At 51.1% G+C, this 143,327-nt stretch overlaps 2 protein-coding genes across 2 annotated transcripts; both read right to left on the reverse strand.

Moving 5' to 3' along the window:
• Positions 1-1,279: 1,279 nt before the first annotated feature.
• Positions 1,280-2,990, reverse strand: Foxl3 (forkhead box L3). The gene is made up of 3 exons (XM_028856020.2): positions 2,884-2,990; positions 2,024-2,192; positions 1,280-1,821 (listed from the first exon to the last, which is right to left on the reverse strand). The coding sequence occupies exons 1-3, from the start codon at positions 2,988-2,990 to the stop codon at positions 1,447-1,449; spliced, it is 651 nt and encodes a 216-aa protein (XP_028711853.1). The 3' UTR covers positions 1,280-1,446.
• Positions 2,991-14,887: 11,897 nt separating this feature from the next.
• Positions 14,888-69,417, reverse strand: Fam20c (FAM20C golgi associated secretory pathway kinase). Its single transcript, XM_028856015.2, has 10 exons — positions 68,825-69,417; positions 66,984-67,162; positions 57,651-57,729; positions 31,179-31,271; positions 28,635-28,750; positions 18,811-18,991; positions 17,814-17,923; positions 17,605-17,686; positions 17,031-17,090; positions 14,888-15,820 (listed from the first exon to the last, which is right to left on the reverse strand). Exons 1-10 carry the CDS (start codon positions 69,415-69,417, stop codon positions 15,571-15,573), a joined length of 1,743 nt encoding a protein of 580 aa, XP_028711848.1. The 3' UTR covers positions 14,888-15,570.
• Between the last annotated feature and the right edge of the window lie 73,910 nt (positions 69,418-143,327).

The raw sequence follows: 143,327 nt of genomic DNA on the forward strand, positions 1-143,327 counted from the left end.
CTGCCTCTACCCACCTTTCTTCCTTTCTTTCTTCCTTCCTTCCTTTCTTTCTTTCCTTCCTTCCTTTCTTCCTTCCTTCCTTCCTTCCTTTCTTCCTTCCTTCCTTCCTTCCTCCCTCCCTCCCTCCTTCCTTTCTTTTCTTTCTTTCTTTTTTTTTTTTTTTTGATACAGGGTTTCTCTGTGTAGTTTTGGTGCCTGTCCTGGATCTTGCTCTGTAGCCCAGGCTGGTCTCAAAACTCACAGAGATCCACCTGGCTCTGCCTCCTGACTGCTGGGATTAAAGGCATGCTCCACCACCGCCTGGCTCTGCCCACCTTTCTTTTCCTGAAGCCCATTTCTAAACCCAAGTGGGACTGTAATTCTCAAGTGAGACAACTAGCCTGGTTGATAAGCAATTTTGTAATTCAAGGAAATAGTCACAGAGCGCATGAGATTGTGAACGTCCAAATTAAGTCACAGCAAACAGTTGATGTGGATTGGTGAAAAAATGGGACCATTGGACGGATTGTGTCACTGTGCCTAAATTGTGTTCTTTAAACTGCCCGTCTCAATGGTAAGAAAATCATTTACATTTCAAAGGGAGTATACCTCCACTCCTGGCTTGAGCACTGCTAGAGTACCCGTGTGCAAGGAAGCTGGTGGGGACTGAGTAGAATCAGGGTAAAGTCCCCTACCCCTCCACACCCTTCCTTCCTTCCTTCCTCTCTTCTTCCCTGTATAGAAATTACATGCCACTTAAATTTTTAAAATGTCTTTTTATTTTGAAGCAAGATCTCATTAATTTTGCCCAGGTGAGCCTTGAACTTGTAATTCTCCTAAGTGTTGGGACGACAGGCCTGTGTCCTCATGCCTGGTCTGGGAGGAACATTTCTCCTGAGAACACAGGCTACTTCTGATTATGTCCACTCATAGCTTGACATCATTGTAAGCCTTGGCGTAAGAGCCCCAGGATAGGTTAACACCTGTCCTCGCTGTTTTAAATCTCATTGTTTTTAGCTACAGGGAAGGCCTTAACAGCGTCATGAATAAGTTACTGAACACACTTTAACTTTGGAATGGCGGTGTCTACAAAGCCACCTGTCACATGACTGAGGACAAAATGCTACCTGATTCCAGGGAGCCTCAGGTGATTTTACAGCTCCATGTAGTAGGGCTTCAGTGAGTCCACAGCAAATCCTGAAGTGGAGCTGAATCCGAGCCAGGTTTTCCTGCGAAAGAACTATTTTTATTTGTTATAAAGTCACAACACCACCATAAATACCTTTTATAAGAAGGTCTCCAGAGCTTTCCTCCAAGTGGAGAGCTGAGTTCCCCGGGCCGTCTGGGAAGATGTATGTAGATGTGGCAACGTCCAGGGTTCTTGATTCAAGATCCCTGGTTCAAGTCGTTCCTTCAGGGGAGATCAGGCCCAAGTCCTCAACGGACTGCAGAGCTTCGGAGGCCACCTCATGCTGCCCAAAAATGGAAGCTCATTTGATGGGGCTCCAGTGCCGGATACCTGGCTTCCTGGAAGTGACAGGGCGACCTGAGCGCAGGGAAAGGGTCCGGGGAAGACAGGATGTAGTCAATGCTGAATTTGATGTCTCTGTGTGTGGCAGGGCTAGCCTGGGCCTCGCGGTCCGGGGCTCGCGCGCTGTCGGGGTCCGGGGACCCGCGCGCTGCTGGCTCGAGGGAACCTGGGGGTCCCTCGCGCTTGGGGCCGCGTCGCCTGCGTCGCCGACGGAAGTTGCCATTCTCGAAAAGATCCAGGAGGGACTCGCAGCCGCCCGCGAACGTCCAGTAGTTGCCTTTGCCCTTATCGTGGCCCTCAGTTCGTGGCACCTGCGGGAGTGTGGGGCTCAGCGAGCGTCCCCAAGCCTGGGGCAGGTCGCACCTCTGGCAAGTGAATAGCGGGCCCCAGCGGGGATCTGCTAGCAAGGCACTCGTCTTAGTGCGGGTGGTGACACCCCTCCCCCCTTGTCACCCAGGATGAGTGGGGACACATGGGGGTCCAGTGCGAGCGGCGGGCGGGGGAGGGGCTCACCTTGACGAAGCAGCTGTTGAGCGACAAGTTGTGCCGGATGGAGTTCTGCCAGGCGCGCTGGTTGGCGCGGTAATAGGGGAACTTGCGCATAATAAAGTCGTAGATGCCGGACAGGGTCACGCGTCCCGCGGGGCTCTGCTGGATGGCCATGGCGATCAGCGCGATGTAGCTGCGACAGGGGTGCCAGACAGAGGGGCTGCATCAGGCGGGGTGGCGCTGAAACCGCAGAAGCGCTGATGAACTCAGATCTGCCCTGGGACTGCCTGGAACCCTGGAGACCAGATGGACACCCTCCACGCTCCCATCCACTGGAGCTCCAAGAACCGGCCAGAGCTCAGCAGGCTGCCTCTACCGAACCTCTGAAGCCCTCCAAGATCCTTTGGAGTCTCCCGGGCCCTCGGAAGCACCCCGGTCCCTCTGAGACACTCTTTACCCCCTGAAGCCTCCCCAAACCCGCTCGAGACCCCCAGAACCCTCTGAACCCCGAGACCCTCTGAGCACTGAGACTCTGGAACCCCCGAAGCCTTCTGGAGTCTCCAATAGGTCTTCTAGACCCGCAGGACTCTTTAAAGCTGCCAGGGGCCTGCTAAATGAATCCCTTTCAGCACACCCATACCGCCCCCCAAGACTCCAGTGGAGCGCTGGGGTACAGAAGAAGCTGTCGTTTGATAATCTTGCTGTTCCCCACTTCTACCCAGACCCCACTATCCACTAGCTCTTGGTGCCCCTGCCCCGCTCTCCCCCCGCCCCCTCCCGGCTGTCTCCACAGTGCACTAGAATATGTCCTTCCTCAAAGGCCCGCATAAGAAAGGAATCCCACCTCTCCCTAGTCCGGGGCCCTGTCACCTCCCCGGGGTCACCTGTATGCCGGTCTTGTGAGCCTTTTTTCCTCGTCGGAGCTGCCGGCAGGGTAGTCGTCGGCGTCGTCATTGAAGCAGTTATAGGGGTACTGGGAACTGTCAAACATCGTGGTCACCCTGTGCTGGCCAGCCCTGGCGCCGCCGCCGCCGCCTCCTCCGCGCTGGCCGCCAGCCGTGGGCCGGGCACTGGTTTCCCCTGGCTGGGCCAACTGCATCTGCGTGCAGGACGCGGGGAGCCTGGGCTTCTGGGGTCCCCGCCCGCTCCGCCTGGTTCTCTGGCGTCCAATCCCAGTGCGGGGGTTGTCCCCAGCCACCACAGAGTGGGGAGCGCAGCGGGGGGCGTCGCCACCTTCTGACCCGCTGCCGGCAAGGGAGGTCTGGAGGGTGATCTGGCCCCACAGACAGGGCGACCCTGTCCGCTCTCCCCTGAGGCCAACTCTGAGCCTGTTGCAGGGCCTACAGAATCCTCATTCGGAGACTCTGGGCTCATTGCTAGACCCACAGCTGGAAGTGATGGGGGCCAGTCCTAGAGAGCCGAGCTGCTGTCCCTCTCCTGTAAGACAGAGGCTGGCTGCTTTCAGCCCTAGGGCGCAGATCCTGGTCCAGGTAGATGGGGGCTCCTGCCCCGTCCTGGCGTCCTGTTTTCCCATTGCACCAGGTGAATGATGACTCCAAGGCCCAGAGTTTCTTACAGCATCCCGAGTCCTCCTTCCACTGTCCAGCTCTGCCTAAAAGTGTCCTCCCATGGGCGCTCTGGGTCCCCCGGGACCACGGAGAGTCTTTTGAGCTTCCTACAGGCTCTCAGGCCCTGGGAGGAGTAAAGTGCCCACTAGGGGCACCTGAGTCAGAGTCTAGGAAACTGTGGTGATGTGGGATGTCTTGGGGGACCCCTGGCAGTCGTCCGGGGACTTCTTTCCAATAATTCATAGAAGTCAGACTAGGAGCCATGTCTGTGAACCCAGAGAGATGAGAGGCCAGGGCTAGCCTTGGGAAAGTTTCCCCTTTAGGGCAGCACCTTCAGGGGTACTTCATTGTTGGGGACTAGTGCTACCCCTCTTATGGTAACAAATGTCCACCTAGCTGGATGACACTGAGGTCCTCTTTGAAGAAGCTTGGGCGCAGTAGGTGGTGCTGTTTGTGCCACGGTGGCCTGGTTACTGTTCTAGTCGAGGCCACACTCAGCAGCAGGAGTCAAGAATGTGGGGGAAATCAAGAGCACAGCCCCTCTCTGAAACAATTGGTCAGTTAAAAAAATAAACAAAGCACGTAGTCAGTAGTGGCAGCATAGGCCTATGATCCTGGCACTCATTAGGCCGAGGCAGGAGGACCATGTGTTTCTTGTCAGCCTACACTGCAGAGTGAGGCAAAAAAAAGAAAGAAAAAAGAAAAGAAAAAGAAAAAAGAAAAGAAACAAACAAACAAAAAACAAAACAACAAAACAGACAAACAAAAAAACCAAAACAAAAAACCAAAAAAAACCTATATAAACACGTGATTACCATATGACCCATATATCCCATAATACACCTCTACATGAGTCATACAGAAACCTGCAATCAGCCCCATAGGCTCCGAGAGGCTTAAGTGGAAACATCTTCTGATTGGAAACCTGCTTTTCAACAGGTGCATGGTTAAGTAAACCGTGCAGTATCCATGTTGTGAATGAGCCCTACGCAGGCAGTAGAGAGGGAGGGACTCCTGGTGTATGCAAGGATCAGGCTGAACCCCCCAATGGAGCAGAAACGCCAATCTCAGATGTTTACTCACTTTATAGCCTGACTCACAGGACACTGCGAGACCGGGAGACACGGCACGGCCTTATGACGCCACTTTAGCGATGGCACCATCTCCTTCCGATAGTCACAGGCTCACTCAGAACTGAGGGAAGAGATCCACGCTGCTTTCCAAAGGGAGGAGTCTAAGGCCTCATGGAGAGGAGGGCAGATGGGATGGAGGGTGCTGTGCAGCCATCTTGGCTTTGTGAGGAGAGCAGGTGGGTAAAAATACAACACTGCCCCAGAGGCCTGACGGGGGTGGGACAGGAAGGGCGACAGGGAAATGGAGGAAGAGAGGAGACTCTTCTGTATAACACGGACCTACAGACCCAGACGGCAAGACACACGTGGAGCAGTTTGTCAAAAGATGAATGACATCGGATAAGAATGCTGGTTTTCCTTCAGACATGAAACTTGCCCATGTCCTCTCCCACCCTGTGGTCATCACTTGCTTCATAGTGTCCCTTGAAGCACTCTATCATGTGTCCCCTCCCTTCCCCCAAGACAGGGTTTCTCTGTGTAACAGCTCTAGCTGTCCTGGAACTCGCTCTGTAGACCAGGCTGGCCTGGAACTCATATCTATCCACCTGCCTCTGCCTCCCGAGTGGTGGGATTAAAGGTGTGAGTCATCATGCCGGGCAACATGTTGGATTTTTTGACAAAGCCTAACTGGCTTATTTTCCTTGCTTTGCTGGAGCGTTGTCCCTGAATCCAAAGCCATGATTTCCTGCGGTATCTTCTGCTGCGAGCTGTACTCACTCAGTTGTAGACTGTGGGGGTTGGGGGTGGTGGTGGTGGTGGTGGGGTGGCATCTGGCCTGTGTCACAGTGTGACGGACCCTGAGGATGTTCAGCGTGACACAAAAGTCTCAGCTTAACTCTCCACGCCCGAACCAGGCAAATGCAGTTAGAAAGGAGGTTGTGAGCTTGGGGTTGGAGATGGTGGCATGGTGGCAGTTTTTGACAGCACGGTGGGACATGGCAATGTGACTGTTAATGCAAGATACCATCTATATCTCATGCCAACCAATACATTTAAAATGAGGGGCTGGGGGCATGGCACAAGGCCCTCAGTTCCATCCCAGCATCAGGTGTGGTAGTGTACAAAGGAGGCTGTTTAAAGTAACCTCACTTACATAGTGAGTTGGAGGCCAGCCTGGGATACGTGAGACCTGAGGGAAGGTTGTGTTCACCTGTCGCTGAACCTGGAGGCACACTGGCAATCAACAAGTCCCAGTGACCCTCCTGTCCCCATCCTTCACAGTAGTGGGGTCACACACACACACACACACACACACACACACACACACTCAGTCATACCTGGCTTTTTACATGGGTTCTGGGGATTCAAACATAGGTTCTCATGGTTGTACAGCCTGGGTTCTTACCTACTGAGCCATTTTCCATGTATGTATGTATGTATGTATGTATGTATGTATGTATGTATGATGCATGTATGTATTGGCATAGGGTCTTACAATGTAGTTCAGGCTGGCCTAAAACTTGAGATTCTCTCTGCCTAAGCCTTTGGACCACAGGGCAGCGGTTCCTCCATCCAGGAGTGCCTATGTGGCACTGAAGTGTGGGAACAGCCTGGGTGCCCCCTCGCACTATCCCCTCAGACTTGTGTTCTGCTGGAGGGTCTGGGGTGTAGGGAGTTGTGTGAACAGGGGCAATGGGAGGTGGTACAGATTCTATGAGCACTGGAAGGCAGAGCTGAGAGGCCGTCATGTAAAGGGAATTGAGGGTCAAAGGAGACCCCTGAGCTGGGGCTGAACAGTTGGAGGGCATAGAAAATAGTTATCATGGGAAGGAGGGAGCAGGGTGATACATGTGGGAAGTCTAACACCTGGCCTCACAGACAAGGTCACATCCACATCTGGATCCTCCTCCCATCACTAGAAGGCTTGGACTGGCCACTCCACCCGGAGACACCTATCCTGTCTCCTGCCTTGCCTGGGTATACATGTGTCCCTAGTGAGAGTCCTAACCAAGCTCACATTTCCCTTCTCTAGACAGTTCTGAAGGGCTGCTGTGAGTTTTACACTTGAAAAAACCCAAAGGGAAGCTGAGTACTATACACCTTGATATTCCAGAACTATCCACTCATTCAGCCTCTTTTATCTCCGTAAGTGTTGCGTGGCCTTTCCTGGGGAGATGAGAACAGGCCCATACAGATCAAAGAAAACATTCCACCCAGGTCTAGCTCAGTGAAGCAATGAGTTTATTGGGGTTCCCTACAAGCACATGGCCCAAATGGGTGACATTCAGAAAAGTTGCATCCTTGGAGTTCCCTGTAAGACTAGCCCAGGTTTACCCTGTGGGAGCAAATGTTACTGTTTGTGTTACTCTGGGCAGGGGCCTTGTGAAGCCTGTAAGTTTGAGGAGCTTCCTGAAACTTGTGAGTTTGTTTACTTCCCAAGTTTCCTGGCAGTCTCCAGGAGGGAATGATTCCATGCCTGGGAATGGGCTTACCCATCAGGAAGCAGACTCATTGGACAAAACAGAGTTTGTCTCCATGATGCTCTGGCAGATGTAGCCAAAGACCACTGTGTGGTGTCTCAAACTTTCCAGGTGATTACGAGGCCATGCACTTCATCTCGAATTCCTGTGCTTACATCTGCCACAGGTGTCCTGCCCCCATTCTAACACCCAGGCAGCATGGCATCCATATGATACCCTTTCCTGGCCCCATGCAAACCTGCATAGTCATGATGAATATAGGCTTTGTGACTCATGGCCAGTGGTGGTTCAAATAGGAATGGCCCCTATAGGCTCATATAATGCTTGGTCATTAGGGAGTGGGGATACTTGACAGGGATTAGGGGGTGTGGCCTTGTTGGAGGAAGTGTGTTACTAGGGGTTGGCTTTGAGGTTTCAAATGCTCAAGCCAGGCCCACTATGCCTGTTGATCCTGACGTGGAACTCTTGGCTCCTTCTCCAGTACCATGTCTGCCTGCACGTCACCATGTTTCCTGCCATGACAATAATGGGCTAAACCTCTGAACTGCAAACCAATCCCAACTAAATGTTTTCCTATCTAAGAGTTGTCATGGTCCTGGTGTCTCTTCACAGCAATAAAAACCCTAACTAAGATATGATCAGAGTTCCTGGTCCATGTGTTTCTGGATCATATGTGAAACCATACTGCCATTTCACCTATCCTTATTTAATCTAAAACAGACACTCACGTGTATGCTCATGAGAACCAGGGACAGAAGAGAATCTTTGTCCGTTCTGCTAAATGCAGATAACATTGACTGTAAATCTATTTTTTTTTGTAGATAGTCTCATGAACTCACAACACAGTCTAAGATGGCCTTGAACTTCTTTTTAATAATTTTTCTTTTTAAAAGAATTTAGTTTTATTTATGTGTATGTGAGTGCATATATGTGCATGAGTATGGTGCCAGAGGTGTCCAAAATCCCTGGATCTGGAGTCACAGGTGGTTGTGAGCCACCTGATGTGGGTGCTGGGAACTGAACTCAGGTCCTCTGCAAGGGAGATAACCACTGAGAAATTTCTCCAGCCCTGTTTTTGTTTTGTTTTGAAGACAAGGTCTCATATATCCCAGGCTGGCTTTAAATCCATTATGTAGCATGAGGCCTTGATTTGCATTCCAAGCATTGCATGAAACAGGGATGGGGGTACACGCTTGTGTTCTCAGCATTGTGAAGGTGGAGGCAGGAGGGTCAGGAGTTCAATGTCAGTATCAGCTATTAATATATAGCAAGTCTGAGGCCAGGCTGGGCTATAAGAAACATGGTCTTAGACACAAAACAGAACATCTGGTGGTGGCTGCCTGTCCTTGTCCCTTGAGTACCAAAGACCTAGAGATTGGACAGGCAGAGCCAGGAGCTCACAGTTCCAAGTCCCCAGAACCAGGGCCCTATTGCTCCTGGCTTTAGCAGCCACAGGACTATGCCTCCAGGTGCTCAGGTTGGAGGCTTGTTGCTCTGAGATTTAACCACCAGTGACCCTGGCACTTGGCACTTCCAGCAGGAGTGAACGGCAGTAGAGGCAGCGGCGTCGCAGCTTAGTCACAGCAGCATGAGTGTCACAGCTTCCAAACTTGCCTTGGGTGCTGGGACTCTCAGCTCTACAGCAGCCAGGGTTTCAGCTCTCAAGGCCTAGGTTGGGACCCTGGGCCCTTGAGTCTTGGCAGATTCTTGACACTCTCTCAATCACTGTGGTTCTCAGTTTTTAGTCTGTGGTTGTTCTCAGTCTTCCATCCTTGGGCTCTCTGCCCTCTCTACTTCTATTCCCTCTCATTGTCTCCATTGTCTCTGCTTCCTGGCATTGCTTCCCCTCTGGGACTCTTCAGCTGCCCTTCTGTCTCTGTCATTGAATCATCATCATCATCATCACCATCATTACAACCACCACCATCATCATCACCACCATCACCATCATCATCATCACCACCATCATCATCACCATCATCATCACCATCATTACCACCATCATCATCATCATCATCACCACCATCACAACCATCAGCAGCAGCAGAGCAGTGGTTCTCAACCTTCCTAATGCTACGACCCTTTAATACAGTTCCTCATGTTGCGGTGACCCCCAAAACCAGAAAATTATATCATTGCTACTTCACAACTGTAACTTTGCTACGGCTCTGAATGATAATATAGATATCCGCCGACATGCAGGGTATCTGACATGCAACCTTTTGGAAGGGTTGTTCAACCCAAAGGAGTTAGACCACAGGTTGAGAACTGCTGATCTAGAGTAAGCTGTTTAACAGCTAGGAGAGCGTCTTCTAAAGCCAGAGTTGTGCTTCAGCAAGCCTCTGTGGTTGCTGTGCGGCTTCCTCAGAGCATCTGTGGTGTGCTCAAACCAACTGGATAACCTCAAGGGCCATCCGGCTAACTCTTAGCTGATAGTCCTCTATGCAGTCTATCCAGGCACCAGGATGGGTTTGGTAGCAGTCGACTGGGCTGTCAGATCACCCCAGACCCAAACATTTTAGGTGACTTCAAGGAAAACGAAACATTAAAAAGGTGTGCCATCGGCTTTGTTCACACCCATGGTGATTTAACGGCGTGCAGCTACTGTCTGTGGGTTCTTGCGGTCTGCCTCGCCCACTCACTCACATGAAAACTGGAGAAGGTGTGAAGACACTGGTTTAGAAGGCGGCAGCGGGCTGACGGTGGCGCCTAATTTCTTGCCCACAGTTGTTGCAAGCTTTCCAAACAGAGGCGTGGGCCACCCATGCTTTTCATTTCCAGGAAGTGGCTTATTGTGCCAGCTTTCAGTGGATTAATAATCAAAGGCTGGAAAAGCCCCAGTATAGTGTGGACATACCTTTAATACTATTTCAGCTTCCTTGTCTCCCATATCGGATGGTTTACGTCCTGCTTTGGTACTTTAAGCTGCTTGGCAGCGAGGCTAAAACTGATAGAATGTGGAGGGAGGGGAAGGAAGAGGATTTCAGGAAAAAACAACCCAGTGAAACTGGAAGTGCCCACACATACACTCAAGGACACCTACCAACAGTGATCAGGTCCTTTCTCTTGGCTTTTGGGGCCCCTGCCACATCCCCAGTCTCTTGACGTCATTTTATTTTTTATTTTTAATGAATATGAGTGCTTTGCCTACCTGTATATATGTGCACCATATGCATGCATGCCTGGTGCCCCTGGGGGCTATCAGAGGGAACTGGATCCCTTGGAACTACAGTTATAGATGGTTGTGAGCCACCACGTGCATGCTGGGAACTGAACCCAGGTCCTTTGCAAGAGAAGCTCTGAACCACTGAGCCATCTCTAAAGCCCCATCACATACTTTCAAAATTTGTTTTATTACGTGTGTGTGCGCGCGCGCGCGCGCGCGCGCGCATGAGGAGGCCTGGTGTCAACCTCAGGAATGCCGTCCACCTCTCTCATTGGCCTGGAGCTCACCAATGAGGCAGATTGGATGGTTTTCCCTCTGCCTTCTCAGTGCTGAGATTACACAGGGTCTGTTTGCTGTGACAACTGAGGATTTTGAGGACACTGTCCTGCTTTAAGACCTGGGTCCTCACAGTAAAAAGGACAATGAAGTTTGAACCCAGAGCCACAGAGAGCCACGCAGGATACACAGTCACTTCAGAGGCCACATGACAGTGGGCACCAGAGAGGCCACAGCCTGAAATGTCCCAAAGCAGACAGAGTGGTCAATCCTGTCCACACGTTGGTTTCAGACTCACAATTTCCAAACTGGGAGAGAACACATTTCTGTTGTTTTAAACTACCAGGGTTGTGATCCCTTGTCATAGGTGGAACTGAGCTTGGGTCACCGAGCAGCCGCTGCTAGAGTCTACTGTGAAACAGCTGTATTTGGGTCATTGCATGGACCTGTACAGTAACTCATAAAAGTGGAAATAGTGAAGATATAGAAATGCAGCCGGAAGATCATCAGGTCCCTCTGGGTGAGTGTGAGCAATTACAAACTGATGGAGAAGTCTTTAGTTTATGTAAAACAGGGGTTCTCAGTCTTCCTAATGCTGCAACCCTTTAATACAGTTCCTCATGTCCTGGTGACCCCAACCATAAAATCATTTTGTTGCCACTTCATAACTGTAATTTTGCTACTGTTAGGAATCATAATGTAAACAGCTGATATGTGACTCCAAGGGGGTCGTGACCCATTGGTTGAGAACCACTGATGTAAAGCCACGGCATGGCCTACTAGTTATCTATCCCTGTAACAAACAACTGACACTTTGCCGGCTTTAGCTAACAAGACAAGTGCTTATTTCTTTATTGAGCATGTATATGACATATGTGTATATGTGTGTGTGGTGTATATGTGTGTACATGTGCATGGGTGCAAGTCTGTGTGTGTGTGTGCACGTGCGTGTGCGCATGTGTGCGTGTGCGTGTGTGTGTGCGTGTGTGTGTGTGTGTGTGTGTGTGTGTGTGTGTGTGTGTGTGTATGCCTATGGAGGCAAAGATCAACGTTGTTCTTTGCTTCTTATTGTAAGATGCACACTTACCTGAGCTCACTGATTGGGTAGCCTGTCTGGCCAGTGAACTTCCAGGATTTGCCTGTTTAACCCTCCCCCCATGCTTGGGGTATAGACATATGCCACAGCACTTAGCTTTTTATGTGGGTGCTAGGGATCTGAAGCCAGGTCCTCATGCTTGTGTGACATGAGCCATCTTCCCAGACCCACATGGAGCCTGCAGGCCAGGGCTCCTCAGCCCTCATGTCTTTCTGCCACATGGAGACAGCCTCCCACAGAAGAGATCAAATGTACGGTGGCTCAGGCATCTTGTAACCTGTGTGGCCTCCATGCTCCTCCCTGGCATATCCTCCTGTGGTCTCACAGCTCCCTGGACTGGGGTAAAAGGCAGGTGTGAGTTTCAGGAGTTAAGGTTCTTTGGCCCCCTCTACAGACTTGTGGTCCCCACAACAGGGACTGTGGGGGTGAGGATGATGGGCCAGGAGGATGAAAAGAAACAGGTGTGGCCAACCTACCTCCTGTGCGCGCAGGCTGAGGTGAGGTGCCATGAAACCCAGTGAGCGCACAGACCAGAGAAGAGCAGGAAGACGGGCTTCCATGCTGCGGAGCATCTGCGTTTGACCCTAGGCCACCGCCTGGGTTTTGCACTAGCCCGAGTATCCATGCTGTCCTGGAGTGGCCACGGCAGATGCCTCCATGCCTCCTCTCACGGACCTCTTGATCCTCTTACAGGGAGGGAGGCCATACCACTCCCAGAGGGCACCAAGGTTCTGAACCCACTCCAGTCTTTGCTCAGCACCTGGTCCCACCATTTGCATGGATTCACTCTCTGTTCTCTCCTTCCATCATGTGGGTCCTGGGGATCGGATTTAGGGCATCAGCCTTGGTGACAAACACCTTTACTCACTGAGCCATCTCACTGGATTTGTTTTATTTTTGAGATGGGGGTCTCACTCTAGCCCAGGCTGGCCTGGAACTGCCAGCCATCTTCCTGCCTCAGCTTTCCAAGTGCTGGGATTACCTTATAAAAATGTTTTAAGGGCCTGTGGCATTGGAGCAGGGCCATCTGTGTGAAGTCAATCACCCTTTTCATCTCCATCAAGGTCCTGTCCCCAGTCACACTAGTAGCTGGACATCAACCTGTGGAGGTGGGGTGTGCCTGACATCTTCATTCCTAATGACAGATGTCTGTCCCAGGTGATGTCCGTCCATTTGCAATTCTTACAGGTCTAGTGACTTGGTCACATCTCTATCTCTGTCACTTCTGTAACCCAGTGACAAAGACTCTCTTTTCAGCCTGGCCTGCCACAGAGTCCCATAGGCCTGTTGGTAGTGGAGGACCTTAGATTGGAGTAATGGTGATGAGATGTCCTGGGGCTCCTGTGGTCATGGACAGGGACACCTGCACAAGCCAACACTTGTGGCCTGCCTACTGGGAGCCTGCATTGGAGTTGGCACACTGGGCAAGGGAAGTTGGTCTGTCCTCGGCCAGACTGCCCAAAGGTAGTTCTGTTTCCTCCTTGAGGCATGGGGCAAATACCGGGCCTTCTGCTGAGACAGGAAGATGGGAGGCAAGTTTGGGGGCCACTTGATCACTGTTTAGTTCCCTGGTGGTTCAGTGGCCTTAGGCCATCTGCTGGTATACTGTGCAGAATGTTCCCTGAGCCCAGGTGGGGACTTGGGGTCCAGCAGGCCTCAGCATCTCCAAGTGTCGAAGTGCCTGGCACTGAGTTTCCCAGCTCAGGAACCTACCAGCTTAGGGTCTGACTTCTCACATCTGAGCCTCAGTTTCCCCCATTAAAGGAGGAAAACAGGGCTGGGGAAGACGGCTCAGGCCACGAAGTGCTTCCTGTGCTAGGTGGAGGCTCCGAGTTCTGTCCTCAGAACACACACACACACACACACACACACACACACACACAACACACACACACACACACAAACACGGCATGGAGGTGGACACCTAGAATTCCAGTGCTGGGAGGCAGAGACAAGAGTATCCCGGGACTTCAGGCCGAGCAGTTAAACCAAATTGGTGAACTCCAGGTTCAGTGAGAGAACCTGTCCTCAAAAAACAAGGCAGAGGGTGGTACAGGAAAATAGGTGACATCAGCCCTGCCCCCACCACACACACATCTAAACTACATATACACACATACACATAAAAAATAAGCTGGCCTTGTACTATTGCATCTGAGAACATCAGGGCTTTAACTGTTGGGTTCTAGTGCTACTACTGAGCCTCCCTCTCCCCCCACACACTAAGGGAGTGGCATGTGAACAGGTCACAAGGTGACAGCTGGGAATGCCTGGAACAGGAGCAGGCCATGGTTTTTTTTTTTTTTTTTTTTTTTTTTGCATTCTTGTGACTCAGGAGTGCATGGGTCTGTTGTGGGTCCTCGCCACTGTCCTCTCCTGGACTCTGCTTCTGGGAGGAGGCCCAGCCCCTGACCAGTACAGCAGCAGCTTACTGGAAGGAGGTAGAGCCTTCCAGCAGATGGTGGGGGGGGGAGAGTCTGTGGTAATTTGAAAGAAAATGGCCCCCAAAGGAAGTGGCACTATTAGAGGTGTGGCTTTGTTGGAGTGGGTGTGGCCTTGTTGGACGAAGTGTGTCACTGTGGAGGCGGGCTTTGAGGTCTCATATATGTTCAAGTCACACCCAGTGTCTCAGCTCACTTCCTGTTGCCTGCATATCGAGATATAAAACTTCCAGCTCCTTTTCCAGCACCATGTCTGTCTGCATGCTGCCATGTCCCACCATGATGATAATGGACTGAACTTCTGAAACTGTAAACCACCCCAATGAAATGTTTCTCCTTTATAACTTTGTAAGAGCTACCACAGTCATGGTGTCTCTTCACAGCAGTAGAAACCCTACCTAAGACAGGCTCTGAGCCCTGAGGCTAGCAGCTCTCACTGGGCCCCTGGGCAAGCCCTTCTACGACTCCTGCTCGGGTATGTGGTGGCCCTACAGAGGGCTGTGTGGATGCCACCCTTGGGGGAGCCTCCTGTGGCTCAGAGCCCCGAGTTTTTCAGGAGGAGGGCAGGATGTAGCTGAGCTCACATCACCTCCCTTGCGCTGCCCTTCGAAGCACAAGCCTTGCATAGCCTTCTTATCTACTGGAGGCTGTGCAGGCGGATGACCTTCACAGCCCTAACGTGCTGAAGACCCAGGTCACACAGACAGCGTAAGAGCAGACCTTGGCCACGTTGTCCGGCTGCCTAGGAGGACAGCTCGACCAAAGACCAAGTCCCCACCCCAGAGAGCCTCGGCACACGCTTGCTGTATCTTTATTGCACTGTTACCTCACTGCAAACTACTCCACAAAAATGTCCCAAGGTGAGCCTGCTGCTCTGGGGCCACGGGCCCTGCATGGTGCCTTAACACCCATTGTCCAGAGCTCAGCCAAGGCCGGCAGTGTCCACCTCCAACCAGAAAGGCCTGGCTACTGTGCGGCAGTGGACAAGTGGATGGCTGGTCGTCTGTATCCAAAAATCCGTTCTTGGGTGCCCATCTACCCCCACACAGGCCACGATGTCCAGCCGAGCTTCCCCTCCCTGGGGCTCTGCAGCCTCGGAGGGAAGAGGACCCAGGAAGGGGAAGCAGACAGTGCATTGTAATTGAGAGCTAGAGTGTGGTCACATCACAGAAGGTCCTCCAAGTGGCCCAGCGGTGATCTCTGGTCCGCTGGGTGGCTCTCCATGGACAGGAGTGTGAGCCTTTTGTGAAGTACAAAATAGTAAGTAAAGGTCCCTCTGCTGCATGTCCAGAGTGCTTTGTCCGGTCTCTGCTGGACCCAGAGGCCCACACATCCCTATCAGAGCCGTGATGGAGACCTCAGGCTCCCTGCCGCAGGTCACGCTATGGGGATGACCCAGCCCATCCGAATTCACTGAATTCACAGGTGGCTCGGCTCTGCGCTCCTCCTTCCTCGCGGGCGGCGCGGGTCACTACCTCTCGGTGGAGGCTCTGTGCTCAGTGGCGAGGTCGTCTTCCACCACACTGCTCAGCCCGTCCTTCTCCACGCAGTCTCGTACGGCCTGCAGAACTATGCGCAACCGACGGTCCAGGGCCTCCAGGTGCAGCTGGTAGAGCACCGGAGCCACCTTGTCATGCTGTAGGGACTCGGCCATCAGCAGGCTCAGTTTGTGCTCCTCCTTGGCCAGCAGCTGCAGCCTCAGGTAGGTGGACCTCCGGATCCTGAAGAGAGAGTGGGGTGTCACCACCGGGAAGGAAATAGGGTGGGGGCTCTGGCGGGGTAGCATCTGGAGAGAGAGAGACAGAGAGACATAGAAAGGCAGGGCAGAGAGACACACAGACAGAGACATGGAGACAAGAGACAGAGATATGGAGACACACAGACAGAGATGTGAAGACAAGAGACAGAGACATGGAGACACACAGAGACATGAAGACAAGAGACAGAGACATGGAGACACACAGACAGAGACATGAAGACAAGAGACAGAGACATGGAGAGACAGACAGACACATAGAGAGAAGCACACAGAGCTCAAGTCAGAGATGGAGACACAGACAGTGGTGTGGAGGAGGGTAACGGAGACGGAGAGGCATGGACAGAGCCAGAGAGATGAATAGAGGGAGGTAGACAAGGAGTGGACAGGGAGGCCTGAGACCCCAGACTCCACGGGTCTAAGTCATATGGAAATGGGTCATTCTAGATCGGCGGTTCTCAACCTTCCGAATGCTGTGACCCTTTAACACAGCTCCTCATGTGGTGGTGACCTCCCCACCCCCACCACAAAATTATTTTCGTTGCTACTTCCTAATTGTAATCTTGCTACTGTTACAAATCGCAATGTAAATATCTGACATGCGGCCCCTGTGAAAAGGTAGTTTGACCCCCAAAGGGGTCGTGACCCACTGGTTGAGAATTGCTGTTCTAGACATCGACACAGTCCTGTCCAGAAGGCAGGTGACAGGACAGGTACCCCAAATCTTGAGGACAGATCCAAGACTGGGGTAACTGCTCACCTGGGAGACTGTCCCTCCTCAACTGTCCAGTGGCCCTGGCCAGATGTACTCTGTGTCTCCAAGGGACATAAGTAATTTGCTCTGGGAGCCTATATCCAGCCACCAGTGTGTGTGTGTGTGTGTGTGTGTGTGTGTGTGTGTATGGGGGGTTAGGTTTGTGAGGCCGTGGAAAGTGGGCAGGATGAGTCTGGTAGCCATGGGCAGGACAGAAAGGACCCTTTGTCTGGACTTGCAACCCGCTGAGAATCCTTATAGGTGGGAGGTGCCCAGGTGACACGGCTTAGGGAAGAGCGGTCAGCAGGAGCCTGTGAAGTGAGATGGGCGTGGTCTGTGGGTGCCCGCCCACCGGTGCTACAATGGGAGGGGGCAGGCTCCGCCCCCTGCCTCTCAGGTAGTGATTGGCAGGGGCTCATACCTGCAGCACTGATGAAGAGGTGCTAGAATGGAAAGCTCATCGTGTGAATATTTCCCAAACCTGCAGGAAGAAGGTAGAGTGGTCAGCTGGAAAGCCAGAGAGGGTACAGGGTCCCAGCCTTGCAGGGCCCCACCTCTCAGTACCATGGCAACCTCGTAAGGACCACTGGGGTCAAGGCTGATCCTGGCCATGTCCAGCATTGGCAGTATTGATTTTTTTTTTTTTAAAATTTAATTTGGGGGTGGTATTAGGTCTTATTAAGCAGAGGTTAACGGCCTCTCCCAGGCAGAATCGACTGCTTGCTGGCCCTTCTAGTCAAGCCACAGGATCTCTGGCCTCAGTTTCCCCAGGGTAACAGGAAGGTATGATAGGAAGTACTCATATGGCCACTGCCATAAATCCAGCACCCCGTGGGAGTCTTCCCTGCCGATGCACACCCTGACGTGTCTTAGACCCAGCCTCTCAGGTGATCCCCCTGCCCCAGGGACTGCTTCTCAGGCTAGGCTGGTCCCCCACGGGTGGGGGGTAGGGGATGGCTGACTTCCCAGGGTCTTCAAGGGCACAGAAGACCCACCCGCGCCCATTGTCCAAGTGTATGATGAAGGTCTCATTCCCGAACTTCTCAAAGGTCTCGTAGTGATGTCGGTCCATGTTCCCTGCGGGGACAAGCATGCATAACTGCTCAGAGGCCTCGGCCCTTCCTGAGCTGTGGGTCACCAGGTGGTCCCCCCAGGCAAAGGCGTCTAGGCGTTCCTGGCGGCCAGCACGCCCTGTAGGACGTACCCATGAGGAAATCGAAGACAGTCATGTCCATGATGTCCAGGATTCGGTGGCCGCTGTCGTAGGGTGGCGTCTGCTTCACCTCCTCACAGTAATCGGGGTCCACTTCCCACCTGGGTGGGGGGAGAGGGAGCATAATGAGACCAAAACTGAGGGCCTCTCCTCTGAGTGAAGAGTGAGGTCCAGGCCAGATGCTTGGTGCTTCCTGGCTCAGGAGATCTTCTCATTTTGTAATAAGGATTCACAGTGGGGGTGGAGTCCCTGCAGGGACCCATCTTGGGACAGGCTATGAGGCTGAATTCACAGGAAGGAGGAGGGCCTGGGAGGTGATGAAGCCATTCTTCCTGCCCTAGCTGGGACCAGGGCTGAAAGCACTTTTGGCTGGTGTCATTGGTTTTTGTGGGGATGGGCTGTCTTTTCTAGCACCTGGCAGACAGGGGTGTGGGGGAGGTGGTTGTGTTTTGAGAAATCCCAGTGGCGGGCCAGCACCTCCCCTGCCTCTGGGATAGGAACCCTGTGGTGGTGAATAGTATCAATTTGACTGGATTTAGAATCACCATGGAAACACACCTCTGGGCGTGTCAGTGAGGGTGTTTCCAGAGAGTTTTAACTGAAGCAAAGACCCACTCTGGATTTTGTGTGTGGGGGGCACCATTCCCTAGGCTGGGGTCCTAGGCTGAATAAAACAGGGAAAGCGAGCTCAGTATCTCATCTCTCTCTGCTTCCTGACTCTGACCAGCTAGCTACCTTGGGCTTCTGCCGCCCAGCCTCCCTCATGATGATGGACTGCACCCTCAAACTGTAAGTCAAAAGCCATCTCTGTCTGCAACACGTAACCGGGACCCACGGCTGCCACCGTCTCACAGCGGTACAAGCACTGTCTTTGCTGTGCCTTTTGACCCTGAGCCACGGGCTACTGACTCTCCCCTCCAGGCCGGGTGTCCTCGGCTGCGCAGGGGGCAGAAGCTGGCCCATTAAGTCCCTGGGGTGCCTGACTCACTCTGCCTTCTTTCGCTTGTGGTAGGAGCGACGCCAGGGGTTCCGCCACGTCTTCCTCTTGGCCAGCGATAGGTCAGGCAGGAAGGCCGCCAGGGAGCCTTCAATCTGGTCGGGCTTCCCGCACAGGGCATGCTCCGTGGAACAGTAGTATGAACACTCCCCATAGAAGCAGATGTTATTGGCTGAAGAAGGGCAGATGCAGTCAGTCAGTGGCCGCCACCCCTAGAAATGCCCACAGTACAGCTCCCCAGGTACTTCCGTCCTCACAGCCACACAGTGGCTGCCACGACTCCCGATCCCACACCCCGGAACACCCTCGGAGCAGTCACAGGGAGTCAAAGTCAGGACTGCTTGCTGCTCACACTCCAGTCCCCTAAGAACGACTCAGGCTCTTGAGAGCAGAGAAAATGTAATCATACCCCTGAGGAAGCTCTAGTATTTACCTGCAAAGAACACTTTCAGGCCAGCCATGAAAGGAACCCCTTACTCGGGCAAAGACATGAACAGACCAGGTTCCAAAGAAATACAGATGGGGTCTGGACAGGCAGAGATCAGTGGCAAAGGCTGCCACAAGCATGAAGACCAAAAACCCGGGTATGACAGCGCATGCTCAGAATCCCAGAGCTGGGAAGGTGAGACAGGAGGACCCTGTAGCTCACTGCTGGCCAACCTGGCTAGGTAAATGTGAGGGACCCTGTCTCAAAAAAAAAAAAAAAAAAAAAAAAAAAAAAAAGGCCAGGCAGTGGTGGTGCACGCCTTTAATCCCAGCACTCAGGAGGCAGAGGCAGGTGGATCTCTATGAGTTCAAGGCCAGCCTGGGTTACAGAGTTCCAGGAAAGGCGCAAAGCTACACAGAGAACCCCTGTCTTGAAAAAAAAAAAAAAGGTTGATAGTGACTGAAGAAGGGCCCCCAAAGTCTCCACACATATGCACACAGATACACGTGTGCATGCGCGCATGCGTGTGCGTGCACACACACAAACACACGCACATTTGCAAATGGTCATAAAATCCATGGGAAGACATTCAGTCATCTCCTTCATCTGGGAAACCTGCACCGAACCCACAGTGAGAAAGTAGCTCACACCCTCTTGGACGGTGACGACCAAAGGGCCATATGGTGACATGTGTCAAGGAGGTAAAAAGCCCTGGGCTCCCATCAGGGTCATCCAATGATGAAGACACTTGGAAGACAGCCTAGTAGCTGTCAGAGGGGTACATGTAGGGATTGGCTCCAACCCAGCAGCTCCAGCTTGGGTTCCTAGCACGTGAGACATGGGGAAACATTTCCATGCTCAAGCCTGTGTGGCTCAGAAAGGAAAGAAGCCACCTAGACACCGTCAGCGAACACTGGAGAGAGGAAACAGTTTTTTTTCTTTTTCTGTTTTTTTTTTTTCTTTTTCTTTTCTTTTCTTTTTTGAGACAGGGCTTCATGTAGCCCAGGCTGGCCTGGAATTTTCTATGGAGCAGATGAATTTTGACTTGTATGTGTGCGTGCAGGCATGGACGTATACACACGTGTGTGGGGAGTGCAGAGGACAATCTCAGCTGCCATTCCTCAGACACTGTCCACCTTGGTTTGGCGACAGGGTCTCTTCCTTACCTGATGCTCGCCAAGCAGGCTAGACTGACTGGCCAGCAAGCACCAGGGAAGGCCTCTGTCTCCACTTCTTACATCTGGTATTGCAAGTGTGTGACCCCACAGTGAGCATTTACGTCTATCTATTATTCATTTGCTTGTTTATTTATTTATTTTAAGCATGGAGTCTGGGGGTTGAGCCAGGGTCCTCGCTCGGGCTTAGAAGACAAGCACTTTGCTGACCGAGCTCTCTCCCCAGCCTCGAACCTTGATCTTCTATTTCTCCTCCTCCCACCCCCTAAGTAAGTGCTGGCATGCCAGTATGCATCACTACGGCTGGTTTATGTGGTGCTGGGGATGGAACTTGGGGCTTCATCAGTGCTAGGTAAGCAGTCTGCCAACTCAGCCACCTCCCCAGTGACTGGGTCTGCTTGTAACCCCAATGCGGGGGATGTTCAGACAGGGCGATCCCTGGAGCTTGCTGGATAGACGGTCCAGCCCCATCAGGGAGCTAGCTCCAAATTCAATAAGAGAAACTGGCATTGAAGAAGACATCTGACGTCAACCTCTGGAACACACGCTGTGGTAGTTTGAATGTATTTGGCCCCCATAAGCTCCTTAAGGAGTGGCACTATTAGGAGGCGTGGCCTTGTCGCAGGAAGTGTGCTCTTGTTGGAGGAGGCTGGATGGCACACACCTTTAATCCAGACCTTGAGGCTGGAGGGCGCACCTTTAATCTGGGCCACACCTTCTGTTGGAAGTGTGTCACTGGAGGGGCGGTCTTTGAGGTCTTTTTCTCAAGCTTCCCTCAGTGTGAGAGTCAGTCCACTCCCTGTTGCCTGTAAGATGTAGCACTCGGCTCCAGCACCACGTCTACCTGCACGCCGCCATGCTTCCCTTCATGAACACAATGGACTGAACCTCTGAAACTGTAAGCGAGCCACCTCAATCAAATGTTTTCTCTGTAAGAGTTGCCGTGGTCACGGTCTCTTCACAGCAATAAGAACCCTAACTAAGACAGACAGACAGACAGACAGACAGACAGACACACACACACACACACACACACACACACACACACACACGAAGAAAAGAACAATGCGAAACAAACTCTGCAAAGCACACCTAAGCCATATAGCCATCAGAGGTGAAGGAGGCTGGAGAATTGCCAGGGCCAGGCCTGGAAGGGGCAGGGTGGGAGGGGGTATGTGTTATCTATGATTTCAGACACACCCGTGGCACACAAGTCCTGGCTGGCCAGGCTCACTGCCTCTCCTCTCCCCTTCCCTTCTTGGCTTCATCACCCCTCCCTAGTCAGTGCTGCGTAATTAAGGTGGAAAGGATCAAAAGGAGACCAGCCCACGGCAGCTCCAGGTGCTGATGCAGTTTAGCCAGCTGCCCCTCACTCAGCCACCGTCACCCTCACCCCTGCCTAGGGCAGAAAAGCAGTGAGGCCAGGCAGAAGCATGATCTCCAGGAGTAACATTTCTATCCCACCTCTGGTTGGCCAGAACCATGAAATTGGATGCCTCTGTTAGCCCACTGGCACTACCTGAGCTGGGCTCAGAGCCTATCACGCTGGAAGAGGAAAGGAACCCTGTTTCTGCTCCACACAACTTGGTTTCACATAGGCATGAAGGACTTGCAGAAACGAACAAGGTAGAGAGGACCAGGGTATACATACGAGACGTGTCAGTGGAAACAGAGACAGAAAGAAGTGTGTTCCTTAGAGCTGGGGGCTTCAGAGGCCCACCAAACCTCTCAGCTCTGGGGTGCGGGGGCACCAAACTGCCCTCTCTGAACTCTACTGCCCAGGAGCTACCGAGGATGGAGCTTTTGCGGGCTCCGTGCCCCACCTGGAAGGGAGGGGCGTGCACCTCCTGACTGACCCAGAGCAGAGCTGCTCAGAAGCATAAGGGTGTCTGCTGTGATCAAAGGCTTTCCAGCTGCACTTAGCTCTCAGAAGCAGCAATGGCAATTTTGGCAGCGGAAGGATCTAGAAGCGCAAGCAAAGCAGAAACAGCGAATCCAAACAGACCCGGCTTTCTAAAGTAAGATCAAAGCTGCCTCCAAGACCCTGTGCTTCAGAGGAAACCAGACATCTGGAAGGTGCTCGGAAGAAATCTGGCTGACGGGGCAGAGCGGTCTGGCAGGGACAGCTAGGTGGAGGCAGCTGTGTTCTAGAGTGGCCGGTGACACCCAGTTCTGCAGAGTGTCAAGAGTGAACCATCCAGGCCAGATGAACCCCCTTAGGGGGTCTCTGACAGCCAGGGAAGATTCTGGGGTTCATGGGGGGGCAACCATGAGCTGCAAACGGGGAGCTGTGGGCCAGCGGAGGGAGCAGCAGCTGCAGGGGGCTGCGGGGAGGGGACACCTGACAAATGGTGGGACGCCCAAGGGATGCACAGGGCAATCAGCTGAGGTTCCCAACAAAGACATGTCTCATCTGCTCAGATGAGTATTTAGTTCAGTCTTTTGTTTATGACAAACCAACATGGCCTTGGGTACAGCTCAGCTGTAAAGTGCTTGCTGAATGAGGACCTGAGTGAGTTCCCCAGAACCCACATTAAAAAGCTGGGCACTGTGAGCCGGGAGCAGTGGTGCACACCTTTAATCCCGGCACTCGGGAGGCAGAGGCAGGTGGATCTCTGTGAGTTCCAGGCTAGCCTGGTCTACAGAGCGAGTTCCAGGACATCCAGGGCTGTTACACAGAGAGACCCTGTCTAGAAAAACGAAACAAAACAACAGACAAACAATCAAACAAACAAACAAAGAAAGAGCTGGATACTATGGCTCACATCTGTGAAACCAACTTTAGGAAAGGCTTAAATGGTTGGATCCCTTCGACTCAGTGACCAGCCAGTCTGGCTGAATATGTAAGCTCCAGATTCAGTGAGGGATCCTGTCTCAAAACAAGGTGGAAAGAGTTCAAAGAAGACACCTGCTCCACGTGCACCTGCTTGGGCGTGTTCATGTGCCAAACAAAAATGAAAAACGAAGGACATCTAGGATTCTTCACTATTTCAGAGTGACCAAGCCCACAGTGTATTGACGCTGCAGCAGATGACCTTGGTGACTCCTAGTGTCAAAGCCCTCATCTATGACCGCTGCTTGGACCCCACATACCCTCACGAGCTGTCAATTGCCTTTCAGCGGGGCTGCTAGGGGCCTTGGGCCACAGAAAACACAGTCTAGCAAGTTCTTAACTTGCTGCTTCTGCCCTTCTCCTGAAGCCAAGCTGGATGTGGATTGCCACTGGTGGCAAACCATCTCCAGGGAGACTGTTAGGCATTTTGACAGTTGAGGTAACGTGACCTCACATCTTCAGATCCCAGTGCCAAGAAGTCACGGAACCAAAGAGGCCATGTGTCGGCCCCCAAGTGGACCGAAGGGGAGAGAGAGAGAGAGAGAGAGAGAGAGAGAGAGAGAGAGAGAGAGAGAGAGAGAGAGAGAGAGAGAGAGAGCATAGTGACCCATCTGGGACAGAGGGCAGCATGGCCTGGCAAGGGACAGGAGGCTGAAGGTTCTGGTGGTGGAGGGGATTCACAGATGTCTGTATTTAGAGCACTGAGAGTGATAAATGGCATCTTAAATCCTACACAGAGGGCCAGGGAGGTCGCAGTTACTGGAGAAGCGAAGATCTGAGCTCCATTCCCCAAACCCACAGTAAAAAGAAAGCATGGTGCACATGTGTCCCAGGCCTGGGAAATACAGACGGGAGGCTCCCTAGGCCCACTCAGCGAGCTCCAGGCCAGGGAGAGACAGACCCTGCATTCAAAAACAAGGTTAAAGGTTCCTGAGGAACGGTAGCCAAGGTTGGCTTCTGCATGCAGATGTGTGAGCACACACGTGCATACGCGCTCACATACCTACAGACGACACACATATGCACAAAATTCCATGAGCCACTACAAAGCAGGGGCAAGGTGACACCTTCGTCACAGACCCATCCAGAGAAGCAGGAGAAGCTAACAGAAGTGCTGGGAACTCCTGATCCCCTGCTCTGGCACCTGGACCTTCTCCACCCGGGCAGAGACGGGAACAGGTTGTCAGGAGGCAGAGTGCAGTCCCCCGTGCCCCCAGCTGTGGACTTCCCAATGGCTGTCCTACTACCCACATGCTGTCTGAGAGCTCTGGGGGCTGGGTTATCTGGGCCCACAGCTGTGGGGAGTAAGACCCCATCACTAGCCTGGATGCTGAGCCAGCAGCTCTGATCTGAGGGGGTGGCCTAGGTGAGTGACATTACTCAGCCTGCGTGGCCTCAGAAGGGAGTGTTCTCAGCAGTGACTGGCATTTAGACCCCTGCCTGACCTGCCGGGGATCATCTTTATTTCCTGTCCTCACTTGAGAGCTCAGGATTGAGGCCTGAGGGAAAATGCGGAGTGCTGGGTCTGGGCAGCTATGGCTCAGCCATTGCTAAACAGTGCCACCTCCGAGAACAGGGGGAAAGTCACCATGAAAGTTGCAATCAGGCCTGGAGAGATGATTCAGTCTGTAAAGGCCTTGCCACACAAGCATGGGATCCTGAGTCCATCCCCAGAGTCCACATTAAAAAAAAAGCTGAATGCTGTGGCACGTGCTTGTAATCATAGTGCTGGGGTAGTGGGGACAGGAGGATCCCTGGGGCTCACTGGCCAGTCAGCTTAATGTAATTGATGAACCCCAAGTCCCAGTGAGAGACCCTGATTTAAAAAAAACAAGGTGGACATCACCTGGGTAGGACACCTATATGAACAAGTGCATACAAACATGAATGAGCACACACACAAACATGAATGAGCACACACACACATTAATGAGTACATACAAATATGAATGAGTGCGCACACACACAAACATGAATGAGCACACACACACATTAATGACTACATACAAATATGAATGAGTGCACACACACACACATTAATGAGTACATACCGACATGAGTGCACACACCCATATGAATGAGTGCATACAAACATGAATGAGCACACACACACATTAATGAGTACATACCAACATGAGTGCACACACCTATATGAATGAGTGCACACACCCATATGAATGAGTGCACACAAACATGAATGAGCACACACACATTAATGAGTACATACAAACATGAATGAGTGCATACACCCATATGAATGAGTGCACACACAAACATGAATGAGTACACACACACATTAATGAGTACATACTGACATGAGTGCACACACCTATATGAATGAGTGCACACACCCATATGAATGAGTGCACACAAACATGTATGAGCACACACACATTAATGAGTACATACCGACATGAGTGCACACACAAACACGAATGAGTACTCACATACACATAAAATGAGTACATACAAAAGGGAATGAGTGTATACACAAGTTGGATTAGACTATGCAGCAAAGGACAAGAAGCAGTAAGGTCTCCAGGCACAGCCAGGCTTCAGCTCAGCCCCAGTGCCTGAGAGGTGTGCACAGCTGGGGGGCGCGGTGGTCAGTCGCTGTGGGCAGTGGAAGGAGCTGGAAGGCAAGAAGCTAAGATCTGTAGCTGCAGAAATGAGAGGCCACCAGGGCCAGTCCCTGTGGCTGAAGCAGGCAGGGGTCAAGACGGGAATCTCAGCAGAACCCATCTACAGCACAGGCTGTCTCGTGGGCCCAAGCAACTACGTGTGATATACAGCTAACTCCAGAGACTCTCCACCCAGGATTGTCCAGCTCTTGATAGTCACAAGGAGCCAGGCACTAAGGAGCAAGGCAAGATGAATGTGTGTTTCCGCTTATTCAAGTAATTGTGTGTGTGTAGACCATAGAAGGACGTGGTGTTTCTCACTGTATCTGGAATCCCAGTGATCCAGTGATCTTCCTGTCTCCGTTTCCCACAGCACTGAGGTTGCAGGCATGTGAGGGTTCATGCCTGGCCTGTGATGTGGGTGCTGGGGGGGCGGAGCATTTGAACTCATAACCTCATGCTCATGCAGTAAGCATTCTTACCCGCTGAGCCACCTCCCTAGCTCCCCTATTTCCTCTTATCAGTGGAATCTGAGATGGTGGATGGCGGAAGCAGAGCTTCAGCGAGGCGTGGGTTCATGGCCTCGATTCCGACACATTTATGAACGCAGCCAGGAAAAGAACCCCGAGTGCTGATCCGCAGAGACGACAAGCGAGAGCTTTGAGGCCGGCTTTTGTAAGCCTCCAAGACTGAAGATAAAGCTAATGAAGGCCTTGATTGGATGTCTCTGCGGGAACTTCAGGGTTTTGAGGCATGGTGGAATTCCTACCCGCGCTGTCAGGGGAGTGTGGCTCCCAGGGGGCAGCTGCTCTGCATTCCCCGACCTCTACCCCGCTCTGCTTTGCAGGATGTCTATGGGACCCCTGGCACAGACAAAAAAGAGGTGTTGCCTCACACACCTGTCATGCCAACACTTGGGAGGTGAAGGCAGGAAGATCCACAGTTCAAGTCACCCTCTGCTACCTAGAGAGTTCCAGGCTAGCCTGGGCTATGTGACACCCCATCTCAAAAATACATCAGGGCCCGAGGACGTGGCTCAGTGGACAAAATATTTACTTCCCAACATGAGGACTGGAGTTCTGAGCCCTAGAAAGAGCTGGACTGGTGTGGAGGCCACTTTCAGTGTTATCACTCAGGACGCAGAGACAGGTAAGCTGGCTAGCTGGAATAGCAGGGATTGGTGAGATTCTGGTTCAGAAAGAAACCCTGACTCGGTAAGAGTGGAGATCGGCCTAGGAATGAAGTGTTTCCTTTGAGGTCAACTTTGACCACACACATACACACACACACACACACACACACCCCTATACCACACACACTATAACACACATTCCCATATACATATATACATAAACACATACACACACAAACACCACACACTACACACAGACTATACATCACACACTACACACACTACACACTACACACACACACACACACACACACACACACACCACATATACCCCCAAATAAAAAATAAACAACAACAAACAATCACACAGTAGGTGGAAGGGGTATTCCAGAGCCCAAAGGGGCATCAGAGAGACCTGAAATTAGCAGCTTGTCACAGGCCTGGACCACAGGGAAACTCAGAGCGGAGGGTTCGAATATCCATGCAGAGATAAGCACAACATGACTTGCTCTGTGTGTGTGTGTGTGTGTGTGTGTGTGTGTGTGTGTGTGAGGTTCATAGCGTGAAAACTGAAGTCTCATCAGTGTGAACACCCCAGCCACACACATCTCCCTGGAAAGTAGGGTGTCTAGCGGTGACCTTCAGTGCACCAGATATCTCTGGCCAGCTGCTGCATCTTCAGGGGAAGGCTGCTCGCCACATCTCTAGGGGGCAGCCCCACTGGCTGCTTTCTGTTCTAGAAAGGTTTGGGAGAACAGGGCTCTCGATGACTGCCTGGGATACACAGCAAAACCCCGTCTCAAACAAATGAACCCACAGCCAGGTGTGGTGGTGCATGCCTGTAATCCCAGCACTTACAATGCCGAGGCAGGAAAAGGGAGAGTTTGGGGCCAGCCTGGTATACATAATGAGTTCCAGGCCAGCCTATCCCCCTAAAACCCAAATCAAACCCTAACAACAACAACAAAGAACCCAATCAATCAATCAATCAATCAATCAATCAATCAATTAACTTAAATGCACAATGGACCACAATGGAAACCCCTTTGCATGGGCACAGGAACGTGTTACTGAGAGACCATATGTCTGCATTGGCACACATACATGTCACACATAATGGCCACTCTAAGTGGAAACAGCTGCTAGATAGATGGATTCTATGGTCTCTGTGATGGTTAATATTGACCGTCAATTTGATAGGCTCTAGAATCGCCTAGGAGACACACCTTTGGGCATGCCTATAAGAAGTTTCCAGGTTAGGTTAAATGAGGTAAAAAGACCCACCCCTCAGTGTGAGCAGCACGACCCCACAGGCTGCGGTCCTGGACTGAGTGAAAAGGAGAAAGTGAGCTGAGCCCCAGCATCCATCTCTCCCTGCTTCCTGACTGTGGATGCCACGTGACCAGCAGCCTCCTGCTCCTGCCGCCACGCCTTCCCTGCCATGACGGACCCTGGAACTGTGAGCCACATAAACCCTTCCTTCCTTAGGGCGCTTTGGTCAGGACACCTTATCTGAGCAACAGGAAGAGTAATCTAATCCCTCATCTTTTTAGAGGTGACCAAAGCCAACATGTGGCCTAAGCCACATTAGTCCCCCCACCCTACCCTGTCCTCACAGCAAGGTTACCTGGAGACACAAAGAAGGTTCTCCAAAGCTTCTTATCCCGTGTGACATCCCGGATCTCCTTGGTCATGTTGATCATCCTGCCAGCCACCGGAGGGACTCGGCGGAAGTCTAGGATCCTGGTGAGAAAAGGTGGGAAGAGGGGTCTTTACTTTCTGGGGCTGATTCTCAGTGTCTGCAGAGGCCAGGATGCTCTATTGTCACTCTTGGGTCGTCTGCCACACGAGGCTCTCGGGCTCAGCACAGCCCAGAACCATTAGTGCCGAGAAGGTGTGCACCCCAAAGGGATTGAAGCCTCTCTGCCTCATTCATTGACTCTGGCCCAGCCTGATAACTAAAATGTGCCCCCATTCCAGGGCTAAATTTAAAAAGGAAATTAAATTAAATTACCCACTCTTAATGGGGTTCTTTCTGCACACATTGCCGCTTGCTTAATTAAATGGAGATGCCCGATGCTAGCTTTTTCCTGCTGACACAGGATGTCGAGATGAGTTGTCCTCGGTGGAAGGGTGGACAGGGGGGAAGGACAGACTACATTCTTGTGATGAGGGGCCCCAGGACTTCACAGGACAACTGCAGCCAGCATCCTGCCACCCCGAGCTTCATGGCTCTGTTTTCATGTGTGTGGACACACGTGGGTGCGGCACGTAAGGTCAGCCTTGTGTTCAGTTCTCAGGAGCTGTCAGCCTTGTTTTTGAGACAAGGTCACTCAGCAGCCTGGAACTCGCTGATTGAGCTAAACTGACTGGTTATCGAGCCGCAGAGGTCCTCTGTCTTTACCTCTCCAGCCCTGAATTGCAACTGTGTACCACCATGCACTGAGGTACATGTCTGAGGACAAAGCTCATGTGCAAGCATTTAGCAGCAGTCATCTCTCCAGCCCCACGGCTGGTTTATAAGGTGGTAACTTGAGTAACCTCATGGTGTACTCATGGGTTGAGGATGCTTAAATGTCTGCCTTCTGGGGATTTCTAGTTCCCAGGTAAGGTGTGTGATCTGCATCCGTCTCCCAGGATCCTGTGAGAGAGCAGATCCTGGCTCATAGGTCTAAGATGGAGCCTGAACTCTGAAGTGGAGCCAGCCCCGTGACAGCTGAGTTAAGATCTGTGTCAAGCCATGGCTGCTCTGCAGTCAGGGGGGTCTTGAAGGCAGGATGCAGAGCCTTATCCCTCTTCTATTGCCTAGGCAGAGGTCCCTCTGTTCCCTGCAGAGATGATCCCAGGGTCAGGCCTGTGAACAGCTCCTCAGGGCATGTGGAACTGGTAGTGAACCAGGTTCTCCTGGGTCAGGGCTGTCCCTTAAGAGACAGGTGACAGAGTCTCCTACCTATTTATTATTACTTCCTATTGCCACTAAAACACCACTTCCTCCTGTTAAAATCCACAATGCCCAGGACTTCCCTCTGCTCTCATTTCTTCCCCCTTCATCCCCAGTGATACCATCTGCCATCTGCTCCTGCTGCTCCTTGCTGGGTGCAGGGGTGTTGGTGCCCATCAGGATCATAAATGCCATGAGGGCAGGTTGCCTCTGGTTAAGGGTACGTATGGGTGGCTGGCTCTCCTGGGGCCTCACTTTTCCTGGTCTGTAAGATTGATACATGAGGCTGGGGAGACAGCAGAGCCTCAGTTCATTATCTAGCAATCAAGTGTAGTGGCACACGCTAGTAACCCCAGCGCCGAGGGGGCAGAAACAGACTGATTCCTGGGGCTCATTAGCCAACCAGCCACCAGCCTAGCCTGCTTGGGGCATTCCAGGTCAGCAAGTGCTCCTGACTAGCGGAGAGCTCCTGAGGAATGATACCTGAGGTTTTCTGTGCATGCCCCTCACAGAAACACACACACACACACACACACACCACCACCACACCACACCACACCACACTCTGATGGGCCTATGATGGTTTAGTATGGAGTAGTTGTGGAGGTAACGATGGTGGCTGCATGGATCCCTAAGGCCAGGCCCGAGCCTCTCTGTAGGTGGTACGCATGGGTACACAGAGGAATCTGGATCTGGATGGCTCTAGCAGTGTGCAGAGAGGGGACTCACCTGTTGAGGAATATTAGTTTAAGATGTGCTACATTCGTTTATGCTGTGGAATATTTGTTTATTGATGCAAAGATGAGTTGCATTTATGTTGCATTTGTTTAACTGTGAAGCTGTGTTACTGTGTCTATCTAAAACACCCGATAAAAAGTTGAATGGCCAATGGCTAGGCAGGAAAGAGAAATGGGAGGGGCTACCAGGATATATAGGAGAAGAGGAAGGAGCGAGAAAAGGAGAAGGAGAGGAGGACACCAAGAGCCAGCCACCCAGCCACACAAACAGCCTCTGAGTAAGAGGAAAACAGAGGTACACAGAATAGAGAAGGGGGAAAGCCCAGAGGCAAAAGGTAGACAGGATAATTTAAGTTAAGAGAAGCTGGCTAGAAATAAGCCAAGGTAAGGCCGCGCATTCATATATAAGAATAAGTCTCTGTGTATTTATTTGGGAACTGGGTGGTAGGTCCTCAAAGAGTAAACAACAACAACAACAACCAACAACACTCACCTGTCGAGGTGGAAGGCAGCGATCTCTGCATTGTGCCTCTCGTAGTCAGAGAAGTAAAAGAAGTCAGGTGGCGTCTCCTGCTCCCTCGTCTGCCTGTAGAACACAGAGACACAGTCTGTCACAGAGAGGAGTTGCACGGATGGAGGGGATAAGCTGAGGTGCGGGTGCAGCTGGAACCCAAGCTGACACACATTTCCAGATGCTACCCACTAACCAGCTGCCAGAGGCTCATCATTGAGGGTCAAATGAAAGGCCCGTGAGATGGCTCAGTGGATAAAGGTACCTGTTGCCACAGCCGAAGAGCTGGATTTCAACCCCCAGGACCCTCATGACAGGAGAAAAGCCATGCTTAAAAATTGTCCTCTGACCTCCACATGTGCTGTGACATACATACTGCCCCGCCCTCACAAATAAGCACATGTTTCTTGAAAAAAAAAAAAAAAACCAAATTATAGGCAGTGGGGGAGATGGTTCAATGACTAAAGCCCATGCTTTGGATGCATGGGGACCTGAGTTTGATCATCAGGACCCACATTTAAAAGGCCAGTTCTGGGGAGGCAGACAGGAGGATCCGTGGGGCTCACCAGCCCAGCCTACTTGGTGAGTTACCAGTCAGTGAGGGATAAAAGAACAAGTTTGGTCAGATGTGGTGGCACACGCTTTTAATCCCAGCACCCAGGAGGCAGAGGCAGGCGGATCTTCTGTGAGTTTTAGGCCAGACACATGGGAGAGGTCAGAATCTGCTCATGAGGAAAGTTGAGGCCACTCATGCCTTTATATGTGGTCGGAGTATTTGAAATGTTTAAAGAGTATGTTGGCTATGTGTAGCCCTCAGGTATGGTCAGGTGTCGCTCATATCCGCAGCCCCATAAAAGCCCCCTGCAGTACCAATGGCATCCTCAGAACCCTTGGAGCAAGCCTCTCAACCTAAGGAACTTCCTGTATAAAAGGGCACGAGGTCTCGATTCTCCTTGGGATCATCCTGAGCTCTCAGAACTGCGGAAGGCCAGCTGAGGAGAGCAGGGAGCATGCTGGATGGACAGGGGAACCCTTAGATCTCCACAGAGCCCTTCCTCAGTCAGGAAGTCTAAAGGTCAGTTGGCGCTGGCCAGGGACTCCCATGCATCCATCCTGGACCTACAGGCATGAGACTGGTCAGTCAGCTTGGGTCTTAGTCCTATGCTCTGTGTGTGTGTGTGTGTGTGTGTGTGTGTGTGTGTGTGTGTGTGTATACGCATGCTAGCCAGCCTCTCTGGGCCCCAACACCATTCTTTGGAGGGTTGGCACTTGACCCTCCCTGTCTCCTTGCCAGCCAAAGAACACGTAGCTGTGAAAGGTCAGTGTCATTCCACAGGAATCAAAGGTCTTCCCACTGATGCAATTTGACCATAACAATGTGAAAATGTTAGCCTGGCATTGCCCGTGTCCTTCTAACACAAAACCTGGGTCCCTCCTGGCTCCCTACTTCCACCCCCGGCCAGACAGGTGGGAATGCAGCCCGAAGGCTCACCTCCAGGATGGATCTTTCAACAGCCATGCTGTTTTCTTTTCCAGGTGTGCAAATCAGGGCCCGGGGACCACCCCGCTCTGTGGACACTTTCGAGCAGTCTGGAATGCTCCCACATGGGGACTGGATGCTCCCACAGTGGAGCCACACACACCTTCCAGGTCTAATCCTCCTTTATAGATGACATAGCTGAAGCTGCTGGGCCCTTCGGGTCCTCGGCCCCCACTGTCAGGTGAAGCTAGTGTCCTACACACCGGTGAGTGATGAGATTTATAGACAAGGCTTCCTGTGGCCTAGGGTGGGCTTCAGGTAGCAGGCAGTAGCCACAACAGCTCAGATCAATAATCACACCCCCTCCTGAGCCTTCCAGAAGCCAGTGTGGGAAGCTGAGTGTGTGTGTGTGTGTGTGTGTGTGTGTGTGTGTGTGTGTGTGTGTGTGTGTATGTGTGCTGGGGGGTGGGCAGTGTGGACCCCATGACTCTATGGACACACACCTTGACAGGTGGATCACGGAAAATAGTAGTGGCCTCACACACATGTGCCCATAAAAACTAGAGGACAACCCTGGGTGTTGTGTCTCAGGAGCTGTCCATCTGTTTGGCTTTTGTTATTGTTTGTTTGAGACAGGTTCTCACTATGCAGCCCTGGCTGTCCTGGAACTCACTATGTAGACCAGGCTGGCTTCAAGGCATCCATCCGCCTCCTGAATGCTGCTGGGATTAAAGGTATATGCCACTACACTACACTACTGCCTCTTTTTAAGACTAGGCCAAGACTCTTTGGCCTGGAATTCAACAACATAGGCCAGGCTGGCTGTCCAGAAAGCTCCAGGGATCTGCCTGTCTCAGCCTCCCTATGCTGGAGTTACAAATGTGCACCCGTACGTCCTGTATTCTACACTGGTGTGGGGATCAAAGCCAGGGGGGGCCTCCCGCCTTCATAACAAACACTTTAATGACTGAGCCGTGTCCCCAGGTCCCCTAGAAGGGAGGGTGCTGACAGACTGATAAACTTGCAGGATGGATATCTACCGGACACTTGGCATGGGTCTCAGTGACCACCGAGGACAGGTCTCATGGAGTTGCAGTGGGCACCTGGGACCAGGAAGGGCTGAGTCAGGCAGTGGCTGCTGAGGGTCCATGCAGGGCTGAGATGGTTAACTTCTGGCCACCCACTCCAGGCATGCATACGCCGGCACACGCGTGCCGTCACATACCCACACAGGAACTGCACATGTATTAACACTGCACATGTGTGACACACAGACACCCTACAGTGCAGGCTGTTGGGGGACTTTGGAAAGAAGGGGTTAAAACAAGCACCTCTGATGCTTCCCAGGTCCAGGTGTGAAGGGGGGCCTTGAAAAGACGGCCTGACTACCCCCACCCCACCCACCTGACGAGCCTCCAAGCGGGACACACACACACACCAGCAACTCTCCTGCTGGAGTGCATGGATCCTGTGGTTAAAATACAGCCTGTGTGGGACTGAGGATGTGGCTCAGTCGGCAGAGTGTTAGTACTGGGTTCGATCCCAGTGCCACATCAACCAGGCATGGTGGTGCACACCTGTGATCCTAGTGCTTGGGAAGTGGATGCTGGAGGAGCAGAAGTTCAAGGTCATCCTGGGCTACTTGAGAGTCTGTCTTAAGTTAAAAAAAAGAAAGAAAAAGGAAAGAAAACCACAAAACCTGCACGGCCACTTTTGCTGACATCAGCCCTCTTCCCTCCCACCTCCTGAATGTCCCAGGAGGACAGTCGAGACCCCCACAGCTGGCCTTGGCCTGTGCTGTGGCCTCTTTTCTTGCTGGGAAGCTTGACTTGGCTGTCTTCTCTGCGTGCCCTATCCCGACGGGGGCAGAAGCAGAGCGGGGCTCCCTCCCCAGCGCACTTGGCAGCGTGACACTGGAGGGCATTGTTAGCCAGGCTCCGGGAGAAGCACTGGGGAGGAGGGTGTCCCCTCCTCAGGATCCCGGGTGCAGCCAAAGGCTTGCCCCAGAACTGCTGTCCGAGGACAAAGAACAAGTGGGCAGCTGACCATCAGCCTACAGTCACCTCCACTCACTGACCTGGGGACGACCAGGCAGTGGACCAGCCTTCCTGTCCACAATCTAACCCTCTCCCCCCCCTCCTGCCTGCGCCTTTGAAGAGGTGACATTTCTCACATCCAAGTGGCCTACAGCCCCGTGGCTCCCTGAAAGGGCCTCTGGCATGACCTGATTCCTGGTTCTGCATCCCTGGGTTCAGACACTTAACCTTCCACCCTCCACAGAAGCTGGCTGATGTCCCAGACCATCATCAACCCCTCCTCCTATCACAGCCAGCAGGTGTCCCTGGCTCCCAGGTACCTCCTTTCCTGGAATAAGCCAAGGCTTCATAGAAATGGCAAGTGCGTTCTATTCAGAGGTGCACCTCTCTCATGTTCTGAATGCCTCTCGGGCACTCTACGTCCACTCTGACTTGGGACTCCTGGCATTCTGTCCTTCCTTCCTTTCCAGAAGAATCCAAAACGCTGCCCTGTGGAACCTTGCCCCTGAGGAGGAGCAGGAACAGTGCTTGCCCCTCAGGCCTCGATTTCCCTTGTCTGCTCAGGAGCAGAGAATGCAAAAAGGGCCCAGCGTTGTCTCCAGGTGGAGCTGAGGTAAAGGAAGGAAGCATCCTCAGATGTTCCCCAAATGACCCCAAGCCACGTTCCTTTCCCCAGGCCTCCAGCCATCCCCTGGCTCTCACTGCACTCCACCTGGAGGCAGTTTATTCCAGACTCCCCCAAGTCCGGGATCCATGCGAGCCCCGGTCCCACTGGATCTCTAAGAGCACTCTGGAGACGTGACTATGGCTACAGACAGCTTCCACAACTTACGAATCCGTTTCTCTTAAAGCCAGGTTCTGGGGCTACTGGCAGCCAAATTGACCCTAAGTATGTGTGTGGAGGGGTCTGTTACAAATGAGGGGCCCCACGCACCTCTTGTGACCTGCTGGGCCAGAGTCCTGGTGCTGGGCCCAGGAAGCTGCATTTTTAGCAAGCTTCTATGATTCCACACAACCAAAGCTGTGGCTACTGCCATGGGCATCCCACTGAGGCTCTGGCCCCTAAAGGCTAGCCCGCTTATCATCCATATTAATACCGACTTGCCTGTACCCAGCTCCCCCAAGGATGCTTGTAATCTCACAAGAGTACCATAAGCTCCCAGGAGACAGGGTTTTATGGGATCGGGGCCATACTCAGGGTTGGAGATGCTGCCATCCCCAACTCTCTACCAGAGTCTAGGACACTGGTCCACTGACATGTTGGAGCCACCACGCCAGCCAGAAGAAGACCCAAGACATTAGATACTTGATGCAAGGTACATGAAGGGCCTGACAAGCGTGCATACGTGGGGACCGAAGTAGGCCAGGACACAGAACCTGTCCTCTTGCCCTCCGAATTCTCCAAGAGACAACTCTGGAGCTGCCACCCACCCTACAGATTGACTCCGGTTGCCCCACACATCAGGTCCCTCAGACGTAGGGACCCCCCTCCACACACACACACTCAGTTCAGCAGTCTTGTCCTTGAGGCTGGATGGTGGCCCTGCTATTATTACTCTTTGTGGTGGTCTGGGCCTATTATTCCAGCACTGGAAGCTGAGGCAGGGGGATCACAGCTTCAAAGCCTATTTTCTATAGAGTGAGTTCAAAAGCAGCCTGGGCAACTTACGATGACCCTCTCTCAAACAAAACAAAACAACAACAACAAAACCCCAAAACACAATACAACACGGCCACCGTGGTAACTTATGCCGGCCACCATGTGCACTGCTGACCTGCACCATAGCAAACAGGCCCTGGCCTCTGGAAAGCAACACTGGGATCTGCTACATGGACGCCCAAGAGGCCTGTGGACTCTACTCCTCCCTGTTACCCAAGGCCAGCTCAAGTCTGGACCCCTCCAGAGGCTTCTGGAACCTGCCACAGACCCTACTCAGGCTCTGGCCTCTTCCACACCATAGTGTTCTTGGGAACTGTTTCCCACCCTTCTGAGGCTGTGACCCTAAAGCAGTGACCGGTCTGTGCTGAGGAGGCCTCAGAAGAGAAGTAACTCAGGTTCTGGAGGTCGGTAGGACAGCTTCCCAGTGGATGGAGGCTCCGTGGAGAGGGAAGAAGGGGAGAAGCTGGGCATTCTGGAAGATACTGACAAGGTGGATCCCTATGGAGCTATTGTGTCAGATCTGCACCGAGATCAGGTGGGGAATGAGGACCTTCCTTGGGGGACACTTGAAAAGTGCCCAGAACACAACCTTCCGCCTGGCAGCTAGCAGAGATCCCAATGGGCAGCTGGGCTTCAGAGCCATATGCTGCTGGGGATAAGCCCAGGCCACTGAACAGTGACACAGAGACATCTCTGGAGCGACTACAGCCAGTGTTGCTATGAGACCTAAATGTTGCCCCTCCTGTCCCTTCAGAGACCTGCTGCCTGGCACCCCTGTCCACTCTCACCTCTGGCTGGCAGACATTGGCTGCCTTTGCTGGGTAGAGACAGGGTGTCTGCCTCTGGCCGACTTTAGGGTAGTGCTCTGGAAAAGTACTAGACCGCTGTGCCCCAGGCAGAGGACACATTTGGTGAACCCAGTCACACAAGTCCCCAGAGCGCTCAGGTATGGCAGGCAGGTGCAAGGGTCAGCCTTTACTTCCAGGAGGGAAAGATGTTATCAGACACTCAGACCCAGAACAAGGAACTGCCTGGACCAGGGGGAGGGGTGGGGCTACAAGGATGTGTGCTTCCTGGAACAGGAGGGGTCTTTGAGGAGGCTGGGAACCCACGGCCCCGGGGTGGCCACCAACAGCTCCCTGCAGGTTAGGCCCAGCCAGATGGCCTCCGTGTGGCTGGGCAAGCTGCCACCAGCTCGAGCAACACAGCCATCTCAGCAAGTGGGAAGTATCATGCTCACCCAACAGGCTTAGCATGGGCAGCCTGCTTGTGCTTTCGGGGATGGGGGTGGGGGGATAAGCAAGGCTCTGAGTTCACAGAAAAAAAAAAAAAAAGTGAAAATAAATCAGTAGTCAGCCAGGCATGGTGGTGCATGCCTGGAACCCAGCACTCAGGAGTTAGGTAGAGGAAAAGGATGGCCCTAAGTTCCTGGCCTACACAGGGAGTTCCAGGGCAAGCTGGGCTACGGAGTAAATAAAATCTACTCCCCCCAAAGAGTCATCTGATGTATATATGAAACGAAAGAGTTCTCTCCTAGGACTCATCTGGGGAGAGACGTTGTGCGTGGGCATCACGACCCACCTGTGCGTCCCCCGGACTGTGGCCGACGCACAGCAGAGTGGCACACCCTCCCTTTATGGACAGATCTGGAGCTGGGGGACCGCGTGCTTAGGAGCATGGATGCCCGCAACTTGTGCTGAGGACTTGGGGTGACGCTGCCCTCATTTCAACCCTCCTGAAACCGCTGAGATGTGAGTGGCCCATGAGCCATTTTCCCAGTGGGCTGCAGTGTAGTCTGGCCTGAGGGGGCTTCGAGACAAGGTCCATGGTTCCTCTGCCCTGTCAGCATGGTGGGGCTCCACAGCCTCACGGTGGTAAGGGGGGCGGGCTGTCCTGTCGCCTCCATGTCCTCATGTGGGCTCTGGACCAACAGCTTGGAGTAAGAAGGGCCTGTGGGAGACTTTTGAACACCTGCCTCTTGGTCTGTGTAGGTCACTCACTCAAGTGCACTCGAGGTAACCCTGGGTAGGGGTGCCAGCGAGGTGCTGGAGGACACAGGGCATTGTGGCAGTCCCTCCCCTCAGTAGCCACACCCGGGGAGACCCAAGACTAGTGGCCAGTGGCACACTTCCCCTAACAAGGATCTGTTAGTCACAGGGACCCCCCCCCCCCACACACACACCTTGGCCTCTAAGATCAAAATCAGCTCCAGATGGCCGCACCTGGCCTTCATCCTGAGGCCATCCGCTGCAGGAAGTTGCAGATCTGGCTTTTTAAACCACCAGATGGGGCTGGAGAGGGTCACGAGCCATGCACCGTGGTGATGGCTTCAAGCAGGGTAGTCTGCGCTATAATCCTGGGTTGAGGAGAGAGGGAACCCAGGAAATCCCAAGCAAGGTGCCTGAACAGGCCTTCTATCACAGGGATGCTCCACACCGGTCCCCAAAGGCCACGAGAAAGGCAGGCAGGCAGGCATCAAGGTGCCTACAACCTTCCACATTCTCTTTGCCTTGTCCCCGGGGCTGAAAACACCGAAGATGCCTTCAGAACAACTTCTCTGAGCGCTAACGAAAACAGAGTAAGTGTTGGTTGTGTTTATTCATGGGGATGTGAGAGCGAGTTCTCCTGTGCAGTCCTCTGGGCTGAATAAGGATCCCGCAACGATGTCCACATGGGGATCTCCAGGGATCTGAGCACACAGCTCCTTACAGGGGAAGAAGGAACTCAGCACACACTACTTGGGAACTGCTTGACACCGTTTTCCTCATGGTACAGCGAAGGAAACCAAGGCAGAGTTAGGAAATAACCTGCCCCAGGCTAGGAAGAAGTGGGGCCAGATTTTGCAGCTGAACGGGCTGACACCCCCAGTCCTGGCACGGAGCCACACCGAGCTGTATTGGCTACAGACCAGGTCTGGGCCTGGGGCTGACTGCCTACGCCCTTTCTGGGGCCAGCTGAGGCAGCAGTGGTGCCTGGCTAGAGGGCAGAGAACCAGCTGGGACCAGCCTGCTCCCCGCCTGGCTCCAGTGCCAGCAGGCTTCTGTGGACCTCTCCAATCACTCACAATACACACGCCAATCAGCTTGTTGCTGACAACTGTGAATACCCACAGAGAACCGTCTAGGTGCGGGGCTCTGTCCTCAGAGCACCAAGTGTGCCTGCCGCATTTGCTCTTCACGGTTCGTGAGCGGTGTTGCCAGAAGCCCATTCCACAGATGGAACTCGGACAAGATGCCAGAAGTTGGAACTCAGAGATCTGGGACTCAGAGAAGGTGCCAGAGGACACCAGCTGGGAAGCCAGAGAGAGGCTGTCTACACAGCCTCTGCCCTCCTCCATCCGCCTGAGGCCTCCTGTGTGTGCCTGACCATCTAGATCAGTGGTTCTCAACCTGTGGGTTGCGACCCCTTGGGCTCGAACAACCCTTTCACAGGGGTCTGTCTCCTCAGGCCACTGGAAAACACAGATATGTACATCACGATTCATAACAGTAGGGAAATGACAGTTATGAAGTAGCAGTGAAAATCATTTTATGGTTGGGGGGGGTCACCACAACATGAGGGTTGAATTATCAGGGAAGTTGAGAACTACTGATCTAGACGGTGGAGGGCACTCACTGTGGACTTAAACTAATGCGGAACTTATCCTATCTGGGTGATGGAGGATCAAGTCCAGGATCAAGGCTGGGCAGGGCAGCTCCCTCCAGGGGTGTCCGCCATCCCTTGGCTCACGGCTCCATCACTCCATCTCTCTCTCTCTGTCTTCACAGGGTTTCTCTTCTGTGTTCAGCACCTAGTATTCCCTTTCAGCTCCCATGCACAAAAATGTGTAATTCTAAAAGGAACGCCGGAAAATCCAGGTACTCACCCCAATCCCCAAATTCCTATTTATCCACATCTTCAAAGACTCTATTGCAGAATAAGGGCATGGGGCTGGGGCTGGCTGGCTGGCTGGCTGGCCGCTTACCTTGAAAGTACAAGGGCCTGAGTTCGATTCCCACACAACCCATGTGAAAATGACTCTAGGTTAATTGGTAAGTCTCAGGTCAGTGAAAAGATCCCATCTCAAAAGATGAGGATGGCTCCTGAGGCCTGCAAACACAAACACACCACACACACACACACACACACACACACACACACACTGCATACTCATCACACACACACTGCATACTCATAACACACACACACACATAAAAAGAGAGCATTTACAAGTTCCGGGGATTAGGAGCTGATGTTTTGGGGCATTCCCTATCCCGGGGTTGATGTCAAGGACACAAAACCTCAAGGAAGACAAGACCCCCCCTTTCCTGCTAAGTGCACAGTGGGTCCCTGACTCACCAAATGAAGGCGTGGAGGCAGAAACCAGTCCTTCTGCCTCCAGTAATCTTCCCGTCACTCACACAGCAGAAAACAGCCCCCTTGTCATTAGGGAGATATATTAAGCTATTTAATACCAGGCTTTCTGCAAGTGAATGTTCTGGAAGGTGAGGGGGCTTCTCCTTGGGAGAAGATCAGTGTGACCTTCAGTCCTGGAGTGCTCAGAGATGCTTCATGCTAAATGTGGCATTTCTCGTTTGAGCCCCTCGGGTGCCTCTGTGTACCCGTCTTGTTTAAAGCCTCAGGCACTGTGTTTACACATCAGTCTCTCTCAGGTGGAGCACATATGGGCCATGTCCTTAGAAGCTTGAGCGCACGACATCTGAGGACAGGAGTGGGACCCACAGGCCTAGCCAGGTGGCTGCTCTCCCCTGGTCTTTCCCTGGCTGTGGGTGAGAATCAGAGGCAGGGAGCCCCCGAGGACTGGGTGGGTGGATGGTGGCAGTGATGTGTCATAACTCTTTGTGCGCGGGCAGGAACATGTGCCAAGAGCCCCAAGAAGGCAACGTCCTCACAGCGAGGGGAGATGTGACTCTGTGTGCCCCACCCTTGAAATGGACCAGTTCCCTGTGTGTCTGGAGGTAGCGGGGAGGGTCCCTTTGGTAGGATAATTCCTGCTGGCTGCCTCTGGAGGACCCTTGAAGGCCATGGGCACCCTGTCTGTGTGCCTGCACTGCTTCTTGTTCATGTGGCTTGAGTATCCTAAAGCCTCTCCGTCTCCAGCGAAGCTCCAGGGCCAAGACAGGTGAGCTCTCCTGGGTGTGGTACCCTCAAGGAGCATGGGCTTGGCCAGCATGGTTGGCTTTATAAACACACGGAGGCCGTCAGCATGCCAGCACATGTCAACAGTTCTAATGCTGAGTGGTGGCCATTTACTGGGCTACCACTGTGGAGGGACATGGATACAGTCAGGGACAGGGAGGCTGACAACCCAAAAAAGCTGCTCAAGCAATGGCCAGACGGTGTCTTCGTTTCTCCCTGGGGTGGCATTCCACCACAGCTCTGTAAGAGGGGCAGCCCTCAGACAGGACCCATTATCCTCCTTTGCTCACAGGTAAGAGTTTGCACGCAGGCAAGACTCCGTGCCCCATTGCGTCACGACTGTCTTGAGCCCAGTCTCTTAAACAGCTTAGGGGTGTCTAGATCAGCAGGGGGCACCTGAGCTTATAGTGCTCAAAACTGCCACAATGCAGGATCCCAGTGTCTCTGTGAACTGGAAGATTCCTGGGTCTCTATGGAGAATGTTTTCCAGAGCCCAGGGGCCCAGAGGCACCATGACACCCCTGCCCTGCTTCTTATGTTGACTGTTCTATTGTGGTGCTAAGGATTGTTCCCAGGACTTCATACATGCTAGGCAGGTGCTCTACCACTGAGCCACACCCCAGCCCCTCACTGGGGGATTCTAGACAGGTGCTCCACCACTGAGCCACACCCCAGCCCCTCACTGGGGGACTCTAGGCAGGTGCTCTACCACTGAGCCACACCCCCAGCCCCTCACTGGGGGATTCTAGGCAGGGCTCTACCACTGAGTCACACCCCAGTCCTTCACTGGGGGATTCTAGGCAGATGCTCTACCTCTAACCTATTTTTTACTTTAAAATTTTGAGACCAGGTCTCACTAAGTTGCCCAGGCTGGCCTTGAACTCACAATCCTCCTGCCTAAGCCTGCCCAAGTACTTCGGATGACAGGCCTGTTCCAGCCACTAGGCCTGGCTGATTTACTTATTTGTTTGGGAAGCTTCCTTGCTTGTTTTGGGTTTCCCAAGAAATTCATAAGGCAGAAGGTCTTCTTTCCTTCTGTGACCTGGTGAGGACCTGTGCACCAACTGTGACTCTGCTTCTCCACTGGCTCTGACAGTCTGGTTGTACAGCCAGAGCTTCAGAACCAACTGGGGGATATGCTGATATTCAGATAGCCAGGACCCTTCAAACTCCTGGTCCAGCCAGCTCTGCACAGTGGGGTGTAGGAGGTAAAAAACGGCTGGCCTCTTGGATGGCTGAGAACGAACTGGAGCAGAGCCTCCCTGCTATGGCCAAGTCAATGACAATCAATGATGATTCAAAGGTTTGTAACCTGGGGAAATTCAAAGTCATGCAAAGATGACCACCAAGGGGCAGACTAGGTTTGAAAATCACAGGGGATGACTGGGGAGATGACTCAATGGGTAAGGTGTAATACACACACACACACACACACACACACACACACACACACACACACACATGAATGTATATATAAACATCCCCTCAAAACAATAGAATCAGGACTGGGGACAGGCTTACTAGGTAAAGAGCTTTGCTATGCAAGTGTAAGGACCTGAATTCGTATCTCCAGCATGCATATAAACACTAAGAGGGCATGGGGACCCACTGTGACCCCCACCTCAGGAAACTGAGATAGGCAGCCCCAGCTATAAGCTGTCTATCTACACTAACCACATCTTCAAGCTCTGGGTCCACTGCCTCAATACATGAGGTGGAGATCTACACCCACCTTTGGCCTCCATACGTGTGCACATTCATGTGTACGGGGGATCTGCGCACACTTTTGTGAACACACATGCCGTGCACACATGCTTGCATACCCCCAAATAAATAGAATAAAATAAAATGGCAGAGAGTGGACTTGTCTGAGGTAAGAGGTCTCTCATAACTTTGAAACTGTCCGCAGCTCAGCTCGGAGGGAACCGGCAGGGAATGAAACCGCGCTCTCCAGGCTCCAGGAACGCAGAACCCTCTTCCGTGTACCTCAGTCAATTTATTTAAAGGTGATAAAAAACAAAAACAAAAACAAAAAACCGAGACGCCAGGAACGACAAGGCTGGGATTAAATATTTAGCCCAAGTTGCTGTTCTCATCTTGCTTCCCCTCCAAGGAGCCCTCGATGTTTAGAAAATACCAATAGGGGAAATAAACTGAGCCCGGAGCCAGGAGCTCACATCTCAGACTGTTCTCTGGCTTAAGGAAGGTCTTAAATCTAGAATTTCCTTTGGGGGCCATTAAAAAACAACAAAACTGAAACAGAAGACTAAAACCGAGCAGATCTAATCAAACTGCTTTGGAATGAACGCCCCCCCCCGCCCGACTTTCATCTCCTTCCCCCGGAACGGAACGAGGCAAATGAAAAACGGTGTTTCCCACCCTCCTTTTAATCCTCTGCCCCCACCTCAACACTGTGGGCTCCCTCGCGACTGTCACAGCCACAGAAAAAAGAAGGACGACACTTTCCGCGTGGCTGTTAGGAACAACTTTGGAGAAAAGGACTTGTTGGATTTTTCAAAAGTGTGGGGGGAGGGGGGTCACCTTCCCTGGAGCCTCCGGAGAAGAGCCCCAGCATGAATGGTGCCGAGGTCCCCAGGAGGCCACCAAGGGCGCCAGGGCTCAGCAGGTGCAGCAGCCTCTGAGCTGGCTTCGCTGGATTTTGTAATTCATTCTCATCCCTGCCCCGTTTCCCAGCATCACTATATAGTTTGTTAATAATTCCTTTTTGTGGTATTAAGTAAATAGCCTTCCAGCTGTTGAGTGAGAACAGGAGCTGGCTAACTGCTGAGGTCAGCCTCAGGCAACGCCATTTTGGCCATCTGGGAACCAGGTGGGTGCCAGGGCAGTGGGGGGTGGGGGGCTGGGGAGTTGGGGGTGGGGCTAGTGGGGCCTTAGCAGCCAGAGAACCATATCTCAGGCATTAAGATGGGGCCATGGCTGGGGATGTGGCTCAGTCAGTAGGATACCTGCCTGTGATACACAAGGCCCTGGGTTCAATCCCCGGTAACCAAAACCAAGCCAAGCCAAACAACCAAACCAACCAACCAACCAAACAAACAAAAGCCCAGAAGAGTAATGGCACAGGCCTGGAACCCCAGGCCTTAAGCTGTTGAGGCAGGAGATCACAGGTTCAGTGCCACCCTCAGCTACATAGTGAGTTTGAAGGCAGCCTGACAGGAGACTTGTCTCAAAAAATGAAAACAAAAGAAAGTGATCAGAACAGCTCGAAGACCTGTGCTGACCAGATAGACTGAAGGGAGGAGGCTGCGGTGAGTCCCAGCTCTGCAGACACATGGTCTGGGGGCATTTCCTTCCTGTGCTCAGGGTCCTTGTCTGTGGATGTATGAGGACACCATGGCTCTTGGGAGGTTGGCTGAGACCTCTTCACCGAACTGGAGGTAGCATGGGATAGTTCCTGATCAGTCTTTTCCAGAGGTTCAAGAGGGATAGAGGTGGCAGCTGTGCCCTGAAGTTGGACATGGGGACCCCTAGACAGAAGGAGAAAGGCCACAGAGCTCCAGCTGAACAAAGCGGGGATGACAAGGGAGACTCTTTTACCAGTGGTCCCACGTGGCCCTCTGATTGGTCAGCTCCACCCCTGCCTTTCACAAAGATCACCGCGGATGTCGTGGACCTCATTAGAGTCTGCTTGTTCTGCTGACAATGGACCTCAGCAGCTAGCAGCTGTTAGAGGTGCAGGCAGGCCAGGAGCGGAGGGTTTGTGCTGGAAGGCTCTGAGCCCAGGCTCAGCTGAGGACAGGTTCCCTGTGGGGGGCAGTGCACAGGCCTCTGAGGCCCCTGAACTCCTGCTGTGTCCCAGATCTTCTGCTTCCTGGATCTCTAAGCTGACTCTGTCAGGGTTATTGCTTGCTTGTTTTTCAAATTAATACAGATCATGTTCTTATGACTACAAATATAATCCTCAGATCTGAAAATGACCCAATTGTCTACACCTGAGCCAGTGTTGTACTATCCAAGGCAGGAAGGTGACACTGAGTGCTCCAAAGAGAGTGCTCCAAAGAGAGTGCTCCAAAGAGAGTGCTCCAAAGAGAGCAGCAGCTGGGAATGCCTCCAACACCAACAGACCCTTCTGCAAAGTCACTGCAAGGACATGTCCACCCCCCCCCCCCACAGCATCTGCCCCACAAGTTCAGGTCCCAGCTGCCACTCTGTAGTTACGACTTTGGCTCTGACCCAGATAAATGTGCATATGCTCACACACGAGCGTGCACACACACATCAGGTAGGAACAATGCAATATACACCCACATGCAGGAGCAAACAGAATAAACACCCATACATACAAGCACACACATGTAATAAACATGAGCACATACAACACATACTCACACATAAAAGCATATACATGCAATATGCACATGGGTATATAATATATATATTATATATCCATATAAGAACACACATACAATACATACTCACTCCAATACATACTTACTCATGTGCAAAACATACAAGAACATGTGCATGAAATATGGAAACACAAGAACATGCATGGAACACATACTCATGTACACAAGCACGTCCATGTATATATGTACACACAGCTGTACACTCTCACCCAGAATGTATAAACCTATGGATGCATGTTCCCGACATGCTGTTTACTCTCACACTGGTGTTCTTCATGTTTCAGTTAGTTCCATCGGGCCTCTCCCCTCTGCCTTGCTCAGACCTGGGTCCTGGATCTCCCAGCCCTCAGTTAACCTCAGTGGCAACCTCCTCCCCACCACCCAAGCCCTTGGGGGAGCAGGACATTTCTTACCAGTCATCTGCTCCTCACAACAGTGCCTGGGAAACCAGACCACAGGCCTCAGGGAGGAATCAGAGACTAAGATGTCCAGAGGTGCTGGGCTGCTGTGAACCCTGGTTCCCTCCATCCTCGTGCCCCGGTGGGGCCCACCCCATAGCTCATGGGATGTTCTCAGGAGGCGCCCCCATCCCCCACCCCCACCCCGCAACTGCCCATGCTCGGCTGAGGGACTCTACCCAGCGGGTCATATCACAACACACGTGCAGACCAGCTCACAGCCACCTGGCTCTCAAGTCTTTGAGTGGCCTCCAGGACTGTTCCCATTGCTAAGGCGCCCACTATTCCTGACACTCACGTCCTTGCTACTCCAGGGTCTCCTGTGTCCAGTTCCTCTCGCAGGGCCACAGAACTGCCCGCCTGGTCCCAACTCCTGGCCCTCTGTCTACAGCTTTGCATCCGACGCCATCTCATGCTCTTGCTGCCTCGTGCGGCCCGGGGAGCACCAGAGGAAAGAGTGCCATAGCCCATGTTCCCACCAGATGCCATTCAGAAGGTGGCTGAAGCGCCTGTAAGGCCTCCTGTGCCATCACGGGTCCTCCCTGCAGCTACTCTCTACCTCCAATCCTGCTTTGAGGTGCTCTCCTCAGAATCCGTGCCTGCTCGTAAGAGTGGCTCTCTCTGCGCAGAGCTGGTGGCAGGGTTGCCCTGCCAGCCCTTAGGCTCTCGGATACCACCACGTTCCATCTTCCTCTGCCTGGGTGTGCTCCACTCACAATAGGATCTACTCCCCTCTGGAGTGCCCCTTTCACTAGTCTGTGTTGACTGTCTCCCAGGGTGGGGAAGTGTGTCTTTCTCATGGCGGCTCAGCAGCCACTCAGAGCGAAAGTCCAATACGCATGCCAGGTCGGGGCTGGGGCCATACAGAACACGGAACAGGCCTTCCCCAAGGATTCTGTCATCCAGGTATAGGAAGGCTACCTTTCAGACAAGTTCCATGTGCCAGAGGCCAGCAGCCTTGAGAGTGGTGAGTCACAGAGCAACCCAGATGGTATGCAGGGGTTCAGGAGGCCCCTTGACGAAACGAGTAAAGGTCTAAGGTTCTGATCTGTGATCCTCACTGAGGAGCACATGGAAGTCTCAGAAAGCCAGAGGGCCAAGCCACAGTACAGCCAAGGATGGGCACAGGCTGGGAGACCAGTGTGAGCGGACAGTAGATACAAAAGGGGCCTTGTCTACTTCTGGTCAGGCCCAGGCCTCTGCTGGCTCCACACCGTGACCAGGGTTGGGCAGTCTGTTTGTTTTAGGGGCCTGGTGAAGGCTCTGAGCAACGAAAGCATGAGCTGTTCACCAGCAGGCCAGGGGATCCTTGGAAATCTCTAACCCTGCTCACTGGGCCTCAAACCTGAGTGTCCCTGAGCCTTGCCAAGACCATCCCTGCATAAAGTTCTGTCTGTCAGAAGGCACTCACCCCAGGAACATGCTTAGACCCCTTCCTGACTTCAGAACTTCTTTGAGGCCCCTCCTCAGCCCAGGAATACACTAAGGCCTCCTGCCTGGATGGCTCAGCATCTGAAACTCTGTTCCTCCCCCATGCCCCCTCCCATTTCCCCTTCCCTTCCTAGCACTGAACAGCCTTGACCACAGGGTCTGAGACCACAGGGTCTCTGAATGGATGGCTGACCCCAAGCCAGAGCTCTCTGCCCGGGCTGTTTCTACTGTCTCAGACCCTCTCCCCGGTCCCCCAGATTTATTTTAGTATTTTATGTGTACGGATGTTTTGCTTGCACGTATTTAAGTGCACCGTGACTGTCTGGTGTCCAAGGAGGTCGGAAGAGGGTTGTGAGCTGCCGTGTGGGTGCTGAGTCCTGGGCAAGGGCAGCCAGCTCTCTCTCTTAGCAGTTGAGCCGCCTCTGCAGCCCGTCTTTGGCACTTTCCTCTTCCTTCCTACACTTACACATCGGCTCTTTGGCACAAACTTGAGCGTCAGGCATCTGTGACATGGACAGCGTCTCCATCCCACCCTGCCTTCTCCAGCCTTCTGCCCGCTCCTCCCCAACCCCTTCTTCCTGGTGACCACGCTTCCTGTCACCCAGCAAAGAAACACACAGAGAAAAGAAGCCCCTGGTGCCACATCCACCTTTCCCCCGTGGTGTCCAAAGGCAGGTGCTCTGTGCACGGCCTGTTAGGATGAAACACTCACTGTATTTCTCAGCTGGGCCCCTTAATGACCTCCGAGGCTTCTGAGCCAGTCATGCCCTGTGCTCATTTGGGTTTAGGTTGTACCCGCATAAGCTATAGGTCTCCAGAATGTTGGCTGCCACCTCCCACTTCCTGACCAGCCTGCGGTTCAGCCAGGCCAAGGACATGATCCACACAGCACGCTGGAGGCCACCCACAACCCTCGATGTCTGCCACAAGGACTAACCAGACTCAGGCTAGGGTATGAGGTTCCCACTGTGATTTCACTGAAGACAGTGAGTCACATTACAGTGTCCAAGGGCCACACTACTGGGCCCAGTGTAGACCACTGAGGTCACCAGCATACTGCACGACACTGGAAAAAGCCCCTGAGGGGCTGGACATGGTGGCATATGCCTACAAGCTTAGCACTCAGGAGGCTGCTGCAGGAGGATTATTACAAGTTCAAGGCCAACCTGAGATACAGAGTGAGTTCTAGGCCAGCCTGGATTGGAGTTGTTATGCCCCCTTAGCAGACAATGTCTGGATCCAGGCTTTCCTCCAAGCAGTACTGTCCCTGGCACCTAACCTAGGAATCCTGGCCTCATATCCTGGCCTGTGGTCTGCTTGTTGTTTGCTTTCAACTCTTCAAGCCTTGTTCAAGCCTTGTTCTTCTACCATTAAGAAATAGTCCATCACAAAAGAATACACATATGTGATACCCAGGCAAGTCAAAGAATGTGAGGTATGCTACAGAGTTGGCATTTACATAAAGGCCCCAACTGCCCACAGCCACCCAGCTGCCCACAGTCACACAAATCACCTAGTCACGTAACCTCATCTAGTCACACAAACACCCAGTCACAAAATCACATGGTCACAGCCCATCCAATCACACAACTGCCTGTAGCTACAAAACCACCCAGCCGCACTAGTGTCCGCCATCACACAACCACCTATGGGCACCCACGTGATCGATAAGTACTCCGCTGCCCACTCACACAACCACCCACAGCCACATCCCTGCACAGCAACTCAGTTGTCCAGGACATCCTAAATCAGACCCTACCCCTATGCGAGGTCCACCTAGGGTGGCCCTCCTCCACACCACCAGAGACACCTCAGCCCCAGCCACAGGTATAGACAGCTCTGAATGGTGGTGGGACCTTTGGGTCTGTCTGGTCAGGAACCAGGTAGGATGTAGGATAGGCTGTCCCACTAGCCAGAGGCTGAGGTACTCCCCAGGCTGGGATCAGCCTCTGCAAGCCACCCCTGGGCCACTCAAGGTGGATGTTTACTGAGAGCCATTCAGCAATGTACTGAATGTTCTTTCCAATCCCTTGGGAAATGAAAGCAAATGCAGCCAGGAATCAAACAGGCAAAGCGTAGATTACGTGTAGGATGGAATCGCTGTCCTCCCTCCTTGTAGAGTGACCTCCTCCTCCCTAGATTAGAGCCTTCTGGGAGGGAAGGGTCCTGGACCTTATGCCCAGCAAAGAGAACAGTCTGGAGGGATGGGTCACACAGTAAGCTTTGTGACTAGGACTTGACCTAGAGGTGTTCCTCTGTGCTCTAGGTGCTACCTGGATGTCCCAAGTGGGTCGCCAAATGCCATCAGCCACAAGGCCAGAAGCCACTGTGCCCAGAGAAGGGTTTTGTACTGGTTAAACTTTGTCAACTCAACATAAACTAGAGTCACTTTGGAAGAGGAAGCCTTAATTGAAGAATTGCCTCCGTTAGACTAGCCTTTGGTTGTCCGTGAGGCATTAATAATTGATGTGAGAGGGTACAGGTCACTGTGAGTGATGCCACCCTTGGGCAGGTGGTCCTGGGTTGTATAGAAAAGCAAGCTGAGCAAGCCTGTGAGCAGTATCCCTCCAGGTTCCTGCTTTGAGCTCCTGTCCTGACCTCCCTCAATGATGAACTGTAACCTGTAAGCCAAATAAACCCTTTATTAGCCTAGTCACTTTTGATCAGTGTTTTATCCCAGCGACAAAGAACCAGCCTAGAACAGTTTCCTCAGTGCCCTCCTCCATCACACTGCCCAGCCTCCATGGACATCCTCTTCCCCTTCCTCACCCCCCCACTCTCATTCCCCACAGCCTCCATCCCACCCCACCCCACCCCCAGCTCACCCATCCTGTACTGAGGCAGGAACTGTGCACCTTGACAGCCCGAATACTTATCTGAGGCAAGGGCCCAAATGTCCAGGTCCTAAATGTCCTCAGATCGGGCTGCTGCCTGGTCTCACTCAGTGCTCATGTCTGTGCTCAGACCCCAGACTTTCCCACCGGACCCCGCAGGAATGTGTGGCCCACGTCTTCCAGCATGGTACCCCTTCAGCATGCAGCTCTGAGCACTCGGTAAGCAGCTGAAATCGGAGGAGCTGAAGTCCACTGTGGACAGCTGCGTCCAGTACCTGCCGCACTGACGCCTGTGCTTCAGAGAGAGCAGCTGAAACCTTGTAGGGAGCCGATCCTGACGGTGTCAGCCAGCCTCTTGGACTGTGCACGGGGAGGGGGGGAGCCCCGCCTGCGGCATGGACATATCTGGCCTTCACTTGACCTTCACACTCTCGTGGCCTCCTTGAAGGCTGCTTCCGGCTGAGTGTTCTTGCAGGGCTGTCTTTCCTTCTAGCCCTGACCCTCCTGACCCTCCTGAGGGAAGCCTGCAGGTCCATCTGCCTGCCTCACAGGTGTTCTTTCTCCAGTGCATTCAGTGCATGACTGCCTAAATAGTAACCACAGCTGCCATGGTGAGCTACACACACACACACACACACACACACACACACACACACTAGCTCATCCCTTACTCAGCACCCAAGTGACCCGCATCTGGGGATCACAGCCCTGGGGCTTTCCCACGAGCCTGGACCTTGAATCATGTCTGCGCCAGACCCAACCCAGAACCTCTGGAAGTACCTGCCGCTGCTAGATGAGTGTTTCTGCCACGAGACGGTCAAGCTGCATCAGGGGCAGCCTCAGGCATGCCTGGAAGGTTCTTTTCCAAGAAACAACTTGGTATTTGTACTGTTGAGGCCTGCAGCTGACTCCACCCTGCTGAGCTCTGCTCCTGTAAGCAGCTTCTGGCGAAGCATCCAGGGCATATCCTAGGCCAGCTCTCCCAAAGGTAGAGTTGGGATAAGCTCTCAGGCTTTATATCTTACAAGGCTTTGTGGACAGATGATCAACTGAGTCCCAGGGAGGCCTCATGGTTTCTCTGACACACACACAAGATTATATTAAAGTTTAAATAGCTCACCAAACCCACAAATAACAAAAATGAATAAAATGGACACCCTAAAAAACTCATAGCCTCAAAGGATACCATCTATGTAATAAGAGTTTTTTAACCCTTTGATAACAAGAGACAAATAACCAGCCAAAAAGATTGCAGGAGTGCTGAACTGGTGTATCTCCAAAAAAGACATACAGATGAGCAACGAGCTCATGAGAAGACTCTGGTGTCCTTGGCCATCAGGGAAATGCAAGTCAAAGCCACTGTGAAGTCCCACTTCACACCCATGAGGACAGCTACCATCAATGACAGACGTACGGGATGTGCTGGTGGAGACTGGGGAAGCTGACACCCTGGGCTGTGCCGGGGGATTCTAAAGTGGCACAGTTACCATGGAAACTAGATGTAAACAAATGAGAATGCTGAGAGATCCAGTAGCCTTCCAAGGCTTGTGCCTAAGAGACCCCAAACATGGGGCCTGGCCAAGGTGGTAAAATAATTGCCTTGAAAGCATGAAGAACCAAATCTGGTGCCCAGAATCCATGTGACAATGTCAGGTGTGGTGGCCCATGATGGTAATCCCAGTGCGGGGGAGGTGGAAGCAGACAGATTCCTTGGGCTTTCTGGCTAGCCCTCCTAGTAAGTTCTAGGTCAGTGAGAGAGCCTGTCTCCAAGGAGGCTGATGGTGTTTCTGAAGACGACACCCTAGGGTGTCCTCTGGCCAATGCACATGCACCGCAATTGTTGTTATAAAATGGGGTCCTCCGAATAAAACAAACACCGTTCTCACTGGATCAGCACTGTCTGCTGCAAGAGGCCATTATGAGCAGACCTACTGGTGTTCCCTTGGGGAAGGAGTGGGCTCAGAAGGCCGTGGGACCTCAACTGAGGTTCCAGCTGCTCCTCCCAGACATTTTATGCAATTGCATGTGGCCACTGGGGCCTGTGAGGTACTAGAGTGCATAGTAGTGGTTCTCAACCTTCCGAATGCTGTGACCCTTTAATACGGCTCCTCGTGCTGTGGTGACCCCCAACCATGAAATTATTTTTGTTGCGACTTCATAACTGTAATTTTGCTGCTGTTATGCATCATAATGTAAATATCTGATGTGCAGGATATCTGATATGGGACCCCCCAAAGGGGTCATGACCCACAGGTTGAGAATCACTGTCTATAGGACTGGGGAGGTTAACTGAAGTGGGGGGGGGCGCTCTATTCGTGCAGCTCTGGATAAGCCCCCATCCACGCTGGGTGAAGACTTTTAGGTGTGGTAGCCATGGTTCCCTCACCCATGCTCTGTAAGCCCAATAAACTTACTGGTTCCACAGGTGAACAGTAAAACTGCACTGTGTTTTGTTGTTAGAAGAGGGTATCTACACTGTTTATCTTTCTCCAGGGAAATAATTTCTCACAACGCACATGCATGCAACCCCCCTCCACATGAACCCCTAAAACATGTCCACGAGATCAAAGGTTCAAAGTAGCATTATCCATTACAGACCACGAGAACAATCCATGCCCACCAGCGGATGGATGGATAAACAGGGCGCCCATCCTCACAATGGAATATTACTCATCAATAAAAAGGAAGGGAAGCATTACCACGTGTCACAGCATGGGTGAATTCGGAAAGGACTACATCACTGTAGGCCAGACGGAAGGCACCACGCACCACACGATCCATGCTCATGAAAACCCAGCATAAGCAAATCCACACAGCGAGACAGGAGATTAGTGGTTGTCGGGTGCTGGGGAGGGGTGGGGAGAGACGGCTAGATGTTTAAGGAGTTTCCTCTTAGAACAATAAAAACTAGTGGTCAGGGATACACAGGGCACTCAGGACCGGAAGCTACGGGACTTGGGCGAGTGGTTTTGGAAGGTGTGGTGTGCATTTGGTGCCAGGAAGGCCACTTTTTAACTAACTAACAACAACAACAACAAAAGAAAACCTTAAATACTTTAAAGCAATGGTTCTCAACCTGTGGGTCATGACACCTTTGGCGGTGTGTGTGTGTGTGTGTGTGTGTGTGTGTGTGTGTGTGTGTATGTGTGTGTCTCGAACGACCCTTTCACAGGGGTTGCCTAAGACTATCAGAAAACACGGATATTTACACTATGACCCATAACATTAGCAAAACTACAGTGATGACGCAGCAATGAAAATAATTGTAGGTTTAGGTCACCACAACGTGAGGAGCTGTATGGAAGGGTCGGAGCATGTGAGGATGGTTGAGAACACTCCCCCCACCCCCCATGAGCTGCACTGCTGGTTGTGGGTTCCTCCTCCCTCCCTTCCCTCTCCTCCTCCAAGTCCCTCCCTTCCTCCTTCCCATCCTTCTTCCTCCTCCTCTCCCCTTACCTTTTCTCCCCCTCCTCCAACAGGGACTCACTCTGTATTCCAGACTAGCCCCGAAACTCATGGCAATCCTCCTGCTTCAGCTTTCAAAGTTCTGGATCACGGTTGTGATCCACTATGCCTGCAAGGTATGTATGTGTCTTTTAGTGTCTGCTAAAATACGTAACTCCTGACACTGCGTGACAGCCTGTCCCGGCGATCCTCCTGACTCGACTTCCCCAGGGCTGGGACCACAAGCGTGCACCACCACACCTGGCTTTTTCACATGGGTTCTAGAGAGCCAACTTAGGTCCTCATATTCACACATGCGGCGAACACCTTACTGACTGAGCAATCTCCCCATTCCCTGTCATGGGTTTCGACTCGTTAAGGCCATTGCCAAGAACCACATCATTCCATAGCCTCAGAGGAGCAGGGACAAAATGGGCACCAGTGTCAGGTCCTGGGCCCCTGCCCAAGGTCATCAGGGTCATCCGTTGCTGACCAGAGGACTGGAGTCAATGAGTCTCAGGTGCCCAGAGATTTCTGGACCTGGTCCATGGAAAGACAAAGCAAAATGACCCAGACAGACAGTGTGAGAAGTTTACAGCAAACTGTGCCACCTGCTGGCATGGGGACCCCACCCACAACCACCCGCCCCATGCCCATTTTGAAGACAAAGTCCAGGCTGGCCTCAGGCTCTGTCTCTGGCCAGCCTCAAACACACCCTTTCCCTTTCTGAGTCTTCGTTTCCTTAACCTGTTTCCCTAGCAACACCCTGACCTGACTGGTGCCTCCCACCCTATCCAGGCCACACACTATTTTCCCCTATTCCAATCACAGCCCTAGAAGCCCTCCAAGGAGAGGTGGGATTCCCAAGGGGGTCCCATTTAGCCCCTTATGTGACCACTCAGGGATAGGGTGGTGCCCACCAGGTTGGGGCTCCTTATAGGGCTCTGTACATCTCAGCACCCCAGGCTCTCTGTCTGTATGTAGTTACGAACAGCCTGTCTTTAGACTCCTTTGTGGGGACGAAACAAAACATAAAAACCTTGAGTGCAGAGCCCCATTTCTCTCCCTCTTCATGGGACACAGGCTATTCAAGAGCCTGGGAATGGCTATGGTTGCAGCTGTGCACAGCTGGACATACCTTACCCTCCAGCTACTCACACAGAGACAGGACACAAACCAGAATCCAGAACCACCCCTATCTCCACTGATGTGGCCATCTGGACCTCCAGGGCTTGCTGTCCTGAAACTCTGAGCCTCTCTGAGCAGCTTGGACGTGTCTGTAAATTTCTGCCAGGCTTGAAGAGACACTTCTCAGACAGGATGCACAAGCCTGCCTCCCGGAGCCTAGGCTCGCAGAACCAGGCTGAAAAGGAGATGCATATGCTGTCATTTTCATTTATGTCCCCAGATGTTGGCCAGCAGCAGGCTGTCCTGATCCATTTGTCACCTGGCCTGGCCCTAGCCTCTCTACAAGCAGGTTCTCATGGCACTGTCCTTGCGAAAACCAGAAACCAGCCTTAAAATAGCCTGAGAATGGGGCTCAGTTGGTAGAGTGCTGGCTTAGCATGAACAATGCCCTGGGCTCCTTCCACCCTTAGTACTGCATATACAGGGTGTGGTGGCACATGCCTGTAATCCTAGAACTGTGGATGTGGAGACAGGAGGATAGGAAGTTCAGGACTATCCTCTGCTACGGAGCACATGTGAGGCCAGGCTGGCCTCATAAAACTCTTTGCCCAAGGAAGGAGAATGAGAAAGGGAGCGGGGCGGGAGGAAGGCAGGGAGAGACGGGGAGGGAGCAAGCCTCCTTTAAGCAACACGTGGAGGTTCATTCTGTAATGGCAGCACTCTGAGAGGTGTGAGGTTAGAGGGCTGCTGAGTGTGAGGCCAGTGTGGGATACAGTGAGATTCTGTCTCCACCAAAGCCCCCTTGAGAAACTACAGGAAGTCATGCCATTCTCCCAGGCATCTGGCCCTCTAGGACATCCTGGGATGACCACACAGGCTCCAGGCTATGTGGAGACCTTCTGCTTGCTCCTAAAGGGCAGGGACGCCTAATGCTTGACTGTGTACACTGACCCTGAGTGGTGGCGTCCAGCCCGTGGCTCTTCTCATGCCAAGCTGACATCACTCCCTGCACAGGACAGATGCTCGTGGGACATTTTCTTGCATGAAGAGGGAAAGAAATGCTGTACTCTCAGCCGCAAAGCCACGTGGCACCCTTGGACACTCCACATCACAGGCAGCAGCATAAGCCTCACTGTCTCCTGGTTTAAGCCCCATGACCAGGTTTTCCTTTGCCTGTGGGAGTGGGAGGTGCTCCTGAAGGCCTGTATATGAAACAGGCTGCCTGTCCTCCTTGGGAAGCCAGGGAGGCCCATTTTCCCCTGTGAGCCCATGCCGATCTGCCTGGAGACATAGGACAAACAGGAACAGCAAAGTGCCTTCCCTGATTCTGGAGTACTCAGCATTTTTTTTTTTTTTTTCCAATTTGAGGATTAAACAGGAGGGAAAGCCAGATCTGTAGAAAATTCAGAGCAGATAGCTGAGACCTGGTCGGCTAACACAGCTGGTCCAGGGACCCGCACCCTGCAGCCAGTTGAACTGAAGCCTCACTCCCATGATACGCATGTCCTCCTTGGCCTTTGTGGCTGCAACCCGTGTGTTAAAGAACAATACCAGAGCCTGTCTGCTGAAAAAAAAAGCAAAACCTTGGGCCAAGCAGGGGAACCAGCTGTGTCAATGAGACGCATGCTCTGGCAACTCCTGAGTGTCCTGAGTGGACAGGTGTTCCATAGCACTCCCTCAGTGATGCTGGTGATGAGATGTCTACCACTTCTGTGACTTTCTGTGGGGCAGAGAGCCCACTCCAGGACTACTTCATGTTAGGATGAAGTTGTGTGCATGTGTGTGCGTCCATGTGCACATGCATACTCTCAGCCTTGTATTTTGAGGCAGGGTCTATCACTGGACCCGGAGCTCACCAATTCAGTTAGACTGACTGGCCAGTGAGTGCCAGGTATGGCCCTGCCTCAGCCACCCCAGGGCTGGATTACAGGCAGGCCACACCATGCCTGGCTTTTAGCATGGGTGCTACAGATCAAACTCAGGTCTTATGCTCTTGTGGCAAGCCCTTTACTGATTAAGCCATCTCCCCAGGATGAAGTTTTATGATGTACAGGCTCCCCACAGGTGACTGACGGTGCCCCACCGCCACCTGGATTGGACAGCAGGCTGAGTGAGAAATAGGCCATACCACCTGCAGAGCTCTGGATGGCACCATCGGGCCTGTGTGGAGTCCCCCACAGCCTCTGAGCATGTTAGAAAAATGCAGTCTCCCCTCCAGGGGTCTCTTACAACCCCACATTGCCAGCCCCTTATTAAATGCAAGCACTCACCTTCCCAGAACAAGATGGACAACCATTCCCAGGTGTGTAACGATGGTGTCAGGCTGGAGAGGGACCAGGAGGGTGCAGACAGCCTGGCTCCTCACTTAGCCATCACAGCAGTTCACCCCCAGATAAATGTTGCCCCCCCCCACCCGGCCTTATGCTTGCACACTGTGGCCCGGCCTCACGCCCACCCTGGTGTCAGGCACTTACTTCATGGGTTTGAATAGCGCCTGCCCATAATTCTGGAAGGTCATGATGAGCTTCAGCTGTGTGCCCCCTGACTTCATGGCTGCAGGGAGGGAGGGAAGAACAAACAGGGTGACTCGGTGGCTGCCCCAGGCCCCCAGCTGCCCCCAGACAGCAGAACCGGATAAAGGCTCCAACTACCAGTCGGCTGGATCTCCTGCACGTGGCTAGGGGCGCCCATTGTGCCTGGGACGTGCGGCTTTGAGGCAATGATGCTCCCCAGCGAGCTGCCCCGCCCCCCATGCAGCAGTAGAGTCCTAAGCAAACTCCACAGTGTGAACTGGCAAAGGGCCCAGGGGGTGGGCAGGTGCACTTGCCTGCCAGTCCAGGAGTGCAGACACACACATGCACACCTCCACACAAATGCATACTTCACGAACACACCTACACACACCCTATGCCCCACAAACAACACCTCCATACCCACAGGCATCCCACACCCCCACTCTTACATAAACATCCCCATACTTACCCTTAAAATACCCACCCACATCTACACACACACACACACACACACACACACACACACACTCACTCACTCACTCACTCACTCACTCACTCATCACTGCTTGCCTAGGCAGACACAGGCAAGCTACTAGGATTTAGTGAGGGTCTGAGTGGTCACTCTGAAGAGACCCCCAAGTACCTTTAGGTTAGAAGCTCCTACGTCATCAGGACATGGAGGGATAGGAAAGCTTCAGAAGGTTCCAGAAGGCACATTGTTCTGGCACCTCACCATGTCAGAAAGCAGATGGATTTCCAACATGACCTTTCTTCCCCTAACCTTGGATTTCCCTGTTGCTGATGAAAGAGATGGAAAAGGCCATGGGGGCTTTTCTATCCTAGGTCAGCCATGGCAAGTGCCCCTGGGTTGCTCAGGGCACAGGGACACAAGGGGGCATCACGCTGCACAATGTGGCAAGCCCATGCACACAGGAGCATGCCTGGTGTATACAGAGGCATCCTGTACCCATGGCAGGCCCGGGGCAAGGGATCGTGTTACAGATGTAACAGACGCCTGCATTGGACATGTGGGTAGACAGGAAGTTACACAGGGTGAGATAACTTTACATTCCTTGGTGTAGGAAGAAATGCAGGCACGTGCCGGGGCCTGAGGTCACCGCGACAGCCACTCCTAGGGGTGCATAGGGTTGGCCATAAAAGTGCAGACACAGGTCCTGGTGGGGGGTGGAGGCAGGCCAAGGATGGGAAGGCTGTACAGGGGCATCTAGAGTCCCCTGAAGGAGGCTCGAGATAGGTGGTGGTGATGGCAACTGGGGACTTGCTCTGGACATCTGGTCCCCAGGTAGAGGACTGGCAGAGGACTGTGGCTGATGACACCAGGGTCAGGGAAGGCTCACGGGTGTATGCATGTGTGAGGATGCCACAGAACAGTAAGCCTGAAGGTGTGGTGGAGCTGGGCCTGGAGGCACACATCTTTAATCTGAGTACTGGGAGGCAGAGACAGGGGGATCTCTATGATTGCAGGCCAGTCTGGTCTGCATAGTGAGTGCCAGGCTAGCCAGGGCTATATAGTAAGACCTTGCCTCCAAGAAAGAAAAGACAAAAGTTCAGTGGAAGAATGACCATCGTGGTCTACTCTGATCTAGACACCAAAGTCTGCTTAGCTTCCCCAGGCTGAGTATCCTGGAAGGAACCTTCACTTTTCCAGCCTCAGTTTCCCCTTCTGTAAAATGGGGCCATGGATGCTTGCTTATCCTTATGTAGCTATAATTAAAACATCTCCCCCTGCCTGGATGTGGTTGCACACGCTTTTAATCCTAGCACTTAGGAGGCTGAGGCAGGTGAACCTCTATGAGTTTGAGGCCAGCCTGGTTTACCCAGTGAGTTCCAGGACAGCAAAGGCTACACACTGAGACCCTGTAAAAAAACAAAACAAAAAACTCACCCAAACCAACCAACCAAACAAAAAAGATCACTCTTTGTGGGAGGCTCATTAAGATTTAGCAAGTAAATGAAACTTAAAAGGCTTAGGAAGTTCTAGTTAATAGAAGCAGTAACAGTTGATGGGGAAAGAAGACCCTCCCTCAGGCCAAGCTGCCCGTGGGTCATACAGGGGGCTCCAGGGATGCAGTTCTCCTGAGTCTCGCCCACACCATGGTGGTCACATGGTACAGCTACCTTTGGGTCATTCGTACAAAGTTACCCAAATACACTCATTGGTTCACTAAGCCAGACTTGGTCCGGTCATTAGTGCCCTATCTAGGGAGAGTGGGCATTTGTTCATATCCTCTCGGGGAAAGTCACATGAGTTGTGGAGAGGATCGGGCTCAAAGAACAGCAGTGGCCTGGACTCACCTAGACCGTGGGGACAGCCTCCCGGGGGGGGGGGGCTGGTATAGCGGGGGACATTGCTGGGCCTAGATGGCCGTCTACTTGGCTGCTTGCTGTGTATGACGGGCTGCATCGGAGACTTAAGACTGATTTGGGGCTCCACCAGGCCAGAGTAGGGGGTGTGAGCTTGTGCCCTTCTCGGGCCACCACACACCTCACGCTTCTCTCAAACTCAGGATGCAAGCACAGCACCCAGGGCAAGTGGTTGGTGGTGACCCCATCATATGCGTGGCTACCACCCCGCCTTCCTTCTGAGTGACACACTGAGCGCTTACTGTTTGCCGAGTAAGCAGGCAGCTTATGAAACATTCGTGCTCCAGGAACCTCATTCTCCCCCCAGAAGACAGGGACACATGGATTTTTTTTTTCAGCCCTGAGACACAGACCAGCAGCCAGCCTGCACCTCTCCCTTGGGAGACTGGCAGGGGATTTTAATTCTCTGTCTTTTCCTTATCTGTGCTTTCTAAATTTGCACACCGAACATCCACTGCATTTCCGGCAAAGTGAAAAAGCAGGAGGTGATTAAAAAGTTTGTGGCACCATTAAGTCTTGGTGCGTGTCCCATTTGCACCTAATAACAGAGACTCCTGGGCTTAACGGCTCCTTCCTGGGCACCAGACTCCTTTTCAGGTCTGTAATCCTGGCTTTCAAAGAGCGAAATGTTGTGTTAATCGGGCCAGCCTGGCCTGTCCCCACCCCTGCCCTGCCACCAGCTTTTCTTGCTTTGAATAGGCTCTCATTGTAACGGAAGCTCGCCTCAAACTTGCTATACAGCTGAGGATGACCTTGACCTCCTGACCCTCTTGCCTCTGCGTCCTCAGTGCTGTTTACGCAGTGCTGGGTATGGACCCCAGGGCTGTGCACGCGCTAGCCAAGCACTCTAACCACTGAGCTACACCCCAGTCTTGTCAATCTTCTCCCTGTTGCCCCGACATGGTATGGCCATTCCCCCCCCCCCCCCCCGCAAGGGAGGCAACCAGCACTTTAGAACACAGAGCCCTGAGGTGTCGAAGGTACAAACCGGAAGGCTCTGTCCTGACTCAGCCTACCCTTAGCACTGCGAGCTGTCTGAAGGTAACTGGGGACAGTCTGCTTGGAGCCCAGACCCCACATATCTGACACAGACGGCTCTGTGTAACGGCAAAGACTCAGGGTGTCTGTCTAGGTGGGCAACAGACACAAATACCCACCAGATTGTGTGCTAGGCTGTGCCCACCGGGCACTAAGGAGATGGGCCAGAAATGGGTGGTCAGGGTGGAGGGGCCAGGAGCTGGCAGGGCCAGTGGACAGCATGGGTTTTCCTCATGGAGACAGATGGAAGGTCATGTTTAGAGGAAAGCCCCCCGCTCCTTACTGGGACAGAGAGGTGGCTCTGTGAGAAAGCGAGACCCACGCTCCAATCTTGAGAGCCACTGGACACCTCTTAACAGGGCATTGTGTGGTTTCCAGTGGACTGAGACCACTTTTTATATGAACTAATTTGATTTTTTTTTTAAAGACCTATTGGGGACTGAGGACGCAGCTTAGTTTGGTAAAGTGCTTGCCTAGCATGTCCTGGGTTCTCTCCTGAGCACTGGGGAGGCTCAGGACTTCAAGGTCATCCTTACTTCCCAGCAAGTCTGAGGTCACCCTGGGATACAAAAGACTCTATCTCAAAACAAACCAACAAAGGCCAGCAGGTCACACTTGAGATATCGGTTGGTGGCCCTTGGGGACGTCACCACTGCTGGACTTGACCTTGTTGTCTCATCTGGGTGAGGGGATTGGTGATTCTGTTTGGGGTCTGTCAGGCAGTAGCTTTGACTATGTTCACACACACCCCTTGCTGCCTTTTAAGGGACAGAGGGGAGACTGTTCTGGAAGATTAATGGAGGCAGGTGTTTGCATTGTAAGCGAAGGCCTCCCTAGGGAAGACTCACATTCGGAGAATGTACCACTCAGCTTTCCCCAGCTTGTCTCACATGTCCCTGAACTGAAGAGGCGTGACCATGGTTCAGATGCTGGGCACCCACAGAGTCCCTCTCCACCTGCCAGTCTCTGACTTGAGGAAATGGGCATGGGGCACATTTACATGGTGGCCAGTGGCAGATTCCCCGAAGCCAGCACTGCAGGCAGAGGAGCTGGACAAGCTGAGGGAGCAGGCATTGACTGTGGCTGCGGCCGGGTCTTCAAGCTCCTGGCCTGTTGCGAGACTTTCGGCTTCAAGCCTGCCACTGGCTCAGACCAGACCCATGTGGGGCAGCTTCTGTAGCCTCCAGCCTGGTGTCGCTATGTCATGCTGTCTCTCGGGCAGCTCACTTTTATTTTGAGAGTGGCAGTCACAAGAAACCCCAGAAATACCCGGATGGAGCTTGCTCTCTCCTGCGGAGAGCCAAGAGCATGGGAGCTTGGCTCAATCCCTGCAGCTTCCTGGCTGCACAAGGAGAAAATGGGAAGAGGCGAGGTGGGTTGGGGCAACCCCAGGCCCCACTGGAGAACACCCTTGCTCTTGTCTTTCTGTCCTGTGGCACTGAGCAACGAATAGCTGTTCACTGCCTCCCAGGTGCACTTGATCTTGGGGTCCTTGTTATTTCAGGAGGTCCCTCTACCACTGAGGTCTACGACCTGTGGTCACTCTCCCACTTCCCCACCCCTCACGCATGCCGCGAGTCAGAGGCAAGGACCTGTGACCCTGTTGTGGCTGACACTGTCTCCTGAGAGCTGTAGCTCTGTTGCATCAGACAGGGATGAGACACCCTCCCCCACCCCCTTCACAGGCAGTATTTCCGGGGACACCACCATCATGGGCCCTTTGTTCCTTGACGCTCACAGCCAATTCTCCCAGATTCCATCTCCATCCATTCTTTCCCTCGGGCAGATCAATTAATGACAAGGACTTGAGTCCTGTGGAGTCGTTTTCTTTCATTCTGCCTTGTTCTCGAATCCACAGGCCTTGATCTGACCTAGATGGAGCCACCTTAGAGATCTCTGCTCAGGCCGGAGGCCGCCCGGACCCTCCACTTCCAGGGAGACTTCTCCCTCAAGCGATTTCAAGTGTAGAATCGTTTGCATTCACAATTGTACACGATAGCGATTTGATTATCACCGGTCCCAGCCGAAGGCGTGGAGGGCCTGACTTCCAGCTGAGCAGAGGTGGATGTGTGGGGAGCCTCTTTCTTTAAAGGCAGCAGTGGCCTGTTACCAGGCAGCCTGGAGCCTGGCTATAAATAAATCTCTATTGGCCTTGGCCAGCTGCGCTGTGGGCCACACAGAGCCTCACGAAAAGGAGCAAGAGGTTCTAAACAGGCGAGACTTAATGGAACCATTCCAAGAGGGTGTGGAAGCCCCCTGGCACCATTTCCCATCACAACAGTTACTTCCCGGCTCCATATTTCATAGTGAGATGAACAACTTGAAGATTAAAGTCATCACTTCGGGGGCTGGGGCATGGCTCTGTGGATAATGTGCTTGCAGAGCAAGCATACAGACCAGAGTTTGGAAGCCCAGAACCCAAGTAAAAGCCGTACAGATGTGGTGGCTGCCTGTAATCCCAGCCCTAACGAGGCAGACAGGGAATCCCCGGAGCAAGCTGGCCAGCTAGGCTAGTCAGAGCTGGAAAAGTCCAGATTCAGTGAGTGACCCCGCCTTGACGAGTTAAAAATGAAAAATAATTGAAATGCCTAATGCCAACTTCAGGCCTTCACCCCATGGGCACGTTTGTGCATGTACACCCACAAACGCGTACGCACACCTATACACACATGTGCACAGACGCTAATAAACACAAACAACACACGTACTCATACATGCTCACCTACACATACACAAACTTAAAAATACAAAAAAAAAGTTGTCACTGGTGGGCCACAGGGAACCCTGAGTCAGAAGCAAGGTGATACTACCCACAAGCCAATCTCCCTTCTCTGGAGCGTCAGCTTCTGAAGTAGTGGGAGGAAGTTGGAAGACAGGACTAGCCTTTGGAAGCTCTACTTCACTTTAGGTCACAGCAGCGCCAGGCCCCGGGCAGAAGCAAATCCTATTTACGAGTGCCCAGCTCGTCACCTACCCAGTGGCTCTAATGAATGCCCAGGAGGGGCTGTGCCTCAAGGAGCCAGGTGTCCACTCAAAACTTTGGCTGGACTTTTACACCCATGACAACCTTGGGGCAGCTCAAGATGAGTCAGGCTGGCCAGAGCAGCAGGCAGTTGCCTCCAGCAGGCAGTCTCCAGGACAGTGTGCAATCTCCAGGGCATTATGCTGTGGCCATGGACAGCCATTTCAGGCTACTCCCGACAGAGCAAGATGTCTGGGTCAGGCCCACTTCTGCAGGTGTAAACCCTGCAGCCCTGAAAAGATATCGGTGTCTGTTTGACACCCGCATTCTAGGCAAAGAGGCTTGGTGTGCCTTGAAATATGGTTGCCACCTAGAGATCCACCAGGTAGGTGCTGTCCAGTTCTGCTCTTGCCTCTGCTCTTACATACTGAAGCCAGCTCTACTTGGGGGGCAGATGCCACGTATCTGAGCCTTCTGGACAGCAGGATTTGCGGATCCAGAAAGGAAGCATTACTCCCAGCCATGAAGCACCTGTGACTTCACCTTGGGGAAAAAGCCATCTTTTACAATGATCTCAGACTCACTTGTCACCCCCAGATACATTCAGGCTAGATCAGGTTTTTCTGCCTGGTAGCTGTTTAACTGAAGTCACTGTGACTAGTGATTGGTACAGCTGGGATCCCTCAACACTCTGGGGGCAGGCAGTGTCCTTTGTCTGCCTGGGTGATGGCCATCTCCACTGATCTACCTTCCAATAGCTGCTAGGTACCTGAAGAATTCAGGACCCAGCATGTCCACGATGGGAATGGACGAAAACCACCTCAGCCATTGTGTTCCAGGACATCAGTGTAGGATCTCCTCAAGTATCCCTTGGGCCAAAAGGGTACTGACTGACTCCAGGATACCCCACCAAACCAAGGCTCAGGCTGAGTCTAGGCTGCTCCTCCATCAGCAACAGAGCTGTTCACCCCACGGTGAAGTCAGAGTCCTACCTCCATCATCCTTCCCGAAGGATGAAGATGGACAAAGGTCCTCGAGTGAGCACAGCTACTGGTGAGGCCCTGGAACTCCGGTCTCCCCTGATCTCTAAGATCCTGGGATAGATCCCCTCACCTTTGTATAGAACAGGTATCAGTGAGGGAAGGGAATAAGAAATCGAAGCACCCACAAGGGGCTGGCCAGCTGTTGGGGTCATTTAGCATTCAAGACTCCTAGGCTTGTTTTTTGCACATACCTAAGGATGTCACCATCTTCAAGGTCATTGTAGTACATGCTCCTTACTCCTCTACTGGGTGGTCCACAGAGGCAACAGTACTTCTGAAGGCCAATCTCACCACAAGGCCCTTACACTTGCTAGGATATTGCTCTCCCACTGAATCACACCCCAGCCCCTCACTGGGGGACTCTAGGCAGGGGCTCTCCCACTGAGTCACACCCCAGCCCCTCACTGGGGGACTCTAGGCAGGGGCTCTACCACTGAACCACACCCCAGCCTCTCACTGGGGGATTCTAGGCAGGTGCTCTACCACTGAACCACACCCCATCCCCTCACTGGGGGATTCTAGGCAGGTGCTCTACCACTGAGCCACACCCCATCCCCTCACTGGGGGATTCTAGGCAGGTGCTCTACCACTGAGCCACACCCCAACCCCTACTACCAAGCTGCATCCCCAGTCTTCTTTTAAGTTACTATTTTAAGAAAGGGTCTTGTTAAGTTGCCCAGGCTGACCTTGGACTTTGGATTTTCCTGTCTCAGCCTCCTGAATAGCTAGATGACAGGCTTTACCTTCATGGCCAGCTTGGGTATTTCTTTAACAGTCCTATTATAATACTCCAAAGAGAAAGGGGCATTGTGTCTTCTTTATAACGAAGTCCCCGTGTGAACAAGGACTATTCCTCACTCATCCCAAAGCCTCTAGACTCCATAAGGGGCATGGCAGGGTCAGGTGGGGGTGCGCTCAGATCCCTGTGGTGGGAGGAGGGGGCATGGAAGACCACTAGCTCGCTAGGTAAGCTGGCCAAACCCTGGGGAAAACTGTGGGTCCTGGCTTTTCTGTCCAGGCAAGAGCCCAGCACACACACGTATCAGCAGAGGCCCAGACACCTCTAAAGAGGTAGTTGCCGCAGGCAGGCAGCTTCTAACTGCTCCATGTCAGCAATTGGACCAAAGCCCATAACTGGAGGGAGCCTGTTAGCAGATCTGCTTTCAAGACACATGGCAGGCTACCCAAGCACGTGCAGCTGGGCACACCAGGGCCACCCCATACACAGCCCCAGCCTTCAGCCTGTCCTAGGTCACCTCTCAAGCCACAGTGACTATCAATCACTCACAACCTGATAACAACCCCCAAACCTGCTCAGAAACTGCCCCTGATGCGCTATTTTCCTGAAATTTAAAACTGGATCTTTTTTGGCTCATTAGATCACAAAGCCCTGGAGATGTTCCCTTTAAACTGCTCCATCCAGGGTACCTAGGTTCCAACTTGGTTCCTCCCTGACCTGGTGAGATTCCCCGTGCTCCTGCTGAGTTCTGAAGGGAGCAGGCTCAGAACCTCAGGCCCTGGCTGAGCCACGCAATCGAACTGCCCCTACAGGAGGGACAAAGATGGCCCATGCATAGGTGCTGGAAGGAGGTGCCGCAGCCACTACGGGTCACCAGGGCGTTCTTTTACAGGGCCTGCATGTCTGTGTATATAACCCTATTAGGGGGCAAAGTGGTGACCCTCACTTGCCAGCGATGAGCCCTGAGGTATCCATCTGGCTCCTGCATCACCAAGGTGGCCATCTAGACACCTCTAGAAGGTGTGGCTCCTTTGCCAGCAACCCGCATAGGAAGCCAGCTTCACACAGCCCTGGTGTTTGTCCACCAAGGTACACTTGCACCAAGCGGCAAGCAGGTAGCTACCTACCGACGCTCGTGATCTTCTGAGAGCCGAGGTCCTGCAATAAGGCATCAATGGCCGGGTTGTGTCTGGAGTACAGCTCATACCGGTTGATGCCGATGTGGAATTTGAGCCAGTTAGGATAGAACTCCACGGCTGCCTCGCCGGTGGGCAAGAATTCTGCTCCTTCAGCACCTTCATGTGGCCTGCAAGGAACAAAGGCAGGCTACAGTCAAGTGTCAAAAGAGAGGTAAAAGGCTGAAGAATGTTGGGGAGCTGGCCTGAGGGTCGGGTTCAAAGTACAGGTTCACTAAGAGCTGCTTTTACACTGCTCTGTCTGCACTTTCTTTCCCGGCTGCGGTTCCACCACCTAATAATACACCTTAAGGCCTATAATTCCTATTTACCCTCTAGAGACGCCACAGACAACCCTAACTACCACCGGCCTAGACCCAGAGTGTCAGCGCTCTCCCAATACCTCTGTCCTGGGGTCACCAAAAGTGCCCCCACAAGAATGATGTCAACTGGGAGTGTGTGGGAAGGGGGACTGTCAGCTTTTCCTGGGGCCAGACAGCCTGGAAGTTGTAGGCACACCCAGCCAGCCAGAAACCTCCCCAGCTTTCTGCCTTTGTTCCAAAGACCAGGGGCAGGGATGATGCAAGGGGCTGAATTTGATTTTTAATGAGTGCAGCCCTAGGTGGGGAGAGCTAGATGAAGGAAGTCAGTCAGTTCAGCCCAGGTTCAGAGGGAAGATCTGCTGCCTGCCTTCCCCGGCCATGGGACTGTCTGGAGGAAGAACGGGCCCTCTTGGGAGCCTGCTGGGCTGGAAGGGAAGAGGGGCCACTTTAGTCCTGCTGCCACTGACAGGTGAGGCTCCTTCGACTCCAGTCTGTCCGACACTAGAAGCAGAGGGAGGGCTGGGGTCCTCCAAGAAGCCACACCCTGGCCACTCTTTGAGCTGCCTCTGCTGAATGGTTTCTGGCCAGCAAAGCCCCAAAGCCACCACACAGCTCACATGTGCAGCAGGCAAAAGGCACAGGGCCTGGTCCCGTTCCAGGGGGAGAAAGGATTTCTGAGGCTGTTTTGGACGGGTGGCTCTCTCTCTCTCTCTCTCCTCTCTCTCTCTCTCTGCTGCCCGGGAACCTTTGCAGGTTATTTGCTCTAGCCAGCTGGTGGTTAATATTTCACTCTGCCGGGCTTATTTGGATCTGTGCAGCTGTGGGGGTGGGGGTGGGCACAAAGCTGGGCAGCTTGGAAGAGAACTCCAGGATTGCTCGTCTTCCTTCCAGTCAGGGTGGCCCCGGTTCACACCCTTGCCAGGAGGCCTCCACACAGCCAACATCACTTCTCAGCTGCTTTTGTCCCCGGTGACTGGATTTAAAAGACTTACTAGGTACATTCAGGCCTTCTGGAGGTGTCCACCCCGAACAGCTCACCCATCGGCCTCAGAGCCAGCAGCCCAGCCCTTCCCAGGGGAAGGCGGCTCCCACTCTCCCTGGCTGGCTCTCCCAACATATTCATTCATCTGCTTCCTCAGCCATCGCCAGGGCTGGCCAGCATGCTTCCTTGTAGGTGGAGCACTGTGCTCTCCTGGCTCCTGGTGGGCCGCCAGCTTCCCACACCAGGGTACTAGGGGCCTCCCAAACCCCATCAGCCCTTCTCCCTAGGAAATCATTGTGGAGACAAAGGCAGGGCCCAGAGCAAAAGGCGCATCTGCCCCGCCCACCAGGCGTCCCTACTCAGCCTCCTCTAAGAGTCCCCAACGGTACACAAACTGCTCGGCTGTGAAATGGCTTTCTAGGGGGTGTCTTTATTCTCGGCAGGGTCGGGTGCGCCAACCCCACCCCAGCTTCCCACTCTCTGCTCACCAGTCAGGATTTTCTGCCGCTGCCTTGGGGTTAAACCTGATGTCGCTGTTCACATTAAACAGGACGTCGTCCTCTGTCAGAGGAGGTACAGCCCCCTGGTAGAGTGGGTGCTCAAACAACTTGGCCAAGAGCGATCCGTCCCCGCTGGGGCCAGGGGGCGGCACCCGTGGCCGGGGTCCAGGGTCTCGAAGCAGCGGCCGGTGCGCAGGGTCACGGGGTGGCGGGGAGCCGGGCTCCGGACCCCGTGGAGCGTGATCAACCGGCTCCGCGGCAGGAGGCAGCTTCTCCAAGGAGTGGGAGGTTAGGTTAGAGGCTGGATCTGAGCTGAAGTCTTGCAGGATGCGCAGTGTATGTTTGTTGGGCCAGCCTGCGTCGCCACCGGCGGACTCCCCCGGGCGGCTCCTCGCCTGGGCCCAGCCTGGGCCAGCTGCCTCTGCCGCTGGCTGAGCGCAGGAGCAGCCAGGCTCCCCGGAGGATCGCGCGGCGCGCCGGTCCAGCTTGGGTAGCAGGTCAACAGCAATGTGCAAAGCGCAAGCCAGTAGGAACACCACCAGGATGAGCACACGAAACCTGCGCACCAGGATCATCTTCATGGCCGCGCAGGCCAGCGGGCTCGGGGGGTTCCGGACGCGCGCTCCACCGGCGCCCCTCAGCTTGGCAGCAAGCCGGCAACGACTCGCAGGTCAAGGTCCATTCGGCGTATGAACAGCTACCAGCTCGGGGGCTGTCCCCAGACTCGGACGTCGGGGAGGACACCCGCCACCAAAGCACCGGCTCTCCAGGCCATCTCGGGGGTCGGCCAGCGGCCCTCGTCTGTGGCAGTGATGACAGGGAACACAGCAGCGGACGAGGGTCTCCGGGACGGCGACCACACTCATTGGGCGTGTAGGCACAAGACGCGGCTGTTCATCCCGGCTTGGGCGCGACGGATCCGATCCAGAGTGCAGTGCTCCCACTGGGCCACTCCGGGTGCTGGGCGGGTGACAAGGCGGCTCCTCCGTGGTGTTAGGCTGCAGCTAGGAGGCCAAGCTGGAGAGGCTGGGGCGAGAAGGGGAGCGCGAGGGGGCGCGCGGGGCGCAGCCGCGATCTGGCAGGTGCAGCGGGCAGACCCGGAGCGCAGCGCCTGCACGGCGGAGCTCCAGGCACCCCGCGCCCGGCCCGCTGATATCCGAGCGCCGCGGAGCCGCCCCCCGCGTCAGCGCCCGCAGATTGGCGGAGCCGCGGCCCCGCGAGGCCCGGCCGGCCCGGCGCTCGCCCGCGCTCCGCTCTCTCCTCCCCTCGGCCGCGCCCCGCGGTGTCGCCGCGCCTCCTCCGCGCTGAGCCGGGAGCCCGAGAGGCCCGGCAGGGAACCCGCAGGCAGCGCGGGCTCCGGCTCTGAGCGCGCGGCTCTCGGCCTGGTCGCCTGCGTCCCCGAAGCTCCGCGCGCGGCCAGCTGCAGCCGCGCGGCTCCTCCCCGGCGAGTGGAAGCCAGAAAGCAGGCCAAGTCCCTCCCCGGAGCCCGCGGGGCGTCTGCGCGGCCGGACGAGCTCCCCTCCGGGCGGTGTCCTGGCACCTCGGTCCCCGCAGCCCGCTAAGTGGAGGACGAAGGGGCGACGTTGCCACGCGGCGGAGAAAACGGCGGGGGAGCGCGTTGGGCCCCAATCCGAGGGGACGCCAGGATCGCGGCAAGGCTGCCGGGCCCACCCCACCCCAGGGGACACGCCTGCGCCTTAACCCTGGCAGCGCCGCGCCCGGCCTGGCGGAGAGGCTCGGATGCGTGGGCGGTGGGCGGGGCGCGTCTCGTTGCCTGCCCTCTGGGATGCTAAATCGGGGTGCACACTTAGGGGAGATCTGCTTCCACCACGTGGCCTCATCTGTCGCCACGGGACTTCTGGATCCCCAACCCCTAGTAGGAAATAGAAATCCATGTGAATTTCCGCCTAAAATTCGGGGAAGGTAAGCGGGAAAGGGTCACACACAAATCCACAGGCTGAGCAGACCTCTCCGGGCTTCAAGCACCTGCAGATTTCCACAGCAGCCCAACCTAGCTGCCTCTTGTCAGGGACCCAGGGGCGGAGCCTGTGCGCTAGGGAGCCCCTCTTTGTCATGCTCTCCTGGCTGTGCTCCCAGGCCCACTAATACTCTCGGTGAGTCTGAGTTCTCTGTGAATAGAGTGCACCGCACATGTTATTTCTGAGGATTCAACAGTGAGTCTGTGGTAGCTGACATCCAGTAGATGCCCACTAGCTTGGGAGAGAAGAAGAGGGTCACAGCCAGCTAGCTGGTCAGCAAAGGTGACTCCTGGGCCGTTAGAAAGGGTGGAGTTCCATACTCCGGTAACAGGAGCTGGTGCCTGTGTTGGACTATGTAGGGAAACCCAAGAGAGCAGTGGGTGGGGCACCCCCAGAAAGGTATGGCTTACACCCAGGAAACTGAGCACTCTGCGTTCATCCTTCCTCCCACTCACACAATGAGTCTGTGTGTAGACCGATTCTAGAATGGCCAAGGGGGTGGTGGTCCTGAGGTGGGAGTAGGGAGGAAGCGCCTCAACCTAGGACCTCTGGGGATAGACGAGTGCCCTCAGAGCAGAGGCACCAGCTGCTGGACTGAGGAATGGGGGCGTCAGTGTGAGGGCTTCCCTGAGGCTCTCCTGGTGTCCTGGACACTCCATTCACTACAGCTGCGTGGCTTCCTGGGGGAATTCCTGGCTCTCTGGCTCTTACATAGGGAAGCAGGGTGTAAGAGTGAGTGTATGCAGGGGGCCTGCCTTTTTTTTTTTCAGCAACACCTGTTGATGTCTGCTAACGGGCGTCTCTTTAGTTACTCCCAGCCCTTCCTCTCCCCAGGATGCATGCACTTCTTGGAGGGTCTCAAGGAGACTTAGCTCTCTCTCATGGCTCCACCCAGAGGCCCCAGGAAGGCCAAGGTGACTCATGCAGAAAAGGTCTCTGAAGGCATCAGAGGGGTCAAGTTGGTACCTCTCCCGAAGAGGAAGGCATGACACACGGTGCCCCAGCTACTCCGAGCTGAGGAGGAATTTAATGGGTAGATGCTCACAGATGACACACGTGGAGAAACACAAGGAAAAACAGTGACACACAGACACACGGGTGCACAGAGACACACCCTCTCACACAGACACATGCATATGTGACAGCACTCTTAATACAAACAGGTAACACACAGATGTGAAATGAATACACATAGAAACACACACACACACACACACACACACACAGAGAGAGAGAGAGAGAGAGAGAGAGAGAGAGAGAGAGAGAGAGAGAGAGAGAGAGAGAGAAAGAGCCTCATTAGGCCTCTGGGCAGATGCCCCACCAGGCTAGGAGGGGCTGTTCAAGGAGAACCCTGATGATGGCATGCAGCACCTGTCAGAGCCCAGGAGAGGGTTCTGGTGCATTTTTGCTTCCAAGCTGGAGCTCTAGTAAACCATTGTGAAACATGTCCAGAGTGTACAGGCTCAGCAGAGGGGTGGTATAGCTCTAAGGAGACTGTTACTTTGTCGGGGTGGCCAGGGAAGCCCCCGAGACAGCACTCTTAATACAAACTTGTACGTCTGCATATGATGCTCATTCAAGGATTCCTGTGCAAAGGCCCTGGGGCATGCCAGAGCAAGTAGACCCACAGAGCTGGAGCTGAATGGAGGGTGTGAGTGAGGACAGGAGGGAGACTGAGGCAGTGACAGTGTGCGTGGGGGTGGGGTGGGAGGGGCAAGGTGGCCGCTCGGGAAGCCCACTGGTGACTGCCAAACAATGAATTATGTCTCAAGCGAGGCAGGTCGTGGAAAGGGTAGGGATAGGCACATGGGGCCATGTGCCTGGCTGTTGTGTTAGTGGTTTGGCCACAGAGGGGTCGAGATGGTACCAGAAATGGGAGGAGTCGAGAGGGTGAGCAGAGGGGGATACCAGAGCCCTGGGACTGAGTGGCCATCCCTGGAGGCACAGACAGGACTGGAGCCAGAAATGGATTGGGGATTTCCATTAACTGTAGGCAGGTTTGGACCCAGGAACCAGAAGAGAAAACTAGAGACCTCAGAACTGGGCTGGGGCCAGGAGGGACAGGAACGTGTAGGGAATGCAGCTATAATAACCTCCGTGAGCAAGAAACCCCGGGGGAATCCAAAGCATCTCCAGAAAGTCAAGAAGCACTTCCGGCCATTATGAGCAGCAGAAAGAAGGAATAAGAAAGGGGAACAGAGGCTGGAGAAGGGAGTATTATTATGCCCCCCAAACAAGATCAATGGCGTGGGGAGGCCAGGCAGGGCAGCATGCAAAGTTGAACTTACATTCACTGGGGGGAGCTAAAAAAAAAAAAAAAAAATCCGGTCCCTTCCAAGTGTAGAGAGAGTTCTTAAGTCCACAGAAACCTCCCACAGAAAGAGATTCCTCTTGTTCCGAGCTTCCCAGGAGCCTGTCATGTATCAAAACAGCTCAAAATAACCAATATGCTGAAGAGGCACCGTTGAGGCATATTCTAATCTCATGCAGTCATAGGAAGGTACATCTTCACCGTCTGTACTCATAGAGACATCTTGATTCCCTGAAGTCATATGGGGACACATCCCCATCCCTTGCACTCATGGGCCATACCTGCACCCATATGGAGGGCATATCCTAGACCCCTACAGTCACATGGGGGCATATTCTGGTGTCTTAGAGCCATATTTGTCATCTTTTTTTGTTTGTTTTGTTTTGTTCTGTTTTTCGAGACAGGGTTTCTCTGCGTAGCTTTGCGCCTTTCCTGGAGCTCACTTGGTAGCCCAGGCTGGCCTCGAGCTCACAGAGATTCGCCTGCCTCTGCCTCCTGAGTGCTGGGATTAAAGGTGTGTGCCACCACCGCCCGGCCCAAGATTTATTTTATTTATTATGTAAACAGTGTTCTTTCTGCAAGTTTGCCGTATGCCAGAAGAGGGCATCAAATCTCTCATTACAGATGGTTGTGAGCCACCATGTAGTTGCTGGGAATTGAACTCAGGACCTCTGGAAGAGCAGACAGTGCTCTTAACCTCTGAGCCATTTCTTCAGCCCCATATTTGTCATCTTATTCTGACTTTTACATGTGTGAGAGAGCAGAGAGGTGGGGTTGAGCCTGGGGATGTGTGTAGCACATACTTTCAGTTGCTGGGAGGTTGGGGGAACTTGGGGTCTGCCCTTGACTCAGGAGCTCATGGAATTCTCTGAAGACACTTGGAATGAGCACCTCCCCCCAACACCCATCCCTCCACCAGCTTAAGTCAAGAAGATCTGCCTAGGAACACCTGGGTCGCCTGAGTCAGTACTTGCCTTTGCACTCAGGAAGGTGGCTGGGCACGGGGGGTGAGGCTCAGGGCCAGTGAGGACCCCCAGAAGGGTTGGAAAAGGACCACAGGCGCTTTGGGGATTCCAGTAAGCTGGGGGCAGGGCCCTGTGGGCAAGGCTGGACTCCATACAATATCAGAGCAGGGCTCTGTCTCTGGAGACCGCTGGGAACGGTGGGCTGAGAAGTGGTCTTGTTCACTGCTCTTGGGACTCCCGGAGTCAGAGGAGATGCTTGTGTGCCCTGGAGCCTCAGGGAGCTGTCAACCCTGGCTGGCCTGTCTCAGTAGCAAGGCTGCTTGCAGGTGGATAAAGTTGACACAGAAGCACAAGCCCAGTGAGCAGCTGCCTCCATGTGACAAAGAAGTTGGGTGTGCATGATGCTTAGAAAGACGGAACATGGCTGAAGAAAATCCAGGCATGGATGGCACTGTAGCAGAGGGAAGAAGAGACTTGGACTAGGAAATTTCAGTAGGCTGGAGCTGGCCCACCTGGGTGTGTTGGCCAGGAGGATGCACTGTCCATGTGCAGAGGGACCCCAGGTCCTCCCAGGCTCACTGAGGCCGATCTTTGTGGGATGCCAAACATTCCTATCCAACAGGTAGAGGACAGTCTGGATAGGCCCAGGACCCCTTCCTTCCCAGAGAAGGGGAGAAGTGTAATCCGGGAGCTGTCATGTCCCCTGGACCCCACTCTGGTCAGGCTTGGAACTGCCCAGGTGGCAGTAGAGAGGGGGCCATTGGGCCACACAGCCCTGCACTCACAGGACTCTGGTGTCCCTCTCTTTGAGGCTTCCTTACCCACGTGTCTCACAGCTGCTAGGGGAAACAGGCCCTAGTATCGGATTTACCCTGCAGATCTAATTAAAGTTCTTGGCTGGGGGTGGTGGGTGGTGGTGGGGAGGGAAGACCTCAATGGGATCTGCATCTCCTAGGCTGAGTCTGAGGGACTAGGGTAGGAGGATTCCTGTCATGATTGGCAGCTCTCAGCATGGGTATGCAAGGTCATTGACCATCCCATGGATTCTGAAAAACAGGAGTCCTTTGTTTTAAGCAAAAGGAACAAATCCAGAAGCCAAAGAGGGTTTAGGGACACAGGCTTGGTGGCAGCACTTTGGAGGCCGAGGCAAGAGGAGGTTCTAGTACAGCCTGAGCTACTGAGGTATTGAAGAAAACTTGGCTCAAGGAAACACCATCAAAAACAACCTCAGATCACACAAATATAACAAAGAGCTTGACTTTATACATTCTGTATGCTTTAAATCCCGGGCTTATTTTTTTCCCCATTATACAAGAAGTAGTTATAAAAGCTGACCATCTTTGGAACATAGTAAGAATGTCAAGGGATTCCAAAGGGCTGATAAAGTTCCACATATTCATTGAGCTGTGCAGATATGCATCTGGAAGGTACATGTGCATTATGTGTGCACTAAAGATGCACATGTGTGCACCTGCCTGGAGCATCTTCACTCTACACATGCATGCTGCATAAGCCCTGGGCAGGGGCACATGTGTGTGCACATGCTGGGATGTGGTGCACAGCTATATATGCATGCCCAGCAGACTCACTTGGCAGGACCCTGTGACTTCCAGAACCCCAAGGCACTGTGATAGCATGGAAGCTAAGCTTTAGAACTATTTCCACCTGGAAATTGCTATCACAAATAAAAACACAATTTTTAGGCAATAAAAGAATCTGAAAGGGAAATTAGAGACTATTTAAAAATGCACACAGACAGGAGCAAAAACCTATTAAAATCTGTAAGAAGCTGCTGCAGAGGGACTCGGAGGAAACCCAGAGGGAGGGCTTCGTTTATTAGAAGTGATAATGACTCAAAAATGAATGGACTGGGCTTCCAGCCTGAGAAAGTAGAAAAAAAGAGCAGTAAAATATGCCCCCGGAAGAAGGGATGGATTTGCACAGAATAGATGGGAATGGACACGAAGTAAAAGGAACATTGGTGGGGTTTGTTAGAATAGTGAAGGCCAGGGCTGGAGAAATGACTCAGCTGTTCAAGACTAGGCTCACAACAAAAACAAAAAAAAAGGGAAGGTCTGGGGCTGGCAAGATGGCTCAGTGAGTAAGTCACTTGCTGCCAACCCTGGGACCCGTGTGGTAGAGGGAGAGAGCCAGCCCTTTTGAATTGTCCTCTAACCTCCACACATGCTGCATTGTGAAGGCACATGCATGTGCACACAGTTTTTTTAAAAAAACGTAATTAATTGTAAGTGAAGGCCAGTCAGGCGTGGTCATATACACCTGTAATCCCAGCACTGAGAGGTGGAATGCAGGAGGATTAGGCGTTCAGAGCCACTCTTGGATACATAGTGAGTTGGAAGCTAGCATTGGCAAAAAAAAAAAAAAAAAAAAAAAAAAAAAAAAAAAAAAAAAAAGCAAGAGGTGGGAAGAAATGGAAAGCCATCACGCCAGGATTCTGTACCCAGCCCAGATGGGCCCTGGAGAGCTAGATGCCTCATTCGCTTCACGGAGCACACCGAACACCTGATAGTCAATAAAGCCTGAAGAGCTCTTGCTAGCATCCAGTGCTCAGCACTGTTGAGCTTCAGCAATCGGAACAGCAGGGTCACCTTACCGCGGCTAAGGCATCTGCGGGGTCCGTGGGGCCCCTGGGTGCTTGTTTCATGGGGAAGAGCTGTGAGCACACACTCCAGGCATGCCCTCACTCCTCGAACCTTTCCTGGGGGGCATTTCCCTTGCCCACCTCTGATGGCAAGCATGGCTGTACCTCCTGATCTCTCCTGAGTGGGACCTGGTGCCTCATGTCCACTAGGCAAGCACAGCATCACTGAGAAACACCCCTAACCATTTTTTTTAAAATCTATTTCGAGACAAGGTCTTTCTATGCAGCCCAGGCTGGCTTGGGACTTGTGGGTACCCTCCTGCTTCAGCCTCCAGAGTACTGGGATGGCAGGTGTGTGTCACCATGCCCAGCCCCCAAGACCACCTTTGCCGCTCGTTAGGTTTATTCGCCAGACTTCCATCTTTGCTCCTGCCCTGGATGAGGCTGGCTGTGCTGACTCCAGCCGTCCTCCCTTATTTGTGTCATGCTTGGTCTCTCTGCTCAGGGTTTGACGCTGGTCGAGCCTCCACACATCCCAGGCCGAGCTCTCCCAGCACTGCATCTCCCGTGCTCTCCTAGTCCACCATTTACTTAGGGCATGATTGCCAAGCCACAAAGCCATGCTTGATGAAAGCCCTGTGAACTCAATTTCCAAAACGTGTCTCAAGCCAGCACTCCTCACCAGCCCCAGTGTGTGCGGCCGCCCTCTCTCTCCAGTCCAATGGCAGCAGCCACTGAATCAGCCTCCTGGGTTCCCATCTGGTCCCAACCAGGACCGTCACCCCTTCTGTGCGTAGCTGGCAATCTCACCGAGATGAATGGCACGGGCTGATGCTCTACTCTGAGCCTTGCACTTAGCTTCCTTCTTGGAGTGAAATCCTTGGTCAGGAACACCCTACCTTCTCAGACTACTTGCCTTTCTCTCCTCCTACTTACTGGACAGGCAGGCTCCTACCCCAGGACCTTTGCAGGGCTGTTGTCCCGCCTGAAGCTGCTTTCTGCACACAGCAGCAGCACGCTCCTTTGCTTTTCACAGATCTTCATACAAATGCCACATTCGACCAGAAGGGTCTTCCCCTCCACCGTGCCCCACCCTCGGACCTTCTTTGTCCCTTATCAGGCTTTGTTGCCGTCATAACTTCGGCACCAGTACCTGAAACATTTATATGACCTGTGGCTTCATTTATATGCTACATATATATCCATGTGGTGGCTTACATTTATCTACACTGTGTCTGAAAGGGTGGGAGCTGGAGAGAGGGTGTGAGTCACCTGGCTCCCACTGTCCACCCTACAGAGGACATCAGCCTTCCTCGGGGATCGGCTTGACGATAGTGTACTTTGGTTCTTTCTTTGACCTGCAGCTGCCTGGGTTCGGGGGTTGGTATCTGCTGTTGGGCAAGGCAGGTGCCCTGGTTCCCATGTTGTTGCTCCAGCTCCTTTGAAAGAGCAGTCAAGAGTCCTCAGGACATTCTAGAAATATATGTTCTTTGTTGATGAGTACCAGGCGTAGTGGGTAATGCCTGGTTGGTCGTATGGGAGATTACAAGTCCTTGAGTTACAGCTTTGAAGGAGAGGGGATGAGGGACTCAGATTCCAGGATGTATGTCTTGTGTGCTGTGGTGGGGGGGGTGGGGGGGTGGTGGGGGGGGTGGAGGGACTGAGGGGTCAGTGACCAGGAGACTAGCTGGTTTCTGCTTGTCTACTATGCCCCCCACTGTGTGTGTGTGTGTGTGTGTGTGTGTGTGTGTGTGTGTGCTTTGCATGTGCACAGATGCATGCAGGTATAAGAAAGGAGGGGATGTGTACATGAATGTGTGCATGTCAAGGCCAGAGGTTAACTTTAGGTACCATGGCTTCCAGGGATCTGCCCATCTCTGCCTTTCCAGCCCGCCCTAGCACTACAAGCATGCCTTATCACACCACATTTGAAAAATGTGAATTCTGGGGCTTGAACCCAAGTCCTCCTGCTTGCAAAGTCAGCGCTTTCCCGACTGAGCCACCTCCTCTGCCCATTTCCTGTTTCTTAAAGCTGCCTCCACTGGTGGGTGGGAGGCCAGTGACCACAGCAACTCTGGTGACATAGCTCTGTCTCCTGTGAGTTCCACACAGCAGGTAGGCTTCACTCTGACCTCCAGGGCCCTTCCCTCATCTTGCTGGAACTGAACAAGGGCCCCTCCCTGCTTCAGAGGCACTGGCCTGAGCTGAGTAGAGTGAGGCAGAGCAAAGGCAGGTGAGCTCTGTGGCCTCCAATCACCAGGAAAGATGGGAACATGGGCAAACCCTGGCAGGAAGAAGGGGGCACATCCCTGTTACTCAGCTCTGCCGGCCAGGCCTTGCCCAGATCAGTCCATAGACACGATGCCACTCTTTTTTGAGGGCCCCATTTCCTTCTGGGATATGCTGGTGAGGGAGGAAGTCAGTGAAGATGAATAAAATTCTTCAGACTCTGGTATTAGGGGAGGCCGGAAAAGGTCCTGGCTAGCTGAGGAATGTAGCATGCCTGGGACAAATCTGGCCCCCATAAATGATACTGAGTGCGGGGTCTATCTCTTGGCTTTGGTTTTTCCTGCCTGGAAAGACAGCTATTGTCCTTCATGCTGTAATGTGGACTGAGGCATGGCCATCACATGGCTGCTCACAGGGAAACCCAGGGGCCTATGGGAAGTTAGGGCCTCTGCCTGGTACCACACTGGGTCCCCCAAGATCAGGGCTAGAGTCGGGCATACCAAGCTCACAACCATACACACCACTTACCTTGTTACTAGAGTTATTAGGTTAGAGTCGAGGAGATTTATTCAAAGTGGTCACATTGAGAAGATGAGCAAAGAGATCCAGTGATCCCCCAAGTCCATCATTGGGGGCCTAGAATGACAGTCAGGTTTAAATAGAGGGGAAGAGGTATACATAGCCAAGGAGTGCTGGGCAAAGTGTGGTCCTGTCCGTCATCACTGTCTCCGCTCTGGTCCCCCTGCAAGGTGATCTGGCAAGTTGTTAGAACTGTATGAAATCTCTTTCTAGGAGACAGATTTCCTTCTGGCTGGCCCGGGATTCAGCCTTTTCCTTCTCTCAGTGTGAAACTCCTGGGGGGACATCCTAGTTCCTTGGCACCCATTGTTTCAATAGTCTGATGGCCAAATGGATGGACAGATGTGTCTCTTTAGAAAAATCTCCATTAGTGAGATTGTAACATCCATGCTTAGGCTCTGATGGGTTTCCCTGTACCCAGCTTCCCCTGGGACAGCTGGGCTGGTGCTCTCACCCCTCAGGGCTGTTGGGGTCCACTGTCCACCACAATGTGAAACACCCCAGCTCTGAGGGACCAGGTGTGCCTGGTGAGTTCCTAGTAACCGCAATCTGCTTCTCATGGAGTAGAGCCCAGAGACTGCTCCGCTCCCTCAAAGGCACATTTCCAACGTCAGCCAAGTGCCAGGTTCTGGCCTTAGGGTATCCTACGTCCTGCAAGCACTGAGCTGGAAGTACTGGAGGGGAGGGGAGCCGTATGAGGAGTAAGCCTTGAGGGCAGAGAGACCCAGCAGAGGGTGAATGTGTCCCCAGCCCGGAACCGAGCAACGGGCACCTCGGAGGAGCAGGTGGAGACCCTCAGGTTGGCCCAGCTGCTGGGGCTCCCGGGGCTGGCTCAGCCTCACTGTGGGTCTCGTGTGGCAGGGAGTAGGGACTGGAGACTGGAGCATCGAGGCTGACATGTAAAGAAGAATGGAAGCCCTCCACCACTTGGGCTTCATACGTGCAAAATAGCATGCTCAGGCCAGTTTGCAAAGAAGACTGGAAGACCTTCATCACCTGGGCTCCATGAATGAACAGAGCATGTGTGAGATGAACCCACTGCGTTCAAAAAAAAAGGCAGATGGCACAAAAATAGCCTATCAAGGACCACATGCCTCACAGCCTACGGCTGTTGGGGATTTTCCCTCCACTCACTAGCCCACTTCCACTTCAGGGAGCGCTTTCCTTTTCTTAATATGGCTTTTTTTTTCTCTCTCTCTATTTCTAACTGTGAGCCTCTGGTATAATCCTTTGTCCTGGGACTTAAGAGCCTGGAGTCGTGTGCCCTCTGGACTCCATCAGCCAGACACTGAGCATATTTTTCCTTCTTTTTCTCTTTTTTTCAGACATTGGCTAAAAGCCTAAGCATGCTTTCCCTGACAGCCGGGCCTTTCTTGTGCCTGGCTCTGACCTTTGTGACTAATTTAAAAGGCTCTCAGCTTTGTCCCTCTCTCAGCAAGCTGCAGGATTTGCATTTTGCTTTCCTGTTGTTTTTCTCTCAAACTCTAATAAAATTGTCCTGGAGATTCCTGATTCTAAATTATTTCATTAAGAACCCCAAAGGGAACCCGAATTCCCAGACAACATCAGCAGCCTGGAGAAGCATCATCTTTCCCATAACCATGCAAGGAGGAGGCCGCTCCAGACCCAAATAGAGAGATGTTTGAAGAGTATTTGGGGCTGTTGCCGAATCTTCCAGAAGCTGTAGCCCCCACAGCACAGAGGGTCGGAGTGTGTGGATGGAGACCCAAGGATGGAAAATGTTGTCATGTCGGTTTCTGGCTTCCTTAACAGGTAGATTTGTGGGGGTCCCTGAACTTATTTCTCTGTTCAGGGCACCATCTGTGGGAGGCCAGCTCCCACCTTTTCCAGGGTTCCTGTGAGGAGGAGAGAGGGATAAGAAATATCAGGTAGAAAGAAAACTAGACAAGGAGAAGAAAGACAGAAGCATGGGATAGCTTCGGGAGGACCTGGATCAAAATCCACGGGCCCAGGACTTTATTCAAAGGGCTTTTTATAACAATGCCAAGGGGCGAGGCAAAGGACATCTCCCTTGCTAGATACAGCTAAGTATAGATCCTTCCAAACACCTGGTAACTATGCACGTGGTCAAATCATGCCCTTACGTGGCCCTGCTGGGTATAGCAAGCTCAGATCTCACTAGGAAACCTCTGTGGGCTCCCACATAGATTCAGTTGTCTCCCAACACCCACTACCTGGTCTGGAGAAGCAAGATGGATAAGACTCATAAAAACACTTCATCACAAGTTGCTCATGATGCCATTCCTTCCCTGCCCCAGGCGCCAGCATCACCCCAGAAGGAGGCATTTGGTAAAATTAAAAGGCATTCGCTACATATTATTTTATGCATGAATGCAATCTGAAGGTTTGGTGATTAGAGTGGAGAAATGCAAATATCAGACAAATGAGATTGAATATTTAGAAGCAAATGTAAAATTTGAGTGGGTGAGTAGATCACAGGGAACCGCACTCAAGCCCTCAGTTTCAGGCCTGGAGCTGGTACAGGTGTCTGGTGTGCAGGGCGTGGGGCTCCCCCCACCCCCATGGAGTGAATGTGCTGCCAGGTGAGGGGAGAGATGGCCCAGCTGCAGACCCCACAGCCAGCCTCCAGACACCCTGTTCCTGCTTTCCTCCCCTGCCAAACCCTGAAAAAAAATCCCCCTCCTGTGGTGGGAGATCATGAACAGAAGGCTCCAAGTTGGGGTCATACATCCCACTAGGAGAACCTGCTTTTACCAATACCACCCACCCCCGAGAAAACAAGCAACTGTGTGCTTGAAACAGTTCTTCTTTCCGGGACCCTAGAGGATCAGGAGGTGGACACAGCTACTAGCCACCTGCATGTGTCTGATAGCAAAGGCCTGGGTGAGCACAATTCTGTTATTCATCATCTTAGCGCAAGTCCCACAATTGATCAGCATGGCACAGACGCTTTAGTGCCAAAGAGGGGACCAGGCACTGTCACTGGAATAGTGCTGGGTGTGAAATTATTGCACGCAGATAAATTCTGCAAACAGCTGCCTGCAATAGCATTTATGTTGGAAAGTGTGCACGAGGTCATTATCCGGGGTTTTATAGGCCATTCCTTGGCTCAGCCCCAGGGCTGCTTATGGCTTTGTAGAAAGGCAACGTCGCACTTTATGAGTGACAGATGGCGTTTATCACACCTTGCATGACTGTTTATGGAGATGGGACTGGGGGGGGGCTGCAGGTGGGACCTGACTGGGTACCCATGGGCAGAGTTGCACTAGCCGGAGATGGGACCCTGCTCTTGCTCCCGCTGTCCTGAGTGAGCCACAGCTGTAGCCTGGTCTCTGCGCCTCGGGCTTTCTTAGCTCTGGAAAAGGCCAGTCTCGACATGTCCCTGAGCTGGCATTTGGGCCCCATCTCTTTGGCTCTAAGGCACCTGTGTGGACTTCCTTGTCCAGGTCTTACTCTCCTTGAAAAAGGTCAATCAGAGGCCTGAGATCCCCACTCACGCCACGTTGAGCAGTAAAGGTCACCGTCCCTTCTATTGCCCCAGTCTGGCTGGATGCAGGCTGAACAGTCCTCCTTTGGGTCCAGGACAACAGCTGCTCAGATCTGCCTGGTGCAGCTTTGCAGATATCCCCACAGAATCAGGACAGCAGGTTCAATTTGCTCGGCTCAAACAGTCAACAGCTTAAATACCACTGGAAGCTAGCAGCATCTCGTTGCTCTTCTGCTCCATAGACTCAAGGAAATATGCTGTGGGAAGCTGGGGCTGGCCTTCCTTTGAAAGAGTGTATGCCTCGCTTGCACAAAACCCTGGGTTCCATCCCAAGCCTTGCATAAGCCAAGTAGATGGGTGAATGGAGGGAGAGATGGAGACAAGAGGATCAGAAGTTCAAGGTCACCCTCTGTTGTATAATGGATTGGAGCCATCCTGGGAAACATGAGACCATGTCTCAAATAAATAAATAAGTAAATAGATGGATAAATAAATAAGAGCAGGCTGGAGAGATGAGTCAGCAGTTAAGAGCACTTATTGCTTTTGTAGGGGACCTAGATTTGGTTTACAACATCCAACAAAGTAGTTCACAACCATTCATAACTCCAGGCCTGAGTAAGCCAACGCTGTATTCTGACCTCTGTGGGCATCAGACACACGTGTGATATACATATATACATGCAAGCAAAACATTCAGACACTTGAAATAAATAAATATTTAAAAAAAAGGCAGCATGACAGATCGCAAGCTCAGAAGGGCAAGGGATATGTGGCTCACTCTTATGTTGACTCTAACACTGAATCTTGGGGTCTATACCACACAGACCCCAGGGCTCCTGAGAGCCCCCTAAGCATCCCAAATCCTGCCACATGGGGACCTCTTTCCTTGTCCCTCTGGGTGGCGCTGCTCTAGGCTGCTGTCCTCTGAGATGATCTGAACCATCCACACTCTTTTCAAGGTGGTGTTGGTTGTTTTTGCTCTTTTGGGGACCTGCCACCTGGCTCCCAAATAAACCACACACGGAGGCTTATTATTACTTATGATTGCCCAGCCTTAGCTTGGCTTGTTTCTAGCCAGTTTTTCTTAACTTAAATTATCCTCTGGGCTTTTTCCTTTCTCTTACTTCTGTATATCTTACTTTCACTCTTACTCCATGGCTGACTGGGTGACTGGGTAGCTGGGTGGTTGGGTGGTTAGCATCCTCCTCTCCTTGTTCTCTTGCTCTTTCTTTCTCCTTCTTCTCTCGTTCCTTCTTCTTTTCCGGGATTTCTCCTCTTCAGTCTCTCTGCCTGTCAGCCCCGCCTATCCTTTCTCCTGCCTTGCTATTGGCCATTCAACTCTTTGTTAGATCATCAGGTGTTTACACAGGCACAGTAACACGGCTTCACAGAGTTAAACAAGTGCAACGTAAAGGAAAGTAACACACCTTAAAATAATATTCCCCAACACAATGGTATCCTCTCACTGAAGTACTATGGATGACTTAATTTTGCCAGTGAACCTGGGGGACCCAGGACTGTGAGATGTCAGGTGCTCTATAGAAAATACCCTGGCTGTCATGCAGGTGATCTGAAACATCCAGAGCTTCTGCCATTGCCACAGGGATGGCATGTTGTTTGCATCCTCACTGGAAAATGTAGCTCCTTCTCCTGGCTCTGACAGTCTCTCTGGTTCATCCCTCACAGGCATCATTTCCTACTTAGCTCTCCAGTGATAATATCCAGATTGATGGATCTTTGGACTCTGGGGGCCTGGATAAGATTTGGGGGGCATGTGGACGTGCAGCAGGGCATCTGGGTCCTCACATTATGTCAGGACCCAGCCAGATAAGTTGTTCCTGCCAGAAGCCGCAGGACGAAGCACTCCAGAGATGTCTGCTCAGATATGTCGGGGCCTCAGGGATGAAGACATGCTGGTTAATTTTTGTCAACTTGACACAAACCTAGGCATGTCTGGGGAGAAGGAATCTCAGTTGAGGAACTGCCTTTATCATATTGGCACTCGAAGCATCTTGTTGATTGCTGACTGATGTGGGAAGGCCCAATTCATTTTGGGTGGTGCCATCCCTGGGCAAGTGGTCCTGGGTTATTTAGGGAAGGTAGCGAAACAAGCCAGTAAGCAGGGATCCTCCAGGATCTCAGGCCAAGGTCCTGCCCTGATTTCTCTCAGTGATAGACTGTGACCCCTAAACTGAAGTAAATCTTTTCCCTCCCTGGCTTTTTTTTTTCCTGGCCAGTGTTTTGTGACAGCATCAGAGAAGCAAACTGAACAAGGACAGGATACCCAGAGTCCAGCGGTGCCCTGAAACTTGGAGGGAAATTATGAGAGTTGTGTCTTGATTGTCAGTTTGATGGGCCTTTAGAACCATGATGGAAACAACCTCTGGGCATGTCTCAGAGGGAGTTCTAGGCTGGGTAAACTGAGATGGAAGACTCTCCATGAATGTAGGTGGCACTGTTCCATGAGCTGGGGTCCTGGACTGAATAAAAAAACAAGATCTCGAGCTGTGTGCCAGCATCCATCTCTTTCTGCTTCCTGGCTGAGGATGCCCTGTGACCAGCTGCCTCATGTTCCTGCCGCCATGCCTTCTCCGTCATGACTGACTGTGACCTTGAACTGTGAGCCACAGGACACTCTTCCTCAAGCTGCTTCTGTCAGGTGTTGGTCACAGGAGTGGAGGTATAACAGTACAGAGACTGTGTCCCAGCCAGGTGTGTTCTGGAGGACTTGGCCCAGATGAACACCGGGAAGGAGAGTCACAACACAGCCACAAGACACTGGGGGATAGGACTTGGAGGGGCTGGTGACTTGGGAGGATCCGGCTAGGAGGAGGCTATGTCTTTAACTGTTCCGGCTGCACCACGTGGCATTCTCTCTCCCTTCAAGAGTCTTTGCCCATGATCGATCACAAGACACTGACTGTGTGCTGGCCCTATTTAAGTGTGGAAGCCGCCTTGAAGTCATGTAGCCCTGTTCTGTGGAGCCCCATCTAGTGGCGGGAGATGGAAGTGACGGGATGACAGCCTGCTGCAGCGATGGGGGGCAGGAGGGAAGGGTCCAGGAGCCCACAGCAGCTGCTGTGCAACTTTGAATTGGGTGGGAGGGGACAGGACCAAGGATCCAAGGTCCGTATGACCAGGACTGTGGTGCTGCCAAGCCATGTCCAGAAAGGAGCTAGACGCAAACAGAGTCATGCCAGGTGTGGGTGCCAGCAGGTCAGGGTGCTCTCCTGGCATAGGTTTGGATTGGGGTTTTCAGCCCTGAAGAAGACATGGCTTCCTGCGTGGAAACTCCCTGTGTAAAGACGAGAGGAGGAGGAAGAGGAAGACGAGGTGGGTCCAGCCAGGATCATGGGGTAGGGTAGGGGTGGGGGTTGCAGAATAAAGACCTTCTTCAGGCTTGAATGAGCAGGGAGGCTGCTGGTGGGGTACCCCATTCTAATACCATTCTGCCCTGACTCTGCAGCAGGGATCCATCTGACAGTGTTCAAGTTTCTAAGTCTAAAAGGTCCCCCCACCCCCCGCAAGTCTAAAAGTCCATTTTGTGCTAGTATTGTAGCCCAGTTGGTAAAGTGTTTGCCTAGCATGCAGGAAGTCCCAGGTTCCATCCTCAGCACTGTGTAAACCACAGGGTAGTTTTATATGCTTGTAGTCCTTCCCAGAACTGGGGAGATGAAGAGAGAAGGATCAGAGATTTGAGGCCAGCCTGGGCTACATGAACCCCTGTGCCACTTCTGTTTCTCTTAGATGAAATGAATCATTTTAACGCGGAGTGGCCTGAGGGCTATTCCAGGTAGCCCTCAAGCTCAGCTTCTTGCAGGAGGAAAGTACACCCCAGTGTTTTGGGGTTTTGAATTATTTTATTAATGTATATGTGCTTGTGTGCATGCAGGAGTGTGTGTGTGTGTGTGTGTGTGTGTGTGTGTGTGTGTGTGACTGTGTGTGTGTGCGTGTGTGTGCCAGTGTGTGTGCGTGAGTGTGTTTGTGCGTGTGAGTGTGTGTGTGCATGAGTGTGAGTGTGTGTGTGTGTGTTGAAGGCCAGAGGTCAATATCAGATATCATGCCTGATTACTCTCTACCAAATTATTTTAGGTTGGTCCTCACCGAACCTAAAACTCACTGATTAGACTGGACTGGCTGGCCAGGAAGTTCTAGTGATCCCCCTGTCTCCACCTCCCAATTCTGGGATTACAGTCGTATACTATCATGTCCGTCTTTAAATATGTGCTGGGGACCAAATGCACAAGGGTGTTTGTGCAGAAAGCATTTTGCCAACTGAGTCATCTCATCTCTGGTTTTTGTTGTTGTTGTTTTTATTTTTGAAGCAGGGTTTTACTCTGTAGCTAACTGGCCTGAAACTCATGGCAATCCCCCTGCCTGAGACTTCAGAGTGCTGGACTGAGTGTCGCAGTTAGGTTTCTATTGCTGTGATAAAACACCATGACTTTTAAGCAACATGAGGAGGGAAGGGTTTTTTTTTCGGCTTACAGCATATAGTCCATCATGGAGGGAAGTAATGGCAGGAATTCAAGCAGGAACCTGAAGGTAGGAACTGCAAAAGAGGCCGTATAGGAGTGCTGCTTACTGTCTTGCTCTCCATGGCTTGTTCAACCTGCTTTCTTACACCACCCAGGACCACCTGTCCAGTGGTGGTACTACCCCAGTTGGTGTTTGTTTTGTTTGTATTAAAGGCAGGACCTTAAGTTGTCCAGGCTAGTGTTAAACTGACTGTCTACCTAAGGATGACCTTGAAGTTCTGTTCTTTCCTTCACTTCCCAAGTGCTGGGATTGCAGGAGTGTACAATCATGATGCATTGGCATGGTGCTAGGCAAGCAGTCAGGCAGCTGGGCTGCATCCCTAACCCCTCTGGCTGCGTGCACTTAGGAAGCCCCTTTCTAAAATGTCCTAGGGCCACACGTGCCCATTCTTGGTTTGAAGTTCTGCTGCAGATGGTGACTGGGCTCTTCTTCCTTTCCCACAGAGCAATGGGTACTTTGGATGCCCAGATGCCCCTGAGAAGGGCTTCTGTGAGTGGCACAATGTTTTCTTACAGATTTGCTCAGGCCTGTGACACATATCAGGTCCTTTTCCAAACAAGGGCCCTGGCTGCTTGCAGGCCAGCTGCTTTGAGGTTTCAGAAAGTTGTGGATATGGAGAATGGTTGTCCCTTTGTAGTGGAGTGCACTGTAATCTCCTGGGCCCAGCAAAATAAGCAGCCTGCAGCATGGGGGGGGGCAGCAACCTGCTCTCTCTGGACCCAGGAACCTCTGGTGAGCTGTGGATGAAGCATGTTTTCTTCTAACAGTTTACTGGGCTTGAAGGAGTTCTGAGAAGACAGCCAGGATGGTCCTCAGCAGGTTGAGAATGATGTTTCCTAAAAGACCCCTACGAAGGAGGACCAGTGATGGGTCTGTTATCACAGTTATTAGAGTCACCTCTACCTCCCTGACAAATCAGGCTTGGCCACTAGTCCCCAGTAGGGCATTTAGAGGCACAGTTAATAGTCAAAAACAGACAGAGGAGATTAATTTAATTGAAAGAGGAACAAATGGGTCCAGTGATACTCCCTCTCCCAAATCCATTTTCAGAGTCCTGACATGAGGGTTATATTTAAAAGAGCAAAAGGTATGTGTAGCTAAGCGGTCCTGGTCACCAATCTCTCAGCTCCAGGCTCTCCTACAAAGTGGCCTGAGAAGTCTTCTGAACTGTGTGAAGTCTCTTTCCTAGAGACAAGACTCCCCCTCTGGTTGCCACCAGGACTCAAACCCCACTTCACTATTTCCCCCAGTGTGAGACTCCTGGGGAAATGCAAATTCCTTGGGCCCCCTGTTTCCCATAGTCTGGTAGCCAAAGGGAGGGGAGCCAGTGTCTCTTCAGAATGTCTTCATTCAAGAATGCTAGAGACTTTCTCCCCACCCCAGACTCTAACTCCCTCCAGGCTGCTGCATTCCCACCCTATCTTGGGCCCAAGGATGTGCTGGGGACCAGCCAGCCAATGGCAGTCCTCTTCATAAAGGACACAGAACCTGAGTACAAACGGGCTAAGCAGAGATTGGAGTGTCAGGACCACTTTCAGCGAGCCAGACCCAGTGGGGGTAGCCCAGGCTCCACCAGGCCAATGCGGCTCCACCGGCAGAGCCTCAAGGGACCCCTCCCAGCCTCTACCAGACCACTAAGCCCAACTTCTGTCCTCTCTGCTGGGGCCATCCTTACCCACAAACACCCACACCACCGTGGCTGGGCACAACAAACTGCAGGTGCAAAGATTTAAATAGCATCCAGAGAGGTCACAGTCTAGACTCTAAATACTGCATAATGAGAAGCAGGAACCTGAGGACAGGAGGGACTTGGGTGCCCGAAGTGCTGCCAGGCGACAGACACTTTGCAAATGATTCCACATTCTCAGATCCCAGCCCTCTGACCTGTGTTTGGCGCCGCAGCCCTCCCCATAGGCCTTCCTTCCGCATGGCAGATGAGGAAGGAGCTCAGCATCCCATAATAAAGCTGCTGCCTGTCTTGGATACAGCGAGGATCTGAAATGCTTCTCTTCCCCAAATCTGGAGAGGGCTTGGTTTAGCTGAGCTGTCTCAGCCGGGCAGCCAACGACCAGGTATTCCTGGTAGGGGGACTTGTTCCCGAACCCCAGTGAATTGGCCCCCAAAATCATGCGCTTTCCATAGCCTCCACCCCCCGCCTCCCCAACCCCCGCCCCCCCAACCCCCGCCCCCCATGGGTCCAACACAGTTTCTCAGTGTTGTCCTGTGACCACAGGGACTCTGGGGATGGAGGAACCAAGCTGCCAAACAGAGCCTGGAGCCACAGTGAACCCCTCAACCTTAAAAGTGTTTCTACTCTTACTGACTCGAGAACAAAGCAAGAATGTGGCTTGTGGCCGGGGGTTTGTTTTAGCTGCCTGTGGAGCCAGCTGGATCTGAAGGCAAAAGCTATTTTCTGAAATGAGTGAGTGTGGAGGAAGCGGAGCTGTTCTGATGACCCGAGGCACCGCGCTGTCCTCCCACCCTGGGCCCCTGGCTCAGCTTCGTGTGTAAGCAGCTGCATTTCTTACTGTCTGCCTCTTTTGGCCGAGGGCATGTGCTCCAAGACCCATTTGCCACAGGGGGTGGGGTGGGGTGGGGGAGATAGGGTGAAGAGCCGCAGGCATCAGGCATGGTGGTACACACCTAATTCTAGCACTTGGGACTGAGGCAGGAAGGTGGAGAGTTCAAGGTCGACCTGGGCTACTTAGCAAACCCCTACCTCAAAACATCCCCTCTAGGAAAGAAAAAAAGGAGAGAGAATCCACTACTCTCACCCCATCCCCAAGACTCCACGTGTCCAGTAGCAGATAGAAGAGAAAGTGACCTTCCTGAGAAACCACATCCTGTCCTCTTGCTCCGTACAGAGATAAACCAGGGGTCAAGGGGCTGGGGATGATGTAGCTCAGTTGGCAGAGTGACTCCCTGGTACCCACAAAGCCTGGGGTTCCATTCCTAGCACTATATAAACTGGGTGTGGTGGCACCAGCCTTTGATCTCAACACTGAGGAGGTCCAGGCAGGAGGATCAGGCATAGAGTGAGTTTGAGGCCAGCCTGGACTGCATGAGACCCTGTGTGAACAAACAAACAAACAAACAAAAAGCAACAAACAAACAAAAAAACAACAAACCAACAAAAAATTGTGAGGTGTTCAAAAGCTCAGAATGGCGATTCAAAAACTGAAGGTGGGTGACCTTGAGCTCTTCTCAGGTGAGGAAACCCAAAGGGGCTTCCTAGAGGAAGCGTCTACGAACAAGACTCCTAGGCCACTCCTGGGGCATCCAGGCAGTTTACGGAGCCACTGTCTGTGTCCCATCCCACTTCCTGCCCACTTCCCAGTGGCCTGAACCTTGCTGAGACACAGCAGATGAGCCATTCTCTGCAGGGCTTAAAGCAGCCTCCTTAGTGTTGGCGTGAATGACAGGTCTGTACGGTAAGCACCTCTTTTATTATCGCTCTCCCTAAATAAGCTAAGATGTCAGAAGAAGGCAATTTGACTCCCAGTTGGAAGCTGCTAAATTCACCCCCAGTGTCCAGCTGCCCTGGAGCTGAAGACTATCAACCAAGCAGCCAGCAGGGCAGCCGTAGGGCAGCCTGAAAGCTCTGAACACTTCCCAGACACCTTGGTGAAGCTACAGTACAACCACAGCTGCTTGCTGCTGAAGCACAGCTCCAGCTCCAGATGATGCTGGTTCAAACAGCTCACACTCGGCCTTTTGCCCTCACAAGCCTCCCTGGTCTCTAGCAGCCATTTTCACCCACACCAGAGGAGGAGCATGTCCCCTGGTGCCTAGCCAAAGGCTGTGGTTGGTGCAAACCTAATACTTCATTTGCATGCAGGACTGCTGTGATTGGTGCAAATAGCCACACCCCTTTTTTTCTGGCTATAGAAGCAGACTGTGGGCTCATTTTTCAAGTCAACCAGAAGACACCCTCCTGGGATCCCCTGCAGTATTTTAACATTAGGTCAGTGGTCTCTCCTGGTGGGCTTTCGATCTTTATCACTAGTGGAGTGGCCTGAGCTGGTAGCATGGAGGAGAGAAACCAGTAGAAACAGCAACAGAAATGGAGACTTGAGAGAGCGGCCAAGGAGCTTGAAAGGTCAGAGGCAATGGCACCATGAGTGGTGGTGGAAATAGAGAGTGAGAGAGAGCAGGGAGCCAAGGCTGAGGAAGGATGGATGGCTGTGAAGAGCCAGGGATGACAAACTGCAGACCACAGTGGCCGAGAGAGTGCCAGGGAGCTGTCAAGCCTTCAGAGCCAAAGGCTGAGGGTCCCACCATCGGAGGTCTGTTTGGGGAGCCGTGACACCAGCAGATGCTGCTCTTTCTGTTCTCTGTTGCTGCTGCTCACTCGGCTGCTAGAAGCTGAGGATTACAACAGCAGCCAAGCGCCAGGGTGGCTAGCAGTTAAAGCCCAGAGTAATAGGCTTCCAGCTTGAGCACCTAGAGGCTTAAGCCTGTGGCTTCACAGGCTCCTGGTTCTCAGGGTTTGGAGCTGTGCCTTAGTTGGGGTTCTCTAGAGGAAAAGGACAACAGAACTGGGGGCACTTCCTAGATGGCTTTCATAATACAGGCTGGGTAGTCCAACAATGGCTGTCGGCATACCCAGGAGGCTAAGAAATTGATAGGTGCTCAGTCCAAGAGACTAGGGTGCCTTAGTCGTTCTCCTGATCTGGTGTTGAAATCCTGGAAGATTCCTAGTGAGCTGCTGGTCTTCAGTCCACATTGGAAGGCCGAAGAAGCTGGATTCTGATGTTAGTGAAGATCTATGGCCGCGTTGCCCTGAATACACCCAATCTCACCAGCCGTTAGTGAAGGATGGTGGCTGCAGCGACAGCCACACGGTAGATGTACTCACCAGCAAGAGCAAAGGTGGGCAGGCCAAAACCAACACTGATCTTTTTATATCTGGGCCACTGGTGGAGGGTGCTGCCCACTCTGCGGAATGGTCTTCTCTACTCAGTTAGTGCTGCTGGGAAATAATTCCCACAGACCCACTCAGAGGTGCGTTTCTTAGTTGATTCCAGATGCAATCGTGTTTACAAACACAATTAACCATCACAGAGCTGCCAGTCTGACTCTGCTGTACTTGGAGACTCAAGGGCCCCGAAGATCCAGCCTGGGAAGAGGTTCCCCTCGCCTACCCACTATTCTTCGGTGGGTGGATCAGGACTCCAGAGGGCATATCGATGTCATCACCAGGAAGAAGAGGAGCTACCATCCTGCATTTGCTATCTGCAGCCCGGGTGTTTGTGCTCATGGGACACGTGTTAGGACCGAGGGGGACTTGGAGGCCTCTGTCCCCAAGCAGCAGCTTCAGTTCCAGCACTAGTGAATGTGTGACACTCATGGGCACCTCTTGCTGAACGTAGCATCCATTGCCGTCTTCATGAGAGCAGATGTGAGTAAGGACAAGAGACTCTCGAGATCAGACTTGTTGGCCTTCCATCATTGAGGGAGAGGGTAGGGAGGTTCATCACACCTCACCTAAGATTCCCGCTATGCCCTTCTGGAGGCCCCTCCCAGCTCTGTGTAATTCTGCCCCAGCTACACGTGGTCCTGGGAATGTTAGAGTGTATAGAGGATAAAAGATTAGCAGAAGGAGGGACTCCATTTATGTAGTTATGCAGAAGTCATAATCCATACTGAACTGAGATTTTTCCACTTATGTGGCTACTTTGGGGTCACCCACACTCCCGTAGGTAACCCCTCACCCATGCTGGATAAGTAAGTACGATAAACTCATTGCTCACCATGTTGAACTTTGGTAGACTCACACATTGGTCTGTCATTGGTACCCTGTCTAGGGTTAGAAGATGCTCAATTGCATTTCCCCGGGAAAAATTCACATGACACCCAGGTCCTCGGATTGGTCCATCACCTTTCTCTGTTTCTCCTCAGGCTAATCTTAGCATCCCATCCCAGGAACGCTGTCTCTAAAGTGCAAGGTAGGATGTTCAGGATTCACAGCCATAGAGTGCAGGGGAACAGCTCCGAGGAGTTTGAGTAAGTCAGGAATATCACTGCCACCTTCATAATGGGCAGGGACACACTTGTTACTGGAGGAGAGGAGAGAGGCCATAGTAGATCTTAGACCCTGGCTGGTTTGCCACCAAAGGCTGCCAGGGAGGTGCTAATGAGGACCTTGACTTTATCTTTTCTTGTGTCCCCCAGGCTGGTGGATCCTCAGCCTCTGTGTGAAGGTCTCCATGTCCCCTCCATGTTCCTTCCACTGTGGATACACACCTGTCTCCCATCTCCACCCCTCCTTTGGTTCACAGTGGCTAGGCTGAGCGACCTTTGGACTTTTGTGCTTTTTTTTTTAATGCTTCCTACCACCACAGCACAGCCACAGTTTCCACACCAGGGTGGTTTGGGGAAATGACCTCTTGTCCCATTCAAACGGGACCACAGGGAACCTCCCAACTGCCACTTCCTGTTGTTATGGCCTCACTGGGAATGAAGTTCCCCGGATGCTGGAAAGGTCACTCAGGCGGTGTGGTGGGCTCTGCCCCATTAGGGTCATGTGCACTGGTGAAGGTGGTTGGCTGCGTCATCTTGCAGCACATATGCCGCTGACAGACCACATAGACAACAGCCCCTCAGGACCACAAACTTCTCCTATTCCTTTCTATCTCCTGGCCAATAGTGATGAGCTGACTTTAGATCAGGTACCTTGATAGTTGTCTTTTTGTGCAGAGGGCTTAGATAAGGCTGGAAGAGGGACTCAGGGCAGCTCTGGGCTACAGAGCTGGCGGGTCAGACCTGGGGTGATGATGGCAGCCATCTGCTCCTGGGTAGCATGTTGCCTGCTCGCCTCTGCCACCTGCCTCCCTGCTGAACTAGTACTGGTTTTATAACAGGGCTGTGTACCCATGAAAATTCTGCTTAGTGTCTGGAGTGACCAGAGCACCTGAATCTTGGCATGAGTGGGTTCCCAGGATTCTGAAAAGCTCTTGGTACAGGGAGTGTAGTGGTGAGTTTTGGCTGAACAATCTTCCCTGACTGACCAGTCATGATCTACAGTGAGGACACTGTTGTAGATTGGGGTTCTCTGAGCAAAACAGTCACCAGCTTCATCAGATCAGCTGTCTCTGCTTCCTGGAGAAGAAGACAGAGACAGAATTTGTTTACTACAAATCTGGTCTATGGACCATTGACATTCCCCCATAGGAGGAGGACATGGCGAGAGACCCTGGGCCTTTATCTGTAGTTCACCTCTCTAGTCATTTGTATGCAATCCTACCCTTGCTGGAGGAGATGTTAGAGTGTATAAGCTAGGGAGGAGATTTTAAAAGGGTGCTGCATTTATGTGGCCATGGGCAAGCCATTGTTTGGGGGTGTGGTGGTTTGAATGAGAATGGCCCCCATAGGCTCATAGATTTGAATGCTTGGTTCCCAGTTAGTGGAACTGTTTAGGAAGGATTAAGGGGTGTGGCCTTGTTGGAGGAGGGGTGTCACTGGGGGGTGGGCTTTGAGGGTTCAAAAGCCCATGATGCCATTCCCAGTTAGCGCTCTCTCTCTGTCTCTCTCTCTGTCTCTCTTTCTCTGTCTGTCTGTCTGTCTCCTCTCTTGGCTGTTATCTCAGCATGGAAGCCCTCAGCTACTCTTTTAGCACCACGTCTGCCTGCCTGCGGCCATGCTTCCTGCCACAGTGCTTGCCGAACTCTTACCCCTCTGGAACTATGAGTCCCAAATTAAAAGCTTTCTTTTCTAAGTGGTGTTCGTCGGGGTGTTTTTTTCACAGAAATAGAAAGGTAACTATAACACAGCATGAAGACTTCCCAGTGCGGCTGCTTTGGAGTCATCCACTCTCCAGCCATTAACCCCTTACTGTCAGCCTGATAACCTCACTAGTTCCCTAAGGTGAGTTTTAGTGAAACTGTACCTTGGTTTGTCCTTGAGACCTTGTAAGGAGGGAGATGACATTTAAATCTTTCCTGGAAAGGCATTCTCTAAACAGACATCATGGACCGTGGGAGAGTCAATCTTGTGTGCACATGTATATGGATGTGGGTGTGTGCAATGTGTGTACAAGCATGTAGAGGCCAGGGATTAGCCTCTGGTTTTAGCCTCAGGACAGCAGTTTACCTTGTTTCTCTAGGACCTGGGGCATATCAATTAGCCCAGGCTGGCTGGCCAGGGAGCCCCAGGGATCTTTCTGTCTACATCTACCCCTTGCTTAGATTACAGGTGAACACCACCTTGCCTGACTTTGTATGTGGATGCTGGGGATCAAACTCAGGTCCTCACATCGACAGAGACTGAGTCATCCCTCCAGCCCTTCCTGCCACTGTCTTAAAGGCACCTCAGCTTTCGGAGATGCAGCTGTGGGTGTGGAAGAGTACTGTTTCCTCCAGGCCTGTCCTGGTTCACTGTTGTTCTCTCCCGCTGGGGATCAGGACACTGCTACAGCCAGCCATGGCTTCTAAAGATACTGGAAAGAAGCCTGGGAGACTTGGGGTGGCAATCCAATCAAACTGGAATTGCATTCACCAGCTGGCTGGCTTGAGCAGAAGAACAGAGGGGAAAAACATGACCATGAAAGGATCAGTTGTCATGCCGACCAGCACCCCGGGAATCACCACAAGATAAACCACTCAGGGGTGAAGGTTCGAAGATGTCGGATCTGTTCTAGGTGAGAATCCCAGAGATTCAGTGATTTGCACAATCCTTCTGAGATGAAGCAGAATACCTCCATCAGTCCTGAGCCAGCACAGAAACTGGTCACTATTACAGATGCTTATAATAAACAGACTTAGTCAATTGTTTAGAAAATACAAAAAGAAAAGCACTTTGAGCAGTGTGGACAATTGTGTAGTGCTGGGTATCATTTGAGCACCCTGTGCATCCTTATTTCATGCTCCTGCCTCACAAAAAGTCCTGAGAATCCCATGCAGCCTCTTCCCATTACTGCAAACCTTCACCAAGAGGTCATGCCTCCCTCCGTGGTGATGGCAGAATGTATCACCAAGGACTGGCCTGTGAGGATTTGCTAGACAAGGGTCTTGCGGCTATGTGACATTTCACAATATGCCTCTTGACTCCTTAGGGTAGCCCAGAGACTTCTCCTTCAAGGGATTTATTGAAGAGAAGGTAGACATTTTAGGTCTTTGGGAGTGGCTTACGGTAGCATACCATAACACACATGTGTTCACACACACACACATGCATACACATGCACACACCACACATGTTCAATGCATATGAATGCGTGCATGCCTAGAGCAAGTATAGGCCCAAGAGAGACCTTCCCAAGTGTCTTCTTTATTTCTCATCTGCCTCCCCCAGGGGGTGTGGTCACTTCCTTGTGAATGATGCTCAGGTGTTGTGAGGTAGGCAAGAATGCATTCCCGGGGCCTTCATGAATGATGTAGACCACAATACTGGATTGTCTGGGGCTTGCACTTGAGAGCCATAGAGATGGATGTCTGATCAGGTACATGCATACACACCCTGCACCCCCCATACCTGTATGTATATAAAAAGGAACACACACAATATACATGCATACATACAGACTTACGAACACTCATATGTATATGTGTGTGTAGTCAAATATGTATACATAACTGCACATGCATGTACATGCATCTGTGCACAGAAAGCCATGCACATACTGGTGCATACACATGTGGAGCCACACACGTCCAGCAGCCAGAACAATCGGATGTACACAGAGGCTGAATGGGAGGTCTGGTAGAGTCAAGCATCTCTGGCAGCCTCAGGGACCACCCAGAGCTCGCGGGGGTAACAGATATAAGACATTTAACACACAGAAGCCTTGTCTCTAGGCACTTCCATGGCTGGCTTTGCTGCTGCCCCCCTAGATCGAGCTGATTCCGTGTCCTGGGCTCCCGGCCTCAGCCTCCCTTGTGACAAAGTCCTTTCACAGGTTTCCTAAGAGACTTGGCATTGAGGAAAGTCTCCTACGTGTGTCATACCTGAAGGCAGGGGCATGGTCATGAGTCTAGGCTGAGCCCTGGTGTTTGAGGAGGTCAAAGTCGAAATCCTCGGAGACTGTGCTGTAGGACCAAAGGTGGTGTTTCAGTTCAGTCCTAGTTGCTATAGATGGGGCCTGCCCTCCTCGGGGTCTGGGACTCCAGGTGGAGCACAGACCATGGTGAGTATGAGGTACTAAAAGGAGGTGCCTTGCCCTTGCACTCCGAGGCAGGAGTCATCTGGGAGGCCTGGTCTTCCCCAATGCAGGCATGTTTTGCATCCTTATCTTGCACTGCAGCCCCTGCTCCCAGGAAGCTGGGGTCCTGTCCACCTTCATTCAGCCCCACTCTGAGGTTCCTAAGACCATCAGAGTGGACCGGTGTCCTAGGCACCTGGTCTCCCAGGGGCCTTCTCACCCCTCAATGGGGTGTGGTTAGTTTTGAGTGGGATTTTGAGGGGCTGGCACCCTAGACTGGTACACTATGCTGGCTTCCAGCTAGCTGCCATGCTAGGCTGCAAAGCACCTGGACTGGACTGCACATGGCGCCTGCCAGGCTGAAGCACAGGGAAGGGCGCACAGGGAGAGCCAGGCAGAGCTATTCTGCCACAGACACCTCTCCAGCTCTCCTTTATAAAGAAAAGAAAAAGTCAGAAACTTTCTCTCCAGGCCAAGGATAAATTAGCTAAGGACAAATGCGGCACGGTGATCATTTATCATCCAGCCCAGAGAGGATGCTGGGAGCTGTCCTGGCCTGTGACTCAAGGTTAGAAGCCTTGCTTTCCCTCGTTATTTCTATTTTTAACAATTGCGTTCAGGCCTTCTGCAAAAATAGCAAGAGGTGAGACCATTTGGAGAGCTAACGTGTTCCCTTTTGTCAGGAAACCGCGGGATGCAGGGAAAACGTGGCCAGGACTTCAGCAAACGCCACAGAGTTCTCCACCCACTGAGCTAAAACTAGCCCTGAGTGCCACTCTAATCCATGGCCAAAGAGGGCAAGTGGATAAACTGAGGCCAGAGAGGGCAGCAGGTGCTCAAGGCTGTTTAGCGAGTGAAGTCTCTGTTCAATGCATGCAAATGTGTATATGCCTGCATACAGGTGTATACCTGGAGCGAAAGTGTGCCCAACAGACACCCCCAAATGCCACCTACATTCCTATTAGCCTTCCAGAGTATGTGGTAATTTCCTTGCGATAGGCCTCTGACTGGCACCCAGTTGTAGGGTGGGCATGGATGCATTCCCAGAGGCTACCCAGAAGATATGCCAACCACACAGGGCAGTAGAGAATGTAGAACCTCTGGCCATTCTGCCATGCAGAGTAAGGGCTCCAGGGATGAGTCCTGGCTGTGGAATGTGATTGACAGTGGGGTCCTGAGAGTCTGGCCAGAGAAAGGAGATAAAAGGACAGGGAGCCTCTGTCTGTGTTCTACCTTCTCTACTGTTCAGCGTTGGTGGCATATCCTCTGGGTAACCTCTGGGAATGCATCCTCGCCCACCCCACAACTGGGAACCAGTCAGGGTCCCATCGTAAGGAAATTACCACATACTCTGGCAGGCTGATAGGAATGTAGGAGGCATTTGGGGGGTCTGTTGGGCACATTTCTGGTCCAGGTATAGACATGTAGGCAGGCATACATACACGTGCGTCCATGGAACACTTGTGAGGTGTGCTTGCATATGCTTGTGTGTGAACTTGTGTGTGCTGCAAGTGTGCTAGCCACTGTCCCAGAACCAGAACACCAAGCTTCTCCAAATGCCTCAGGAGGCTCTAGCCAAGATCTTTTTGCTCAGTAGGTGGGCATCATCCCTTGTGCCTATGGAGTGATTGAAATCCAGTCAGCCTTGGACCTGTGAACCTGGGTGTAGAGTCATTGAGCAGGACCATGTACCCAACAGCAGAGCCATGATCATCACATGGCTGGGTGTTGTGTGCACAGCAGGGCCTGGAGCCTCTCACATCCATCTCTTTAACACCATACAGTTCCTCTGGTTCCCTCTGCTCTGCTGGCTCATTCTCTGTCTCTCTCCCTGGGAGAAAGGGTTAGCCCAACACGACTGGAGAAAAGGTTCCTTAACCATTGGCTTGGTGCTCTGATATCCCCTGAGGTCCTTAGAGAAGGGCTTCTTGCAGCATTGGTGGTGTGTGGGTCCCTTGTCTTCTGTGAGTCCCATCTAAGCTGGATGTTGACCTGGACTCTGTCTTCCCTGATTGTCTATAACTTACTCTGAGTGTGAATATTTTTTTTGACTTCCTAATTTCTAGCTGCCTGTGTTGCACTCCTGACCCCCATAATGGAGCCACTGTGACAGAGGGGCCTACGATGGACCACTAGGAGGCCCTGCCAGGGCATGTCTCCACTACTTGCTCCCAAGGCTGCTGTAGCAACTGGGACTGAGACCACTACCAGGCGCTGATGACATACAGTCCTAGTCCTAGTCCTTCATAAACCAGGCATGATGTCCTCGTCTATAATCCCAGAACTTGGGAGGTAGAGGCACAAGGTTCAAGGTCAGAGAAGTTCAAGGTCATCCTTGGCTAAGTAACAATTTGGAGTCTAGCCTGAGAACCTGTCTCGAAAAACAAAAGCGCTTAGGAGATAGCTTAGTTGGTGGTGCAAACACACAAACCTGAGTTGGATCCTCAGAAACGGCATTTTTAAAAAAGCTGGACATGGTGATGTGTGTTTGTAATCCCAATGCTGGAGAGGCAAAGACAGGTGGATTCCTGGTACTCATTGGCCAGCCAGCTTAGCGTACTTGGTGAGTTATAGGCTACTGAGCGCCTCTATTTAAAGGAAGGAAGGAAGGAGGAGGAGGGAGGGAGGGAGGGAGGGAGGGAGGGAGGGAGGGAGGGAGGAAGGAGGGAGGAAGGAAGGAAAAGATAGATGGAACCTGACGAGAGGCACTTAAGAGGTCATACTACACACACACACACACACACACACACACACACACACACACACACGAGAGAGAGAGAGAGAGAGAGAGAGAGAGAGAGAGAGAGAGAGAGAGAGAGAGAGCGCTCCCATCAGCTCTGTCCTTAAGAAAGCCTGCATCAGGAAGAGGCAGTCTATGGTGGTAGAAATCAGGACAGTGTCATCTAGGAGGCAAGGGGACAGAGGGCACATGAGGAGACAAGAAGATGAAGGGAACTGCTCCGGCATCCTGTCCAGAATCTGTCGCTGTGCTCCTCTTTCCCCTGGCTCCATCGTATCCCGGGCTTCTGAGGAAACCCACAGAGTGTCACCCTATGCAGGTGCCTGAGGCATTGAAGCTGTTAGGACGCCCAAAAGCTGTTTATCGTCACCCACAAGGGGAAGAGGCTGTATGACAGAGAAACAAACAGAAAACACAAAAGCAGAGAAGCTTCCGTCCCTGGGTTGGGGGCCGGCTCAGATGGTGATGTGCTTTCTTTGACAGTCTGAGAGCCTGAGTTCAGCCCTCAGAACCTACATAAAAAGCTGCCCCTGCTGGTGCCGGCTTTCAGTCCCTTTGCAGGGAGTCAGGGTTGGGGTGACATGGAGACAGCTTAGCTGAATTGGCAAACCCCACACAAGTGAGAGATACTGTCTCAAAAATCAAGGTGGATAGTGTCTGAGGAACAAACACAGTGACTTCTACGCACACACACACACACACACACACACACACACACACACACACACACACACACACACACACACAACACACACACACACAAACCAAAACAACAACAACAACAAAAACCCCCTTACATCCCTAAAGATGTTGCTGGCATATATTCCTGTGGGGGAAAGTTATATTTTCAGCATTCGAGGGTATAAAGGTAAATGATGACTTCTAGAAATTATTAGAATATGATGTAACTCTTCACAAAGATGGTTTTTCAAAATGACCTAGATCCTGAAGAAACAGTGCCGACTGTAAGTTTTAGAAAGTTGTGTCCTCCTGTCCATGTCAGTTCAAGATTGACCAATAGAATGTGATTGTGTAACAGATGTGGGTATGTGTGGGGTCTCAAAAGTAAAATTGCTTGGGAGGTTTTTTTTTTTTTTTTTTTTTTTTAATAGACTGGCTTTGAACTTGCTGTGTAACTGGGGGTGGCCTTGAACTTCTGATCCTCACACTTCTGCTTCCTGAGTGGTAGGATTATAGATGTTCCACATCATGCCCTGCTTTCAAATTTGACAAGCTGGTCTTGCTAACATGGAAGAGGTCCAGGGCCTGGATAAGGGGATTCCGGCAAAGGCAGACAGAGGTGAGAACAGAGCCCAGCCCAAGAGGACATTTAGAGCCATTGCAGAAAGAGCCGAGGCTGCCCCTAGGGTGAAAGGCCTGTACTCAGCTCGACCTCTGACCCAGGCCGCTCATAATTACAACAACTGAGATCAATGGTGTGAACATTCTCCCACAATGAGGCAGGAGAAACTAATTACTTAGAAAAAAAGCTGAGATAATGGAGAATGAGGTGTGTGTAAATATTTTTATCTTCTAATCAACTGTGATTAGGGAAGCCTGATGTCTTAGCTGGAGTCTGGGGAGAAGTTCGGCCTTCCTCCCATCCTGGCCATTACTTAACCAGGGGGCTGACAGCGGGGGAAACAAATCAGGGCTGGTTCATTTTACGGCTCATTAACCACCATAACAGATACCCATTACTGCTTTTTGGCATTAAGGAGATTTTGAAAATGTATACATCGCTAATGACACTGGAGTTAGTAAGGTCAGAGCGAACATTAATGGAATTCTCTCCGCACAGTCTAAGTGCTCCCATTTCCTCCTCCTGGAAATGAGCGGTGCTATTAAAAGCAGGGCTGAGCCCACACTGTGCGGATCGGCTGCACCCAAAGCCGCCTAACGCACCAGCCACCCACCAACTCCTCCGAGAGGGGAGGGGGCAGAGGCTGTGTCCGTCCAGGACAGCAGAACTGACCTAAAGATCTCAGTGAGAGCTTCATGTGGTTCTGCCCACTCAGTGCCTTCCCCAGGTGTGTGTGTGTGTGTGTGTGTGTGTGTGTGTGTGTGGTGGGGGGAAGGGGATGCTCAGCTCACCCCCCTCTGGACAGATTCTCTTGATTTTGATCTTTCCTAAGGCTGGTAGCATCTGATGCCTTATACAATTTAAGATAGATAGATAGATAGATAGATAGATAGATAGATAGATAGATGATAGATAAATAGATAGATAGATAGATACCCCCCTGAAAGTTTGTAAGTAAAACTGAACATCAGAATGGCCGTGCATCTGATGCCTTATACAGTTTTAAATACATACATACATACATACATACATACATACATACATACATACATACATAAGCCCCCCTGAGAGTTTGTAAATAAAACTGAACGTCAGAATGGCCCTGCAATGGGAGCTGCCATGGGTGTGGCTGCATGCCTTCCCTCATCATGTCCCAGCCCTAGGCATCAGGATATTCCTCCCAGACTAATGGACCTCAGTGCCCTCTCAGCCCCTGCACTTGGATGAGCTTGGTTGTCTCCTTGGATGGGCTGCCAGCCCAGATGCTTTCTCCCAATAAGAAGTTGAGGAGGACACTCACTGACTAGGGTCTCTTCCCAACATCAAGAATCACTGCTAGAGAGTGACATGTGGCTGCATAGCACATCCGTAGCCAGCTCAGCATCCATGGATGCCTGTCTATACCCTCTGTGGTGGTAAACTGCGTGGCTGGGGGTTACTTAACACTAGCGGGCTGCCCCGAATTTAGATTCCCAACACTTCACAAATCACATGCAACCCAGGACCAACCAGAGAAGGCTAACTTGTCCTGACCCACTACACAGCGTTCTCAGTCCCCAGCTCAGGCACATGCTTCCCCACTGTGGCACCCAGCCACCTCTTCCACTGCAGAGCTCATGATCGTGTTGAAGTTGACCTCGACTTCAAACAAACAGCCATTGCAGACATCATTTGAGGGTTTATGTACCACATTGTGTGGCAGAATTACAAAGAAGGGGGCAGGGAGAGAGCTCAGTAAGTCAAGTACAAGCTGTGCAAGCATCAGGGTATGACCCCACATAAAAAGCAAGGCAAGGTGGTCTGTGTGTGCAATTTCAGTGCTGGGGGATGGAGACAGACAGTTCCTCCCTGGGGCTCACGGGCCGGCCAGCTGAGCCTAAATCGGTGATCTCCAAGTTCACGGACAGACTCTGTCAAAAATACAATACAATAGGCAATGCCCCCGGAATGAATGACACCAGAGGTTGTTTCTGACTTCCATAAGTATGCACCCTGGGTTGGATCATCAATGTCGCATAAACCAGGCATAGCAGCACATGTCTGATCCCACCACCCTGGAGGTGGAGATGGGGGAATCGGGAGCTCAAGGTCATCCTTGGCTACATAGTGAATTAGATGCCAAGCCTTGGATATATGGCAGCTTGTTAGAGAGACAGAGAGAGAGAGAGAGAGAGAGAGAGAGAGAGAGAGAGAGAGAGAGAGAGAGAAACTCCAAACAGAACACTGGGGCTAGAGAGATGACTCAGTGGTTAGGAGCATTGGCTACTCTTCCAGAGGACCTGGGTTTGTTCCCAGCACCTACCTACATGGTAGCTCACAGCCATCTATAACTCCAGTTCCAAGTGATCTGATGCCCTCTTCTTACCTCCATGAGTATCAGTCGTACATGTGGTGCACAGACATACACATAAGAAAAACACCCCCCACCCCACCAAATAAAATATAAAACAAAACAGAAGTGTTTTTGAGAAGTTCCAGAGAAGTGTTTTCTAAAGCACACGTGTTGTAGTGACCCTGGATCAACTGTCAAGTCAATCGGGTGCTTTTCTGCTGAAGTTGCAGAGGGTGGTGTCTTGTTACTTTCCATTGCTCTGATAAAACACTATGACAGAGGCGACTCATAGGAGAAAGTTTGTTCAGGGCTTATGGTTCCGGAGATAAGAGTCTGTGATGGGGGATAGGAAGCAACAGGCAGCTGGAGCAGCAGCTAAGAGCTCATATCTTGAACCACATGCAGAAAGCAGAGAAAGCTAACTTGAAACCACGTGGCTCTGCCCAGTGACACACCTCCTCCAGCAAAGCCACACCTCCTAATCCTTCCCAAGGAGCCACCAACTGGGGACCACTTATCTAAGTGCCAGAGGCTTGTGGGGGGCAGCTCATTCAAGCTGCCACATTTCATGCTCTGCTCCCTGTAGTCTCATGGCCGTATCTCAGTAGAGAAGCTGGTACCGGAAATGGGATATTGCTGTGATAGACCTGACCGTGTGGTTTTTTTGTTTGTTTGTTTTCGTTGTTACTTTTTGTTTTTGTTTTGAGTACTGTGAAAGGCTTCCAGACGGACGTTGGACTAGAAAAGCACTTGAACACTGTAAGCATCGCTTAATGGTCAGAGCAGCAGGAGCTCGTAAGACAGGAGTGATGAAAGCCGGGTGGACTTTGGAGCCCTGGCTCGAGAGGTTTCAGAGAGGAGCACTGTTAGGAACTGGGCTGGAGGTGGTTCTGTGGTTTGTTGGCAAAAAAACGTGGCTGCTTTCTGCCCTTGTCTTAAAGAATTTGCCCGAGGCTGAATTTAAAACTAATGAAGTAAATTTTTGGTGGGGGAGACTCCAAGACAGCCTCATATCGATCCTGTTGCATGATTATTAATAATCACCCTTAACACAGGTCTACAATGACAAGGAGCAGGCGGGGAAGAAAGAAACATAAAATGTACAGTTTGAAGAGGAAAAAGACACTGGCAAGCTAAATGTTACAGCCAGGCTGGAGAGGTAGCTCAGTTGTTAAGTGTTTGTGCTGCTCTTCCGGAGGACCCAGGGTTGATTCCCAGCACCCACACCAGGCTGCTTACAGCCACCTGTAACTCCAGTTTCAGGGTTTCTGATGCCTCTAGCCTCCAAGGATACCCACACTCACATGCACATACGTGTGATTAAAAGTCAAATAAATCGAGTTACAGCTAAGGCTAGGAGAGGCAGTCATTGTTAAGGAGGTGAGTGCCCTTAAGGGGAGGCCAAATCTGCATCAGAATAAAGCAGGGCCTACATTCAGGGTAAGACCCCTACCCAGCTAAGCTTTTAAGGAGTGAAAGGAAAAGGCCGAAAGAATTTTCTGCTCCCCGAAAGCGAAAGCGGCCACCAAATAAAAGCTGCTGCTACTGTGGCTCAAGGAGGCCCAGAATCCATCCCAAGCCACACTTGGCCATGTTGCCCATGTGATGCGTGCTCTGGAGTCAGGAAGGATCTGTGAGTAAATGGGTTAGGGACTCTTCCATGAAGAAGAAGACCCTGAGGGCAGGCCATATGTGGTAGGGCAGTCCCTGTGTGCTGGCTCTGAAGGCAAGAGACACTGGGAAGCCATTATGCCAAGCCATGAAAATGAAGCCTAAATTACGTTGGAGAAATGAAGGTGCTGGAGATGCCAGAGCTGTGAGTTACCTCCTAAGGAGACTTGAATGCAGAAAGTGGAACCAGCCCCAGAGAGAGGTGCATTTTGCAGGCTGGAGGGGCAGAGCTGTCTAAGCCCTTTGACATCTGCTGTGGAACTACAGGATTAGGAGTTTGCCCTACGGGTTTCAGAGGTAGTATCCTTTTGGGCATAATGCACCTGCTGCAGGGAGGATATGCACCCCTTCTGGTTATCATCCTGTTGCCAACTCCATGGTGATAGGGAGATGTCCTGGTCCTGGTACCCTGGTAGTATTTGGCCAAAGTAAAATGCATACGATGTTACTACAATGGCTAGAGATGACCCCCACAGGCATCAACCTATCTAAAATACTGCATTCACGAGTTGGGCAGAGGGAGATAGAAGTCTAGAGCACATGGCACCAGCTAGATGCTACATTTGGCCCCGATCTCCTATAGAGAGCCAAGTCCTTAGCCCCTCAATTGGGGATGCCAGGGGGGTGTTCTACCACTGAGCCACGCCCCAGCCCCTCACTGGGGGATTCTAGGCAGGTGCTCTACCATGGCACGCCCAGCCCTCACTGGGGGATTTAGGGGTCTACTGCTGAGTATACTCAGCATGGGGATTCTAGGCAGGGGCTCTACCACTGAACCACACCCCAGTCCTTCACTGTGGGAATCCAGACAGGTGCTCTACCACTGAGCCACACCCCAGTCCTTCACTGTGGGAATCCAGACAGGTGCTCTACCACTGAGCCATACCCCAGCCCTCACTGGGATTCTAGCAGGCTCACACTGAGTCACCACACCCCTCAATCTAGCGGTCTCTACCTGAGCCACACCCAACCCCTCACTGGAGGATTCTAGGCAGGTGCTCTACCACTGAGCACACCCCAGACCTCTTTTTACCTTTTTATTTGGGGAAAAGGTCCCACTAAGTTGCCCAGACTGGCTTTGAACTCACTCTATAGTTCAGCAGGCCTTTTCTTTCTTTCTTTCTTTCTTCCTTCTTCCTTTCTTTCTTTCCTTTCTTTCTTTCTTCCTTTCTTTCCTTTTGTTTTTTTTTTTGCTTTTTTGTTTTTGTTTTTGTTTTTTTGAGACAGGGTTTCTCTGTGTAGTTTTGGTGCCTGTCCTGGATCTTACTCTGTAGCCCAGGCTGGCCTCGAACTCACAGAGATCCACCTGTCTCTGCCTCCCGAGTGACGGGATTAAAAGCGTGCGCCACGCTGCCCGGTGCCTTTACTTTTTAATCTTCCTTCCTCAGCCTCCAGAGTACTTGGGGTGGCTCCAAAGCCCTGTCTACAGAAAACTGAAACAAATGATTTAGCAGGTTGAGCTTTAATCAGAACGATCTGTATTCGAGCACTCTCAAGTGAGTTCGGAAAGCAAATACACAGAGAAACTGTCTAAAAAAAAAAAAAAAAAAAAAAAAAAAAAAAAAAAAAAAGATACCTCCAAGTCTGTTTCTGGAAATTTCTGAGCTGGCGATGACCAGGTGCGGGAGCTAGAACTCCATCAGATTCTTCAGAAGAGAAGGTGGAAACCAGGGGCAAGGAGGTGACATGGCCAGAGCCCTGGAGAGTGTCACACCCGCTGGGACACCACCCTCCTTGCTTCCTGTGCCTGAGACAAAAACACTGTTTCTTTTAGCCTCTGCTATTGTGGGCTTGTTTATGCAGCTGAAGTTAATCACAGGGCCACCAAATGACACTGGTGGAGGTGCAGTATGACAGTGCAGTTTCTCCTCAAAAAACACCTTCCCTCCCTCGTCAGCATTCCTGTCACACCCCAGCTCCTTGGTGCACAGTGATCCCTCAAACCCCGGGGTGCTGTGTCAGAGCATCTGGAAGTGTCCCTGCCCACTGGCACTCTCAGAGGCAGCTCTCAGGACCCCCACACCTGCTCCTCAGGGAACCTTCCTTCCAAGCTTGGGGATCAGATTTAAGGACTGGAACTCTGAGAGCCAATGGCTTGATTCAGTTCTTACTTTTGTGCTTCCAACTCCACTGGCCTGAAGGGGAAAAATTATTCTTACTTCATCATTTTCAGAGAAATCAACCAGATAGCAACATGGTCAGCATCCAGGGGTGTCTGGAAGCCCCGGTGGGCTGTGCCAGGTCAGGATTCCAGGCCTGCCTTCGGTTTGCTTCTGGCCCTTCCAGGATGCCCGTTCCACAGTCAGAATGAAGCAGGCAGATGGCTCTGCGACACCCACACAGAGCTGCTTTAACTGTTCCTACTTGAGATCCCTTTCCACCTGAGAAGGGTGTGTGTGTGTGTGTGTGTGTGTGTGTGTGTGTGTGTGTTCGCGCGTGTGTGCATGTGCATGTGTATGTGTGCGGGCATGCAATGTATGAATGCACATGCTCACACTTTGTGTGAGTGTGGTTGTGTGCATGCCTGGTGCATGTGTGGAGGTCACCTTGTTTGAGGTGAGGTATCTTTTTTGTTGTTTTCTGTCTTTTAAGTCTAGGCTAGTTGGTCTGAAAGCTTTCAGGGATTCTCCTCCCATAGGAATGCTGGGAAAACAGACATTTGTACCGAGTGTCCAGCTTTTGTGTAGGTTCTGGGGACTCAAACCCAGATCCACATGCTTGTACAAGAAGCATTTTATACACTGATCCATCTCCCTACACTTCACCTAAGGAATTTTTATGTAACCCTATGTTGTGGGACACACTGCTCCTGGGGAGCCGTGAGCAAACATTTCTCCTCAGACAGAACTGATGACAGACCAAAGTAACAAGACCTCTAAAGTCCAACTTGGTGAAGCAACAAATTTGTTGGGGTTACTTGCAGAAGTATGGACGAGAGGTTACTTACAGGATCAGGGACTGCCCAAAAGCAGCTGCATCACAGAAAAACCACCACAGCATGGGAGACAGCTGGAGCCCTGAAGTTCTCCACATGACTTGCAGACTTGCAGCCACTCAACAGGTGAATAGTCATCTCAGCGGTCCTTACTGCTTAAAAACCTCGAGGAGGGCGGGGCCTTGTGCATCTGGTAAGTGTCAGGAGCTTCCTGAGACTTGTGAGTTGTTACTTCCTGAGTCTTAATGAGTGTCCTTCTGGGGCAGCAGTTCTCAACTTTCCTAATGCTGTGACACTTTAATATAGTCCCTCATGTTGTGGTGACTGCCCCCCTAAAGTTATTCTGTTGCTATTTCATGACTATAATTTTGCTACTGTTATGAATCATAATGTCAGTGTCTGATATGTGATCTCCAAAGGGATCATGACCCACAGATTGAGAAACACTGCTCTAGGGTAGAATGTTTCAATTCAGAAAAAACAGATAGACAATATCTAAGATAGAAAGGCATATATGTATATAAAACAGGCACAAAAATCAAACATTTACTGATATAAAATGGTGAATAAATTGACTTTAAAATAATTCATATATATAATCTTATAATTTACTAATGACAAAACCAAATTTACATACCAGTGAGATGGATATGTCTGTTTGTTGAATCCAACTCAGTTAAAAAATATACTACTTATGCCGGGAGGTGGTGGCACACGTCTTTAATCCCAGCACTCAGGAGGCAGAGGCAGGCAGATCTCTGTGAGTTCGAGGCCAGCCTGGGCTACCAAGTGAGTTCCAGAAAAGGTGCAAAGCTACACAGAGAAACCCTGTCTCGAAAAAAACATATATATATATATATATATATATATATATATTACTTATATTAATGCTTGCATGTTGAGGAATGATGGTAGGAAAATATAATCTTTGTTTTCTGTAATTAAATCATTATATTTCTGTAAGAGCAGAGAGCTTTGTATGTACAGTAAAAACAAAACAAAACAAAACAAAAACACCCACATTCATAACATACAGTAGTCTAGACAAGGTGTTTGAGGCAGCATCTGTTGCATGCATTAAATGTGTGACAGCATGCACAGAGCATGTTGTCTATCAGTGCCAAAGCAGTGAAGCCTCATGATGCAACATGGATGAACACTGCTAGAAATATCTTGAATTCCAATGCATTTGATTCTCTGTTTCTCTGTTTCTCTCTTTCTTTCTTTTTAAAACAGTGTCATATAGCCTGGGCTAGCCTTAAACTTACTAAGTAGCCGTGACCTTGAACTTCTGAACGTATTGCCTCTACCTCCCAGAGTTGGGGTTATAGACATGCACCACCAAGCCTGGTTTATGCAATGCTCAGATGGAACCCAGAGCTTTGTGCATAGCTGGACAAGTACTCTACCAACTGATAGATGTCTCCAAACTCTCATACTGTGCTTGATTCTTCCTGACTATTTTTTTTAGAAGATTTCTTTTTTCTTTCATTTTTTGATAGGGTCTCTCTATGTAGCCCTGACTGCCCTGGAACTCACTCTACAGACCAAGGTTAGCCCCTTGAACTTACAGAGATCCACCTGCCTCTGCCTCATGAGTGCTGGTGTTAAAGGCGTGCGCCACCACACTTAGGTCTAAGATTTATCTACTTTTATTTTATGTGTATGCAGTGCACATGGAGGCCAAAAGAAGGGGTTGGAGCCCCTGGAACTGGAGTTATAGATGTTTGTGAGGTATCATGTAGGGGCTGAGACCTGAACCCGGGTCCTCTGTAAGAGAAGCAAGTGCTCTTAACCACTGAGCCATCCATCGCTTCAGCCCAGCTCTGAAAGTAATTTTTGATTGTTCCAGGTTCATAAATGTTTTCCTGTTGCCATAGTTTTCATAACCCCCACATTGAATTGTACCCCCCAGTGGGATTATGCCCACAGTTTAAGAAATGTTTGGTCTATAGCCGGGCGGTGGTGGCGCACGCCTTTAATCCCAGCACTCGGGAGGCAGAGCCAGGCGGATCTCTGTGAGTTCAAGGCCAGCCTGGGCTACCAAGTGAGTTCCAGGAAAGGAGCAAAGCTACACAGAGAAACCCTGTCTCGAAAAACCAAAAAAAAAAAAAAAAAAAAAGAAATGTTTGGTCTAAGGAGCAACAGGATCGTTGCCATCTGGCCAGGTCTATGAAGGCTCACCACAGTAGCACCTCCGTACTCCATGTCTTTTGACAGCCCTCTGGGGTGGGTACGTTTGATGGTTAATGTCTTAGTTAGGGTTTCTATTGCCGTGAAGAGACACCATGACCACGGCAACTCTTACAAAGGAGAACATCGAATTGTGGTTGCAGCTTGCAGTTCAGAGGTTCAGTCCATTATCATCATGGCAGAGAGCATAATGGTGTGTGGCAAATGTGGTGCTGGGCACATTTTGATCAGAAGGCAACAGGAAGTGGACTGTGACACTGGGCATAGCTTGAGCATAGGAGATCTCAAAGCCTGCCCCCAGGGACACACTTCTTCCAACAAGGCCATACCTACTCCAACAAGGCCACACCTCCTAATAGCCACTTCCTATGAGCTCCTTGAGAGGGCCTGGGAGCCAGACCAGGGCCATGACAGGTTTCTAATAGCCCTGCCAGGGACCCGGCCTTAGTTTCAATTTACTAGAACAGGCTGCAGCTGAGCAAGCAGTTCTCAGGAAGACCACAACTCAGGGGCAACCAATCAGCAGGCGCCCCACAGCCTTCTGCTGGCTCAGCAGGAACACTCCAGCCTTCTGCTAGCTAAAGATAGCTTTCCCTGTCCTGCAGCTGGAAGGTCCCTAACCACTAGAGCTTCCCACCAATCAGCACCAGATTAATCCCTCCTCCCTGGAATTCCCCCAATTCCACTTTAAAGGAGCTTGTAACCACCCTTTGGGGTTGCTATTTGCTACCCCCAACATGTTGGAAATAATAAATGCTCTTGCTAACTGCGTACATGACTGATGGTCTTTCTTGGGGGATTCTCTCAGCCCCGAACACTTCTGGGGGCCAATTACATTCAAACTGCTGCAGTTAATACTGACCTTCAACAAGATGTAGGATCACATAAAGACCAGCTCCTGGCCAGGTCCATGAGGAGTTTCTAGATGAGATGAACTGAGCTGGGAGACTCACTTTAACCGTAGGTGGTGCCAGTCTCACATGCTCGGGCCTGAGATGTTGTGATAAGGAGGAAGTGCGGTGCACATGAGTGTTCGTCTCTCTCTGCTTCCTGACTGGATTCAGTGTGACTGGTGCTCCATGCTCCTGCCACCATGCCTTTGCGCCATGATGGACTGTACCCTAAGCCCAAGCAAATCTGTCTTGTTAAAAATTGCCTTTGTCATGATGTTGTCATAGCCATATGAAAATTATGTTGGTTTGGATGAGAATGCCCCCCACTGGCTCATATGTTGAAATGCTTAGTCCCCACTTGTTGGAATTGCTTGGGAAGGACGAGGAGGTGTGGCCTTGTTGGAAGAGGTATGTCACTGGTGGAGGGCTTTGAGGTTTCAAAAGCCCAGGACAAGCCTAGTCTCATTCTCTGCAATTTGCAGAACAGATGTGAGCTCTCAGCTACCTTTCCAGGACCATGCTTGCCTGCTGCCATACTCTCTGCCATGATGATAATGGAGTAACCCTCTGAAACTGTAAGCAAGCCCCGAATTAAATGCTTTCTTTTATACATTGCCTTGGTGGAGGCATCTTTTCTCCAGAATAGAACAGTAACTAAGTAACAGTAACTAAAACAGATTGTGACCCCAGCTTTGCTGGGTAAAATGAAGGTGATTGCTGGTGCTAAACAAGTTATACCTGATCCTGGTCCTGAATGAAGTGTCTGTTTTTAAGCCTGCTCACCTGACCTGTGGGAACTGCCTTCAGTTACATGCACTGAGGCCCAGGGTGGGCATTTATAGCTGCACGCCCCGAGGAACAAATGTTTTGCCCATGAGGCCCTGAGCTCCACAAGGAAGAGCTCAACCCAGGTCCAAGCTAAGCCGTGGCTGTTACCTGCCAAGTCCACTAGCCCAGCAACCTACTATCTAGTTACAAATGGGCCATGAAGCCACAGAGGCATCGGTGGTGGGTTTCAGTGCATAGGGAAGCCCACGGGCACAGTTGTTGTAAAACCATGCACTGTGGGGGCCTTTTTTTTTTTTTGTTTTTTTTTTTTTTGACAGGGTCTCATGTGTTGGGATTATAGGAATGTGCTACCAAGCCTCGTTTATGCAGTGCTGGAGATGGAACCTAGGACTCTGTGTGTTCTGGGCAAACACTCTACCAAGTGAGCCATATCATCAGATCTTATCACAATTTAAAGGAAAAATTTCTGGGTTTTTTTTTTTTTTTTTTGAGACAGGGTCTCACTATGTAGCTTTAGCTGGCCAGGAGCTTGCTATATAGACCAGACTGGCCTTGAACTCATAGAGATCTGCCTGCCTAAGCCTCCCAAGTGCTAGGATTAAAGTTGAGTGTCACCATGTCCTGACTTAAAATACATTTTAAAAAATTATTTTTATCATTGTATATATGTTCAGCCTGCATGTATGTCTGGTGCCAGAAGAGGGTGTTGGATCCCCTGGAACTGTAGTGACAGATGGTTGTGAGTTACATTGTGGGTGCTGGGAATTGAACTCAGGTTCTCTGGAAGAATAATAAATGATTTTTAACCTCACAGCTATCGCTCCAGCAGGGCCTCCCCCCACTATTATTATTATTACTATTATTATTATTATTATTTTGTTTTTTCTAGACAGGGTTTCTCTGTGTAGCTTTGGAGCCTTTCCTGGAAATCACTCTGTAGCCCAGGATGGCCTTGAACTCACAGAGATCCACCTGGCTCTGCCTCCCGAGGGCTGGGATTAAAGGCGTGTGCCACTGCTGCCCAGCTTCCCATTATGGTTTTAAAGGGCTAAACATCGTCATGAAAACTTTCCAGGCCACGTAGCTCCAGATGTCTCATTAAATACGCCTGCCTCCCTAGAAACCAAGTGTTGCTAGGTGCTTTTCTCGTTGCTGTGAGAGAATATCTAACAAAAACAATGTCAAGGAGGAAGGGCTTGTTCTGGGTCACACAGTTCACCATGGTGGGGCAGGCATGATGACAGGAGCCGCAGGAGAGGATCACGTTGTGTCCACAGTCAGGAAGCACAGAGAGGTGGATGCTGGTGCTCAGGCCCCTAGCCTAGGGAATGGTGCTGCCCACATTCAGGGTGGGTCTCCCCGATGTCTGTTAAATCTCTCTGCAAACGCCCTCACAGACATGCCCAGAGGTATTCCCTACTGGATTCTAAATCCAGTCTTATTGACCATCATACCAACCAAATGAGCAGATAATGCTAGAGCAGCTCGTCAATTACAGATACAAAAACTGCAAGAACTGAGGTCATAAAGAATGAAGATTTACATGTGAGGTGATGATAGAATACTTAGTAGTCAAGCTCGGGGACAGAGAGGTGCATACACGTGAATATGAATATGAATAGATGGACTAGAAATTGTCATGACGTAAAGTAAGTAGAGCTGGTGATATGGTTCAGTGTGGTAGTGTTTCTGCCTCCCACACATGAATACCTGGGTTCCACCCCAAACACTGCATCAAACACATGCTTGTAATCTCAATGCTCCGGAAGTGGAGGCAGGAGGATCAGAAGTTCAGGTCATCCTCAATTGCATAGCAAATTTGATGCTAGCCCAGGCTACATGAGACCCTGCGTCAAAATAAAGCACCCAAGGTTTATGGTCTATCGATGATTTAAGAGACTGTAATGGCTGTGTGTCCAGCTGTCCCTCACAAAGCGCGTGTGCTGACTCTTGGGACTGAGTCTGCAGGGAGCCCTGGCTGTATCTGGCCTTTACGAAGGGGGTCCACACACATATGATGGGAGACCTTTTGATTTGAGTAAAGAGGTAAGATGGAAACAAAACAGTGGAGATACCAGGCAGGTCCCTTGCTGTCCAGTGATTCCTTAATTAGAAATTTTTATTAGTCTTTTTTATTACTATTTAAAAATTATCTAGGGTCTGGATAGATGGCTCAGCAGTTAAGAACACTTGCTGATCTTTCAAATATCCAGGGTTTGATTCCCAGCACCCATGTTGGGGGGCTTACAATCTTTGGCTCCAGGGGGACCCAACACCTCTGGTCTCTGAGAACACTTAAACTAATGTGTGCATACTCAACACACACACACACACACACACACACACACACACACACACACACACTTAAAATATAATCAGTCTTTAAACAAATCTGTGTATGGCCTGACACATATGTGGAGGTCAGAGAACAACTCTGGGGCTTGGTCCTCGCCTTCCACCTTTTTTGACGCAGGGTCTCTTTGTCGCTGTCCACTGAGAATGCCAGGCTCCCTGGCCCATTAGCTACTAGGCACTCTCCTGTCTCTGTCTTCCATCTCACTATAGGGATGCTGGGATTACACACACCACGTACTACAGCGTCAGTTTTACATGGGTGCCGGGAGTTGAACTCAGGTCCTCCTGATCGCGCAGCAAGCACTTTCCCCACTGAGCCATCTGCTTAGCCCCTGGAGAGGGTTTGTAAATAGAACACCTTCTCCTAGAACTCTACATACTGGTGCTGCTAGTCACAGTGTGACGACTTCAGTTCTGCAAAGTTTCACTGGCATTTGTCACTAACGTTTTCTCTATCGGTGACGTGAGCCTAGTCAGTCCACAGAGCACTAAGCCTCAGCTTGATCCGTGACATCTGCCAACATCTGCAAAGCATGTGCTCCTGTGGGCACTGTTGCCAGAGCAGCGTGTGCCAGAGCCTGGGCCTCCCGGCTGCCCTAACAGCCAGCCTCTGCCACTGTTCTCCGTAGACCAACTCCACAAGTTTCGGTGAGAGCGCAAAAGCAGGGGTTTATTCACGGTGGTTATGTTGGGGAAGAGGAACAAACGGATCCTGTGACCCCTCCCCCCAGAGGAACAAACGGATTCCGTGGCCCCCCAAGTTCATCTTCCAGGTCCTGCTGGAGGTTTAGATTTAAATAGAGGGCAAGAGGTACACAGAGCCAGGCAGTCTTGTCAAGGTGTCTTGTCTCACCGATCGTCACTGTCTCGGCTCCAGTCTCCCCTGCAGGACGGTCTGACAAGCTGTCAGAACTGTGTGAATTCTGTTCCCCGGAGACAAGCTCCTCCTCGGGCTGACACCAGGCTTCAACCTCATCCTTTGAAATATTTCAATTTCAGAACCCACCTGAACAACCAGGAAAGACAATTATGATATAACAAAAGCCTCTCAAAGTATGCTCTCCCCAACATAACCAGACCCTGCTTTCAGATAACAGATGTTCTCCCAATCAACCCTGTGTAGCCAATCTGAATTTTCCCGGCTCCTCTCAAGAGCTCACAGATGGACTCCAGGTAAGCACTCCAGCCAACCAATAGCCAGAGTTGTCCTGTCTATTCTTAAGAGTGGGATCCATTCCCTTTCCCTAGGATCTCTCCCCCTTCCCTTGGTTTTGGGCTCCTCTTCTCAACTACCAGGACCATGAACCCAAAAGTTTCAAATATACATCCTAGATAATTTTTTTTTCTAAACTCCTTAACTTTACCTCCGTCCCTAGTCTATCTGTCCGGACAGATTTCAAATCAACTATAGACTGTTCCAGCAACTCCAGCCCCAGCTGTTTCCCTGGTCCAGCTCACAGATGACCCTTCCCTAGCCTCAGATCATCCCACAGAACCTGGGCATCGACTGACACAGCCTGCTCTTCCTGACTTTGACCAGCAACCCAGATTTCTTGGGTCATGTGGTGATATTTTAATTCTGCTGAAATTTGATTTTATTTGTATGTTAATAAATAAAGTTTGCCTGGAGATCAGAGGTCATTAGCGAGCCAGGAATAGAAGTCAGGTGGTGGTAGCCCACACCCTCAATCCGATCACCTGGCAGGCACAGTCTCTGTGTTGTCAAGGACACAGCCAAGAGTGATGACCCTTAAGTCTTTAATCCCAGTACCAACTATGGAGACCAGGAGGTCTGTATAGGCAGGCAGTGACGAGGAAGTCATGTGGCTGGGCTTAGAGCCAATGAGAAGGCAGAACAGAAAAGCAATAAAAGTCAACACACACAGGAAGAAGGTCTCTCTCTTGGGAAGGACGACAGCGAGTGGTAAGCTAAAGGGAGACATGGCTCTTGCTCTGATCTCTTGGCTTTAACTCTGTATTTGGTTCTGTGTTTCTTATTTAATAAGACTGTTTAGAAATTCATCTACAGGGTCCCCTAACAACAATGCTGTAATGTCAACAGGAAGCAGTCAGAATGATGCCCATTTACCCAACACCCAACAACTCAATAATAAAACAAAAAGGTGGGAATGAAGGGCAAACGTGGCTCTGGCAGGCCTTGCCCTTCTCCCACATCCCCTCTGCCTTGCTAAAAACCGTCAGATTACATTCCTAAAGCTGGCCACCAAGGTCTATTCCCTTATTAAGCCACTGCCTCCTCCTGAGGCTGACTACCAAGATCCAGCTATCAAAGTATTGAAGTCCAGCAATCAAAAGCCCCCTTTGGCTCACCTAATTAACATACCCAATTAAATGAACACAGTTTCCCCTTTTACCTTTGTAAGCTGCTATTTGCCTGTGAGCATGTCTGTCTCCCCTCTATCCAGAGGCAGTCCTTTGTCACCCCAGCACAAAGACCCCTGCCCCCTCTCCCATGTTCCCTTCCCCTTCTCCCTCGTCTCTCTCTCCTGTCTTTGCCTCTTATTCCCTGCCTTTTGTCCCTTGTAATGAGAATGTGGTCTTGGGGCGTCTTGTGCTGAGTTCTGGTCCCTTGATCCTTCTCTTAAGATAAGACTCCTGGGAAATCCCAACTTTTGAGGCCCATTGTTTCAGTAATCTGATAGCCAGAGAGAGGTTTTGTGTGACGCTGTCCCCAGGAGACAGGAGCAAAAGTCTACTCACATTTGGGAAATAAGAACAGAGTAGTGTAAGGGTGCCACTAGTTTGAAGAACCATAGGTTTTATTGGGGTTACTTACAAAGCATGGGTGAAGGGTTACTTAGAGGAGCAGCAAGGACTCAAAGGCAGCTGCATCACCAAAGCCCGCTCCCGCTCAGGTGACAGACAGTTTATAAAGGTGGTTACTTTGGAGCACACTGCACAACCTGCAGGCAGTTAGTTCAACAGGCTGGAGGGTGTCCTTTCCCAGTGGCTCCGGTGGTCTGAGCCTCTTCCAGGCAGATCAACTTGTCTGACTTGACTTTGCAGCTTGTCTTGTCTGAGAGTGACTCACACTCACAAAAGTCTTCGAAGCTTACGTACTTGCTTGGGGAGGGAGGGACCTAGTGAATCTGGTCAGTTTCGAGGACTTCTGGAAGCTATTTTGAGTTATTTGCTTCCTGTCTTTAGGAGCTTCCCCAGTGGATGGAATGTTTGTTTGTTTTTGTTTTTCGAGACAGGGTTTTTCTGTGTAGTTTTGGTGTCTGTCCTGGATCTTGCTCTGTAGACCAGGCTGGCCTCGAACTCACTGAGATCCTCCTGATTCTGCTTCCTGAGTGCTGGGATTAAAGGCATGCGCCACCACCGCCCGATCTGAGGATAGAATGTTTTATCTCCTCTTAGAACACACTGCTGTTTCACTTTCCTGTAAGCATCCTGTGTCCTGATGAGCATCCCTCCAAGATGGAGGATTTTAATCTTGAGGAGAGTGCCACACAATAGAGAGGTACAAGAGTCTCTTTAGAACAGTGGTTCTCAACCTTCCTAAAGCTGTGACCTTTTAATACAGTTCTTTATGTTGTGGTGATCCCCAACCATAAAGTTATTTTCATTGCTACCTCATAACTGTAATTTTGCTGCTGTTATGAATCATAATGTAAATATCTGATATGCGACCCCTCAGAGGGGTCAAGACCCACATGTTGAGAACCACTGCCTTAGAAGGTCTCTGTACATGCCAGGAGGGTTACAGGACCAGTTGCTGGTAAGACACGGGGACCAGCAGATGGCAAGCCTGCGGTACATTCTTCCTATCAACGTGGAACAAGGGGCATTTCGTTACAGCCACAGGACATAACACGCAGATTGCATCCAGTGTGCAAAATAAAGGTACTCATTTGATGGGGTTTGGGAGGGAGGAGGGGGGTGTTGTGGGAGCAAGGACCCCCAGACATTCAAGAATAGATGGGAGAAGCAGTCTTGAGGGCACTGAGCCGACATTACTAAGGAAAGCAGCCCTGCCCCACCCCACAGCCGAGGACAGTGGGTCCTCATCTCCGGAGGAGCACTGGTATTGGCTTGTGGTGTTGGGCGGTGTCTGCTCACCTCTGTCTGTGCCTGTGGCCCCGAATCCCTGCTTTGTCTGATTGGCCCCCTCTGCCCTGGTGACTGTCATCTTGTCGTGATGCTGTCTGCTCTAGTGACTGCTGTCTTGTCACAATGGCCCTGTCTGCCCTGGCTGGTGGCTTCTGTCTTGTGATGATGGCCCTGTTTTGTCTACTGCTCTCATTTACCTCCCGTGGCGAATGTTACGAAACAGCTCTTCTTTATTAAAATCCATTTATCCCAGTGCTTTTACGCAATGTTAGAAATAGTGGTGTAAAGAATAAACCAGAGACTATTGATAAAATAGAAAACATTTCCCAGTGAAATTTTGCCTAAAAGATGCCACTTTCTACTGTTCTGTAACAGTGGATCACAGTTACAAGGACTCTGGGACCTGCATCAGGGAGGGTCATTTTCTTATGTCTCTTACAGGGTACTCCCAGAAGTCAACCAAGAATAGACTGGAAACAGAGAAACAGTCAAGGCAAGGTGGTGTACACCTTAGAGCTCAACACTTGGGAGGCAAGAGGCAGGCCAAGCAATCTTTGTGAGCCCTAGGCTAGCCTGGTCTACATAGTGAGTTCCAGGTAGCCAGAGCTACATAGTGAGACCCTGTGTGTTGGTTTAAATGAAAATGGTCCATATCTTTTACCATTTGGTCTCCGGTTGTTGGAACTGTTTGGGAAAGGTTGAGAAGTGTGACCTTTGTGGTAGAGGAGGAGGTATGGTGCTGGCATTGGGCTGTGAGATTTCAAAAACCCATATCATTCTCAGCCAGTTCACTCTCTGCCTCATGTTTGTGGGTCAGATGTGAGCTCTCAGTTGCTGCTCCAGCATCATGCCTGCCTGCTGCTGCCATGCTCCCCACCATGATGGTCATGGACTCAAACCCTCTGCAACTGTAAGCAAGGTCCCAATGTAATGCTTTTGTTTATAAGTTGCATTGGTCCTGGTCACAACAATACAAAAGTAGTTAAGACACCCTTGTCTCGATAAATAAGTAAATGGGTAAATAAAATAAGATAAAAGCAAACAAACAAAACTCTGACATTGGGATGTAGATGGATAAAAATAATGTCCCCTCTGAGCAGGTCTTCTTGCTAGGGAGGAAAACTTTACATAGATAATTTAGCTAAAGCAGGTCTGAAGGCATGCTGCTCATGGGAGTTTGGGGGCCCCTACCCCCGGGTGGATATTGTTCATGTTGGATATGGAGAAGGCCACACTGAGGGTGTCTCATCTTTACTCATTCTGACCTACGAGAACCTGCCAGCTCCCCAGAATCCAGTGAGAGGTTCCTGAGACAAAAACTGAGGAAGCTGCACTTGTGACTGGAGGCCTCCTACATAGGACCAGTGAGTGACTCAGACCTACTGGGTTATAGATAGCCAGCAGGCCAGGTTAGGAAGTCAGAGGCACACAAGCCTGACTTCACCCTCTACTTGCAACACAATGGAAATTGTATCGCAACATTGCCAGACACCCCAGAATACCACTAGTCAGTCGCCAATCAAAATTTAGTGTATGGTCATCTTGCTGAATCAGAGCCTATACATACGGCCATAGATGCACCATCTATGCCATTAAAAATAGTATTAACTTGTCTGTGTGATTATTGTGTGTTTAGGTGCACTGGCCTGGGTGTGGGGGACAGAGGACAACTTTCAGGAGTCAGTTCTCTCCTTTGGCCTTCACTTTGGGGGTTCTGAGGACTGGTCAGGTTTTCTGACTTGTGAGGCAAGTAAGTGCCTTTACTCACTGGCTACCTATCCCACTTTAAGATGAGAGATAAGTAAAGCAGAAAATAAAATTGAAAAACCAAATTATGCTACCCTTCCCAGCAGACCCCCTGGGCCAAGTGTAACCTACCTGTCCTAACCCTGCCTGTTCTGTAAAGGGGAGGGGGGGGCAGAGGGGCCGAGGGGCAAATGTGTTCTAACAGATCCACCCCTTCTCTGGACCAACCCACTCAGGCTTTTGTCTTGTCCAGGACAGGACTGGCACTTTCCTTCAGTCACGTGTCCACGTGGGCAGGGAGTCCTCTAGGTTGGCCCCTGACCTTGGCTTGCTTAGCCTAGATATTTTGCAGGTACCTTCTTGGCTAGTTCAAATGAAAATTCCCCACCACTGACATTTGGTCAGTGCTTCAGTCCCACCCTGGGCACGCGGGCCACCCGTGTCACCCTCAGACACTAGGGATACCCAGATCAACAGACATCTGACCACCGCGGGGCCGTCCTATCCCTCCAGACTCTAGAGACACATTGGTCAAGCAAGTAGGTCACAGCGCTGTGTCCTCCTTCAGTCCATTCAGCTCGAGGAACCCCCAGGCTCCAGGAGGAACCAGGCTTGAGGATGGCCAGCCAGATCGTTAACATTTACAGTTATTTTTTTACGACTTCCTTGTTAAAGGAGCAAAACCTTATGCTTGGAGCAACAAATCACAAAGCCCTTCAAGTCGAATTGGGCCGGGTCGCCACTCACATCCAGGACCAGGAACACCTGGGCAGGGCCTTTGCGCTTGCACGGAGTTGGGGAGGGAAAAAGCGAAGCCCTAGTGGCAGCTACAACGCCACTGGATCAAAGGCGCCCAGGGCCTCTCACGCAGGCGCAGAGCACAGCACACAACCCACGTGGGTGACATCCGGAGAGTATGGGTGTCCCAAGCAGACTCTGGGCGGGAGGCTGGCCCAAAACGAGGTTCAGCGAGCTGAAGGGTGTTTTATTTATTTTGTTATTTGCTGGCCGTTGGTGGTGGCGCTCGCCCACATGCGCCAGGGGCCAGCGCCGTGGCAGCGTTGCGCAGGCGCACAGGGGGGCGGGGAGGGGGCGGACTTGCCAGCCTGGCTAGGGGCCGCCTCCTGTCCCTTTGTGTTGTCTGCTCACCGGGCCATGCTTCTCCTGGGCTGTGGGCGGCAAGTGCTGTTGCTTATTGCTCCAGCCCTCAGAAAGGTGGCAGGTTCCCTGCCCTGGGCTTTAACCACTTGCAACTGCAGCCTGGGCAGCAATTACCTGGGATTTCCCACGCTGAGCGCTAGCAGTGTCCACTACTGCTACAGTCCTGACCAGGCCCCGGGACCTCAGCTACTCTCGCTCTGCTGCCTGCATCTTCAAGTTAGCAGCTCAGCCCACTGCACTCATAATGATAAAGATCAAACGTAAACAAGAGAGCGGGGTTGGTGACACACACCTGCAATCCCAGCATTTGAGCAGTGGAGGCAAAGGGATCGAGAATTCAAGCCCCCCCTGAGCTATATGAGCCCTTGTCTCAAAAATCAACAACAAAAAATCTAGGCAAGGGAAGGTTACCGGAGGGACACTGTTGGGCCTAACACTGCAACCCAGGTGGATGGTTCCAGAAAGTCCTAAAGAGCCAGAATAGTCTGCTGCTGATACAGCCAGTAAGGGGATGTGGCCAGAGTGTTGCCACTAATCCCTGCACAGTCCTTGGGGCCAAAGCGAGAATGTCTTGACACCAATCAAAGGTCTCTGGGGGTGACTGTGAAGTGTTCACAGCAGCCGATCTGGTATGGGGACAGTCCTGCCAGCTGCAGGCAAAGGGAGTACTAGAGAAGGGCCTGACACCTGTGAATTAGGGAGTTAAGTCACAGAAGGGGTGTGGGGGGGACAGTGTCTTAGCTTATTTAAAAGAAAAATAAACATTAGACGTGTGGCGACTGGCAAAGAGCTAGTGTAAATTAACAGTGCTTTAACAGTATTCAATGCTGCTCTTAGCCAAATGCCCTTGGGGAGCGTCAGGTGGTTTTATCTGTCTCAATAGGTGGTGGATTAAATGCCTTTTAATTTCCTGAACAGCAGCCCAGTGTCCAGGTAGTGTGTTGTCTTTCCCTCTGGATTAGATTCCTCCCTGGGGTGAGTGAGTCTGCAAGCTGGAACACATGGGTAACTTTACATCCCTCCCTTGGAGTTATTTGAGCATGCAGTGTAGACCCCCGTCATTCTGTGCGTGTGATGGCTTTCATAATTAAACACCAAGGGATGAGGGTGCTTTAACTTCGAGCTTACACTTTTATCTTACAGCTATCTTAAGGCCTCTATGTCCCTTTTAGAGTGGTGATGAGATCATTACCGGAATGTTGATGTGAAACACAACCCTCACCTCAAAGGAAATAAGAGATAGCTTATCCTGAACCCAGTATTTGACTGTGGTCTAAGGAACACAGATACGGATTGATAGGAGAGATTTGTTCTACTGTGGAAGTGTTTACATGACTTTTACTAGATACAGAACAAAGAGTCATAAACCAAGGTGTTTACTGCAGACATTGGGAGAGATCACGGGTAGGCAGGTCACAGCAAAGTGGGAAATCTCTGCTATAGGCTTCAGATGTTATCCAATGACATTCTTGGCTTTTGGATTGATAGAAGCTAGTGGTCTGCTAGGAATAGATTGTAAAAGTGTTTTGTTGTTTTGTTTTTGTTGTTATTTTTAGAGACAGGGTTTCTCTGTGTAGCTCTAGCTATCCTGGATCTTGCTCTGTAGACTAGGCTGGCTGCAAACTCACAGAGATCTGCCTGCCTCTGGTTCCCTGGGATTAAATGGCCTGTGCCACCATGCCCAGCTGTATAAGAGTTTTGATAGTCATGGGATATTAGGTCAGAGGTGGGAGCTGAGTGGCTTTCAAGGGACTAAAAAGACACCCACCCCCAACCATAACTGCGTCTGGATCTGCAACAATTCAACTCTCCACAATTTTCAGGTTCTAGGAAGCTGTTCATTGCCTGTTTCTGTGTTCGATCAGTGTTTCTGCGGATATTGGTGGAGTTATTCACGATGTCTTTTATATATATTCAGGATGTCTTAGATCACTAGCTTCCACCAATCCTAAAGCTAGGAGGCCATCAGATAGTGTCTGAGACCTACAGCAGAGCCTTTCCTGCTTTGCTGTGACCTGCCTGTCTGATGTTCCTACCCATATATTTGAAAGTGCTTTGAGTTATGACTTTCTGTTCTGTGCCTATAAAAATTTCATGAAATGGTTTCCATGGTGGAACATGATATTTAAGGCAACTTGAGCCCATATTTCTGGGTCATAGTCACTCATATTTGGCTCCAGATTAAATCCCTTTTCTCTTTGAAGTGTGTTCCTTTTGAGCTATGTTCTGGTTTTATTTGGATTTGTTGAGTAGCTGGCCCCACCGAACACCAGGTTGCCGGGGAATATTCTTATATCAATAGAACCCATGTCTTAAGGACTGCCTGGGAGGAGGTCATGTTTTAATCTTCCTGTGGGTTTGGTAGGTGCCAAATACAGAAAATGAAGCTTAGTTACAGGAAGAGGGATGAGGTCTGGGTCCTACAACAACTCCTGCACCTGTGGTATCCACAAGATTTCACTCATGCTGTGAGCACTGACCATGGGTCAGTGTCAACAGTCGGGATCCCTACACACACACACACACACACACACACACACACACACACACACACACACTCCCCCAATCACTGATCCTTTGTGAAAAAAGGAGAGAGCCTCTTTGGGGTGAATGGGGGTGAACACATATGTCATCTAGGTGGTTGCTAAGGCATATGCTCCCTTGGACGGGCATGCCAACTCGGCTCTGTTGAGTGGGAAGGACAAGTCAGATTGCTAACGCCTTCTACAGTTGAGATGCATGTCTCTGAGGGAAGCAGCCTGGAAAATGTAAAACAGAATCCATGGTGGTATTTCCGGTACAGTGAGACAAACACTGGGGGAATTAACAGAAGTGTGAAGGAGTGACAGGTTCAGGAAGACAGGTATGAGCTTCTCTGCCAGCCAAGATGAAGACCGACTTTATTGGCTATGCCGATGTTGACACTTTCATGTTTTCTCACGTGTGTTTCCTTTGTCTCTGTGGTGGCAAGGCTTGGCAGTTCTGTGCTGACTCGGTGTTGGTTGAGTTGATGGGTGTGGGGACGTCAGAACCTGCTGCCCTTTAGCAGTGGAAATGCCTGTTGGGTTTGAGCTGGTCTCACATGCTCTCTAATGACAGCGAGGCTGCAAAAAAGGCAGAGAAAATAAAATTCATAGGACTAGGAAGAGGGAAGAGGTCCTCATTTTGGAGTCTAGTAGAACCCTTTCACCAGCGAGGAGTCAACAGTTAACATGTGTTGTGGAGGTTACCTACACAGAGACAGGATTCCTTTCATTTGGAGCTATTTTCAAATAAAAATGTTAAAACAGCAGTGAACAGTGCATAAGGTCTGAATATACACAATCTTTGAGTATAGCCACACTCCTTCCCTGGGTGTGACCCTGCAATTTTCTAGGAATCTCACAAACAAGACTGAAAACTTGTAGCTAGGAGTGGTAGGACATGCCTTTAAATCCAGCATTTGGGAGGCAGAGGTAGGTGGATATCTGAGTTCAAGGCCAGCCTGGTCTACAGAGCAAGTTCTAGGGCAACCAGGGCTATAGAGAGAAATCCTGTCTTGAAAAACCAAAGACTAAAAATTTTCACTTCTAATAAAAAAGATCTTGGGCTAGATAGGGGTGGCAGGGGTGTACGTGGCTCAGTTGGCCCCGTGCTTGCCTTGCACACACGAGGACCTGAGTTCAGGCTTCAGAACCCACGATGACAAGCTGAGCATGATGGCACATACTTGTAGTCCCAGCCCCTGGGGTAGTGGAGACAAGTGGTTTCTTGGTCCTGCTGGCTAGCCAGCCTTGTCTAATGGGCAAGTTCCTGGGTGGTGAGAGACCCTGTATCAAAAAGCAAGGCAAATGGTTCACCAAGGAATGACATCCAGCGTTGCTCTCTGGCCTATACACACACACACACACACACACACACTCACACACACACTCACACACACACTCACACACACACTCACACACACACACTCACACACACTTACACACACACACACACACACACACACACACACACACACACTCCCCCACAAACACAAAACGAATGCTGCCCTTTGCTACCTAAGGTTTTAGCTTACCAGGTATAGTCCTGTACCACCAGGAACCACCTTATGATGTCAACTTAATTTCTTTTTCAGCCCTTTAAGATATCATTTGAAAAGTCTCAAAAATCTTGTATACATTTTTTGTAGAGACATATAAGTGTTGCTCTCTTGGGTGTGTTTTAGCCTTTAACTGAGATACTTTTCTTCTATTAATCTCCTTGCTTGAATCTGCATTAAAATTCTAATAAACTTCAACCTACTTTACTGACCTGTCCCGAAATTGTTTTCTCCAGCTAGTCAAGACTCCCAGGTTCTTGGATGCAGCAGAAGTATGGATCCTGGTTTCTCATCCATTTGTTAGTCTATGTCTTTTATTGGTGAATTGAGACCATTGATGTTGAGAACTATCAATAAGCAGTGTTATTTTGTTGTATTTGTGTGTGTGTGTGTGTGTGTGTGTGTGTGTGTGTGTGTGTGTGTGTATTTTCCCTCTTCTGATTTGCTGGTCTCAACAGATGCAAGAAAATTTAAAGAACACCCTGCATCCTATCTGACCACCACATTTTAAAGCTGGATTTCAACGACAACAAGAAAGCTTACAGACTCATGGAAACGGAACAACTCTCTACTGAATGAAAAATGAGTCAAGACTGAACTTACAAAAGAAATTAAAAACTTTCTAGAATTGAATAAAAATGAAAACATAGCATACCCAAACTTCAGAGGACACAATGAAGGCCATTCAAAGAGGCAAGTTCATAGCACTAAGTGATTATATAAAAAAATTGTAGCAATCTCATACTAGCCACTTAATGGCATGCCTGAAGGCCCCAGAACAAAAAGACAAAATCACATCCAAAAGGACTAACTATATGGCAATAAATAATCAAACTCAGTGCTGAAATCAATCAAAATAGAAACAATACAAAGGATGAATGAAACAAAGAGTTTTTTTTTTAGAAAATCAATAAGATTGACAAACTTTTAGCCAAATTAGCTAAAACACAGAGAAGATCCAAATTAACAAAATTAGAGATGAAAAGCAGGACACAAAAACAGACACTGTGGAAATCTGACACTTCACACCAATACTCCTCAAATTTTCCTCAAAGTAGACACAGAAGGAATATTGTCCTGTTCATTTTATGAGACCACAATTACCATGACACCCAAACCACATAAATATCCCACAAGGAAAGAGAGTTACAGACCAATTTCTCTTATGAACATATATGTAAAAATTTTCAATAAGATATTTGCAAACCAAATCCAAGAGCACATCAAAAAGATCATCTACCATGATTAAGTAGACTTCATCCCAGAGATGCAGTGATGGTTCAACATTCATAAATCAAGAAACATCATCGATCACACAAATAGGTTGAAAGATAAAAACCACATGATCGTCTCATTAGATGGGGAAAGGGCCTTTGACAAAATCCAGCACCCCTTCATGAAGATAAAAGTCCTGGAGAGACTAGGGGTACAGGGGATGTACCTCAACATAATAAAGGCAGTTTACAGCAATCTCATAGCCAACACCAACTTCAATGGAGAGAAACTCAAGGCAATTCCACAAAAATCAGGAACAAGACAAGGTTGTCTACTCTCTCCACACTTATTCAATATAACACTTGAAGTCTTCGCTCCAGCAACAAGACAACTGAAGGAGACCAAAGGGATACACACTGGAAAGGAAGAAATCAAAGTATCTTTATTTTCAGATGACATGATACTGTACATAAGTGACCCTAAAAATCCTACCAGGAAGTTCCTACAGGTGATAAATACTTTCAGCAAAGTAGCTGGACACAAAATTAGCTAAAGAAAATTTGTAGCCCTCATATATACAGATGATAAATGGACTGAGAAAGAAATCAGGGAAATGCCATCTTTCACAATAGCCTCAAAAAATATCTTGGGAAAAGAGCCAGAGGGTTGGAGGACACCAAGTAGACAAGGTCTTTTAAACACAGCAGGACCAACACAGATTCGAGTTTACAAAGACTGAGGCAGCATGCATGTGGCCTGCATAGTTCTGCCCCAGATAGGGTCCTAGGGCAGAAAGGAGAAGTGGACACATGGCCCCATTCCTAACACAGAAGCTTTCTCCAATTGATAACCACTCGCAAATGAACATCAATTTTTTTCCAAGGGAAAAAAAGGAGTCTGACTGGGGAAACAAATTACTCTTAAGGATAGGCTGCATGCCCAGCTATAGATGGCCAACAGAAAATGAACTCAATGGCATCTTTGGAAGTTTCTTGTCTCATAATGTCGTGTCAGGGCGTTTTCTTTTTCTTTTTTTAAATTTCTCTCCTTGCCCATCCTCTCTCTCCCTACAGGTCCTGTGCATATATGTGTTTTGGTTTCTGGTTTTGTGTTTGTATGGAATTCCAGAGTGTGCCAACACGTGGGTCTCTGAGACCAAGACCAAATCTGTTTCTCGTGTCTTTTCTTGGACTCTTTCCATTTGCTTGTTTCCAACCATTTCTATGTATTTGTTCTTGTTTTATTTTATTATTACCATCCCTTAGATGCCTGTTTGTTTGCTAATGAGAGATAGAAAGGGGGTGGGTCTAGTTGGGAGGGGAGGTAGGGAGGAACTGAGAGAAGAGGGAGGAAACTGTAGTAGGGATAATAGGGGTACAATAGGTACAGAATAGGGTTTTGTTAGTTTGATTTACATGAGGGTGAGGTGTCACACACACACACACACACACACACACACACCACACACACACACACACACACACACACGTCCTTACGCTTGCCCACTTACCAACTGAGCCATCTCTTCAGCCCTCCAGGAGCCTCGTTCTGAGCCCCAGGGGTCTGGTGAGAGCAAGAAAGGAGGCAAAATTCAGCGAGTGGCTCCAGCTTGCTGCACTCTGAAGCCCAGGCCTCTCTGCGGCAGATGCAAGGCTGGACCTGTCTGTCAGAATAATCTAAATAAACAAGTCTTCAGTCACACTTTCACATTGTGAGCGTGGTGACAGTGATGGCCTACTTTGGAGGAATGAACTAGCAAGGACGTGAGCCTAGAATAGACATCCTTCTGGGGAGCCCAGCCCTGGAACTTCTCAGGGTTCCAGGAGCCACTGTTGCTGTAGAAGGATCAGTCAGAAGGTCAGGGGCCTGCATCTGCTCTCTGACGTATGCGATCTGACTTGTCAGGGTCCTGACGACAAGGTCATGTCTCTGTTCCAAGCAACTCTGGAATATTTATGTGACATCAACTCCGGTTGACCCTCTAAAACTCTTTTTCTATTGTAGGTTTTGTTGAGACAGGGTCTAAAGTAGCTCAGAATGACCTTGACTTCCTGATCCTCCTGCCCCTACCTCCTGAGTTCTGGGATTCCTAGGCAAGCGCCCCATTAACTGTGCTGCATCTGCTCTATTGTCTGGATGTTGGACTCCCCACATCCTCTAAGGCTTTGGAGGGTGGGTTTGATAGGGGATCTGATGAACAGTGAACAGCAGGTGAACAGTGTCTTGATGTATGTGCACATGCCCCCATATCATTGCAGGTGCGTGCTGGACTGAAGATAATCCATGTACTTTGCACAGAGAAAAGGATGCCCACTGCTTCTGATGGCTATTTTTGGTTGCTAATTTGACTACATCTGGAATTAACTTAAACCCAAGTGGCTGGGTACACCTGTGAGGGATTTTTCTTAATTAGATCATTTGAAGCAGGAAGACCTACCTTTAATCTGGATCTTTTTTGTTTGTTTTTCGAGACAGGGTTTCTCTGCATAGTGTTGGCTGTCCTGAAACTCACTCTGTAGACCAGGCTGGCCTCAAACTCACAGAGATTCACCTGCCTCTGCCTCTCCTGTGCTGAAATTAAAGGCATGCACTACCACCATCCAAATAATTTGGATCTTTTGAGGTGGAAAGGTCCCCCTTAAATCTGGGCCACACCTTCGCTGGCAGCCTATATAAAGGACATGGATGAAGAAAGCTTTTTGTTCTGTCTTCTGCCCTCACTTTTGCTGGCAAGTCCATCCCTTCACTGGCATTAAAACCTACTTCTTCAGGATTGGAGCATATACTGAAGACCAGCCAAGACATCCAGCCTTGTGGGCTGAACAACTACAGGAGTCTTGGACTTTCTCTTGGTAGACCACCATCGTTGGGCTAGCTGGACCACAGCCTGTGAGCCACTCTATATATTCTGTCCCTCTAGAGAACCTTGACCAGTACTGAATGCCAGTTTGACAGGATCTAGAATAGTCTAGAAGATAAACCTCTGGGCATGTCCGTGAGGAAGTTTCTAGATGGGGTTAATTGAGGCAGGTGAGATCTCTCTAGAAAAGGAGCAACATCCCTGGGGCCCAATAATGCCCTGGGACCTTGCTGCTCTGGCCAGGAGAAGTACCCTGCCAGGGTCCCTGTGTGTCCAGTAAGAGAAACTAGAGGCAAAGACAACTGGGTTATGCTCATCCCCAGAGAGGAGGGAGAAATGGCAGACACAGAATGGCATCCCACCATGCTATGGAGACCTCCATAGCTTCCAGAGGACCAAAGGGTGTTAATGCCAGGTTTTGGTTTAAGTTCTGGGTCACAGCGACACAACTGGCAGCCCAGGTGTTTTTAAGATCCCCTACAAACGCCCAGTTGAGGAAGGGGCATGAGTCCCATTTCTGTTGCCCACAGGATGAACAGGTTTGAAATGAAAACCGGTTTATTGGGCTGGGGATGCAGCCCTGTTGGCTGAGTGTTTGCCTAACATACGCAGCCCTGGCTTCCATCCACAGCATAACGTAAGCCAGGTGTGGTGGTTAATCCCAATACTCGGGACCGTGGAAACAAGAAAGCCAGCAGTTCAAGATCATCCTTCCAAAGATTTCAGGTTTGAGGATCACCTGGATAACAAGAGAGCTGTCTCAAAAACAAATGAATGAGTGAGTGAGTAAACAAATAGGTTTATTTTGGTCCTGGCTTTGTCCCAAGATTCAGAGGGGCTTTCCATGGTGTCATTATGGAGTCCCCAAGTGGTGCACACGGTCAAATGGTGCAAAATACCTTGTGTGTATGTGGTGTGTGTGTGTGTGTGTGTGTGTGTGTGTGTGTGTGTGTGTGTGTGTGAATGCGTGTATATGCCTTCTCTCCCTTTGTTCCTATAAATCCAGGAGGATCAGTGCCTGGGGTTCTTCCCAATGACAGTGTCAAATCCTACTCAATTCCCAAGGCCTCATCTCTAACCACTAGAATGGGATTAAGTTGCTTCTTGCTTTGTGCCTCACGGTTGGGGGTTAATTTCACCACAGGAAGCCCAGGAACAAACCCAAGCCTTGGTCACTTTCCTGGCCAGCAATGCTCAGTTCTGTCCTTCCTCCCATTCCTCTTCACTGCACCACTTGAAATTTTGAAACACACATAAAAAGCAAATAAACAAAGCAAAAAGAGACACAAACCAGCCCACCGCACAGGAAACTGGGAACTGCTGAGTAATCACAGAGACCACAGGGGTGTTTCCAGGGAGCTGAGCAGATGGTCGTGGGTGGTTGGGTGGCCAGGCAACAACACTTCCTGCCTGCTCCACAGAGGCACTAGGTCACCTGGGGACACTGTCTGGGTGTGTCTCTCCTGGACCAGTCCAGTCTTGTACCCATGCTTGTGCAGGATCTGGGGTACAGAGGGGCGGAAGGGAGGTGGCTGTGGTTGGAAGTGGCCATGCCTCCCTCCATCAAGGCCACATGGTCACAACCGTCCTGGGATAGGAAGGTGCTGTGATCTCGTGGAGTCAACACAATTCCATGGGGTTCCCTAGCTAGGAGGCAGCTAGGGCCTTGAGTATGCATACTCCTGTGACAGACAGCCCAAGAGACTAAACAGCTGTTGCCTCTGCCTAGCAGAGCTGTTACCTTCTGGCTAAAACTGGTTGGAATTTTGTGTCCTTCAGTGATGCACATGCCATCGAGACAGAGAAAATGCACATTGCCTAGTTCCAGCAATGACCTGGGAATGAACCTCTCAGGAAAAGCTGGGCCTTTGTTTGGAGACAGCCGCGCCCTCCTGAGGGAAGAATGATGACCCCAGACTAGGTGGAGATCCAGCAGGAAGTGGGTGAGCTCTGTCAGGGTTTAAAGGTTCATAGCTGCTTTGCAATAGACCACACAGAGTCACAAGCTGTTTTGGGGAACAGCAAGGAGAGTCGTCTTTTCTCAGACAGGAGCCACAGCACGGGGCTGTCATGTGACCAGATACCACTGTGAGACTCATCAGTGACATCAGTGAAAAAACACAGGCCACAACAGTCTCATGGGCTCCTCCAGTTTATGAGAGCGTTGACGTCAATGACTAGAGATTGATTGAATCAATGCTGTGGAATCAAGACACTGCAGACATCACTTTCCCTCATGATGAATCCTAGGTAGCTTTGATTGGAAAATAACAACACAAAAACTGAGAGCCAGGCCCCCCCAGCACTCTAGAGGTGGAAGCAGGAGGATCAGGAGTTCGAAGTCATCTTTGGCTGCCTATTGGTTTAAGGACAATTTGGCCTATATGACACCCTCTCTCAAAATACAAAACAAGCCCCCCAGAGAGTAAGATAGGGTGGGGGAGATGGCTCAGCAGGTCAAGCGTCCGCTGGGAAACTCGAGGACCCAAGTTCAGACCCTTTAGGCCCACATAAAGCCAAAAGTGGCCGCATGTGCCTGTGACCCCAGTGCTGAGTGGGCTGGGGGTCAAGACAGGTGGATCCTGGGAACTCATTGACCACGTGCTCCGGCTGAAACATCAAGCTCTAGGTTCAAAGGGAAACCCTGACTCAAAAGAGGAAAAAAAGGTGGTAAGTGAGGGGAAAGACATCTGAAGTTAACTTCTGGACTCCACATGGGCACACACAGAGGAGGAGCACAACTGCACACACACACACACACACACACACACACACACACACACACAGTTACAGGATGAAACAGGACAATGTTCACCATTGACACATTTAGAAAATATGTGAGAAAATGGAGAAAAATAGATTTGAGTTGATATTAACATTATAAGTTAAGATAAACTAGATTTGAGTTGATATAAGCATTATAAGTTAAGATAAAAAACAAAGGAGAGGAGTAGTTATTTAAAAAAACGAGTGCATCCCCATCTATGTAAGCATTTCTTGGAAATAATTATTTCCATTTCTACTGAAAAGTGGGCAAAATGCACAAAAGGCAAAAAAAAAAAGTCATTAAAACAAGGAAAATGCCCAGTGTGGTTGTTGACAAAAGCAAATATAAACAAGAAACTACAGTTTTAAGAATTTTTTTTTTCCAGACACTCTCCTGTATTCCAGGCTGGTCTTGACCACCTATGTAGCCAACCTGACCTTCTGACTCTCTTTCTCCCACCTCCAGAGTGCTGGGATTCTAGGTGTGCGTCACCACGCCTGGTTTATGTGCTGGGAATGGAACCCAGGGATTCATGCTAGGCAAGCACTCTGCCATGGAGCCACATTTCCAGCCCTTAATATCCCTTTAAGGGGTGAGGGCAGCAGAGTTGGTGAGGCATTTTCTAATGCTTTAGGCGGTGGTGGGACATGTACCAGCCTTCAGGCATTCCTGGAGGGTGTGGTGACATGCCACCTCTGCTTTCCTCTTGTGTTTTCTTCCTGGAAATTCAGAGCCAGCCCTGTTGTGTGAGGCTGTGAAAGGTGGTCATCTGCATGGGAGTGGGAGGAGCCACAGAGATGGATGTTGGAGCTGAGTGGGATGAACAGGGCATCACAAGGCAGTGTGGAGCATCCCCCAGGAAGTGGGGCAGCTGTCATCTGTGGACTGTGGTAAAAGAGAGTGAACAGCATGTCAAAGAAGCAGTGTGATAAGTCTCTGTAGAGGGCTCGGAAGACGGCTCCATGGATAAAGCACTTGCTGCACAAGTGTGAGGACCCAGGTTCAGATCCTCAGACCCACAGAAATGCTAGATGGCATGGAGTCTCACCCTTGGAGCAAGCTGTCTAGCTAGACACATCAACGTGCTCTGGATTCACTTGAGAGACCCTGACTTAATGAATAAGGTAGAGAACATCAGCTATGCACTTCCATGTGCATGCACACACCTGTTTACATGTATCTGCACACATGGGAACATATATACATGCATGCACATCACACACATCCACATACCAGAAAGAAAAAAAATCTTTATAGAATAGTGGGCCATTGGTGTGGCACTGGGGACCATCCACAGAGGGAGAGAACCAGATAGGATCTATGGATTGCCATTATCAGTCAGTTTCTACAGGGTCAATGGGGTATCCACAAGCCAGAGTGGGCCATTTACATGGAACTGTAGACCATTAAACAGTTAGAGCATTCATGTAGCAAGGTAGAACATCTGTGGAACTACACATGGAGATCAGAACTTCTACAGGGTGTAGAAGGCATCTACAGGGTGGTTGATATTGTACCCCAATATTGATATTGGTGGTTATTGTACCCCAATAAACTTACCTGGGGGTCAGAGAACAGAACAGCCACTATATTAAACATAGGGCAGTGGTAGCACACACCTTTAATCCTAGCATTCAGGAGGCAGAGAGCCATCTGGATCTCTGTGAGTTCAAAGCCACACTGGAAACAGCCAGGCATGGTGACACACGCCTTTAATCCCAGGAAGTGATGGCAGGAAGTAGAAAGGTATATAAGGCATGAGGACCAGGAACTAGAGCCTTTGTTAAGCTTTTAGGCTTTTAGCAGCAGTTCAGCTGAGATCCATTCGGATGAGGACTCAGAGGCTTCCCGTCTGAGGAAACAGGATCAGCTGAGGAATTGGCGAGGTGAGGTTGGACATGGCTTGTCCTGTGTCTCTGATCTTTCAGCGTTCACCCCAATACCTGGCTCCAGGTTTGTTTCTATTAATAAAATCTTTTAAGGCCCATGTTACAGGCATCTACATAGGAGCATAGACCACCCATGTAGATCTGTGGCCCCTCACAAGGCATAGGATTTTCAGGGTGAGGCAAGCATGTCCTGTTAAGCTCTGTGCTGCCCGCGGTGACAGCTCTCACATCATAGTTTTGTCAACTTGATGCAAACCTAGACACACCCGGAAAGAGGGGATCTCAGCTGGGGAATTGCCTCCATCAGACTGGCCTGTGGGCGAGTCTGCAGCAGATTTTCTTGCTTGCTGATTGACAGGGAAAGGCCCATCCCACGGTGGGTTGGTGTCACTCCTGGGCAGGGGGGCCTGGGCTGTATAAGAAAGGTATTTGAGCAAGCCAGAGGAAGCAAGGCAGCAAGCAGCATTCCTTCATAGTTTCTGCCTCAGGGTTCTGCACCTCAGCCCCCCTTGATGATGGACGTATAAGCCCTTTCCCAAGTTGCTTCTGGTCATGGTATTTTTCACAGCCGTAGAGAAGAAACTAGGACGCCTGCCCTATACCAACAGCCCCTTTCAGTGCTGGATCAGGCAAAGAGGAGCATGGGACATCTTACTGTGCAAGGTGGTTAATGACATGCTCAAAGAAGAATGGAAAGGGCAGATGACACACAGGCCAGCACGAGAGGACCCCACGGCCACATCAGGATAATCCAAGCATCAAATGAAAGGCAGCAGAGAGCTGAGTGGGACAGAAGCTGTGCTAACAGAGAAATGTCTCAGTTTGAAGTACGGCAAGGAAGAGGATATTTATATAGTGCCAAAGAACCCTGTTTCTGAACACTGAATGCAAAGGAGGCAGGGGGGGAAGAATGATAGACATTGCCATGGCGCTGGCCAGCAGAGCACAGCGTCATCATCAGCAGATCCACTGACTATGTGGTACCTGATGGAGCATGGGGAGGATACAGGTTTTTTTCTGCAATGCTCCTGGCAAAGACATCATGAGGAGTCCGTCATCAGGTCCACAATGAAGGAGGTTCTGCCAAGCAGCTGACCAATCCGCTGTGTCCAGATCCCAAGAGACCAGACAAGTCTATGAACCATGCATGACCAGGAAGAGAGGGGGGGAGAAGGAGGAGGAGGAGAAGGAGGAGGAGGAGGAGAAGGAGAAGGAGGAGGAGGAGGAGAGGCCAGGCATGAAGCTGTGAGATGGCTCAGTGGGAAAGAGCACTTGCTGTATAAATATGAAGGCCTGAGTTCCAATCCCCAGCACCGATGTAGAAGGCCAAATGAGGTCATAGTGCCTGTAACCTCAGCCAGTACTGTGGGGGCAGAGACAAGAGGATCGACCACGGGGCTTGATGGCCATCAGCCTTACTCTAGGCTCAGGAGCCAGCCTGTCTCAGAGGAATGAGGTAGAGAGGGGTAGAACAGATACCTGCTAACCTCCTCTGGACTCCGTGAGCGTGAGCCCAGACACAGGCACCCCCTCTAAAAATGTTTATGTCAGAGGAGGAATGAGCAGCTCCACACAGAAGCTGGACCCAGGAGTTCCCCTAGCAGCAAATGCAAGAACTTTGATGAAGTTGAGGATTAGAGTCATGCCGTGACATGGCAAGATCAGCATGCAATCATGCAGTTTTCTGGCTTCGTCGAAATCGGTGTATTTTCTATGCAAAATTTGCTCCGAGGGCCTGGGGTTGTAGCCCAATGAGCTGAGAGCTCACCTAGCATACACAAAGCCTGGGTTCAATCCCCAGTTCTGCATTAACAGGCGTGGTGGTCACATGGTCAACGTGGGAACCACGAGACCTCTGCCTCAAAAATCGAAACAAAGCAGAAATCAAGTTCATAGCCTGGGTCGCCTAGTTAGTTAGCTTCAGCTGTCAACACAGCCCAGAGTGATCTGGGGGACTCTCAGTTTGGGGGCTGCCTAAATCACGTTGGCCTGTAAGCATGTCTCTAGGGCATTTTATTGATTGCTAATTGGTGTAAAAGAGCCCAGCCAGCTGTGAGCAGTGCCATCTCTGTAAGAAAGGTCACTGAATCACAGCCTGGGAGGAAGCTGGTAAGCTGGGTTCCTTCATAGTTTCTGTGTCAGTTCCTGTTTGAACTTTTTTAAAAAAAATACATTTATTTATTTATTTATTTATTTGTTTGTTTGTTTGTTTGTTTGTTTTACATCCCAGCTGCGGTTTTCCTTCCTACCTTCCCTCCCTGTCCCTTCCCCGACTCCTCTCCTCTGTTTCCACTCCCAATCCACTCCTCTGTTTCTGTTTAGGAAAGGGCAGATCTTCCATGAATATCAACAAAACATGGCCTATCAAGTTGCAGTAAAACTAAGCACCTCCCCATGTATTAAGGCTGGAAAAAAGTGACCCAGCATGGGGAGTAGGGTCCCAAAGGAGTCTGTTAGGGGTCCCATGAGAGGACCAAGCTACACAACTGTAACATACATGCAGAGTGCCTAGGTCAGTCCCATGTAGGCTCACTAGTGGTCAGTTTAGTCCCTGTGAGCCCCCATGAGCCTAGGTTAGCTGATTCTGTGAGTTTTCCTGTGGTGTCCTTGACCCCTCTGGCTCCTACACTCCTTTCCTCCCCCTCTTCTCAGGATTCGCCGAGCTCCGCCTCATGTTTGGCTGTGGGCCTCCATGTCTTTCTATCAGTTGCTGGATGAAGCCTCTCTGAGGACAACTGGGCTATGTGTATACCTGCTTGAGTTCTTGCCTGTCCTGACTTCCCCCAGTGATGCACTGTGAGCTGGAAGAAAAGCTGAAATAATCCCTTTCTTCCTCAGGTTGCTTTTGGTCAGGGTGTTTTATCAAAGCAACAGAAAGCAGAACAGAGCAATGTGTTCTAGTTCGTGAAAAATATGTGCTGACTGAAGTGTCTACCAGTCACGGATCTGGTATCCAGCTGTGGAAGCCAGGAATGGTGGTACAAGTATCACAGAATTTGGGAGTTTGAGGCAGGAGGATTTGGAGTTCAACGTCATTCTTGACTATAGAATGAGTTTGAGGCCAGCCTGACCTATATAGTGAGATTTTGCCTTAAAAATCAAAGTCACTATGCGTATAAACCAAAACTAAATCAATTAGCGCTGTCAGGAGGAAAAATTCCTGCTTGGTCCTGGTAACTTTTCTGTACCTTGAAGACCCCCCGCCCCCGTGCGCCCCCCCCCCTGCCCCCGGCGCGCACGCGCACACACACACACACACACACACACACACACACACACACACGCAGTCACTGGCCCAGTGATTCTACTTTAGGACCCTGTTACAGGGAGGCGGTCAGCGCCCCTGCCCAGGCAGTATGCAGAAAGCGGCTTCCCTCCTCCCAGGCAGGCTTCAGGGAGACAGCAGTTCCCTACAGTAGATGCTGGAATACCAACCAAGCTTTGCTACTAAGAGCTATGCTTGTGATGAAGCAGGCTCAGGCTCTGTGGGGATGGGACTTGCCTCTGCTGTGATCTTATAGACCAGTTTACCACTATGTAGATGGCAAAAAAAAAAAAAAAAAAAAAAAAAAAAAAAAAAAAAAAAAAAAAAAAAAAAAAAAAGAAGAAAAAAAAAGTTGCAGCTTTCAGAAAATGCCCAGAAATTTCTGAAAGACAGAGTTTAGGAAAGCAGGCGGACTGAAAAAGGCAGGGTGTGAGCTGCTTTTCCTGTTGCTGTGACAAAGTGCCCGATGAAAATACTTAAGGATGTCAAGCAGAGATGACCGGCCACACTAGTGGAAGCCCATGAACTGTAGACTAGGGCTGTAGAGCCCCCATGGGACTGGACTAGGCCCTCTGGATATGGAAGATGGTTGTTTGGCTTGAACTGTTTGGGGGCACCCAGGCAGGGGCATCAGGATGCGTCCCTGGTGCCAGGATAGGCTTTTGGGAGCCCAGTGTCTGTGGTCTGACACCTTGCACAGCCTTGGTGAGGCAGGGAGGGGCTTGGACCTGCCTAGGCTCAGTGTGCCAGGCTCTGCTGACTCCCCATGGGAGACCTTGATTTGGGGAATGTGGGGATGTGGAGAGGCTTGGGAGGGTGGGCTGGGGGGTGGGAGGAGGGAGGAGGTGGGATCTGTGGGTGGTATGTAGAGTGAGTAGAAATTTCTTAATAAAGAAAAATGAAAGAAATAAAGAAAATACTTAAGGAAGGAAGGCTTGCTTTCTGCTTGGGGTACAGTCCATCTAGGCAGGGAAGGCATGGTGGCAGGAGGGCGGAGCAGCTGGCCACACTGCAGCTACAGGAAGCAGAGAGAGGAGGATGCTCGTCCTCTGCTCATTTCCTTCTTTTTATTCAGTCTAGGATTCTTGCTCTAGTGTGTTTTCTGTTGCTATGACAAAACACCCCAACCAAAAGCAAGTTCAGGGAGGAAAGGGTTTATTTCATCTTAAACTTCCAGGTTACAGTTCTTCAGTTGAAGGAAGTCAGGGCAGGAACCCAGTGCAGGAACCTGAAGACGGGCCTGCTTGCTACTCTGCCCTGCATTACCTCTGACCAGGAACTCTCTCACAGCCAAGGAAGTACAGCAGGAATCATGGAGGAGGCTGCTTGAGAGCTAGGTCTCTGGCTCACTCCCTCACTCATGTTCAGTTAGCTTTTTTTGTATAGCCCAGGCTCATCTGCCTAGGGACAGCACCTCCCACAGGGGGCTGGGCCCTCCTTCATCATCAATTAATCATCAGAACAATGCCCCACAGACACGTCCACAGGCCAATGCGATCTAGGCAATTCCTTAATCGAAGCTTTCCTCATGGAAGTCTCTAGGCTATGTCAAAATTGGCAATAAAAGCTAAGTAGGACAGGATGGTGCCGCCTACGTTCAGGGTGAGTCTTAATTAGCCAATCTAGAAACTCCCTTACAGGCAGAGGTTTGTCTCCTAGGTGATGCTAGATGCTGCCAAGTTGACTCTTAATATTCACCAACACAGAGAAGCATGCCAGAGATAGAGCAATTAGGGGAGGTAGAGGGAGGAGAGACACAGCCAGGGAAGACTGGGAGGGTGAGAAGGAGGCCACTTAGGCCATCCCAGCCTTCTCTGCCCCTCTTGATGGACCAGCCTGGACTGAGCCCAGATCTGCAGAGTTTGAACCCCACACTTACCCAAGCTGCATAGACGCCGGGGGCCTGGGTGTCAAATAAAGACAGGCACTACGGTGTGGCTCCCTCAGGGCCCCCAGGGCCAGTTCCACGGTAGATACCAACCTTCCACATTTTCTTCACATTCCCGGGGAGCTGAGGGACACATTACCTTACTTCACAAGGCCGTGCTGTGCCTAGAGTGGCCTAGTCATCCCTATGGGAGGAGAGATTCTCCCGACCTCAGCATGTCTGGCTGCCGTTGCTGTCTGGGAAGGAAACTAGAATCCTCGTGGTCGACAGAGGACGTGTGCGTGCGTGCGTGCGTGCGTGCGTGCGTGTGTGCGTGTGCGTGTGCATGTGTGTGGTATCCTCGGGCTATCCCATGCCTGCAGTGTTCAGAAGCTGAGGATGGGGAGCCCAGTGACCCAGCACGAGGCTCTGAGTTGAGAAATCGGCTGGCGACTCATTGAGGGGCCTTGGAAACTCTCTGCCGATGTCTACTTCTGTTTCCTGTTAGTGTATACATCTCCAGGGTTAAAACCCATCTCCCTACTTGGAGGGGCGGCAGAGCCTGCAGGGGAAGCAGCCGTGGCTTGGGTGAAGGCATCTATCTGCCGGCCCTTTGTAGATGTTTACCCTGGCCTCACACAGGGACCCCGAGAGCACAGCTCAGAGATGGCCACTTCCCTCAGGCTCTCCTGGCTGGTCTCCCCCACACCACATGCTTAACCTTGACTAATCTTCCACTAAACTTACTGGAGGGGTGGTGCATGGGAAACCTTAGTAAGTTCTTAACGGCCTTACAAGAAGAACGGTGGCTGGTGATTCTCATTGTGCCAGGCTGTGCTGGACACCAGCTTGCTCACTTGTGGGTCCCCTTGCTGAGGCGGGGTGGAATGGGGGTGGGGGTGAAGTGGGACAAGTGATACTTGCACTTTGCTGCCGAGTCAGCTGAAGTCCCAGGTGCCTAGGTGACACGTATGCTCCTATTGTCTTACTTTTGCCCGTTGGCATGGCATGTATCTAATATTTACTTTTATTTACCGATTGGTTAATTTTGCGGATATAGAGGCCAGAGGACAACCTCAGCTTTAATCCCTCGGCAGCCTTCTGCCCTGGCTTTTGAGATAGGCCCTCTCATTAAGAGATGCAGCTCACCCAGCGGGCTAGGCTGGTTGGCCCAGGACCCCCCAGGGATCTCTACCTCCCTTACAGGCCCACACCACCACTCTCAGCTCTGGACACTGGTGCCAGGGCTTGAACCCATGCCCTCTTACTGGCTGAGCCATCCTGTTGGCTATCACATTTATTCATCTCAAGCATCCTTCTTGAGCCCTGGCTCACAACCCTCTGAGGGGTCCACCTCAGAGTACTGTGAACTCCAAGCCGTACATCAGTTATCTTTGTAGCTTCAGAACATTTTTGTTACCACCAAGAGGAACCCAGAACCCTTAGCTTGCCTCCCCATTGCTATACACACTGAATCTTCACAGCTGGAGCAGCCGGTGGCTAGCAGTCACCCTGTCGGTGGATGGATGGTGGCTCTGCTGGCCGTTCCTCCTCCTCCTCCTCCCGAGTGGCTCTGTCTGCACTGCCTTATTGGGCCCATGCCCACCTCAGATGCTAACTTCCATAATTAATTGCTATTTAGGGGTAGGAGTGTGGGATGGCTGGGACAATGATTCAGTCAATAAACTGGTTACCTTGCAAGCACAGGACCTGAGTTCAATCCCCAGCACCCACATAATAAAACAAAAATAAACATGAGAGGTTGTGATAGGACTAGGAGGACGGCTTAGTGGGTAAATGCACTTACTCTGCAAATATGGGGACCCGAGTTTGAATTCCCTAGCACCCACATAAAAGCTGGGGATGGCCCTGTGTGATTATAACTCCAGCATTGGGAGATGGGCACAGGAAGATCCAGAAAATTCTGGCTAGACAGCCTAGTCCAAATAGTGGGTTTCTCATTCAGTCAGAGACCTGCTTCAAAGTGATAAGGTAGAAAGATGTAGAGGAAAACAGTTGACAACCTCGGTTCTTCTTCTACATGGGTGCACATGGGATATTCACATTCATGTACATGTACCACCACGTATGCACATGCACACGCAAACACACGCACACGCACACACGCATGCACACACACACACAGAGATATTTTTAAAAACTAAAGAAGGCCAGGTGTGGTGGTTGCTGTGAGACCATTCAGCTGGCTTCTTGGCTAACAGTCCTCCACTCAAGGCAGCAAAGCACCAGGATGATTGTGACGGCTGTCCACTAGAGGCTTAAATTGCCCTGACCTCCCCCCATCTTAGTTTATTTAAAGGAAAAATAAGCATAAAACTGAGTGCTTCCAATAAAGGCCCACCACTAACCCTAACAGGGCTTAACTCCTGTCTCTCTACCCCCAGGAAGCTGTGGACCTGTTTGGTTACTCTCAGTCTTCACCAAGAAGTCAGTCCTGTGATTAATTTGATACAAAAGGTGTCTTTAGCAGAGAACAGGGGAGACAGTGGGAGACTGCTTTGCCCCAGTGATGAAGGGAAAATGTTCACTGTAGCAGTGAAAGAACTGCTTTCAACCTGTTGGGTGTTTCAGTTACAGGGATTGTCGGTAAAGCAATTGGATTTGTTTAGGATTTTCCTCAGCAACTGAGTCACCAGGAAGTGGGCTCGGGACAGTGGCTGGATGGGACATTTTCAGGAGTATAGATTTTCTTTTATTCTTTGCTCCTTTTGGGGTCCCACCACCCAGCTCCCAAATAAATACACGGAGACTTACTCTTACTTATGAATGCCTGGCTTTAGCTTGGCTTATTTCTAGCCAGCTTTTCTTAACTTAAATTATCCCATCTATCTTTTGCCTCTGGGCTTTTACCTTTCTATTCTATATGTCTTTCTTTACTCCATTGCTGGCTGGGTGTCTGGGTGGCTGGGTGGCTGGCCTCCTCCCCTTTCCCTTTTCTCCCCACTTCTTCTCATTCCTCTTCTCTTCTCTTTCTCTCTGCTTACCAACCCCACCTATTTCTCTCTCCTGCCTTGCTATTGGCTCTTCTGCTCTGTATTAGACCAATCAGGTGTTTTAGGCAGGCAAAGTAACACAGCTTCACAGAGTTAAACAAATGCAACAAAGAAGAATGAAACACATCTTTGCATCCTTAACAAAAGTGGCAGAAACAAATGTAACACATTTTTATACAGTTCAAAATAATATTCCACAATACAGGAGCTTTGAGGAGACAGAGCAGACCCTGTCAGGTGAGGGACACTATCTCTGGAGTTCGTGGTTCCAGTCTGTGTTCACAAAAGTGCTAAGGTAGTGTGAATGTAGGAGTTCTCCATAGATGCATCAGTGCTGTGACCTGGCAGTCTCTGCAGACACAATAAATTGTGAACACAGTCAAGTCTGGGCACAGAGTGACTTCACACCTCCTCTGCAAACAGCTGTCCACAGTCGCATTTATGCCGAAAGGTGTGTGCAAGGTCGTTATCCAGGGTTTTATAAGCCATTCCTCCGCTCAGCCCCAGGGCTGCTTACGGCTTTGAAGAAA

Source organism: Peromyscus leucopus, chromosome 23, assembly GCF_004664715.2.
Source record: "Peromyscus leucopus breed LL Stock chromosome 23, UCI_PerLeu_2.1, whole genome shotgun sequence".
NCBI classification, from domain to species: Eukaryota; Metazoa; Chordata; class Mammalia; order Rodentia; family Cricetidae; genus Peromyscus; species Peromyscus leucopus.

Excerpts from the sequence above, each read along its gene's own strand:
- Foxl3 (XM_028856020.2), bottom strand. The coding sequence starts at position 2,990 with ATGTTTGACAGTTCCCAGTACCCCTATAACTGCTTCAATGACGACGCC. Across the intron at positions 2,193-2,883 it reads CTCACAAGACCGGCATACAG|CTACATCGCGCTGATCGCCA; the intron begins GTGACCCCGGGG and ends CCCCTGTCGCAG. Across the intron at positions 1,822-2,023 it reads TCAACAGCTGCTTCGTCAAG|GTGCCACGAACTGAGGGCCA; the intron begins GTGAGCCCCTCC and ends ACACTCCCGCAG.
- Fam20c (XM_028856015.2), bottom strand. The coding sequence starts at position 69,417 with ATGAAGATGATCCTGGTGCGCAGGTTTCGTGTGCTCATCCTGGTGGTG. Across the intron at positions 17,924-18,810 it reads CACAAGCGAAAGAAGGCAGA|GTGGGAAGTGGACCCCGATT; the intron begins GTGAGTCAGGCA and ends CCCCCCACCCAG. Across the intron at positions 17,091-17,604 it reads CACTTGGACAATGGGCGCGG|GTTTGGGAAATATTCACACG; the intron begins GTGGGTCTTCTG and ends TTCTTCCTGCAG.